This window comes from Lepus europaeus, chromosome 10 (genome assembly GCF_033115175.1).
Source record: "Lepus europaeus isolate LE1 chromosome 10, mLepTim1.pri, whole genome shotgun sequence".
NCBI classification, from domain to species: domain Eukaryota; kingdom Metazoa; phylum Chordata; class Mammalia; order Lagomorpha; family Leporidae; genus Lepus; species Lepus europaeus.
This window is the reverse complement of record NC_084836.1, coordinates 16,792,429-16,925,766: the sequence shown is the minus strand read 5'-3', so window position 1 is coordinate 16,925,766 and position 133,338 is coordinate 16,792,429. Positions and strand designations below refer to the sequence as shown.

The 133,338-nt window shown below is 43.3% G+C and overlaps 2 protein-coding genes, 1 long non-coding RNA gene and 1 pseudogene across 16 annotated transcripts; 2 read left to right on the top strand and 2 right to left on the bottom strand.

The window, feature by feature from the left end:
• The first annotated feature begins 13,095 nt into the window (after nucleotides 1–13,095).
• HCFC2 (host cell factor C2) lies at nucleotides 13,096–96,373 on the top strand. Of its 12 annotated transcripts, none has more exons than XM_062203002.1 (18): nucleotides 13,096–13,286; nucleotides 14,742–14,890; nucleotides 16,487–16,647; nucleotides 25,311–25,519; nucleotides 26,894–26,978; nucleotides 29,271–29,377; nucleotides 29,482–29,670; nucleotides 38,898–39,065; nucleotides 40,310–40,362; nucleotides 49,023–49,197; nucleotides 52,785–52,985; nucleotides 53,511–53,584; nucleotides 57,181–57,318; nucleotides 62,092–62,277; nucleotides 63,253–63,538; nucleotides 73,778–73,892; nucleotides 75,706–75,758; nucleotides 95,873–96,373. In XM_062203002.1, the coding sequence occupies exons 1-18, from the start codon at nucleotides 13,124–13,126 to the stop codon at nucleotides 95,941–95,943; spliced, it is 2,583 nt and encodes an 860-aa protein (XP_062058986.1). In that variant the 5' UTR covers nucleotides 13,096–13,123; the 3' UTR covers nucleotides 95,944–96,373. The 12 variants fall into 12 exon arrangements, with proteins under 12 accessions (XP_062058986.1, XP_062058984.1, XP_062058982.1 ...); XM_062203000.1 differs by having other exon boundaries at nucleotides 73,774–73,892; XM_062202998.1 differs by lacking the exon at nucleotides 95,873–96,373 and adding an exon at nucleotides 86,534–86,675 and having other exon boundaries at nucleotides 73,774–73,892.
• On the bottom strand, nucleotides 44,995–48,051 carry LOC133767426 (26S proteasome non-ATPase regulatory subunit 10-like; annotated as a pseudogene).
• NFYB (nuclear transcription factor Y subunit beta) lies at nucleotides 82,916–101,334 on the bottom strand. Of its 3 annotated transcripts, none has more exons than XM_062203009.1 (8): nucleotides 101,208–101,334; nucleotides 98,603–98,689; nucleotides 90,279–90,372; nucleotides 87,573–87,703; nucleotides 85,656–85,853; nucleotides 84,841–84,922; nucleotides 84,032–84,111; nucleotides 82,916–83,353 (listed from the first exon to the last, which is right to left on the bottom strand). In XM_062203009.1, exons 2-8 carry the CDS (start codon nucleotides 98,606–98,608, stop codon nucleotides 83,321–83,323), a joined length of 624 nt encoding a protein of 207 aa, XP_062058993.1. In that variant the 5' UTR covers nucleotides 98,609–98,689; nucleotides 101,208–101,334; the 3' UTR covers nucleotides 82,916–83,320. The 3 variants fall into 3 exon arrangements, with proteins under 3 accessions (XP_062058993.1, XP_062058994.1, XP_062058995.1); XM_062203010.1 differs by lacking the exon at nucleotides 101,208–101,334 and adding an exon at nucleotides 100,286–100,599; XM_062203011.1 differs by lacking the exon at nucleotides 101,208–101,334 and adding an exon at nucleotides 99,763–100,003.
• Nucleotides 101,335–101,461: 127 nt separating this feature from the next.
• On the top strand, nucleotides 101,462–128,347 carry LOC133768440 (uncharacterized). Its single transcript, XR_009866963.1, has 3 exons — nucleotides 101,462–101,507; nucleotides 106,454–106,603; nucleotides 128,094–128,347. It is a non-coding gene; the product is annotated as an uncharacterized LOC133768440 (long non-coding RNA).
• The last annotated feature ends 4,991 nt before the right edge of the window (nucleotides 128,348–133,338 follow it).

The window sequence follows — 133,338 nt, the reverse complement described above, 5'->3', positions numbered from 1 at the left end:
GGCCGCCAACAGCAAAGTGTGGGCGACGTAGGTACAGGGCCATCTTCCACTGCTTTCCCAGGCGCATTAGCAGGGAACTGGAGTGAAGTGGAGCTGCCAATACTCCAACCTGCACTGGGATGCTTGATACTTCGGCCCCTGCACCCACGTGGGAGACCCGGAGGAAGCTCCTGGCTCCTGGCTTTGGCCTGGCCCAGACCTTCCCAGAGGCCATCTGGGAAGTTAACCAATGGATGGAAGATCTCTCTCTTTCTGTAATTCTGCTTTTCAAATAAATAAAATAAATCTTAAAAAAAAAAAAAAAGCACAAAGAGGTAAAATTTTACACAGTGGATGCAAAAATGAGATCTTTTTTAAAAAAAGATTTCTTTACATGAACTGCAGAGTTACAAAGAGGGAGACAAATCTTCCATCTGCTGGTTTACTCCTGAAATGCCCACAACAGCTCTGCTTGCGCTGTTGTGGGCCAGGCTGAAACCAGGAATCTGGAAATCTATCGCCATCTTCTATGTGGGTGCAGAGGCCCATGCCCTTGAACCACCTTCAGCTGCTCTCCCAGGTCATTAGCAGGGAGCTGGATTGCAAGAGGTGCAGTGAGAACTCAAACTGACACTCAGATGGGATGTCACAGGCATCACAGGCAGTGGCTTAATCAGCTACGCCACAAAGCCAGCCCCTTGATTTGTTTGATTCCACATATAAGATCACACAGTATTTATCTCTCAGGGTCCAATTTATTTTACTTAACATAATATCTTCTAGGTTCATTCATTGTGTCACAAATGACAAGATTCGAACTTTTTTTTAAAAGGCTAAATAGTATTTTATCATGAGCAAGGGTCTTTAAAAAGTGCATGGAACTGTGTACTATGAAAGAACCATGCATGGATTTCAATTTTTTGCACCAAAATAAACTTGTCTTTTAACTTGATTTTCCTCAAATTTTTTGAAGTACTTTTGTATATATTCCACATTTTCATTCTAGAAGCTATAGAACACATACACATAAGCTATTCCCATATCTTGGCTATTATGAATACCACTGCAGTGACTATGGGAGGGCAGATATCTTTTCAAGATACAGCACTGATTTTACTTCCTTTGCATATGCACCCAGAAGTGGCACTGCTGAGTGGCAGTTCTATTTCTCATTTCTTGAGAAGCTGTACTTTTTCTATAATGGATATATTAATTTTATTGTTGCTGAATAAAGAAGCCCTAAAGTATAAGCTAGTGAAAAGAATTCTAAGACTAAGTTATTCATAATGTTAAGATTTATTTACTTATTTGAAAGACAGACCAACAGAGAGAGATTAAGAGACAGGGTGTGTGTGTGGGTGGGAGAGAGAGAGAGAGAGAGATCTTCTATCCACTGGTTCACTCCTTAAGTGGCACAACAGTCAAGTAGGGACCAGGCTGAACTCTATCCTAGTCTCCAGCATGGGTGACAGGCACCCAATTACTTGGACCATAATCTGCTACTTCCCAGGTGCATTAGCAGGGAGCTGGATCAGAAGCAAAGGACTCGAACCAGCACTTTGATGTGGGATATTGTCATCCTGCTACACCACAACACTGACCCATTATTTTTGAGTTAAAAAAAAAATGAGTTAAATGGTCTTGGAGGAGCCACCACTATGGCACAGTGGGTTAAAGCCCCAGCCTGCAGTGCCAGCATTCCATATTGGCACTGGTTCAAGTCCTGGCTGCTCTACTTCTGATCCAGCTCCCTACTAATGTGCCTGGGAAAGCAGTGGAGGATGGCCCAAGTGCTTGGCCCCTGCATCCACGTTGGAGGCTCCTGGCTCCTGGATTCAGTTCAGCCCAGCTCTGGCCCTTACAGCCATTTGGGGAATGAACCAGCAGATGGAAGACCTGTCTCTCTCTCTCTCCCTCTCTCTCTCTGTAACTCTGCTTATCAAATAAATAAGTAAAATCTTTAAGAAGTATAAATAAATGGTCTTAGAAGCATTGCTGGTGGCCAACTCATAACATTTCTCTGCTTCTTCCCTTTTAATAGAAATTCTATTTTATTTGGGGCAGCAAAGTGCTCATTACAGATACTCCCCTCCTTAGATAACCTGCAGTTAGCATGAAGCAGAAGTCTTTCCCTAGAAAGCTCCCTTCTTCCTTCCTAGCAAAGAGCTGCTTAGTGTTCTTGCTCCTCCACCCTGCCTGAAGTCCATGCTCGAAGCCTGCAGGTGGAGTTGCCACCTTGTAGCTCTGAGGATAAAAGACCCACAATGTGCTGCCTATGGCCTCATGGGCTGTGCACAGAGAACACAAACTAGTCAGAGGCTTTTAGGAGACAGGAGAACGGTAGTAGGGTTTTGTTTTTTCTTTTAAGGCACCTTTTGAAAGGACGTAGTGTATGACACCTGGTTAAGATACGGCACAATGCCCTGGCGCAGCAGCAGCCAGGAGGCATTACCAGCCATATGACTGGGGGAGGATATTTGGAGAGGGCTCTGCGGCAAGAGCAGCCCTCCGGTTGGTGGTGCCTCACATTGGCCAAACCCAGCTGGAAGTCAGAAGGCAAGGAGCTCAAGTGCAGTCATCCATTCAGGTGAACATCTGAGGACACTGAACAGGTTGAAGAAGGGAGGAGAGGAGATCTATACAAGCCCTGGAAAATGTCCTTGCAAGTATAAAAATAGGGTGCCCTGGCACTAGGTCTTCCAGCAGCCTGGCACGTGCTACAGATAGCACAGGTAAGGAGCCCAAGTCCCTACGGCACTCAGTATCACTGAAGTAACTGAACTAACTGCTTTCAGAATGCCTTGCTGTGTGAGGAAAATAAATCTTTACCTTATTAAGTCACTTTAGTCACTACCGCTGTATGCTTGGGTGCAATGCTATATGATACGCAGTCATGTCCACATAAGGGTATTTATGGTCATATGCAATGGTGGACCCATAAGAAGATAGCAGAGCAGGAAAATTCCTGTTGCCTAGTGATGGCATAGCTGTGCTAACTTCTTAGAGCTACACACTTAGAGCTACATTTGTGGTGATGCCAGTCATATGAAAAAGTAACTCAGTTATGTGCAGTGCATGTTACTTGATAATGGGTAATAATCCTCTGTGTTCCTGGTTTATGTATTTACTATACCATACTTTTTACCATTATTTTTGAGTGTACTCCTTCTACTTACTGAGAAAGTTATTTGTAAAACAGCCTCAGGCAGTTCCTTCAGGAGATGTCCAGAAGACATCATTATGACAGCTCCATGTGTGTTACTCCCCCTGAAGACCTTCCAGTGGGACAAGATGTGGGGGTGGAGGATGGTGACATTGAGGATCCTGACCTTGGAGAGGCCTGGGCTAAGATGTCTGTCTGTATCTTCATTTTTAACAAGGTTTAAAAAGCAAAACAAATAAATTAATAGGCTATAAGGTGTAGCTCCAGTGTGTCACAGGCTGTATCATCCAGATTTGTGTAGTGTAGTCTATGATATTCACACGACACAGAAATGATGCATTTCTTAGGACATATATTGTTAAGCAATACATGACTATACATCCATTTAACATTCTTTTTATTTATTTATTTATTTGAGGGGCAGAGAGGCAGACAATGAAAGCAAGTTCCCATCCTCTAGTTCACTCCCCCAAACTCCCACAACAGCTGGGGCTGGGCCAGGCTGAAGACAGAAGCTAGGGACTGAATCCAGGTCTCCCATGAGGGTGGCAGAAACCCAACTACTTGAGCCATCACCACTGCCTCCCAAGCTTCACATTGGCAGGAAGCTGGAATGGGAGATGGAGCCAGGACTTGCACACAAGCACTCTGCTGTTGAATTCACCCACCCACTCCCCAAAACCTCTTCTCAGATCTCTGCCAATAAGAACTTGGCCCAAGTCTTCAACTGAGATTAAGGTGTCCTTTGGCCATTGTAAGTTACACTCTTGGCTAAAAACACTGCATTGTCTGCCACCCCTGGCACCAGCTCCTTGTCGTAGGGCTGACTCCTTAGTGGCTTGTAGCTCAGGAGGAAGAAATGAAACAACAGTAGTATAATGAAAATGATGGCAGTGATGCTAGAAAACTATATACTTGATACTAAAGGCTAACCACGTGCCAGGCATCATGTAAGTTCAGCATAGCCCTTGCTTTGCCTGGCCACAGTGCAAACTTAAATGCCTTTGTCTTAGTTAAGTCACACCAGTCCCCTAGCAACACAGTTCAAATTGAGTTACCATGGTATATGAACTATGAGTAGCTGCAGAAGTGCAACTTTGTTGCTGGTTTTTCTGTCCAAAAAACGACTACCCAAGTAATAATGCACTCTATGATTAATGACCAAGCACCTGACTTCTTTGAGTCTGTTGGTGAATGGTCACTAGACATCTGTTCTTCAGTTTGTGAATTTCTTGTTTAATCTAAAAAAAACATACAAAGTATTATTCCCATTTTATAGACAAAGAATCTGAGGTTCAAAGAGGACAAAACATGCAGTCAAGAACACACAGCTAAAGAGCAACTCGTATGTTGCATTCTAAAGCCACGATTTTTTTTTTTTTTTTTTGACAGGCAGAGTGGACAGTGAGAGAGAGACAGAGAGAAAGGTCTTCCTTTTGCCGTTGGTTCACCCTCCAATGGCCGCCGCGGTAGCGCGCTGCGGCCGGCGCACCGCGCTGTTCCGATGGCAGGAGCCAGGTGCTTCTCCTGGTCTCCCATGGGGTGCAGAGCCCAAACACTTGGGCCATCCTCCACTGCACTCCCTGGCCACAGCAGAGAGCTGGCCTGGAAGAGGGGCAACCGGGACAGGATCGGTGCCCCGACCGGGACTAGAACCCGGTGTGCCGGCGCCGCAAGGCGGAGGATTAGCCTGTTGAGCCACGGCGCCGGCCTAAAGCCACGATTTTAACCCCTATACTATACAGGGAGTGGAGGAGGGACTGTATTGAGAAGTTATAAAAATGCTATGGCAGCACTGTCCAGTAGAACTTCCTACTTTCTGTAGTGCTCCTATAGGTATATAATATCTAGAGAATCTATCATCTACTTTACAGAATTAATATACAGTCAATGCTTGAATACATGCAAATATGCATGTAATTCATAATCCATTTCTTCTTGATCCTCCAGGATCTCTCTCTCTCTTTTTTTTTTTTTAAGATTTATTTATTTACTTGAAAGTCAGAGTTACACAGAGAGAAGAGGTAGAGAGAAAGAGATCTTCCATCCGATGGTTCACTCCCCAATTGGTCGCAATGGCCGGATCTGTGTTGATCCGAAGCCAGGAGCCAGGAGCTTCTTACGGGCTTCCCAGGTGGGTGCAGGGGCCCAAGGACTTGGGCCATCTTCTACTGCTTTCCCAGACCATAGCAGAGAGCTGGATCGGAAGTGGAGCAGCCGGGATTAGAACCGGCACCCATATGGGATGCCGTCGCTTCAGGCCAGGGCGTTAACCCACTGTGCCACAGCACCGGCCCTGATCCTCCAGGATCTTGATCCATAGTTTTGACCCTTTTTTTTCTTAAGACTTTATTTATTTATTTGAGAGGAAGAGTTACAGAGAGGGAGAAACAGAGAGAGAGAGAGAGAGAGAGAGAGAGAGAGAGGTCTTCTACCCACTGGTTCACTCCCCAAATGACTGTAATGGCCAGAGTTGGGCCAATCTAAAGCCAGGAGGCAGGAGCTTCTTCTGGGTCTCCCACATGGGTTCAAGTACCCAAGCACCTGGGCCATGTTCTACTGATTTCCCAGGTCATTAGCAAGGAGCTGGATGAGAAGTAGAGCAGCTGGGACTTGAACCAGCACCCATATGGGATGCCAGCACTGTAGGCAGAGGCTTAGCCTACTGGGCCACAGCATTAGCCTTGAGTTTCAACTCTTTTCAGAAATAGGCCTACTTGATTAGTCAACTGAATTTTCTAACCTTCTTCCTCCTGGAGCCCTGACAAACAAATTCAAACAAATAACCACCTCCCTAGACTACTGTACCCACTGCCCCCCTGCAAGATGAACCCCAGCAACCGCTCTCTTTTGCTTGACCACTAGCTAGGCAGATGGCATTTCTAAACAGAAGCTACTAATCCCAACTTGCTTCAACTAGCATAGCTACTGTGACTAAATACTGACCTGTGGGATACAAGCAAACGTAATGTATATAATTCCAGAGTGCATTCCAGAGGACAGAATGCTCCTTTCCCTTACTCTCTCCTGCTAGCTGAAATGTGAATGTGACAGTTAGAGCTGGAGAAGCCATACTGAACCACAATCAACTCAATCTGTGCTATGATTTAGATATAGTTTGTCCCCCCTAAGACACTTTTATTTTATTTTTTTGGACAGGCAGAGTTAGACAGTGAGAGAGAGACAGAGAGAAAGGTCTTCCTTTTCCATTGGTTCACCCCCGAAGTGGCCGCTACAGCCGGCGCGCTGCGCTGATCCGAAGCCAGGAGCCAGGTGCTTCTCCTGGTCTCCCATGTGGGTGCAGGGCCCAAGGACCTGGGCCATCCTCCACTGCACTTCCGGGCCACAGCAAAAAGCGGGACTGGAAGAGGAGCAACCAGGACAGAATCTGGCGCCCCAACCGGGTCTAGAATCTGGTGTGCCAGCGCCACAGGCAGAGGATTTGTCTAGTGAGCCATGCAGCGCCGGCCCCTAAGACACATTTCGAAATTAATTTCCAGTGTGGCAATGTTGAGGAATGGAGCATCTGGGTTGATTAGTTCATGGGTGTCCTCTCCTCAAGACTGGTGTATTTCTCTCAGAGACTGGGTTCCTTGTCTCAAACCTAGATAAGTGTCCATGAGAATGGGTTAATTGTTAAGAGAGTCGTGGCCCAGCAGGTTAAGCCACTGCCTATGATGAAGCCAGCATCGATATTGGAGCTCTGGTTCAAGTCCCAGCTGCTCCCTGTTAGCCCAGGAAAGCAGCAGATGATGACCCAAGTGCTTGGGCCCTTGCCACCCAACATGGGAGACCCAGATGTAGTTCCAGACTCCTGGCTTCAGCCTGGTCCAGCCCTGGTTTTTGTGGTCATCTGGGGAGTGAACCAGCAGAAGGAAGATCTCTTTCTCTCCACCTCTCTCCTGCTCTCTGCTACTCTACCTTTCAAATAAATAAATCTTTTTTTTAAAGAGAGGAAGCAGGTTGTTTTAGAGTAAACCTGATGCCTGCCCTTGGTGTCTCTGACACACGCTCCTTGCAAAGCTGCCTGTTCCCCTTCACCTTCTCGTCCATGATGACTGCACATGGTCCTCACCAGCAGCCGAGAAGATGTTGTAACTATGCTCTGAGAGCTCCCTACCTCCAGAACTGTGTGCCAAGGTAAGCCTCTTTCCTTACAAATTACTCAGCCTTTAATATCTTCTTACAGCAACAGAAAATGAACAAAAACAGCTGGTTGGAGTTGAAGTTCCTGACTTGGTGAAGTAGAACTGCTATACTGGCTTTGGACGGCCACCTTCCAAAATTTACTTATATGAGGGAAACAAATATTTAAAGTCAGTATTTATTTTTGGTATTTCGGTCACTACAGCTTATGTAATACAGTTTCAACCCATGGAACCTAAAGGCAAGTGTGTTGGATGGCTTATAGCACGATACCTCCTGCCTTGAGAGAGGAGAGCTCCATCTCCCCAATCTGGTTGTCCTCCTGCTTCCTGCCTTTGAGCATAGCTGTGTGAAAAGACAATGACCAGAGCTGCTGCAGCCTTCTTATGGTTGTAAGGAAAGTATCAAGAGAAATTCAGAACTGTTCACTCAGAACGATGATACTACTGAGCTTCTGAACTCACCCTGGACCCCAGATTTCTCGTGTGAAGTAATTCACAGTCTTATCATTTTGTCGCTAGAGGTTAGATGCTCTACTTGTAGCAGAAAACTTTTCCAGATGACACATTCTCTGTTGCTCCCAGGAGAAGGACCTTTCCTATCTCCCTTCCCTTCGCTTCTCTTTCCTCCCTCTCCTCCCTCCCTCCCCTCCCCTTCCTTTCCTTCTTCCTCTATCTCTCCCTTCTTCCTTCATCCCCAAATGGCCACAAAATCCAAGACTGGACGAAGCCAAATTCATCTGCTGCCTCCCAGGTGCATTCTCAAGATTTGAATCCAGACAAGAAGTGAAGGTGCCAGATCCTAGGCGCTCTGATGTGGGATGCTGGCATCCCAAGTGGTGACAACTTGCTGAGCCAGAACACCTAGCCCCTGCCTTTCCTTCCCAGTGCATGTTTCTTCTGGGTCCACAGTCATGAGCAAGTCTCAGAATTCAAAATAACAACGTCCCTTGTACCCATCTCTCCCCTATGGCTGCTGTTGTTTTTTTACAGGAAGTCTCTCTGAAGAGTAGACTCACATGTGTTCTCTGTACTTCCTTGCTTATTACTCATTCTTTGATTCTCTCTGGTTTATCCCCTCCCACTCCACGGCAAGTGTTTTAATCTGGGTCAGTAACAACAAAAACCTCCTAATTTACAAATCTAACATACTTCTTCATCCTCTTTTACTTGAACTCTCTATGGCTTTTTGGTAACCACTTCTGCCTCTACTAAAGCCCTTCTCCTGTGACTTCTCTGCTATCTTCATCACTCAGCTCCCACCTCTCTAGCTACTTACCCCCCACTTTTTTTTTAAAGATTTATGTATTTGAAAGAACCATGACAGAAAGAGAAGAGAGAGGAGAGAGGAGAGAGAAAAGAGGAGAGAGAGAGAGAGGCGAGAGAGAGGCATCTTTCATCAGCTGGTTCACTCCCTAAATGGCTGCAATAGCTAGGTCTGGGTCAGGGAGAAGCCAGGAGCCAGGAACCCCATCCAGTCCTACACATGGGTGACATCTTCAGCTACCTTCCCAGGTGTATCAGCAAGGAGCTGGATCAGAAGCAGGGCAGCTGGGTCTCTGATATTGGATGCCAGCATGTCAGGTAAGCAGGAGGCTCATCCCTCTGTGAGGGCCTCTCTGGCTCCTTGTCCTCCATGTCCTACAGGAGTGCCTCCTCCCGTCTCTATCTTCTAAGCGCTGGCTTCTTCAGGCACTCACCTCCCTCCCTCTTCTCTCCCTGCTACACTCTCCTCCTTCATGGTTACTTCCATTCAGATTGAAACTTTTTTTTTTTTTTGACAGGCAGAGTAGACAGTGAGAGAGAGAGAGAGAGAGACAGAGAGAAAGGTCTTCCTTTTTGCCGTTGGTTCACCCTCCAATGGCCGCTGCGGCTGGCGCATCTCACTGATCCAAAACCAGGAGCCAGGTGCTTCTCCTGGTCTCCCATGCGGGTGCAGGGCCCAAGTACTTGGGCCATCCTCCACTGCCTTCCCGGGCCATAGCAGAGAGCTGGCCTGGAAGAGGGGCAACTGGGATAGAATCCGGCGCCCCAATCGGGACTAGAACCCGATGTGCCGGTGTCGCAAGGTGGAGGATTAGCCTGTTAAGCCACGGTGCCGGCTGAAACTTTTTTTTAAGATGTATTTATTTGAAAGGCAGAGAGAGCGAGAGCGAGAGCGAGAGCGAGAGAGAGAGAGAGAGAGAGATCTTTGATCCACTGGTTCACTCCCCCAAATAGCTGCAACAGTTGGAGCTGGGTCAATCGAAGCCAGGAGCCTGGAGCTTCTGGGTCTCCCAAGAGGGTGCAGGGGTCCAAGGACTTGGGCCATCTTCTACTGCTTTCCCAGGCCACATCAGAGAGCTGGATTGGAAGTGGAGCAGTCAGGACATGAACCTGCGCCCACATGGGATGCTGGCACTGCAGGAGGAGGTTTAGTCTATATGCCACAGTGTCAGCCCCAGACGAAAACTTCTTGAGAGTTGAAAATCAACTATGTTTCTCACTGAAGGACAGATGAGTCAAAGTTGCTCTGGTAAAATATCTTTTCTGCTGGGTCAAGCATTTCATCATAGGTTGAATTGAACACCCACTACCAGGACCACCACCACCAATATGTTGAAGCCCTAATGCCCAGTACCTGTGAATGTGACCTTATTTAGATATAGGACCTTTACAGAGATGGTCAAGTGAGATGAGGACCTAGGATGGGCTCTCGTCTAACATAACTTAGTGACATTAGAAGAAGAGACACAGACGCATGTGACAATGGAGGTAAAGACTGGAGTGATGCATTGACCAATCAAGGAACACCAAAGAACCATGATGTGTCCCGAGGCTAGAAAGAGGCAAGGTAGCATTCACTCCTATAGGTCCCACAGGGACAATGGTCCTGCTAGCATCTTGATTTTGGACTTCCATCCTCCGGAAGTGTGGAACAATATGTGTCTACTATTTTAAGCCCCTTGGTTTGTTGTACTTTGTTACAAGGAAGTATCCTAGAAAACTAGCAACCTTCATCATCCTGCTGCTCCTAATCTAAACATCCAGTTATAACCTGCACCTTTTTGTTTTAAGAATATTTTTGCCCTGGTGTGGGTGTGTGGTGCAGCATTGAAGATGCTGCGTGTTACGCCTGCATCCCATGTTGAGTGCCTGAGCTTGCCCTCCAGCTCCGCTACTGATCCTTCTTCCTGCTAATGTGCTCCGTGCACCGGTAGCTGGTGATGACCCAAATACTTGGGTCCCCACCACCCTCATGAAAAACTCAGATGGCGTTCCAAGCTCTTGGCTTTGGCCTGGCCCAGCCTCCGCTGTTGTAGGCATTTGGAGAGTGAACTGGTGGATGTAAGATCTCTCTATCTGTCTCTGTCTCTCTGCCTTTCAAATAAAATAAAAATAAATTTAAAAAGAGAATATTTTGCCTGTATCTTACCACTAGTTCAGCATTTCTCAGGATTTTAAAATATCATAGGCCAATTTTTTAAATTTTATTTTAAGACCAACATCAGGCTTGAAATTTTAAAATTTTCTCATAATGTTTTGCTACCAGGGCTTTGGGGAAAAATACTACCATCTAAATATTGAATTCTCAGAATCAAGTACAGTTTTCTAAATGAAATACTTTTGGCCTTAGGAAAAGCTCACTGCTTTTGTCCCAATTTTTCCAGTTTTGTTTCAGGTCCATAAAAACTAGGGAAATATTTAAGGCTTATGTTACATAAATGACAAAGAAAAATATTAATGAATAAAAGTGTCGTTTGAATGAACAACACTCTGTTCCCATTTTCCTCCCTTCCCAAATTATCTTTGAACAAATGAAATTGGGATAATAATTGGTGACAATCAGAATTGGTAAGAAACTGAAGCCTGAAAGAATAGTGAGAATTTCTTATTAAAAAGGTAGAGAATTGGCCGGCGCCGCGGCTCACTAGGCTAATCCTCCGCCTTGCGGCGCCGGCACACCGGGTTCTAGTCCCGGTCGGGGCACCGATCCTGTCCCGGTTGCCCCTCTTCCAGGCCAGCCCTCTGCTGTGGCCAGGGAGTGCAGTGGAGGATGGCCCAAGTACTTGGGTCCTGCACCCCATGGGAGACTAGGAGAAGTACCTGGCTCCTGCCAACGGATCAGCGTGGTGCGCCGGCCGCGGCGCGCTACCGCGGCGGCCATTGGAGGGTGAACCAACGGCAAAAGGAAGACCTTTCTCTCTGTCTCTCTCTCTCACTGTCCACTCTGCCTGTCAAAAAAAAAAAAAAAAAAAAAAAAGGTAGAGAATTATCTCTCCAAAACAAACTTAGATGGATAAAAAGGCAGAGGCAGCCTGAAGCTGGGGGAACGGTGTTAGGCATAGGAGAGAAACTGAAAATGATGAGAGTAGGAAAAAGCGATTTTAGGCAATATGCTATAGGTCCTGTGTACTCCTGCCTTTCCATAGCCTTTCCTGAGAATCTTAGGCGTTCTTGTATCTCTTTTATAAAATTCTCTTGTGCATATTTAAGTATATTATGTAATGTTACTGGATACATATAGTAACAAGGTTACTACAATGAAGCAAATTAACATATCCATCATCTCACAGAGTTGCTTTTAAGTGTGTGTGGCAAGAGCAGATAAAATACACTCGCTTGGCAGGAATCTCACCTACACTACCTAATGTAACAGTATGTATCTCTTTGAATGTGATTCTGTGCAAAATCCCAAGGCAACTTCGTTTTGTTAAGGGTTTCATGACTGCTGGCAGAGACAGTGTGGTACAATGGTCAGGCTGGGGGGGTGGGGGTGGGGTGGTGCTGGAATCAGACCTGCGTTTGAATCCTGGCTCCAGTCCTTTTTCTCTTTAGAAAATTAAGAAGCAGGGAGACAGAGGCAGAAGTGGGGGTGGCGGGTGGGGAATGGGTGAGAGAGCGCTCTGGGGCTGGTTCCCTGCCCAAAATGCCTGCACCCAGAGCCAGGAGCCAGGAGCTCAACCCAGGTCCGCGCGGGTGGCAGGGACCCAAGTACTTGAGCCATCACCGCTGCCTCCTTGGGTGCGCATTAGCAGGGAGCTGGATCAGAAGCGGAAGTGGATCTCCAACCCAAGCACTGACGTCAGACAAGGGCCAAGTGCCCGCCCCCAACCCTTTTTCTGTGTGTCCGGAGGTGATCGAGTTCCTTCTCTGTGCTCAGGGCCCCTCCAGGGAAGGGAGACAATGGAGTTGGCACACAGAAGGGCTTTAGGACCGTGGCTGGCTGTGGAAGGCCGGTGGTTGCTAGCCAGTAACCAAACAGAAATCTACCCCTGTCACCTGCTTAAACCAAAGGACAAACACCTGCCGGGGCTCACGGCGCCCAACCTTCCAGAAGGGACTCCCCCACCCAACACCCAACCTAGACTCTGCCGCTCCGCGCCTCGTGGCCGCCTGCCCGCTGACCCGGCGCCCTCGCATTCCGGGACGCCCCCGCCTGCCACGCCGGACCTTCCCCGTCCCTGGCCCGCGCTGCCCGCGCTTGGGGCCTGGACCGGGACCTCCCGCAGGTAGTGTGTGGTAACCGTCCCCGGTCTGAACGGATAGAGGTCAACGGACAATGCCGTCTCTTCCCCCGCAACTACCCCCACGGGAGGCTGCGGGTGCGGAGCGGGCACTTGGTCGCTGGCACACGCCCTTCCACCCTGAGCCGCGCTGCCCGGGGCCCCTGGCCGGCCACGTCGCCCCGGGCAGGGGCAGGGCTCCCCCGCGGGCCGCCCGGCGGCCGGCGCCCGCGGTCACGTGACGCCCCCTCGGCGCGCACAGCTGGAGGCGGGTCCCCCGCCCTCCCCCGGGAGCCGCGGCGCTGGAGCGGACGCGGAGCATTGTGGGCAGCGGGGCGGGGGTTGGGAAGATGGCGGCTCCCAGCCTCCTCAACTGGAGGCGGGTTTCCTCCTTCACGGGGCCGGTCCCCCGCGCCCGACACGGACACCGGGCCGTGGCCATACGGGAGCTGATGATCATCTTTGGAGGAGGCAACGAGGGCATCGCGGACGAGCTGCACGTCTACAACACCGGTAGGCGCGGCGACGGTTCCTCGGCCCCGCCTGCGGGAGCCGCTGAGGGGGAGGGGAGGCGAGGCGGCGGCTGCCGCGGCCCTGACAGCTGTCACCGCCCGGTCACGGCTTCCTCGGGCGGCGGGGATCGCGGCTCGGCCGGGTGTCTCGCGTCCCGCGGCGTGCTGGACGGCGGCTGTTTCCTCGCGGCCCGCGGGCGGAACGGAGCCCAAGCGGGGCGCGCCGGTCCTCGGGCGGGCGGCCCCGGGCCCGGGTCCCCGCCCCAGCCCTGCGGGGAAACGTAGGCGACAGAGGCGGTTTCCACCCGCCGGGACCTCTCCCCGAGGTTCCACTCCGGGGTCCCGAGATCCTTTTCCTGTCAAAAACGACAAAACCCAGTCTCTCCGAAGCTCCTCCGGGCCTCCCTCGATGTTGCCTGACTGCTTTAGGAGAAAGGGAGTCATGGGGGTGGGGAACGAGAGGCCTTCCGGTACTTTCACCCCGAATACCGCCCGGTGTCCGGCAGGGAGCGGGCCAGAGACCCCCCCGGTTGGTAACGCTCTAGTCTGGCAGCCAAGCGGCTCGGGTGAAGACGGGCCTGGCGCCCGCACCGGCGGTGCCTGTGCCGACGCCGGGCCAGGCGGCGCGCTCTGGGCTGCTGCTCGGGGAGCCAGAGGGGCTGTCCCAGCTCGGACGGCACTGCCGATCCCAAGTGCCAGGGCCAGGGCGGGCCCTGCCCCCGGCACCTCCGGGCAGTTGCCAGGAGGCCGTAGAAATGAAAAAGGAGATCCGCTTTTCCCACTTGTAAATACTTGAGCTGTCACGAGAGATGTGTTTCCATAGCGCGAGGGCCAACTACTGAATTCTGGGTCTGTTTCAGGACCAGTAACTTTTCTTGGACGCGAGAGCGTAATCGCAGGTGGCCGTTTAAAGGTTAAAACACCTGAGTCGAGGAGATTTGATTTTTTTCACCTTCGCCTCCTCCTGGCACCTCAGCATATAGTTAAAAAGCTATTTGACAGTTTGACACAATGTAAAGTCCTCGACTTTGGACCAATTAGACCTGATTTGAATCTTAATGTCCCAGTTGCCCAGGATCAGCACTGATGTTACCGAGCTGTGTAAGCCTCAGATTTTCCATTTGTAAATGAAATGAAGGGAAGAGGCTTGTAAGAATTAAATGCTGCAGGTGGGTTTTTTCTTTGTTCCCCAGCAGCAGCACTGTTGACATTTTGGGCTGACTGTAAGGCATTTGGCTGCATCCCTGGCCTTTCCCCACCACATGCCAGTCCCACCCCCATTTCCAGTTGTGACAACTAAGAATGTTTCCAGACAGTGTCAGATGTCTCCTAGGTTGGGTGGGTGTGGGAGGAGCCATCCCCAGTTGAGAACCACTGATAAAGCTGTCACATATGAAGTATATACTCTTAGAATGTGTTGTTTGTTATAATTGGTTTATTTCACTTTGGTAACTAGTTACGAATCAGTGGTTCCTACCAGCTGTTAGAGGAGACATCCCTCCAGGCTGCGCTGCACATGGATTTGTCTGTGATGGTACCAGAATATTAGTATTTGGGGGAATGGTTGAATATGGAAGATACAGCAATGAGTTGTATGAGTTACAAGTAAGTGCATTTACAATTTATCATTTCAACCTTTAATAACGCTTTAATAAAGGTATTGCTCATGGTCCTTCAAATAATTGCAACTATTTTATTAACATAATTAAATTAGTATAAGCTTCACATTTTATTCAAAGAAAATGTTTCCACATCAGAAGTCAAAGTTTCTAATGTGAGTCTTTTTCCCTGCCCAGTGTGCTATTGTGATATAACTAAGGTATCCGTTACCTTGTTTGTATATGTTGTATATGTATATGTTTAGTATCTAGTGCGGTAGTTCCTCAACTTTAGTCTGCAGCAGAAGAACCTGTAGGCCTTGAGAACACAGTGCTGGGCCAGCCTCCAGAGTTTCTGAGTCAGTGTCATCTGTACTGAGAGGCGAGCATTTGCATTTTTACCAAGTTCCCAGCTGATGCTGTTGGTCTCCACATCATACTTTGAAAACCACTGCTTTTGTCATATAGCAATTGTTACCCTAACTTAAAAAATTACTTTTTTTTTCGTTGACAATACATACAGAAGAGGGGTAATGGTTTCATGTAACTTTTGAAAATTGATTCTCATTGAACCAGACCTTTTTTGAGGCCTAGTTTACTTTTCCTCCTAATCTATGCTTGTGTTCCCAGGGTCAGCATCTTGAGAGTGTCTGCTAATTGAATGGGTTATACTTATTTACAAAAGACCCATTTCAAAAATAGCTTCAATAAAGAAAATACCCATGGCCAGAGAATAAGTTTTGAAAGTTGGCTTGTTAAATGAGCTTTATATTTATTTTAAGGTTAAAATATTTAGCATTCATGGATTATCTAATTTCAGAAAGTAAGAATACATAAATTATTTTTAAAATTAATTTATTTGAGAAGCAGAGAGAGAGAGAAAGAAAGAGCTCCCATCTGCTGGTTCGTTCCCTAAATACAATGATTGAGGCCAGGCCGGGACCAGAGCCAGAGTTTGGAAGTGGGGCAGGAGCCTAGAAGTCAGTGTTGAAGCCAGGAGCTGAGAACTCAGTCCAGGTCTCCCATATGGGTAGTAGGAACCCAATTACTTTGAGTCATCACTACTACCTCCCAGGGTTTACATTGGCAGGAAGCTGGAGTCAGGAGCTAGGGCTGGGAACTCTTTAAAGCTGTTAGTGTTTATTATTATTATTATTATTATTATTTTGACAGGCAGAGTGAACAGTGAGAGAGAGAGACAGAAAGGTCTTCCTTTTTCCGTTGGTTCACCCCACAATGGCCGCTGCGGCCAGCGCACCATGCTGATCCGAAGCTAAGAGCCAGGACTAGAACCCGGGGTGCCGGCGCCACAGGTGGAGGATTAGCCTGTTGTGCCGCGGTCCCGGCCTAGTGTTTATTATTATTATAAGCTTAGTTTGCCATTGTGAAGTCTGTGAGTTTGGAAGACTAGCCTGAATTTTTTTTTTTTTTACGTACATTTTAATTACAAAAGTTAGCTACTTATTTGTCATTTATCCCAAGAGTAGCTTATTTTGGACCCTTCTGATGAGATTTGGATAAAATACATTGTTATGATATATACTGTTGACAATATAGAAATGCTTTCCTGATTTTGTCTGATTGTGTTTATGCTCTTTTTTAGGCAAGTCGTTGGTTATGGAAAAAAGTGAAGCCCCATCCCCCTTCTTCTGGGTTACCTCCTTGTCCTAGGCTTGGACATAGCTTCTCTTTATATGGTAACAAATGCTATTTGTTTGGTGGCCTGGCAAATGAAAGTGAAGATTCAAACAATAATGTTCCTAGGTATGCTGACTCTTTCTCAGACCAAATACTTACTTTATGATGTGGATTAGAAACATCTTTAATTATTAAAAGGGCTGAAGCCTAACTTTGTTTCATTTAAATCTAACAATGAACAAATATGTATGCATTTGTGTTTTCTTTAGTCCTTGGAATATATTTGTTTTCAAAACTATGCTTTTTCTAGTCAGAAATCATTTTAAACTGATGTTAGTATTCTTACTTGTATCACTAAATTTGTATATATTAAAACAATGTATTATAGTTGCTTTATAAATAATAATGAAAAATAACAGAATTATTTTAAAATTAGGTTTCTCTGGGAATTAAACATTTTTTTAAAGATTTGTTTGAAATGCATTGGCTGTGTCTGAGTACCCAAGGTGAGTGGCAGGGAATGACAGGGTTAGAGAGAGAGAGAGAGGCAAAGAGATCTTCCGTATGCTGGTTCTCTGCCCGAATGACTGCATCGGCCAAGGCTGGCCTGCTCTCCCAAGTGCATCAGCAAGGAGCTGACATCAGAAGTGGGGCAGCCAGGACTTGAACCTGCATCAATATGGGTTGCTGGGATTACAAGCAGTGGCTTAACCTGCTGTGCCATGGTCTCTTACCCCACTTTGGGAATTTACTGACAAAAATATGACTATCAAATGAAAGCTGTCGTTTCTATTTTTCATATAAGAAGCTGTTAGAATGGTTCAAAGTTGACAGTTTTAGAAATCCTTTTCTCAGCCGGTGCTGCGGCTCACTAGGCTAATCCTCCTGCAGTGCCGGCACCCCAGGTTTTAGTCCCGGTTGGGGCGCCGGATTCTGTCCCGGTTGCTCCTTTTCCAGGCCAGCTCTCTGCTGTGGCCCGGGAGGGCAGTGGAGGATGGCCCAAGTGCTTGGGCCCTGCACCTGCATGGGAGACCAGGAGGAAGCACCTGGCTCCTGGCTTTGGATTGGCACAGCACGCTGACCGTAGCGGCCACTTTGGGGGTGAACCAACGGAAGGAAGACCTTTCTCTCTTGTCTCTCTCTGTCTAACTCTGCCTGTCCCAAAAAAAAGAGACTACACTTTCCTTATGAATTGGATTGGCATCTTTGTGGAAAAACAGTTAACCATAAATGTAATGGGGGTAGGCATTGGTTCAGTAGTAAGCCACCATTTGGGAAGCATGCATCCCATATTGGAGTTTCTGGGTTTGAGTTTTGACTCCACTATGATTCCAGCTTCCTGCTAATGCACACCTTGTCTCAAGTGACAAGCAGGTGATAGTTCAAGTACTTAGGACCTTGCCACTCATGTGGGAGATGCAGACTGGGTTCCTGGTTCCTGGCTTCCAGAGAATAGGAGATTTCTCTGTTTCTCTCTCTCTCTCTGTCTCCTGGCTTCCGATGAAAGGAAGATTTCCTGTCTCTCCCCTCCCCTCCCCTCCCTCCCCTCCCTCCCCTCCCCTCCCCTCCCCTCCCCTCCCCTCCCCTCCTCTCCTCTCCTCTCCTCTCCTCTCCTCTCCTCTTCTCTTCTCTTCTCTTCTCTTCTCTTCTCTTCTCTCTCTCTCTCTCTCTCTCTCTCTCTCTATTCCTCTGCCTTTCAAACAAATTAAACATTTTAAAAATATTTATTTGGGAGAGAGAGCTCCCATTTGCTAGTTTACCCCCAAAGTACTTGAAACAGTTTGGGCTGGGCTGGGGCTGAGGCTGGACGGCAGGAACTTAATATAGATTTTCCAGGTGGGAGGCAGGAACCCAAATACTTGAGCCATCACTAATGCCTCACAAGATCTGCACTGGTAGGAGGCTGGAGTCAGGAGCTAGGTACTCCAATGTGGTATGAGTATGTCTTAGCCCCTATGCTAAACACCTCATCCTCGATTGTCAGTTCTGTTCCATTGAACCTTGTGTTTATTCTTGTGCCAGTATCATGCTGTCTTGATAATTTACTGATTTCTGGCTTTGTGGTATGTTTTGAAATTAGATGTAAATCCTCAAATTCTATTGTTCTTTTTTTTTTTTTTTTTTTTACAGGCAGAGTTAGACAGTGAGAGAGAGAGAGAGACAGAGAGAAAGGTCTTCCTTTTTCTGTTGGTTCACCCCCCAAGTGGCCACTACGGCCAGTATGTGGCGGCCAGCCGATCTGAAGCCAGAAGCCAGGTACTTCCTCCTGGTCTCCCATGCGGGTGCAGGGCCCAAGCACTTGGGCCATCCTCCACTGCCCTCCCGGGCCACAGCAGAGAGCTGGACTGGAAGAGGGGCAACCGGGACAGAATCCGGCGCCCCAACCGGGACTAGAACCCGGGGTGCTGTCGCCACAGGCGGAGGATTAGCCTAGTGAGCCGTGGCACCGGCCTGTTCTTTTTCAATAATTCTTTTTGAGTCCTTTGTATTTTTATGTAGATTTTAAGATCATCTTGCTAAGTTTCGCAAAAAGGGCTGACGGAATTTTCATAGAAATTTATAACTTGGGGAGAGTTCCATCTTAATATTTAATCTTTCCATCCATGAACATGTAATATCTCTTCATTTATTTAGAGTTTCTTTAATTTGTCTCAGAAATATGCTATAGTTTTCAGTGTACAAATCTGACTTTTTTTTTTAAAGATTTATTTATTTATTTGAAAGGCAGAGTTACAGAGAGAAAGAGAGAGAGAGAAAGAGAGAGAGAGAAAGAGAGAGAGTAAGAGAGAGAGAGAGGTCTTCCATCCACTAGTTCACTCCCCAGATGGCTGCAACGGCCGAAGCTGCACCGATCCAAATCCAGGAGGCAGGAGCTTCTTCTGGGTCTCCCATGTGGGTGCAGGGGCCCCTTCTACTTGGGCCATCTTTTACTGCTTTCCCAGGCCAAAGCAGAGAACTGGATTGGAAGTGGAGCAGCCGGGACTTGAACTGGTACCCATATGGGTTGCCGGCACTGCAGGCCAGGACTTTAACCTGCTGCGCCACAGCACTGGCCCCACAATGAATAATTCTAAAATTAAATAAAGAAATCTAATCCAGGAGTGGGCATTTGGCACAGCAGTTAGATACTGCTTAGAACTCCTGCATCCCATGTTAGAATGCCTGGGTTTGACTCCTGCTTCTGCTTCTAATTCCAGCTTCTGGCCTGTGTGCATGCTGGGAGGCAGAAGGCAGTTCAAGTGGTTAGGTCCCTGAGACCCATGTGGGAGGCCTGGATTGAATTCTGGGCTTTGGCCTGGCCCAGCCCTGGCTGTTACAGGCATTTGGAGAATAGACCAGCGAATAAAAGATCTCTATTTGTCTCTGTCCCTCTTTCAACTAAATAAATAAATACATTTTAAAGAAAAAAAGGAACCAAATCCAAATCCATTCACTGTGTCATCAAAAAAATAAATAAATAAATAAAAAGCTTAGGAATAAATTTTACAAAATAAGAAACAGTAAGGAGCCGGTGCTGTGGCATAGCAGGTAAAGCCACTGCCTGCAGTGCCAGCATCCCATATGGGCACCAGTTCGAGTCCTGGCTGCTCATCTTCCAATCCAGCTCTCTGCTATGGCCTGGGAAAGCATTAAAAGATGGCCCAAGTAGAAGGGGCCCCTGTACCCACGTGGGAGATCCGGAAGAAGCTCCTGGCTCCTGGCTTCGGATTGGCGCAGCTTCGGCCGTTGCAGTCATCTGGGGAGTGAACTAGTGGATGGAAGACCTCTCTCTCTGTCTCTACCTCTCTCTGTAACTCTGTCTTTCAAATAAATCTTTAACAACAAAAAAAGAATTAATTGTTGCTAGTATATAGAAATGTAGTTGGTTTGTATGTTGAATTTGTATCTTATAACATTTATTATTTCCAATCATATTTGCATAATATGTTTTTTCTTTTTATCATTGATTCTTTGGAGTTTTTTATATATTTTCTTTCATACACTCTAAATATTTTCCCAAGTTTTTTGGGTTTTGTATCTTACCTAAGAAGACTCTCCTCCAAAAATAATGAAATATAACTTTGTGCATTCTTTTAGTACATTTACAGTTTAGTTTTGTTTATTATGTTTAGAATATTTATACATTTGGAATATACTTTTGTAACTAATGTGAGGCTTTTTCCTAGTAGATTTCCAGTTCTCTCAACCATTTATTAAATAAATCATCTCTTCCTCACCCCCCCCCCCCCCCCGTTATTTGACATTCCATCTTTGTTACGTATTAATTCCTGTGTAAATGGGTCTTTTTCAAGGATTTCCAAAACAGGGATAGCAAACTAGATTCTGTGGGCCAAATCTGGCGTGCTGCCTATTTTTGTTAATTAAGTTTTATTGGAATACAGCCGTGCCCATTTGTCACATATTGTCTTTGGCTGCTTTTGTGTTAAAACAACAGAGTTAAGTAGTTGCCACAGACTTTACAGTCTATAACATTTAAGATGTTTACTATCTGGCTCTTTGCAAAGAAAGCTTGTTGATTCCTGCTCTAGCCTGTGTTGTTTTATTAATATATTTGCCTTTCTGTCATGAATTGTGTTTTCTATAGGTTTCTGGTATACCTTTGATCAGATTAAGGATATTTTCATTCCTAGTTTACCAGCTGTTTTTTCTTTCTTTTTGAAGCAAGACTGCTTCAGTTTCAGAACTCTTTCTTTCTTTCTTTATCTCTCTCTATTTTTCTATTCTTTTTTTTTTTTTTTTTTTTTTTTACTAGAAAGGCAGAGAGAGACAGAGAGACAGAGCTCTTCTATCACTAGTTCAAAATGCCCCACAACAGCTGGGGCTGGGCCAAGCCAGTGTTAGGAGCCCAGAAATCAATTCAGTCCTCACTTGTGGGTGGCAAGGACCCAAGTACTTGAGCTATCACCTACTGCCTCCCACGGTGCACATTAACAAGAAACCAGAATTAGAAGAGGAGTTGGACTCTGTTATGGGATGTAAGCATTTCAACAGTGTCTTAACCACTGTGCCAAATACCTGCCCTTTTTTTCTGTCTTTTTAATCAAAAAATGGACATTGCGATAGTTTAAATTCATTTTAGGCATGGAAATGGAAATGAGAGAGATCTTCCATCTGCTGGTTTACTCCCCAGATGGCCACAATGACCGGGGCTAGGTCAGGCCGAAGCCAGGGGCTTCTTCCAGGTCTCCCATGTGGGTGCAGGGGCCCAAGTATTAGGCCATTCTTGGCTGCTTTCCCAGGCACATTAGCAGGGAGCTGGATCAGAAGTGGAACAGCTAGACTCGAACCAGCACCCATATGGGATGCCTGCATGCCATGGCATTAACCTGCTGTTCCCCAGTAGCCTCAAATGATTATTCTCTTTTGAAGATTGCATTTGTGATCAATTTCACAGTCAACATTTGTGATTATAGGTGCTCCAAAAGATCATGAGTCCTTAAGTAAAATTTGTTTACAAGGTTCTTTATTAAGTAGTTTCACATTATTATTATTTTTAAAGATTTCTTCATTTATTTGAAAAGCAGAGTTAACAGAGAGAGAAAGAGAGAGGGATAAAGATAGAGAGAGATCTTCCATCAGCTGGCTCACTCTCCAAATGGCCTCAATGGCCAGAGCTGGGCTGATCTGAAGCCAGAAGCTTCTTCTGGGTCTCCTATGTGGGTGCAGGGGCACAAGTACTTGGGCCATCAAAGCTTTTTAAGTTTGTGTGTCTAGGTAATGTCAGTGATATGTTAAAATCTCCTAGTATGGGCCAGCGCCACGGCTCAATAGGCTAATCCTCCGCATTGCGGTGCTGGCACACCGGATTCTAGTCCTGGTTGCTCCTCTTCCAGTCCAGCTCTCTGCTGTGGCCAGGGAGGGCAGTGGAGGATAGGCCAAGTGCTTGGGCCCTGCACCCGCATGGGAGACCAGGAGAAGCACCTGGCTCTTGGCTTTGGATCAGCGGCCATTAGGGGGGTGAACCAACGGAAAAAAGGAAGACCTTTCTCTCTGTCTCTCTCTCACTGTCCACTCTGCCTGTCAAAAAAAAAAAAAAAAAAATCTCCTAGTATGATTATATATTTGTATTTTGTTCCTTTGTTTTGTTTATCTAGTTTTCAACCTGTGAATCATTTTTATGTAGTCTTATCTTTTATAAATAGAACTAACAGCCAACATAAACAGGTATAGCATTCTGTCTGGTGTCCATTCTGATCAGTTTATACCTCTGCCATATCAGTTGTTAAATAGTTTTAATAACATTCTTGATTTTGTTAGCTTGTAGTTAGATTCAGAATTCTCTTTCCCCTATATCCCCACCCCAACCAGAGATCTTGCCTTATAACAAGGAATTTTTCACTGCCCTTGTACTTTATTTTTTCATGTTCTCTTTTTTGTTTCTACTCCCTCACCTCCCATTTTTGCCTTTGCTAGATTTCTTAAAGTTTTGATGAGATTGGACATTTGTGTGTATGTATGTGTATATACATGCATGTTAGTATGTATGTATCTCTGTGTGTATGTATGTATATATATATATATATATTTTTTTTTGACAGGCAGAGTGGACAGTGAGAGAGAGAGACAGAGAGAAAGGTTTTCCTTTTGCCGTTGGTTCACCCTCCAATGGCCACCACAGCCAGTGCGCCGTGGCTGGCGCATTGTGCTGATCCGAAGCCAGGAGCCAGGTGCTTCTCCTGGTCTCCCATGGGGTGCAGGGCCTAAGCACTTGGGCCATCCTCCACTGCACTCCTGGGCCATAGCAGAGAGCTGGCCTGGAAGAGGGGCAACCGGGACAGAATCTGGTGCCCTGACCGGGACTAGAACCCGGTGTGCCGGCACTGCAAGGTGGAGGATTAGCCTATTGAGCCGTGGCGCCGGCCACATATGTATAATTTTTATTTCTTCTCCTGTGAACTGTCAGTTTACATCCTTTTATCTGTGTCTGTTGTGAGGTAGGCCATTTTGTTTTAGACTTCTTTTTCTGTGATGTACACTAATTTTCTTTTTAGTTTATTCTTTTCTTTTAACATTGTTTATGGTGGATTTTTGTTTAACATTTTATTAATTGGGGCCATAGCTGTGGCACAACAGGTTAAAGCCGTGGCCTGCAGCCCTAGCATCCCGTAGGGACACCATTTTGAGTCCAAGAAGTGGGGGTGGCCCAAGTCCTTGGCTTCTGCACCCACATGGGAGACCAGGAAGAAGCTCCTGGCTCCTGACTTAGGCCTGGTATAGACCTGGTTGTTGCAGCCATCTGGGGAGTGAACCAGCAGATGGAAGAACTCTGTGTCTCTACTCTCTCTCTGTAACTCTGCCTTTCAAATAAATAAACAAACTTTTAAAACATTTTATTAATTGCTTTCTGTATACTATGATTTAATTACTTTTCTCTTTCTTTTAATTGTTCTTTGATTCTTTTCTTTCTTGTAGTCGTTTAAAAGTTAGACATGCTAATTCTAATTGCTTAGAAGTTAACATGGATGTTTAAATTGAAAATACCTTGTCATTCTTGAGAATAAATTAATTTTTTTACCCTTAGTATTCTTTTGCCTACCCTGTTTGTACATTCCATATTCTTGAATCTTATTCTGGGTTATAATAATACTACGAAATTAACTTTTTAGTAAATCTTTTATTGGGAGTGTGTAGACCTCACAACCACAGTTACTAACATCAATTTAAATGTAACCAAAAATGACTGTTTATTTGTACAGCCAGGTACTGCCATTTCTCTTATCCAGTGTATTCTTTCTTGGACTTCTTTTTTTTTTTTTTTTTTATTGAAATAACACCACAGAATCACTTTTCTTCAAAACAAAAATAGGTAGCTGAATTTTGAAGTTTATATTCCCAAAAAGTCATTTTGCTAAGTACTTTTAAAATATCTATGCCTCAGATAAGAAAATCAATGCTAGTTTCTTTCTTTTAAAATATTTATTTATTTATTTATTTTATTTGAAAGGAAGAAAGAGAGACACACAGAGAGAAATCTTTCATTTGCGTATTCACTCCCCAAAGACCCCAATAGCTGGAACTGGGCCAGTCTAAAGCTAAGGAGCCAGGAACTCAATCAGGATCATCCACATGGGTGATGGAGATCCAAGTACTTTGAGCCACCTGCTGCCTCTCAGGATATGTATTAGCAGGAAGCTAGAATTGAGAGCAGTACTAGAGCTCAAACTGGCAACTTAAAAAAAAAAATTGTTTTCATCATAATGTCATAGCATTGCATTGACTGAACCCTCCGATGGGAAGGCTTGAATAATTACTGATGCCTCAAGTGAGGTGGCTGAAGGACAATTTCAGTGGGACTGTCACCCCTCATGCCTACCTCTACAAATAGTGGTTTTGTGATAGTTGGACTTCTTACATGGTGGCTTAGGATTCCAAGAGCAAATGCTCTAGTGAACCTTTATTAGCCTTCTGTGACCCAACCTTAGAAGTCCTTGGTATCATTTTTCACACCCTGTTGTCAAGGCATTACAAACCAGGTAGAGTCAAGAGGAAGCCACACAAGACCCTACCTCTAATGGAAAGATTTAGAACTCTGTTTTAAAATCCCACAATTGTCATTGATAAGAGTGTTCTAAATGATGGCAGGATTTTTTTTTTTTATTTCTGTTTACTACTGAGCCTCCAAAGAGTGATTAGTAGTGTTAAATTAATGAAATCTAGGTTTTCAGCTCTACTGTTGCCTTTCTGTAGTACATGAATTTTTTTCAGTAAACATGTTATTTTTATAAATAAGAGCAAAAAGCATAAGTATGTATTATCTGAATGTTTTCATTTCTTTCATGATATCCTAGGTATTTAAATGATTTCTATGAGTTGGAGCTACAGCATGGTTCTGGTGTTGTGGGTTGGAGCATTCCAGTGACTAAAGGGGTTGTGCCTTCACCAAGAGAATCCCACACAGCTGTTATATATTGCAAAAAAGATTCTGGGAGTCCTAAAATGTATGTTTTTGGTGGAATGTGTGGTGCTCGTCTGGATGACCTGTGGCAACTTGACTTAGGTAAGCTTAACTTGATTCAGAGTCAGGAATTGGTTATGATTAATAAAGGCAAATCTTAAAATGATTTTAAAATGTTTTTGATTGTACTTAGATTTATAATCAGCACTTGAAGCCCAAGGGGCAGCTGAGATGTTATATGAGTAATTGATAATCAATCAGATTGAACAAATGAATGTTTGATTTACAGTTGTAACTTGGTTTGCCTAGGGTTGTCCTCATTTATATACTTACTGTCCTATGCAATTAAAAATAGTGATTATTGAATATCACCTTTCATGCTAAAAGTATTCTGTTAGAGATAATTTTAAATGATCACCCTATCTATAGAAAATATAGCATTAGCAGTGTAATTGCTAGTCAGTGAAAAAACCCTTAGGTAGCTTGGTCTAATGGAATTCTAGAAATGAATGTTTGGAGGGTAGGTTTGCCTCTTACCTCTGATTGTTTTCTATACAATATACTCTTATTTAAAATGTCAAAATAACTAATATTGCTCTTTAAAAATTTATTTATTTATTTATTTGAAGGGAAGAGTGACAGAGAGGAGAGACAGAGATCTTCCATCTGCTGGTTCACTCCACAAATGGCTGCAACAGCCAGAGCTGAGCCAGGCTGAAGTCAGGAGCCCGGAACTCCATCCGGTCTCCTTTGTGGGTGACAGGGATCCCAGGTACTCTGGGCCATCATCTGCTCCCTTCCCAGGAACATTTGTGGAAAGCTAGATTGGAAGCAGAGCAGCTGGGACCTGAACCAGTACTCTGATTTGAGATGCAGAAGTTAGAAATGGCAGCTTAACACAAGGGGCCACAACACTCACCCTGCTAATACCATTTCCTTTAAAAGATTTATTTATTTATTTGAAAGTCAGAGTTACACAGAGGAGAGGCCTTCCATCCAATGATTCACTCCCCAATTGGCTGCAATGGCTAGAGCTGTGCTGATCCCAAGCCAGGAGCCAGGAACCTCTTCTGGGTCTCCCACACAGGTGCAGGGGCCCAAGGACTTGGGCCATCCTCCACTGCTTTACCAGGCCACAGCAGAGAGCTGGATTGGAAGTGGAGCAGCTTGGGATGCTGGTGCTTCAGGCCAGGGCGTTGACCGGCTGTGCCTCAGCACTGGCCCCGCTAATACTATTTTTAATTCACTATTAGTGGCACTCTAAGCATACCTCTCAATTACAAATATTTTCAAATGTAGAAATTTGATTGATAATTTAAATCAGCTGTATGTTTATTTTAAGGTGAAGTTCAGATAACTCTATTGAAACATTTCTGCTTTAAATTCTTATTTTTGTTTTAATTTATACCGTTATGGAAACTGAGGTAATTTTTTATTATTAGATCCATTTGCTAATATACTTATTTTTTCTTTTAGAAACTATGTCTTGGTCAAAACCAGAAACTAAAGGGACAGTGCCACTTCCACGAAGCCTTCACACTGCCAGTGTTATAGGAAATAAGTACGGTATCTTTTTGAGTTTTGCTTTTGCTTTAAAAAAAAAAAAAACACTTGACAAAGATGCACAAAGAAAATTGATACCACTAGTTTCTTAGCAACAGATTACTTAGCAATGTGCTTACCAAAGCTAGAACCATTTGTCTATGTTGGCTAAAATACTTTCTATGCCGTTTTCTTATCATGACGTCTTCTATACTTCCTTACCTTCCTCACAGTATTTGGCCAGAGTAGAGGTTATGTAAGTGTAAGGTAAGGCATTGTCAAGTGAATCTGTCCTCTGTTAGCAGCTTTGATACACTTAACTGTTTCTTTTGACATATGTTCCTTGTGCTTGATGTATATGCAGGCATGTACTCTCCGTGATTATATTTTATATGGCAGTACTATAGAGTTGTGGTTATACTGCAGACACTAACCAAATTGTCTGAATTCAAGTCTCAGGTTTGATTTTTGTCATGTGTGACCTGGGGCAAGGAAACTTAATCAGTCTGTACCTCAATTTCCTTAAGCATACAATGGAGATTAAAGTAAAATCTAGTTCACAGGGCTATAGTGAGGATTACATGGATTAAAATATACAAAATTCTTAGAACATTGCCTGATACATTAAGAGCACTCCTTAAAGATTAGCTATTGTTATCAATAAGTGCCCTTCTTTATGTGACATTGGACCACAATTGGGTGTATTGTTTAAGCAGAATTTAAGAAAGTACTTACTAGTATAGGGATTTTACTTTAACTTTTACTTTAGGAAAGTAGTAGTTATAATTTAGAATTTGACTAGTTCTTTTTTAAAAAAAATAGTCTCAAAACCAAAACAGAATAGTCTTTACATTTTTATTTTATTTTTTATTTTTTTGACAGGCAGAGTGGACAGTGAGAAAGAGAGACAGAGAGAAAGGTCTTCCTTTTTCCGTTGGTTTTCACCCCTCAATGGCCGCTGCGGCTGGTGCGCTGCGGCCGGCGCACCGCACTGATCCGAAACCAGGAGCCAGGTGCTTCTTCTGGTCTCCCATGCAGGTGCAGGGCCCAAGTGCTTGGGCCATCCTCCACTGCACTCCCGGGCCAGAGCAGAGAGCTGGACTGGAAGAGAAGCAACTGGGACAGAATCCAGCGCCCTGACTGGGACTAGAACCCGGTGTGCCAGTGCCGCAGGCGGAGGATTAGCCTATTGAGCCATGGCGCCAGCCAGAATAGTCTTTACATTTAAACATGATTTTATCATACAATAAAAATTTGTTTTAAATTTATTTGAGAGACAGAGGCAGAACGAGACAGGGAGCTTCCATTTTGCTGGTTTCCCCTCCAAATGCTTGCAATACCTGGAAGAAGGATTGGGGCCGTAAGGACACCGAAGCCAGGAGCTGGGATCATAATCTAGGTCTCCCATGTGAGTGGCAGTCACCCAATTACTTGAGCCATTACCATTGCCTTCTAGGTTCTTGCGGCGCCGGCACACCGGGTTCTAGTCCCAGTCGGGGCGCCGGATTCTGTCCTGGTTGCCCCTCTTCCAGGCCAGCTCTCTGCTGTGGCCAGGGAGTGCAGTGGAGGATGGCCCAAGTGCTTGGGCCCTGCACCCCATGGGAGACCAGGAGAAGCACCTGGCTCCTGCCATCGGATCAGCGCAGTGCGCCGGCCGCAGCGCGGCGGCCATTGGAGGGTGAACCAATGGCAAAGGAAGACCTTTCTCTCTGTCTCTCTCTCACTGTCTAACTCTGCCTGTCAAAAAAAAAAAAAAAAAAGAAAGAAAAAGAAAAAAAAAATGAACTTTTTCCATTAGAACTTCAATATGCAAAATAAGTTAAGGGAACTTCTGTGGTTGGCATGAAGTCACATGTGCCCTAAACTCTACCTGATGAACTTGTTTTTCTTCAGCAGTCCCTAGGCTTATCTCAAGAAACTTAATCTTCTTTGGTTGCTATATGCCCACAATTCTAAATTTAATTTTGGTTGTCATATAGATCATGTAGGTATCATTCTTGCTGAGGTACCCTTCATATATTACAGACATATTGCCTTCCAAATGCATTATAATTGAAATATTATCCCACTTTGAGTAGCTTGCCAGAGAAAATGATTTGGATTCTGTGTTACTGCCGTGTAAAATTGTAAACCCTAGAAAGAATACAGTTTTATTCATCTTCCTATTCCCATTATCTTGACAATGATATATGAGTGAATAGTCCTGAAACTTTTAGTCCCAAAGAAAAAATTGGTTTATTCTTCTTCGTATTTCAAATACAAAAATAAAATTAAATCAGCAACTTCATATTCTTACTTTTTGTTTTTTTAGGATGTACATTTTTGGTGGATGGGTTCCACATAAGGGGGAAAATATTGAGACTTCATCTCATGATTGTGAATGGAGATGTACCAGTTCTTTTTCTTATCTAAATCTGGGTGAGTCTTTTAAGAGTTATTTATTGAAATAAGGTTTCATAATAAAATTTTTATCTTGTTATTTAAGAACAATAGACTAGTCATGGGTATTTCTGTCTTTTTAGATACGGCAGAGTGGACAACCCTTGTATCAGATTCTCAGGAAGATAAAAAAAATTCACGACCAAGACCAAGAGCTGGACACTGCGCTGTTGCAATTGGCACTCGGTTATATTTTTGGAGTGGAAGAGATGGTTATAAAAAAGCACTGAATAGTCAAGTTTGCTGCAAAGATCTTTGGTATCTTGATACTGGTAGGTAAGAGTACTTAAGAAATAAAATTTTCCTTTAGATAAATACTCAAATAACTGCTAAGACTTACTGTAAATGCCGCCACCTCTCTTTGCCATAAAATGAAGGGAAGAAATAATATATGTAGATAATCTCTGTGCAGGCGAGTATATTAATTCCACTCTCCTTGAATATAGACTGAATTTAGAGATTCCCATGCAAAGAACAGAATATAGCAAGGGAAAATGGTTGCTTTGCAGTGGAGAAACCTGGCAAATACTACCTTAAGTAGTGAAGGTTAATATCGCCAGTGATAAGTCACATGAATATCATTTACCCTCACCCCCCTGTTATAATGTTATAAGAGAGTGCTTCACCTCTGTGGTACTCTTCTCAAAAATCTTTAACCCTAAATGTCAGGCAAACCCACATTGGGACACTCTGGGCATTCTACAGAATATGTGAACAGTACTCTTCAGAAATTTCAAATTGCTGAAGAACAAGGAAGACCTAAGAAATAGTCACTAGTTACAGGTGACTAAGGAGACATGACAACTAAATGCAATATAATATTCTGTACTGGATCCCAGAACAACAACAACAAAAAGACATTACATGAAGAACTGGTGAAATCCGAGTATCCTGTAGTTTAGTTGGTAACATTATACCAATGATAATTTCTTCATTTTAACAAATGTGTTAACATTAGGGGAGGCCTGGGAAGTGGTATATGGCAGTGCTGTGCTATCTTTGTAATCTTACTATAAACCTAAAATTACTCCAAAATAAAAAGCTTTTAGAATAATGAGAGCACCAATAATTTTTTAAAATATTTATCTATTTATTTGAAAGGCAGAGTTACAGAGAGATAGGGGGAGAAAGAGAGAGAGAAAATGAGATCTTCTATCTTGCTGATTCACTCCCCAAATAACCACAGTGGCCAGAGTTGGGCCAGGCAGAAGCCAGGAGCCTCAAACTCCATCCAGGTCTCCCACATGAGTGGGGCACATAGCAAGGAGCTGGATTGGAAGTAGAGAAGTTGAGACTCAAACTGACACTCATGTGGGATGCCGGTATCCCAAGCAGTGGGTTAGCTCACTGCACCACAACACTGGCCCCACCAATAATTTTTTCGATGTGGAATTGGCCTCCATTTTCAATAAATACTTACTGATTGATATCTGTCTAGCAGAAATTGTTTTAAATGCTAACAACACAGCAGTGAACAAGGCTAATGTTCATATTCCCAAAGAAATTAAATTCTGAGGGTGTATGAGGACAGGGAGATAATGAGTCATAAACGAATGAACAAAATAAGTTTGGTTTCTGGTAGGCATGTGAAAACATGAGATAGTGATGGAGCATGGTGGTAGCTTTGGAGTGAGGAGTCAGAAAAGGCATCTGTGATGAGATGACAGATGGGATATGATCCAATGATAAGGAGCTATCCATGTAGAAGGCTGGGGAGTCACCACAGGAAAAGTGAACAGCAAGTGCACAGGCCCTGAGGTGGCACTTCTTGACATGTTTGGGAGTAGATCTGAGCCAAGTATACCAAGCGGAGAGAGCTGCCCTGGAGGTTAGAGAGGGCCATGGATTAGATTATTATAGGAGCTTGAGTGGCATAGTAGAGTTTCAACTGTTTTTAATGAACAATGGTAAGTTATGTATAAGTTTGAAGGAGAGATGGGATGTGTGATCTGGTTCACATTTTTATTTTATTTTAAATTTTTAAAAATATTTATTTATTTATTTGAAAGAGTTACAGAGAGAAGGAGAGGCAGAGAGAGAGAGAGAGAGTCTTCCATCTACTGGTTCACTCCCCAGTTGGCCACAATGGCTGGAGCTGCACCAATCCGAAGCCAGGAGCCAGGAGCTTCTTCTGGGTCTCCCACATGGGTGCAGGGCCGAAGGACTTGGGCCATCTTCTACTGCTTTCTCTGGCCATAGCAGAGAGCTGGATTGGAAGTGGAGCAACCGAGTCTCAAACTGGTGCCCATATGGGATGCCAGCACTGCAGGTGGTGGCTTTACCTGCTATGCCACAGCATCAGCCCCTGGTATACATTTTTATTTTAAAGACTTATTTATTTTATTTGAAAGGCAGAGTTACAGAGAGGAAGAGAGAGAGAGAGAGAGATATCTTCCATCCACTGATTTACTCCCCAAATGGCTGCAATGGCTGGAACTGGGCCGATCTGAAGCCAGGATGCAGGGGCCCAAGGACTTGGACCATTTTCCAAGGCTTTCCCAGGCCATAGCAGAGACCTGCATCGGATGTGGAGCAGCCGGGACTTGAACCTGTGCCCTGTATGGGATGCCAGCACTGCAAGTGGCGGCTTTACCTACTATGTCACAGTACCAGCCTCTCTGGTATACATTTTGAAGTGCTTTCTGCAGTTACGTGGAAAGTAAATTGTAGGGCAGCAAAAGTGCACACAGGAGACAAGTTAGAAGGCTTTTGCCATAGTCAGAGAACTGTCTTAGAATCTAGTAGTAACAGTGGAAAAGGAGAGGAATGGATAAATCCAGGGTGTTTTCGAATTGTTGACAGAACTGCAGATAATTGGATGTGACAGGTGACAAAAAGAAAACGGAGGGTGAAATTTTTGACTTGAATAATTTATTGAGATGGGGAAGACAGGAGAAAACAGCTTTGGGAGAAAATGAAGAGTTCTCTTTAAACCATGTTATGTTTTGAGATAAGATTGAGTAGGCAATTCAGTGAATAAACAAGTCTGGAGGCCAATAAAGAAATTAGATCTGGAGATGTAATATGCAGTGTTATATGAGAAAAGCAGATTGTAAAACATACCCATGATGCCAATTTTTAAATGTATAAATAGAAAACTTAGAAGGATGCAAGCAAAATTACTATCTGAGAGCTGAGAGTATGTATATTCTTCGAAGTTTTTCTCTCTTATCTCTTGGTATCTTCTACCGTAGCATATATAGCTTTTGTAATGTAAGAACAGCTTAATATTAAAATTAAGATAGTTGAAAAACACAATGAATGGAACAGCTAAGTTATGAGACTGAGTGCTTTCTGTAGAAGCACATACCAGCAAGCAGGAGAAAAATATAGAAAATCCAGCTTACTGATTTGTCTTTGAAATTGGTAATTGGGCCGGCGCCATGGCTTAATAGGCTAATCCTCCGCCTTGCGGCACCGGCACACCGGGTTCTAGTCCCGGTTGGGGCGCCGGATTCTATCCCGGTTGCCCCTCTTCCAGGCCAGCCCTCTGCTATGGCCCGGGAAGGCAGTGGAGGATGGCCCAAGTGCTTGGGCCCTGCACCCGCATGGGAGACCAGGAGAAGCACCTGGCTCCTGGCTTCGGATAAGCGAGATGCGCCGGCCACAGCGGCCATTGGAGGGTGAACCAATGGCAAAAAGGAAGACCTTTCTCTCTGTTTCTCTCTCTCACTATCCACTCTGTCAAAAAAAAAAAAAAAAGAGTTTGAAATTGGTAATTATCAACCATTCCAAGGATAAGCTTCAGTCTAAAATTGTATTTATGAATTTTTCTCTGTAGGGAATATATCACTTTTTTAAAAAAATTTATTTATTTATTTGAAAGTCAGTTACACAGTGAGAGGAGAGGCAGAGAGAGAGAGAGAGAAAGAGAGAGGCCTTCCATCCGATAGTTTACTCCCCAGTTGGCCACAAATGCAGGAGCTGCGCTGATCCGAAGCCAGGAGCCAGGAGCTTCCCCTGGGTCTCCCACGCGGGTGCAGGGGCCCAAGGACTTGGGCCATCTTCTATTGCTTTCCCAGGCCATAGCAGAGAGCTGGATTGGAAGTGGAGCAGCTGGGTCTTGAAGCGGCGCCCATATGGGATGCTGGTGCTTCAGGCCAGGGCATTAACCCACTGTACCACAGCACTGGCCCCTGGGAATATATCACTTTAAGCAGATTCTCTAAGGTATCTGTGACTTAGAAAGCTTAAAACCATTGGATCTGAATGGCCAGTTTTTCTATAAAACTTTATTTTATTTATTTGAAAGGCAGAGTTAGAGAACGAGTGCAAGAGCGAGAGAGAGAGAGAGAAATCTTCCATCCACTGGTTCACTCCCCAAATAGCTGCAATGGTCAGAACTGGGCCAGGTTGAAGCCAGGAGCCAGGAGCTTCCCCTGGGTCTCCCGTTTGGGGACGGGGTCCAAGGACTTGAGCTATATTCCACTGCTTTCCCCGGCAGTGAGCTGGATTGAAAGTCGAGTAGCTATGTCTCGAACCGGTGCCCATATAGGATACTGGCACTGCAGACTGCAGCTTAATCCATTATGCCACAATGCTGGCCCAATCCATAAAACTTTTCATAAAAGGCTTTAGACGAAATATCCATCTAAAAGTAATCATGGCCACTACCATAAGGACAAATTTTAGATTTTGCTTTTTCTCTTGATAAGTCAGCATCGATTTTTTGGGAGGTGGAAGCTCTTTATGTTGTCTTTTTTCACCTTTTTTTTTTTTTTTGAAGATTTATTTACTTGAAAGGCACAGTTGCAGAGAGTGAGTGGAGGGCGGAGGGGGTCTTCTACCCATGGATTCATTCCCAAATTGGCCACAATGGCCCAGGCTGAGCCAGGCATAAGATGGCATCCCGGAACTTCTGGGTCTCCCATATGGGTGGCAGGGGCCCAATCACTTGGGCCGTCCTCCACTGCTTTCCCAGACACATTAGCAGAGTGCTGGATCGTAAGTGGAGCAGCTAGTACTCACACCAGCCCCCATATGGGATGCCAGTGTTGCAGATGGCAACTTTTACTCACTACACCATAATGCTGACCCCCCCTTTTTTCCTTTTTTTAAAAAAAAATTTTTTTGAAATGTAGAGGAGGAAGGGCAGAGAAAAGAGATCTTCCATTCACTCCCCAAATGGCTGCAACAGCCAGGACTGAGCTAGGCTGAAGCCAGGAGTCAAGAACTCCATCCAGGTCTGCCATATAGATGGCGGGGTCCAAAATCCTGGGCCATCATCATTCTCTGCCTTCCTAGGCACATGAGCATGGAGGTGGATCAGAAGCTGAGCAGCCGGGACTCAAACCAGCACTGCAATATGGGATGCTGACTTCGCAAGCCAAGTCAGACTTAACCTGCTGTGTCATGCTGTCAGCCCCCTTTTTCTCTGTTTTAATTAGTGTTTTGCATTTGATAACATTTAAAAGAGTAATTTACAAATTTAAAAATCCCATAAGGTGTTTTGTGAAAAATCTCAGCCCTTTGCACTTTTCTCTGATTTTCTTTGCTTTACAAGCGTCTGTTTTCAACTTGGTCAAATGATTCTTTGGGTAGTTACTTCTGTGTTTCTATGTTATGTGTATATGTTGTTACTTTGCTGGTTTTTTTTTTTTTTTTTTCAGTTAGACATAATATGTTCACTTTTACTATGGAAGTTAAGGATTTATCTCTTCTTCCTACTGTTTCTCACCTCTTTCTCTATACCTTCTCTGCTCTCCATTCTCTGAAAATGATTATACCATAATTTTGTTACATGAGTATTCAGTGTTCACATTATGAGCATATAAACACTGTTCACAGTTGAGCTTTCCTTAAGCAATTTTTATTTGCCGTGGAATAGTAACAGTCAGTGTTGTTTGTTTTAGATTTATATATGTATTTACCACTAATTCAATCCATGCTCTCTGTTATTTGTTTAAATCTCATTATGGTTAGATGCATCAGATATTCTATCAAATTTCATCGGCTTGAAGAGAGCTGTCCTACTTCAGTCTGGGATGGTTGCCTTTCACAAATTGAGCACAGCTATCATCTTGGAGTCTCCATCATCTTCCTGGGGATATCTTTTGCTCCGTACCTGTGCCAGATTCCCTGTTTCCTGGATCCCATCTTTTTTTTTTTTTTTTTTTTTTCCTTAGTTTACTTTCTCCTTCCCAGGAAAAGGGTGCATAGGTGATACATTTATTTTTGAGATTTTACATTGTTTGGAAATGTGTTCAATCTCCTTTTCTACCTAATTGGTAATTTGGATAGAAATGGGATTTTACATTGGAAATCATTATCCTTCATAAATTTGAAGCATTGTTGTATTGAAACTTCCAGTAGTTTTCTTAAAGATCTAAACTGCTTCAAATTTTTAGTCTTGTTGGATATGACCTTTTTATCTTCCCTCTCTGGAAGCTCTTAGGCTTTTTTCTCTTTATCCACACTTTTTAAATTTCATGATAATGTACCTTATTTAATGTGTATTTTCGTCCCATTGAGCTGAGTATGCAGTAGCCCTTTAATCTAAAAACTCTTTAATTCTGGGGAATTTGCTTTATTTCATTAATTTGCACCCTTCTGTTTTCTCTGTTCTCTTTTCATGTAATTTCTGTTTGGGAATGTACTTAAGGTACTTCCTGGACTTTTCTTACTGTGTGCCTTTTTTTTTAAATGATTTATTTATTTATTTATTTATTTGAAAGTCAGAGCTATACACAGAGAGAAGGAGAAGCAAAGAGGGGAGAGTAAGAGAGATCTTCCATCCACTGGTTCACTCCCCAGTTGGTCTCAGCGGCCAGAGCTGCACTGAACTGAAGCCAGGAGCTGGAGCTTCTTCCAGGTCTCCCACGCGGGTGCAGGGGCCCAAGGACTTGGGTCATCTTCTACTGCTTTCCCAGGCCATAGCAGAGAACTGGGTCAGAAGTGGAACAGCCAGGACTAGAACTGGCACCCACATGGGGTGCCAGCGCTGCAGGCACAAGCTATGCCACAGTGCCGGCTCTTACTGTGTGCTTTTTTTGTTTTGTTTTGTTTTGAAGATTTGTTTATTTTTATTTGAAAGTCAGAATTACGAGAGAGAGAGAGTGAAAGAGAGGGAGAGACAGAGAGAGAGGGAATCTTCCTTCTGCTGGTTCATTTCCTAGATGGCTGAAACAGCCAGGGCTGGGCTATGTGGAAGCCAGGGTCCAGGAGCTTCTTCCAGGTCTCCCATATTGTGTGCAGGGGCCCAAACACTTGGGCTATCTTCCACTGCTTTTCCCAGGCTCTGAGCTGGATTGGAAGTGTAGCAGCGAGGACATGAACTGGTGCCCATATCGGATGCCCATCTCACAGGTGGTAGCTTTATGTGCTGTGTCACGATGTGGCCCCTCTTGGTATCTGGTTTCATTCAAGTCTAATTTGCCTAACTCTGAGAAACATTAATAAATTGTGAATAGAATGATAAAAAAATTTACATGGGAATAGTTGAAGAATAGGCTTAATTATCTTCTAAAGCAGAGTTGTCAAATTTTTTTCTGTCAAGGGACAGATATTATATGTATAGACTTTGTAGGGCACATGGTCTGTTATAACTACTCAATTCTGTTGTTATAGCATGAAAGTAACCATAGACCATACATAAAAAAATAAGTGTAGCTGTGTTTTTATGAAATCTTATTACAAAAGCAGACACAAACTGGATGTGGCCCACGGTCCTTGGGTTTACAAATCCCTACCCTTAAGATCCATATTAAAACATGAGGTAGATAGTAGATTTGTTGTTCTGGAACAATGAATTAGAAGCTTATAGATTTCAACAGAAAGGTATTATATATATATAACTGTCCAAAAATAAAATTAGTGAATTTTGAGTTCTTTGATATGGTAGGTATACAAAGAAAATGAAGACAAGGATATTACAGAAATAATCTCAGGTCCTTTTTCTAGCTCTAAGAGTCTTATTGTTATTTGTTTTGAAAATGTTAGTGTTATTTTATTACAAGGTTACATGTTTTATGTAGTATATATCTTGATAAAATGGTATTAATTTTAGACAAGTTCTGGTTTTCTAAATTACCATGTTTAGCTTATCTTTACTAACATTAACAGGATAAGAGGCTTGGGACTGGCGCTGTTGTGTAGTGGGTAAAGCCACTGCCTATGGTGCGGGCATCCCATATGGATGCCAGTTTGAGTCCCAGGTTCCACTTCTGATCCAGCTTCCTGCTAATTGTGCCTGCAAAGGCAGCAGAGGATGATCCAAGTGCTTGGGTCCCTGCACCCATGTAGAAGACCTGACAAAGGCTCCTGGCTCCTGACTTCAGTTTGGCCCAGTCCTAATCATTGCTGCCATTTGGGCCATAAACCAGTGAATAGAAGACACCCCCCCCCCCTCTAATAAGTAACTCTGCCTTTCAAATAAGTAAAATAAATCTTTTTTTTAAATTCCATTTTCTCATAAACTTAAATTTTTTTAAAAGATTTGTTTATTTGAAAGGCGGAGATACAGAGAGAGAAGTAGAGACAGAGAAAGAGACATCTTCTATCTGCTGGCTCACTCCCCAGATGGCTGCAATAGCTGGAGCTGGGCTAAGCTGAAGCCAGGAGCTTCATCTAAGTCTTCCCCATGGGTAGCAGGGGTCCAAGTACCTGGGCCATTTCCCACTGCCTTCCCAGATACACCAGCAGGGATCTGGGTCAGAAGTGGGGCAGCCAGGACTCAAACTAGTGGCCCATATGGAATGCCAGCATTGCAGGTGGTAGCCCAACTTGATGTGCCAAAATACTGCCCACCCCCAACTTAATGTATTTATTAGAGACAGAGAAGCAAAGACAGGAAAAGCCCCAGTCTGTTGGTTCACTCCCCAAAAGCCTACCACCACTGGAGTTGGGAAAGGGCTAAAGCCAGGGCTGGGAACTCAATCCATATCTTCCATGTGGGTGGCAGAAATCCAGTTATTTGAGCCATCCCTTCTGCCTTCCAGGGTCTGCATTGCCAAGAAGCTGGAATCAGGAATTAGAGCTGGGAATGACCCAGGTTCTCTGGTATAGTACAGAGGCATCCCAACTAGCATCTTAATGCTACGCTAAATGTCCATCCCACCCATGAAATTTTGTAAAGCCCTCTTGTATTTCTAGCGTGTATGCTACTGCTGAAAGTTACTTCAAAAAAAGATTATAAAGAAGACTAGTTCATTAAAAAGATTAGAACTTATAAAGAGAAATTAAATTAATATAGCTGTAATTATATAATACTTGATTTCCACCCAACCCCCACTTCTAAGGTTAAACATTTTTTTCTTAATCTGATGACTCAGATAGCTTTGTACTGGATTATTTGTAGACTTATTTGTATAAGGAATTAAATAAACCGAATCAGAACCTCAAACTGTTTTCATATGACCTGCTATCCTACTTACCTGAGTAAATTTTCCCTCTCTGGGAAAATAGGTGAAATATTCATTGCTAACATTTTCAAAGATCCTGTTCACACAAACTATACAGTCTGTTTCAAATGTAAATATATAATATTAATATTTTTCTTTAGAAAAACCACCAGCACCATCACAAGTACAATTGATCAAAGCCACTACCAATTCATTTCATGTCAAGTGGGATGAAGTGCCTACGGTTGAGGGGTATCTTTTGCAGTTAAACACAGACTTGCCATACCAAGCTCCATCGTTAGATTCTTCAGCTGCACTGAATATGCCAGGTAAGATAATTTTCATACTTAAAGAAAATATGTGTGCTCATATGCTGCTTAGAAAATATGCAGTCAAGAAGTGGTTAATAATCTTTTTTTTTTAAGAATTGTTTATTTTATTTGAAAATCAGAGTTACATAGAGAAGGAGAGGCAGAGAGGGAGAAAGAGAGAAAGAGAGAGGGAGGTCTTTCATCCAGTGGTTCACTCCCCAGTTGGCTGCAACGGCCAGAGCTGTGCCAATCTGAAGGCAGGAGCCAAGAGCTTCTTTCAGGTCTCCCATGAGGGTACAGGGGCCCAAGGACTTGGGCCATCTTGTACTGCTTTCCCAGGCCATAGCAGAGAGCTGGATCGGAAGTGGAGCAGCCAGGACTCGAACCGGCACCCATATGGGATGCCAGCACTGCAGGCAGCAGCTTTACCCTCTTTGCCACAGCGCCAGCCCCCAATAACCTTGTTTTAATGAGACATGATTGCCTGGTCTATCAAATATGTTGAATTTCAACTCTGAAACTTGGCTGTCTTACCATTATGCTGTAGTAGAAAACACAAACATGTAGGATAGAATTTTTTTTCTGGAGTTCATTTTGATATACTTTTTAAATTTTTTTTTAAATTTTTTACCAGGCAGAGTTAGACAGTGAGAGAGAGAGACAGAGAGAGAGTTATAGACAGCAAGAGAGAGACAGAGAGAAAGGTCTTCCTTCCGTTAGTTCACTCCCCAAATGGCCGCTACGGCCGGCGCTGCACTGATCTGAAGCCAGGAGCCGGGTACTTCCTCCTGGTCTCCCATGCGGGTACAGGTACCCAAGCACTTGGGCCATCCTCCACTGCCCTCCTGGGCCACAGCAGAGAGCTAGATTGGAAGAGGAGCAACCGGGACTAGAACACAGGATGCCGGTGCCACAAGCAGAGGATTAGCCAAGTGAGCCACGGCGCCAGCCCTACTTTCTTAATTTGATATATAAAACTTTAGGAAATGTTTTTAATTAGCTTTCATAAATATTTCAGTTTTACTTCAAAAGTATTTTTAAGTAAACAGGTAGTTGGAAAGTAAAAGCAAATTTAATTTTATACACTTTTCCAAAGAGGTTTTCAGTCAATTCTTAAGCAAACTATTTAGAAAACAGAAAAACTTTCATAAAGATAATACTATTTTAATCTTTAAATTGTAACTTTTTAAAAAAATTGACTGTAATACATTATATTTAAGTTAGTTAAGAATATATCAGTCTGAACTTTCTCATTCTTACAGGAGTCAGGATGGACCCCTACAGACAAGGCACTAATAACATCATTCCTAACAGTGTAAGTTAAAAAATTAATGATGTAAATGGATGTGTATGGTTACAACCATAATTTTCATTAAGAATTTTAGCATTTTACTTTAGGTCAGGGGTCCTCAATCCTGGTTGCATATCAGAATTTAAGTCCTTCCTCAGATTTAGTGAAATAGAATTTTTAGGATGATGTCCAGGCACCTGTCTTTAATGCAAGCTTCATAAACCATTGTGACAGTAGCTTGAACTGAGAATCCCGCTCCAATACACATAGCAGCAGAGGCTATTTCATCATAATTTATACTTACATATCTGCATTTTGACACTTTAAAATTTCACATGCACTCTTATTTTAAATTTCTAAAGATATGCATTAAAATGTGTATGAAATATATTGTTTTTTAAATTATTTATTTATTTATTTGAAAGCAGAGAGAGATCTTCATCCACTAGTTCACTCCCCAAATGCCTGCAACAGCTAGGGCTGGGCTAGGCCAAAGCCAAGATCCTAAACTTAGTCCCTTCTGCCTTCCATGGTACATATTAGCAGGAGGGAAGTAGAGCTGGTCTTGAACCCAGGGATTCTGATATGGGATGGGAGTGTCTTAAGTAGCAACTTAACCGCTGCACTAAACACCCACTGTTGGCATATATTCTTCACTGTATTTTATTTACCAGAGAATATCACTTTCTAAATAAATCACCTGTGTAAGTGAAGTTATTTCTTTTTTTTAAAGATTTATTTTATTTATTTGAAAGAGTTATAGAGAGAGGTAGAGCCAAAGAGAGAGGTCTTCCATCGCTGATTCACTCCCCAAATGACTGCAACACCCAGAGCTAAGCTGATTTGAAGCCAGGAGTCAGGAGCTTCTTCCTGGTTTTCTATGTGGGTGCAAGGGCCCAAGTACTTGGGCCATCTTCCACTGCTTTCCCAGGTCATGGCAGAGAGCTGGATTGGAAGTGGAGCAGTTGGGATTCGAACTGGTGCCCACATGGGATGCCAGTGCTCCATTCCAAGGCTTTAACCCATTGTGCCACAACACAGGCCCTGAAGTTATTTCTTGTTTATAGGGTGTTTTACAATAGGTCTGTGTGGAGACTAATGAATAAGCTTACTAAGATTGATTATTTTTCTATCAAATTCCTGTCTACATTACTAGCCTCTTTGCAAGGAAAGGGATGTAGGTATAAGCGAACCTGTTCTGAGCATGATGGAGGACCAGTAATAAAATGCAGGAAGGAGTACTGCAAGTAAAACATGTATAGTTTGTTTTTGAGTAACCTATTTTAAGACATATTTATGATGTGCATCTATCTATATATGTTATATGTGTGTGTATGTTTTAAGGTTTATGATGGGAAATAATAGTTTCCAACTTTATCCCTAGATCCCTACTCCCTAGAAGTACCTACCTTAAACTACTTTAGCTTTCTTTTACTATTTAACCAACTACTAAATAAAATCCTTATTGCTGTCACTGCTTGATTTTCTAACTTTAGATCAATTATATTCAGTAATGGAAGATGAAGATTTGATGATCTCTTAAAATATTTTCTCATCCCCTCCCCACCCATTTACCTTTTGTTGGTGACATAGTTACAGATGAGCTATGTAGTATGTCATGACTCTGTGTTTTTCCTGTTGTTATTACTACCTCCTGTTTTCATTTGCAGCAAAATTATTAAATTTCCTCTCAAAATATTCAAACATGCAAGGTAGTTTTCTTTATTTTCTTTTTTCTCTTGGAAACTTTCTTCCTGGGTCCCTCTGTCTTCATACCCTGCTCTCTAATGGGTCTTTTCTAGGCCTGCTGCATAGCCATCATCTTACAACTTCCATTTGTATCATTGTAGGACGTTCTTTTATTTCTTTCCTGTGTTAAAACCTGTGATTCTTGGCCTCATTTCTCTTTTTTCCCCCAAGATAGTCAAAACTTTCATTTTAAAAAATATTTATTTATTTGAAAGTCAGAGTTACACAGAGAGAGGAGAGGCAGAGAGAGAGAGGTCCTCCATCTGATGGTTCATTCCCCAATTGGCCACAACGGCCAGAGCTGTGCTGATCTGAAGCCAAGAGCCAGGAGCTTCTTCTGGGTCTCCCATGTGGGTGTAGGGGCCCAAGGACCTGGGCCATCTTCCACTGCTTTCCCAGGCCGTAGCAGAGAGCTGGATTGGGGGAGGAACAGCCGGGTCTCGAACCAGTGCCCATATGGGATGCCGGCGCTTCAGGCCAGGGTAGCCCCCAAAACTTTAATTTTAAAAAATTGCCTTTATTGCAAATTTAAAAGTCTCAAAAAGCTCCTCCACCCAAGAATTCAAAATGATATACAGCAGCACAACTTCATTTTAAAAGAACATTATTAAAAAGGAAGAAGATGGTATCCACAGACATTAGTCCAACCTGTAAGAAGTAGTGCAATCCTTAGATAGTCAGAGTCCCAATGTTAGTAAGGTTGCCTTAACCACCAGAATTTATAGCTTAATTCCTCCACTTAAGACCAAGGAAAAGTTATAATTCCTCCAGGGGTAAAACACTGTTCTTGAATGATGGCCCTGGATGAGTCCCCAAATTTTCTACTTGACATGTTGAATTTTTCTTTTCCACTGACCCTCTGAATGTTTCTCCAAATGCACTACCATTATTTTCTACTTCTTTTAATGTGAAGGTAAATGAAAATTTTCTTTGGATAGAGCATGATATTGGGACATGACTTCTGACCTTTAGAAATACTGGTTCATGGCCGGCGCCGTGGCTTAACAGGCTAATCCTCCGCCTTGCGGCACCGGCACACCGGGTTCTAGTCCCGGTTGGGGCGCCGGATTCTATCCTGGTTGCCCCTCTTCCAGGCCAGCTCTCTGCTATGGCCCGGGAAGGCAGTGGAGGATGGCCCAAGTGCTTGGGCCCTGCACCTGCATGGGAGACCAGGAGAAGCACCTGGCTCCTGGCTTCGGATCAGCGAGATGCGCCAGCCGCAGCGGCCATTGGAGGGTGAACCAACGGCAAAAAGGAAGACCTTTCTCTCTGTCTCTCTCTCTCACTATCCACTCTACCTTTCAAAAAAAAAAAAAAAAAAAAAGAAATACTGGTTCATATGAAACTGAACTCTCAATAAGAATACCCCATAGGCATTCATATTTCACAAGAAGTAAGCATATAGATGAACTCAAAGTAACTAGGCAACACTCTGCTTACAGGATAGCCAGTTCCAAGAGAGAGCTTACAAGCCTGTGGATGCAGCTCATCCACAAAAGGTGCCCATCTAACTTTGACCTGGAGCCAGAATTCAGTATAGGCTACAAACAAGTCTTGTAAACTATGAGCAGACACAAGAAGCAGGAGGTGCCCTCCTAGCACATCAAAGATCTTCATGGCTTCCAGATCTTGAACCAAAGTGTCACAAGAAGCAGGAAATCCCTTGGCCTCATTTCTGTTGTCTTCCCTTGCTTTCTTATGATAGTCCCATCAGCAGTTTCCTGAGAATGAGTTTGAGAGGTAAACTTTTTGAGATCTTGTATATCTGAAAATGTCTTCAGTCTACTCACATTTTGTTGATAATTTAGCTGGATTATGGAATTCTATATTGGAAACATTCCTCTCATAAATGTGAAGGCATTTTCCTGCTGTCTTTTAGTAATTGGTGTTGATGTTGGTGTTGAAAAGTCTAATGCCACTTGGATTCTTGATCATTTCTATAAGACCTCTTTTTATCCCTAGTATTCTGAAATTTCAACAATGATATGCTTTAGAGTATGTCTTAAGTTCTTTTTCTTTAAACATTTTATTTTTTAGTCTCTTTAATACAAGCCAAAACACATTTTTGTTACATATCATTTTAACAAGTTTAACATTCTTTTCAATACTGAATGATCCAATCTGGATAACTTTAAAACTCCCTTTTCAAAAACAATATTTGGTTTTAGAAGGAAACAAGTTATCAGTAAGGTACGTGAGTCCACAGGCTGTTGTTTTTCATTATTTTAGAGCATTCTCTCCACCTTAAAATTTAGTCCATATATATATATTTCTCCTATAACAAAAGAAATTAAAGTTTATAATTAAAAAAAATAACAATCAGAAATATTTGGCATAGGCCTCTGAGTGATCTTGAAAAACAAGTTAGGATATGTTTTAAGTATGAGGAGGAACATGTAGAATTACCTAGAACTACATGGCAGAACAATTGGACTACTGCCTCTGGGGGGGATGGAAAGTACATGGGAGAGTGCTGAAGACTTGCAAAAGACACAGAATCACTTATTCCGAATAAACCACATTTAATACAGAATAATACACAACAATAACAGAACAATCTTGACAGTTATTTAATGCTTGGAAAGCATGTTGTAAGTTTAGGACAGTAACTCAGCAGGAATATTAGGTAACATGTTTATAACACTCGGAAGGTGAGAAAACTTCACAATTTATAGAGGATACCTTGTGTACAAGTATATTAATTTCCAGGAAACTGGAGACAACGGAAAAAACATGCAAAGTAAGGATAAATCCAAGCTGCTTAATATTCCACCATTCTCTTGAGGATTAAACCCAGGCCACATTTGGCTGCTTGCAGGGGTGTCTTGTCTTCTTTATTTACAATGTGAAAATTTGCTCCTTGGAACACCAATAGTTTTGCCTCTTATACTTTCTCCTCATCATAGACTAAGTGTCCTTGGCTGCTGCACAGTGCTTGATGTAGCCTCATAATGGTCCGTAGTGTCTGGATTAGCAGCGCCTTGCAGTAACATGATAGCGGTCTCTTGTCTGCCTTTGAAAGCTGTGTTATATGGAGGAGTACAGCCATTCTGATTGACTGCATTCACTGGAGCACCCTTTCCCAGAAGAGCTTTTTCAGTCTCACTCAGGCCAGCAGAAGCGGGGAATTCAATAATTTCTGTATGTCCATCTGAGCATGCCCAATGCAATGCAGTTTTGCTGTCCTGGTCAATTCTAGTAGCCAAGGATTTATTGTCCAGGAAGCTCTCTCTCAACTCCTCCAGCTTCTTGCTGTAAGCCAGGTTGCAGGCCATTAGGTTAGACACCACCCCTCCATTTTCCTTTCCCAGGATCTCCCTGAAGGTCCAGGAATGTCCACCTCACATTGCTGGCTCCTGGTTCCTGTCCCTTTTTAAGTTTTTGAAACTCTTGTTGATTCTCCTGAACTAGTCCTCTAATTTTAGTTTTTATCTCCTATTTTCTGTGTATTCTACTTTGTGAAAATTTTCTATTTTATGTTATGAATGTTCTTTTTAATTTTAAATACATTTAACTACTTTTTTTTATTTGAGAGCCAAAAAGAGCACCCATCCAAATATTCACTTCCCAAAAGCTGATGATGGGCAAGGGCTAGATCAGGCCAAAGAGCCTGAAATTCCATCCGGGTCTTCCATGTGGGTAGCAGGAGTTTAAGCACTTGAGCCATTATCTGCTGGCTCCCATGGTGCATTAAAAGGAAGCTGAATGAGAAGCAGAGGAACTAGGACTCAACCAGCACTCCAACATGGGATGCAAGTGTCCCAGGCCGGGGCTTAACCCGCTGGGCCACAAATCCTGCTCCTTCTTTCATGTTGAAAGTAGACATCAAGGGGAGCTTGGAAGGTCCGTGCGTGTGAGCATGAATTGTTGATTAGTGGACCTTAATAAGGGCAATTGGGAGAGGACCTGTAAATACCAGTATCTGTGAGTCTTGTCTTTTAGGCCAGTTAGTTTCCCATGAGAATTCTCCAACCTCTTCCCAAGGGTTTATGAGTCTGGATTTTTATGATTGTTTTGTTTTAAGATTTATTTTGTTTATTTGAAAGGAGTAGAGATATTCCATCCACTGGTTCACTCCCTAAATGGTCACAACATCAGGGCTAGGCCAGGCTGAAGCCAGGAGCCAGGAACTTCATCCAGGTCTCCCACGTGGGTGCAGGGGCTAAAGGACTTGGACCATCTTCTACTGCTTTCTGAGGCCATAGCAGAGAGCTGGATCAGAAGTGGAGCAGCTGGGACTTGAACCAGTGCCCATGTGGGATGCCAGCACTGAATATGGCAGCTTAACCCATTACGCCACAATGCTGGCCCCTCTAAGCCTGGCTTTGAATATTCTAGGAACTTAGTAAGGGAATGAATGAGAATATCTTTCTATTCAACATGTAGACTTTCACTTAATTCCTATTTTCAGTATGGGTGCCTCTTCCTTACCCTCACCTGAGGGACCCTGTTCTGTAGTCTAGACCAGGGATTGGGAACATTTGGCCTACAGGGCTCATGAAATTATGTGGTCTGGCCCTACCAAGGCAACCATAGGCAGGACTTGAAATTCAGTAAATCTGTAGGATAATTTCTCTTTAAAGATTTATTTGTTTTTATTTGAAAGAGTTACAGAGAGAGAGAGGAAGAGACAGAAAGATCTTCCTTCTGCTGGTTCGCTCCCCAGATGGCCACAACAGCCAGGGCTAGGCCAGGCGTAAGTCAGGAGCCAGGTGCTTCTTCTGGGTCTCCCACATGGGTGCAGGGGCCAAGCACATGGGCCATCTTTCTGCTACTTTTCCCAGGCTATTAGCAGGGAGCTGGATTGGAAATGGAGCAACCAGGACATGGACCAGCGCCCATGTGGGATGCTGGTATTGCAGGTGGCAGCTTGGACTGTTGCACCACAATGCTAACCCCTAGATCCTCACATTTCAGCCTTTCTACTTATTTCGCTTCTTTAATTAGAATAGGGGAGAAGAAATTGACCTGGTGTGCTGGGAGAGCAGATCTGGGGCTCTAGCACTTATCATGCAGGCTTCCATGTGGCAGTCCTCTGGTGTCACTTGCAGTCTGCACCACTGACACCACAGGATCTGATGCTTTTCTGAGCCCTGTAGCACAAACCCTGCAAATCTTAGTGACTTTCTGCCTGTAGGCTCTTAACTTCTAGTTTTTTCTGCTTTATGTCTTATCTACTGTTGTCTCTTCTCCCTTTCCTTTTCCTTATAATTTTTTACCTTTATACTTTTTAAGTTTCCATTCCTACTTGAATTAGATTTTTGGAGAAATATCCTGAAATATATATATTTTAATCTACCATGTTTAACCAAAAATCTAGGAATTTCTTTATTCTTATTTTACACAATTCTAGTTAGATTGTCTGAGTTTAAAGGAAAGAGCATAGTAGAGACACTGTAATGTGAAGATACTGGAATTAGATGAACCTGAGTTTAAATTCCAGCTTTACTCTTGCCACCCAAGCCAGGGGGCCTGGAATTCACCTTGTTCCTCCCAGCTGTGTGGGCCCCCACCTGGCTTTCCCCAGGACCCTGCTTGCCTCTGTTTCTCTTCCCTTTCTGGCTCATTTCCTCCTCTTGGTGGCCTGCCCTTGGCACTTCTCCATTATCTACTTAGTGTCACATTATCTGCCCTTGTCACATCCAGCTTAGGCTTCCAGCTGTTTTTTTTGGTTTTTGTTTGTTTGTTTGTTTGTTTTGTTTTTTTCTCAGCTGCAAAGTCTGAAACTTCCTCCTCTTGTTGGAGGCTCATGGCACCTACTCTTTAGGGAAGACAGGGAGTGGAGACCTTGGCCACTTGGCATGGTGATGCCCAGCTCCCTCTTACTCTGGTACCCAGTACGCTGTTCTGGGCAGCTGGGTAGTATGCGTGCAGGCTCGTTTTTGGCCACCCATTCATTCCTTTTTTGGCCTGAATGCACTTGGCAAACTGGTCCTCTAAAGTGTCAGCACCACTGGGCACCATGATCTGCCATTCCTTGGTGTCGTCCTGGGTGAGCTGATAACTAATACCTCCTCCTACACCAGATTGGCCTTCTTAGGACAGTTGTCCTTGAAGTGTGCCAACTGCTGCAGGATATAAGTGGCCACAGCCAGGGCATCAGCTTCTCATGCAGTAGGCGAGTGAGTGGAGGGCCTAGGCAGCAGAGCCACCAGCACCTCTTCCACGCACTCCATGGCCACAGCCCAGTTGGGTGGTTCTGGTGAGAAGCCAGCAGGTTGCCTAGGTCAAATTCTAACTCCACATCCTTGTGCGCCTAGACATGCTGTAGCTTCTCAGCTTTGTCCAGCTCTGCTTTGCCAATAGCTCCTCCATGTTCTGGTCCTCCATGGCTCCACTTTGGCTCAGTTGGTGCCAAATATTTTTGAAACCCATGGATAGCCTTTTCACAATACACATTTCCTATGAACTTTTTGAAGACTCCTCATGTATGTATTAATCTTTCTATCTGTATGGAAGACTCAGTCATATTGAATAATTTATTTGTATTAAAGTTTTGTGTAACTGAGATTTTACTTTTAGGAGTTATTGGATCTTTAGCATACATATCTAAACTTTGATAAGAAAATTTGACCAGATGTTTAAGTTAGTTGGTTTGATGTTTTTTTAGTGTATTACCTAAATATTTACTTGTAATACTTAGCTACTGCTTATGAAAATAATGAATTTTTTTCTCAAACTATAACCTCACTTTCTCCTTTAAGAACTGATCTTTTGAGTGTAGCAATTAAGTGAAAATAAATAGTTTTCTTAAAAACTTTTACAAAACTTAAAGATAATCCTATGGAAATTAAGAATATAATTTGAAAATATTTCACACTTTAGTTAATTTATTTTCAAAAGAATTAAAATTGTAAATTACTTTGATTTTTTTTACTTGTATTTCTATTTCGTTGAATACTGCTTGCTACAGTAACCTATTTTATTTCTTGTAGATCAGTGATACAGTAAACAGTGCAAAAACTGAACATACAGGCATGAAAGGAACTTTAATGAAAAACACACCAGACTTCAAAGCATCAACAGATTCTAATGCTATTTTACATTCATCTTTGGCATCTAATGCTTCTAATCATAATAGTGTGGAAGACATACTAAGGAAAAATGAAGGTATAAGGATGATATTTTAAATAAAACTAAAGCTTTTTATGGTGGCAGGGAATTATAGATCCATTTTCTCACATAAAATACTTACCATCTAGAACCTAGTTATGAATGATGTCAGAATACCAAGTAACTTCTTACCTAAATAATAATGTTTAGTTAAAATGTTATAGAATATAAATAAGCCAAGTTTTTATATGGCATTTGAGGCTGGCCAGTGTGTTCAGTTTTTTTTTTTTTTCCTAAAGATTTTTGTTTATTTGAGAGAGAGCATTACAGACAGAGAGAGGGAGAGACAGAGAAAGGTCTTCCATCTGTTGGTTCACTCCCCAAATGGCCACAGTAGTGGAGGTGGGCTGATCCAAAGCCAGGAGCCAAGAGCTTCTTCTAGGTCTCCTACATTGGTACAGGGGCCCAAGCACTTGGACCATCTTCCACTGCTTTCCCAGACCGTAACAGAGAGCTGGATTGGAAGAAGAGCAACCAGGACTTGAACGGGTGCCCATATGAATGCCAGCACTGCAGGCGGAGGCTTAATCCACTACACTATAGCATCAGCTCCCAGTGTGTTCAGTTTTAATGTCCCATTACTTAGCACTTTTAACTGTCTGAGATTATTTATTTTGAGCAAGGATTATATCTGTTTAGTTCATGTTTCCTCAACACCTAAATTTGTGCCTGGTAAATAATAGGTACTTATTAAATTCTGTTTAGCAAGGTACTAGATTATCCTCAGAAAGGCAGTCCATTTGTAATTACTGTTGATTAGTCCATTCATTGCATTTGTTAGATAGCTTATAATTTGTCAATATTCATATCTGAATATTATAATACCATCAGTTATATTAAGTATGATCTCTAATTTCAATATCTCAAATTATTTTATAAATTTCACTGATATATTCCTAATATAAGAACATGTGACTTTATTTTTACTTTGAAAAAGTCATTACAGCCATATAAATCTGAAATTATTTTTTGATGACTCAAATTTAATGAGATGAATTTTTTTAAAGATTTATTTATTTACTTATTTGAAAGGCAGAGTTAAAGAGAGAGGAAGACAGAGACAGAGAGAACTCCCATCCACTGGTTTACTCCCCAAATGGCTGCTACAGCTGGGACTGGGCCAGGCCAAAGCCAGGAGCCAAGAACTTCATCCAGGTCTCACACATGGGTGTCAAGGGCTCAACACTCAGGCAATCTTTCACTGCTTTCCCAGGCACATTTTGCAGGGAGTTGGATCAGAAGCCAAGCAGCTGGGACTCAAACCAGGGCTCAGATCGTATGCTGGCATTGCAGGTGGTGACTTAACCCTTTCTGCCACAATGCCAGGCTCAAGATGAGCATTTTTATTTCCATTTTTCTTTATGAGTCAAGGATAGATTAAAAAATACTGAAGGAAGATAATTTTCTCATTGCATTACTGTGGAAGAGGACAGCTCTTTTGTTTAGTTTCTTTTCTTTTCTTTTCTTTTATTTTATTTTATTTTTTGACAGGCAGAGTGGATAGTGAGAGAGACAGACAGAGAGAAGGGTCTTCCTTTTTGCCGTTGGTTCACCCTCCAATGGCCGCTGTGGCCGGAGCATCACGCTGATCCAAAGCCAGGAGCCAGGTGCTTCTCCTGGTCTCCCATGCAGGTGCAGGGCCCAAGGACTTGCGCCATCCTCCACTGCCTTCCCGGGCCATAGCAGAGAGCTGGCCTGGAAGAGGGGCAACAGGATAGAATCCGGCGCCCCAACTGGGACTAGAACCCGGTGTGCCGGCGCCGCAAGGCGGAGGATTAGCCTGTTAAGCCACGGCACCGGCCAAGTTGAGTTTCTTATATAAGGGAATTATTTGGTCATAATTTTTACAGTTTAGTCCTAGACTTTAACTGAAATTTATTTCTTATAAAGATTTTCTATGTGTTTATTTTACAAAGAGGTTTATCTCTGAATCAAATAGAAGCTTTGAGGTTGCAGAATCTTAGTGCATTCTAAATGAATGTTACAAGGCAGTTTGAATAAGATTAATAATAGGTAAGTAGGAAAACCAGAGTGGTTGTACAGTGACAGTGCCTGGTATATCATAGACACTCAAATGTATCTAGGGTAATCTATTAGATTAACAGGAGGAGTTTGACTTTTCCTCTCTAGGTTAGGGTATGTTTCAAAAAGTGGAGGAGTAACATGATTAGATTTTTTAAGAGTGCCCTCTAGCCTCTCTATCAGAAAGCACTATAGTAGGAAATGATTGGGAAACTTGTTAGGAGATGGATAGAGACTAAAGCAGTATTTGGGATGGATGGAGGGGAATATATTATTTAAGAGACTTTAAGAAAGTTACATCTGTTAGACTTGCCAGCTGGTTGAATTTGAGAAATACAAATGGTTTGAATGTGGCTCCTAGGTTTTTGGGTTGGACATCAGAATGGATGATCATACTCTTCATCAAAATAAAAAGTAGAGGAGCAAGAACAGTTTTAAGAAAAAGTCTTGATTTTGAATTTAGTTTTTTTTTTGAGGTATTTAATGAACGCACTGGTTTAGATCTTTTTTTTTTTTTTTTTTTTTTTTTTAAGATTTATTTTTTATTTGAAAGGCAGAGTTACAGAGAGGCAGAGAGAGAGAAGAGGTCTTATATCCAATGGTTCACTCCCCAAATGACCACAATAGCTGGAACTGGGCCTATCTCAAGTCAGGAGCCAGGAGCCTCTTCTGGGTCTCCCACGGGGGTGCAGGGGTCCAAGTCCTTTTTGAAAAGGAATATGTGGTCAGCATTATTTACATTGCAGAAAGATCAAGAAGATGGATATTGAAAAGTATCCCTTAGAAATCATTGTTTTCCAGAGCCATTTCATTAAGAGTAATGTGCAAAGGATCCAAATTGGTGGGAAGTTAAGGAAATACAAATTGCTGTGAAGGGAACTGGTGAGAAAAGTGATAACTGGAGGGAACTTGTGGGTCAAGGAAGATGCATGTCTATGACTTGGGACTAGGTGATGTGTATAGGCTGAGTGTCAGAAGCTAAAGAAGAAGCTGGTGACCCTGAAAAGACAGGAGTAATTGATAAATGAGGATCCTAAAACTGGGACAAAGGATGGTACCAAGAATGCAGGAGGATAGCTTAAACTTACGTAGGAAAGAGATTAGCTCATCTTCTGAAATGGAAAAGAAGCCAGGGAGGATGGGCTGAAGATCATAAACACATTTCTAGTTTAGGACAGAAGAAAACAAAAAATTGAGGGAATTCATGCCTGATTACCTCTATTTTTTGCCTCTAAAATGAGAGAGGCAAAGCCATTTGTTACACGATTTACTACAGTTCAAGAACTTTGGTTCAATGTATGGAATGGAAGAGGGAGCTGGGAAGATAAACATCCATTGTAGATCTAATGCATTTTATTTTTTCTGAACATTTTATGCCTAATGATAAATTTATACTAATGCCATTTAGTATGTTCATGTTTATGATTTTAAAACTGAAAGTATCAAGAATTACACAAGAACTATGAGACAATAGTTATCCGTAGTTATATAATTTTTAAATTTCAATCCAAAATTTTTATTGTTATTATATTAATATTTTTATCTTTTTTCTTTAAATTTAGGTCCTCACACTTCAGCACACATAGGTGTACTTAGTTGCCTGGACTTAAGAACAGTAGTCTCTGAAACTTCTGTATCCAGTATTGTTTCCAGCACACAAACCATGGTAACCCAGCAGACCATTAAAACTGAATCCTCCAGTACAAATGGGGCAGTGGTTAAAGATGAAACTTCACTAACAACATTCAGTACCAAATCTGAAGGTTTGAAATGTGTTTCACATACTGTATTTTGAACCATTTATGTATATAAAGTCATCAAACTTATTTGTCTTAGTTAAGAATGGCATTTCATCTTGGTTTGAATCAGATAAGCAGATAATGTGTTTCTGTTAAATTCATATAAAATATTCTTTGCTGCCTTACATAATATATTTAGATTAGTTCACACGGAAGTATACTCAGAATATATCTTCTCAATCATGAATAAATCAGCAAACCTTTCCTTAGAAGACCTTAGTTCTAGCCTGTGGATGAACAATTTTCCCAGCTTGGTTGATTTCTAACTTTGTCAATTCTTACTGTTTTGCAATAGGAATTCTGTTTCATCTTTGGTAAACATTCATTGAAGTTCCAGCTAGTCATTAAGTATTTATGAAAATGAACTTCATTGAGTTATTTTAAATGTATAGTTGGGCAGTATTAATAGTTGTATATTTATAAATTATGCTTTAATGTGTCTGATAAGTTATTATATAAATAAATCTTATGTGATTATTTAATTTTTAGTTGATGAAACATGTGCTTTGCCTGCAAGTAAGATCAGCCGTGTAGAGACACATGGTGCAGCAATGCCATTCTCTGTAAGTATATAATCTTGTGACGATGCATGTTTACAGGTGATTATGTGCTTTTAAATGCTGAGCAATTTCTAAATAAGTCATAAAAAGGTTCTCAGGTCTCAGTTAGTAATGAATTGACAAATTTAGAAACAAACAATTAAATAGGAAAATGTCCATAGTATGTTTAGTGAAAAAAGCTGTATAATAAGCTGTGATCTCATGTTTTTTTTTTTTTTTTTTTTTAAGATTTATTTTATTTATTTGAAAGAGTTACAGAGAGAGGTGGAGACAGAGAGAGAGGTCTTCCATCTGCTGGTTCACTCCCCAGATGGTTGCAATGGCTGGAGCTGCACTGATCCAAAGCCAGGAGCCAGGAGCTTCTTCTGGGTCTCCCACACGGGTGCAGGGGCCCAAGGACCTGGGCCATCTTCTACTGCTATCCCAGGCCATAGCAGAGAGCTGGATTGGAAGAGGAGCAGCTGGGACTAGAACCGGCGCCCATATGGGATGCTGGCACTTCATGCCAGGGCTTTAACTCGCTATGCCAAAGCGCCGGCCCCTATCCCATGTTGTTAAAAAGTACACACACTATATATATATATATATATATATATATATATATATATACACACACACATATACATATATATATATATATATATATATATATACATACACTCACAGTTGTACATGCATGCATGCACACACATCCACTGTAAAAAAAGATAGATGACTGTCTCCAAGTTGTGGAGCCACAATTTTTACTTTCTTGTTATATTTTTCTATGACATATACTTTTATAATCAGAAATATGTATATATACCTACCTCTATATATAAGAATCTTCAAAAAAATTCACTAAAATGTGTATTATGGAAAAACTATGTATAAATTTCAAAAGTTTTTAGCACCAATATAAGCTTATCTTTAAAGAAATTTTTTTACTTGTCTATTTTCATTTCATTTGAAAACGTGAGAGAGATAGAGACCAATAGAGAGATCTTTCATTCACTGATCCACTCCCCTAAAGCCCACAAGAGCCAAGACTGGGCCAGGCCAAAGCCAGGAGTCCAGAACTCAATCCAGGTTTCCTACTTGAGTGTCAGGGACACAAGCACTTGAGCCATCACCTGCTGCCTCCTAGGGTGTGCATTAGCAAGAAGCTGGATCAGACGTAAAGAAGTTAGAACTCAGGGGCTATGATGTGGTGTAGTAGGCTAAGCCTCCTCATTAAGCGGAGCAGGAATTCCATATGGGCACCAATTTGTGTCGTTGCTGCTATTCTTCTGATTCAACTCTCTGCTTATGACATGAGAAAACAGTGGGAGATGTCCCAAGTGCTTGGGCCCCTACACCCACCCACGTGGGAGACCTGGAAAAAACTCCTGGCTCCTGGCTCCTGGCTTTGGATTGGCTCAACTCCAGCCATTGTGGCCTCTTAGGGAGTGAACTAGCAGATGGAAGATTACTCTCTGTCTATCCCTCTCTCTGTCTGTAACTCTGCCTCTCAAATAAATAAAATCTTTTTAAAAAAGAAAAAAAAAAAAAAAGGACTCAAACCAGGCACTCCAATATGGGATGCAGGTGTCCCAAGCAGAGACTTAACCACTGGACCAAACATCTACCCCTAAACTTAGCTTTTAAGTACATTTCCTATAAATTTTTGAAGTGCCTTCAGATATATGTGTACATATATCTAAATACAAATTACATTCATGGTTAAAGATAGACTGTGTTATAGAACAGAAAAATTTGCATGGCTCTATTATTGTTAGCTTCTTAGGAGGAGCATGACAGAATATTGCAATATTACATTACATAGGATGACCTAATAATCTCTAAGAATGGATTGTTTTATGGAAGGCAAAAATTGATCTGCCTGGCACCAAACTTAAAATGCTTCGAAAGCATTTCACAAATACATCAAGATTGTCTTAATTACATAAATGTAAGAATAATACATACATATATGAAGATGCTTCAAAAGTTCATGGAGAAATGGAATTAAAAGATGTCTATTTTGGTACAAAAATTTTTGAAATATATGCATATTATTTTATAAAATGCATTTTTCTGTTAGCTTTTTTTTTTTTTTTTAAGATTTATTTATTTGAAAGAATGATAGTGTGTGTGAGAGAAAAAAAAAGGAAAAAAAAAGACCTTCCATTTGCTGATTCACTCCCTAAATGGCCACAATTGCCAGGGTTGGGCCAGGTCAAAGCTTGAAGCCAGGAGCTACATCCTGGTCTCCCACATCTTCTGCTACCTTCCCAGGCACAAAAGCAGGAAGTGGGCTTGGAAGTGGAATAGCCAGGACTTGAACTGGCACTCCAGTTATGGGATGCCAGCCTTGCAAATGGTGGCTAACCCACTGAGCCACAGTGCCAGCCCCACTGTGAGCTTTTTGAATACTTTCTCATGTATACTTTTTGAGTATTTTTTTAAAAATTATCCATCATTTCAACTCTGTTGCTATGAATAGGAGTTTTTATTTGGCCTGATTGTTTACTTTTTAAGATCTTTAAGAACTATCTATAGTTTTCAGTTTTATGTATTTCAGTTATATATTCATTTACCTTTATTGAATTTCACTTTTCCAAAATATTAAGTCTTAGTGTTCTTAGACTCTTCTCAGAGAAGGATTATTAAAAGGAACTTTGTTTTTTCTCAAGCCTGTTTTACAGTGCATCAGGCAGAATTATAATTGTTATTTCAGCTGAAGCCAGTTGTTTTATAAAAGTTGTTGAGAGTTTCTGCAACTTTAAAAAAGGAAAACAAATTTAAAGCTTTTTTTAAACCATAAAAGCTCATCTAGTTAGCTTACTTTGTCATATGTGATAACCTTAACAAAAAAATGTAATTATAAGCATGTACTTCTGCTGTTATATATTTAAGACAAAAATAACTGAAGTGCACGTTTGTTTTGAGCTTCTGGAAACAGTGTCTCATTTATAAAGAAGATGGCTTAAAAAGGTTAGTTCCAGGGATAAGTATAATTCACTTATCACTAAAAGTAGCTTAAGGTAGAAGAAGTTTGTTTGTTTTAAAGCAGGATAAAAATGTAAAACTGTTTAATCTATTCCTGTTTACTATATACTAAAACATATTCAAATTGCATTTTAGTTTTGAACACTTTTCTCCTTTTAGGTTTGGAGAATCACAGGTATTTAAAGTGAAAGATCACTGAACTTCTGCTAGTTGTTTTTGAAAGTAAAAATAAGCCAGCTTGAAATGAATTTTCTTTATTTGCTCCTTTTGGAGCAAGTTGTTATGTTACACTAAGGGATTATATTTTCTGAGAGCCTCTGAAATGACAATGTTCTATAAAATGGCTGGCATTTTAACATATCACTGATTGAAAAGCATGCTAACTCCGACCAAATTGATAGGACAAAGCTACTGACTTGGAGAATGCCTGTCACTCCCTATGTTTGAATTGGCATCCCTGTTTCACTGTCAGTTGACCTAATCTGTCAAGCCTCTATTTACTTAGGAGCTATTAATGTTGTGTTTACCCATATATATACTTGTAGATCACTGCATGATTTTATTAAATCTTGAAATTTCTCAAGTGCTCAATAAGAGTCTTCATCAAAATTTTCTTTCTCTGAAATTAGAAAGAGATTCCTTCAAATCCAGTGACCACAGTGAAAGCAGGAGAACGACAGTGGTGTGATGTGGGAATTTTTAAAAATAATACAGCTTTGGTGAACCAGTTTTATTTGCTGCCAAAAGGAAAGCAAAGCATCTCAAAGGTAGCTCTCAATATTTTGTTCAATGTGAGTTATAAGCCTCAAGAATGAGAATTTTTTTATTACCTTGATCAGGTCACTTGAATGAATAAAATCTAGATCTATCCAACAACCTATTATTGAGAGTTCTGTATGCCTAGTTATCTTGTATTTTGTTGTTGTTGTTGTTGTTGTTAAGTCTCCTTTTATAGAACATATCACAAGTATGTCATTTAAAAAATGTTATACAGCCACTGAGCTGGGTTTTGAGTCATAAATTATCTAGTCTGACCAAAACACAAATTAAGATTTTTTTTGAAATATCTCTAATTTCCTTACCTAGTATATTTAAAAAATGGAATTCTTACTCCCTTCCTTCCTCCCTCCCTCCCTTCCTTCCTTCCTTATTTCCTTCCTTCCTCCTTCCCTCCCTCCTCCCTCCCTTCCTTCCTTCCTTATTTCCTCCCTCCCTCACTTCTTCCCTCCCTCCCTTCCTTCCTTTCTTCCTTCCTTCCTTTCTCCTTCCCTCCCTCCTCCCTCTCTTCCTCATTCCCTCCCTCCTCCCTCCCTTCCTTCCTTCCTTCCTTCACATAGAGACAAAGACAGAGATCTTTCAACCACTGTTTCATTTCCCAAATGCCCACTGGCCAGGCTGAATCCAGGAACCTGGAATTTTTTGTTGTTGTTGTTACTGCAGAACTTTATTTTTTTAATAGAAAACTTTTATTTAATAAATATAAATTTCAAAAGTACAACTTTTGGATTATAGCAGTTCTTCCCCCCGTAACCACCCTCCCACCCGCAAATCTTCCCATCTCCTACTCCGTCTCCCATCCCATTCTTTATTAAGATTCATTTTCAATTATCTTTATATACAGAAGATCAACTTGGCATATACTAAGTAAAGATTTCAACAGTTTGCACCCACACAGACACACAGAGTATGAAGTACTGTCTCAGTAGTAGTTTTACCATTAATTCGCATAGTACAACACATTAAGGACAGAGATCCTACGTGGGGAGTAAGTGCACAGTGACTCCTGTTGTTGTTTTAACACTTGACACTCTTATTTATGACGTCAGTACTCACCCAAGGCTCTTGACATGAGCTGCCAAGGCTATGGAAGCCTCTTGAGTTCACCAACTCCAATCTTATTTAGACAAGACTGTAATCAAAGTGGAAGTTCTCTCCTCCCTTCAGAGAAAGGTACCTCCTTCTTTGATGGCCCCATCTTTCCACCGGGATCTCACTCACAGAGATCTTTCATTTAGGTCATTTTTTGCCACAATGTCTTGGCTTTCCATGCCTGAAAAACTCTCATGGGCTTTTTAGCCAGATCTGAATGCCTTAAGGGCTGATTCTGAGGCCAGAGTGCTATTTAGGGCATCTGCCATTCTATGAGTCTGCTGTGTATCCCATTTCCAATGTTGGATCATTCTCTCCTTTTTAATTCTATCAGTTAGTATTAGCAGACACTAGTCTTATTTATGTGACCCTTTTGACACTTAATCCTATCTTTATAATCGGTTATGAACTTAAACTGATCATTTTAAATATTAAGATGGCATTGGTACCTGCCAACTTAATGGGATTTGGAGTCCCATGGCAAGTTTTTAGCTTTACCCTTAGGGGTGAGTCCGAGGGAGCATGTGCTGAACTGTACATCTCCTCCCTCTTTTATTCCCACTCTTATTTTTAACAGGGATCAATTTTCAGTTGGATTTAAACACCCTAGATTAATTCTGTGTTAATTAAAGAGTTCAACCAATGTCGGACTGCCAGATTCTATCCTGGTTGCCCCTCTTCCAGGCCAGCTCTCTGCTATGGCCCGGGAAGGCAGTGGAGGATGGCCCAAGTCCTTGGGCCCTGCACCCGCATGGGAGACCAGGAGAAGCACCTGGCTCCTGGCTTCGGATCAGCGAGATGCGCTGGCCACAGCGGCCATTGGAGGGTGAACCAACGGCAAAAAGGAAGACCTTTCTCTCTGTTTCTCTCTCTCTCACTATCCACTCTGCCTGTCAAAAAAAAAAAAAGAGTTCAATCAATGGTATTTAGTAGAAAAAGAAAATACTAAAAAGAATAAAATAGTAAGCTGTTCCTCAAGATTCAAGACAAGGGCTGATCAAATTATTGCTTCTCATAGTGTCAGTTTCACTTCTACAAGGAACCTGGAATTTAATCTAGGTCTCCTCCATGGGTGGCAGAGACCCTAGTATTTGAGCCATTACCTGCTATCTCCCATGAAATACATTAACAGGAAACTGGATCAGAAATAGAGTAGCTAGGACTTGAACCAGGTACTCTGATATGGGACACAAGCATCCGAAGCAGTGACTTAACTGCTCTGCCAAGTGCCTGTTCCTATTTCCTTTTATTCAGAAATTATTTTTATTCCTGACTTCATGATTTAAAAACTATGAAAGCCCTGTATTCTATGAAGTATTATCTAATATTTTCTATGATTCTAAAGCTCCTTAATTAACCCTTTAAGAATTTGAAGAAATAACAGCTCCCAAGCTTATTGAACTAATTTATTTTCTGAGATTGACTGAAAATTTTTGAGAAGCAATTATTCAAAAAATGATATTAATCTTAAATCTGAAGATCTGCAAAAATAGTGACTATATGTAGTATTTATATTTAATTCCTCAATGTTACTTCTGGAATCTTTATAATTTTTTTCAATTATTTTCATAAACAGAAATTTTGGCTAATAATTTATTAGTATTTTATCTAATGAACTTTCTGCCCACATTTGAATTTCATACATATAATGACATATCCATTTCTGGGGACCTATTAACTACCTAATTTTTCCTAAATGAAAAAAAAGCATAAAATTTATAGCCATTAAACTTGGATTTGAACCACTAGTTCCAGCACTCAACAGTCTGACCTTGGATAAGATACTTGTTTAAACTGAGACTTGGTTTCCTCCTCTGTAAAATAGAGATGACAAAGCACCTTTAAAGTAAGATTATACTTTAGCATTCCCTGAATCACAGCAGTATTGTGAGATTTAGGGAGAATGTATGAAAATTGTTTGAAAGGTATGATTTTCCTACCTAGAATATGCAATCTAATTATTTTTGTTTAACCTTAATTCAGTGTCTGCTGGATTTTAATTTTTTTAAAGAAATATATTTGAGAGTCAGGGAGACAAAGAGAGTGCTCCCATCTGCTGGTTCACTGCCCAAATGCCTGTTGCAGAAGCCAAAGCCAGGAGCTGGGAACTCAATCCAGGTCTCCCATGTGTGACAGGAAGAACCCAGTTATTTGTGCCATCACTACTGTCACATTAACAAGAAGCTGGAGTCAGAAGTGGAAATAGGATTCCAACTCTGATTGGGATTGGGTATTTTAACCACTAGGCCAAATGCCCATCCCTCTATACTGACTATTTAATTAAAATTTTTAAAAAAAATTTGTTTTTGAAAGTCAGAAAGAAGGGCCAGCACCATGGCGCAGTAGGTGCCAGCATTGCATATGGGTGCCGGTTCTAGTCCCAGCTGCTCCTCTTCCAATCTAGCTCTCTGTGGTGGCCTAGGAAAGCAGTAGAAGATGGCCCAAGTGCTTGGGCCCCTGCACCCACATAGGAGACCAGGAAGAAGCACCTGGCTCCTGGCTTCGGATCGGCTGTTGCAGCCATTTGGGGAGTGAACCAACAGAAGGAAGACTTTTCTGTCTCTCCCTATCACTGAAACTCTACTCTCAAATAAATAAATAAAATATTGGGAAAAAAAAGAAAGAAAGAGATCTTCCCATCCTCCAGTTCTTTCCCCAAATGCCCATAACAACTAGATCATGGCCAAGCTGAAGGCAAGAGTCAAGAACTCAACTCAGGCCTCTACATGAGTTGGCAGGAACAAGTACTTGAGCCGTCACTTGCTACCTCCCAGGGTGTACATTAGCAGGAAGCTGGAATAAGGAGTGGAGCTGAGATTAGAACTTGTACTTCAGAGGTGGTGTTGTGGCATAGTGGGTAAAGCTGTTGCCTGTGATGCTGCCAATGTCCCATATAGTTGCTGCTTTGTGTCCCAGCTGCTCCTCTTCCAATCCAGCTCCCTGCTAACAGCCTGGGTAAAGCAACAGACGATGGTCTGTTTGGGCTCCTGCCACTTATGTGGGAGACCCAGATGAAGCTTCTGGCTCTTGGGTTTGGCCTGGCTGTTGAGGCCATCTGGTGGTGAAACAGCAGATGGAAGATCTGTCTGTAACTCCGACTTTCTAAATAAATAATGAATGAATGAATGAATGAATGACCTTGCAATCTAATTAGAATGTGGATGTCCTAAGCAGCACCTTAACTGCTGTGTTAAATGCCTACCTCATGAATTTTCAGATGTTCTCTGTTACATGCTAGTCATTCCTTTACTGTGTTGCTTGCTTGCTTATTATTTCTAAAGGGTGTTGTCCCAGCAGACTAAGTCTGAAATTTCTGCTTCATGTTAGGTCTACAAAGGGATAGCATAATTGTTACCTTGTTTATAGTGGTTGTTATTTTTTTTCTACCTTCATATAATTCATGTACTGAATACTCTTACATTTCTCTTTGTAAAAACCAGTGATTCTTAACTGGAAAGTACATTTTTCTTTAGAAACACTGATTTGATTTGTAGTCTTAGTTGCTTATATTTAAGAGGATTCATACCATGTGTGAAGTAAATAAATGTAAACTGGAACCTCAAAGCATAAATTATTCATTAACATTTTTGTATTTAATGAAAAAATAATTTAAAAATTTTAATAATATTGATGATGCCATTTCTTTGACTTTTGCATATATTACATTTTAGGTAGGAAACGCAGATGTACCTGACTACAGTTTACTTAAGAAACAAGATCTTGTTCCAGGCACAGGATACAGATTCAGGGTTGCTGCAATCAATGGTTGTGGAATAGGCCCTTTCAGCAAAATTAGTGAATTTAAAACTTGTATTCCTGGTTTTCCTGGAGCTCCTTCTGCAGTTAGAATTTCAAAGGTGAGATACCAGCTTGACTTGTTGATGATTTAAGTTATTTGAAACTGCATACATGAAATAAATTGTTACCTTAGAAATTCTTGTTAGCATCTAATGAAATGAGAGATAACTAAAAGGGGTGGATTAAAAATATTGTTTGCTAATCATGAATGATATTTTTAAGTACCAAATTTTAAGCAGAATAACAGGTTCCAAATCATAGAAAGTCAGGGAAATCTGGTATGCTTACCTTAGTTCTTGTTCTTATGGAACTCAAAAGTTCATGCTAGAGAATTTTAATAGAGCACATAAGATTAGATTATAGTTTATCCTAAAAACTTGCCCCTCCCTGGAGAAGAAGAGATCTGCTTTTAGGGAAGAAAAATCCCCTCTTGGGGATATTAGCGCAGATAATTAAGCCTCATTGTTTTTGAAAAGTGGGCATGAATTAAATATTGTAGAATTATAGATGAATTATGCAATGTGGAATTATATAGATTTAATTAAGGTAGGTTTCTAAAGTCAACAATAAAAGATCTTTTTTAAAAAAGAGATTTATTTATTTACTTGAAAAGCAGAGTTACCAAGAAAGAGAGACAGAGAAAGGTTTTCCAACAGCTGGTTCACTCTCAAATAGCTATGGATGGGGCTGGGCCAGGCAGAAGCCAAGAGCCAGGAGGGTCATCCAGGTCTCCTGCATGGGTGGCAGGGGCCCAAGTACTTGAACCATCTTCTATTGCTTTCCCAGGCACATAAGCAGGCAGCTGGATCAGAAGTGGAGCAGCCAGGACTCGAACTCATGCTCATTTGGGATGCTGGCATCACAGGTGGTGCCTTAAACTGCTGGGCCAAAATGCTGGCCCTAAGATCTAATATTTAATATAATTACTTTAGGAAAAAGGAGCTTTCTATGTTTTAAAGATAGGCTCAACATAATGAATGGTAATAGAAAAAGCTTGAGAACCTTTACCTGTTTTTTTTTCCCCTCTCTTCAAGAATGCTGAAGGTATCCATCTTTCCTGGGAACCTCCAACTTCACCTTCTGGAAATATTCTGGAATATTCAGCCTACTTGGCTATTCGCACAGCACAGATACAAGATAATCCAAGCCAACTTGTGTTTATGAGGATTTATTGTGGTCTTAAAACATCATGTATAGTAACTACTGGGCAACTTGCGAATGCACATATTGATTATACGTCCAGGCCTGCCATTGTGTTCAGGATATCAGCAAAGAATGAAAAGGGATATGGACCAGCTACACAAGTCCGATGGCTTCAAGGTAACAATAAGAAAGCACCTTTAAATTGAATTCTTTTTTCTTAACTGAAGCTATTGTGATGATGATTATTTATTAGTAACTGATTATAAAGATTGTCATTTAAGAGTATTCTCTGGCTGTATTTCTAGCAGTTATAAATCTGAGTTTGTAAAGTTGTTAATAAAATGTATTTGCTTGATTCTACATACAAATAAAAATAGAAAAGAAGCAAAGACTCTGAAAATTAGTATATGGGTTCTTCCTTATAAGTGTAGCTCTTTTATAAAGAAAAGTAGTAAAGTTAAAAGCTAGAAAGCTTTCTCACCCCAATGTCGTTTATAAAGGCTATGTAATTCAATCATCCTAGAGTTCTGAGGTGATTGTTGTAATTGGCTATTGTACACTGTGCTGTCTTAGATAATAAGTGTTCTCTACATTGTAAATGCCCTATCTTTGAGTGTGCCCTCTGGCTTTATTCTATAGGAGCAGTGGTCCTCTAACAACTTTCTTCTATTGGATAATACTTGTGATATTTTAGTAGCCATTGGATTCTTTTCTTTATTTACAATTGGCACAGAGCTTAAGAAATTATAAAAAGAAGAAAGGCAAGGTCAGAAACTGCTTTTGAATTTTTATTTTTCCAAGAATCATGGTAAAATATAAGAAGTAATAATGAGCTTTCTTGATTTGTATCAAGCAGATATATTTGAATATATTTTTAGTCAAAGCACTTAATTTATCTATCCATCAGTTTCCTCATTAACATATGAGGAGGTTAAAAGAGTTTACCTTTAAGGTCCCTTTCAGCACTAAAATATTGTATTTTCATCAGGAGTGAAGTATATCCCTAAACTTTCCCATCTGTCTTAATGACTCTAACTTTGCTTTTTATTGAAATTAAAAACTTCATAATTTAAAATTAAAAAATAGATGTTCTCCTATTGCAGAAAGAAGCACCTTAACAGGAAACAAGTTTTGAAATAGTGTTTTAAACATTTGTAAGATTTTTGTAAATGCTCTAAATGTTTTATTTTTGCATTGTTTTTATCTCAAAATTGTATAAAATTTTTTACAATGGAAATATAAACAGTAGACAGCTCACTCAGGTTCCATTACAACTTTAAAGATGCAGATAGACATCATGAACACTCTGCGGCAGGTAACTTGCTTTAAACCTGTTAGGAATTTCGTGGTTCCTCTGCCTATTCAAATCTGAATGAACATGTATGCAATAAAGGCAGAAAAGATATTTGAACTAAGATCTTCAATAACTGCAGGGGCAAAGGTCTATCTTTCTTAATACCACATAACCTTATACCAGTTTAGGTTGACTGAGTAGCTATGTCCTCAAATTTTATGTATAATACTCCCAGCAAAGATGATTTAATTGTGCAGAATTGATATATATGTGTGTTCCAGTTACTAATTTAAAGTGTATAGAATATTTTAATATATAATTTTTGTAAAGAACTGGGATTTTTATACTACAGTATTTGTAATTAATGTGTCTCACTAATTAAATTTTCTTGAAGAAAATATGCAAACTGTTAGACAAGCAGTGAGTGGTTTCTGAACTCTAAAAATAAATGCACTACTATGGTGTTGTTAGAATACTTTTTTTTTGTGGTTGTATGAATCCTTAATCTTTAAATGTGTATCTTACAAACAATGTTTACAAGGAGCTTCTCTGGTTATTCCAGCAACTCCCTTGGTGAGAGCTTCATCTGCATTTGTTTAACTCATATGCTTTGCTTTTGGCATATGCTTGCTTTTTGCACTAGTAGAATATTAACTTACCTCATTATTATGTTTGTAATCATTTTATAGCTTCCATAATGTGTCTGATATGGGCTAAAAAAGTACTTAACCAAAGTTAAAACAAATGGTAAGCAATTTTGCACATATTAAATGCTAGGGTTTGCTGTGTATATGTGTGTGCTTAGTTAAAAAAAATAAGAATTGAAAGTTATAATAAGTGTATGTTTCAAGCCCAATTATCTTAATGATTTATTTGTTTTATTACAAAAACTCTTAACCCCTTAGTCTCTGCAGTAATTAGTAATTTTTATCTTAAAGCACTTCTCTTAATGACAAGGAATAAGTTACTTCTAAGCAAAGAAAAGGATTTTTTTTTTTTGAGTGTGCACACTTATTCCTATTTAGTATTTGATTTAGTTTACTTTGCTTAAATGCCTCTACTGTTCTAGACCAGGAGATGAATATGAATCTGTCATCCTAACATATGACTTAACTTTTTAGAGGAGAAGGCAGCCTTTCTAGACCAAGGGATCTGTTAAAATAATGATGCTTTCACTTTGAGGATTAGCCTAGATTCTGTTGTTATTATTTGGGCATTTGTACATTAAGCACCAATCATGTTTCTCATAAGTAATGATGAGTAATTCAAAGATGGTATTTATCTCATGGTAATTAAAAGATGCCATTTAGAAATCTCTGTGGCTTTGACATTAATAGTTAATAAGAGATCTTTGAGCTATATGTTCATGAATAGAATGAATTAGGTAAATAATGAGAAAACTACAAGTTAGCTTCTTATGATTTGTACATTTTCTAAGTGATTAAGATCACTTTGTGAAACAGTGGACTGTATCATGTGACAGTTTTTCATAAGAGGACTTACCTTGAGTTAAATTAGTTTCTTAACTCTCCCCAGTTGGATAAGCAATTTAGATATAACACACCTTTTCCTGTGCTCTGCAACTTTGGCTGAAATAAGTAATGAAAATATTTTTGATGTTGCATGCTCTTAGAATTTTGTTTTTAAAACATTATATTGGCTTTATTTAGTTCAGTAAACTGTTTTGACAATTTAATTAGAAATAGGGTATATATAAATTCAATTTTATCTGTTTTTTAACAATTTGAAATAATATGATTGCACGTATGAGGCACCCATGCCTCATAACCCAGTTACATAAATGTAATCATCTGTAGGAAGGTGAAACTGTTGTTCTGTTATTTCAAAGACTTATAGACTAGCAGAGATTTGTTCTGATTAGATATATGGTCTATAATAACTAAAAATATTTTTAAAAATTATAGTACTTGTAACAAAAAACCATTTGTAACATTGCATATGAAGACATTATTAGTATTTCAAATTATTTTAGCCATCTGATGATAAGTGAAGTAGATGCGAAATAGGCTTGGTCTTTGATGACTTGAGGTGTAACTGACTGTTTTGTTTCCCAAGATTGATTTTAGGCAGTTTTACGTGTTGTGTACCAATGATATGTAAAATAAAGCACCTTTTCTACCATAAGCAATTACAGGTGTTATTTATTTTGAATTACATTAAAGAAAAATTAGTTATGGCAAAGAAAATCAGTAGAAGTGTTGATTTCATGGCATTCATTTAAATTAATATAGACAGTCTCTAAAAATGGATTGTGTCTAAAAATTTGTTTTTTAAGTTATTGGATTATGGTTGAGAATCCTTTTTCATAGAAATGTAAAGCTTATCTAATTCTTACTGTAGCTAAACTAATATGCTTGAAAGTAAAAAAGGCAAATGGCTCTAAGAAACAATCTAAATTTGTCACCTCTTTTTTTTGTCTTCCATTTATTCTTATATTTCTTCCTGCTTTTCACTCTTTTTAAATTCTCAGCGGCCAGGCTTCTGACCTGCTTCTCTATTGAAATGGCTCTCTATTCAGAGATTAGGGGTGACTTCCCATTTCCCAAATCCAGCGAACTCCTTCATCAGACTTCATCATGTCAGTTGAAATTTTTATCCATTCCTGGGGTACTGCCACACTGTTTAGTATCTGCAGTGCTATTCTCTTTATGTACCTCCTCCTGCTTAGACGCCCCTCTCCCATTTCCACCAGTCTCCATTCATTTGTTCAAGATTCAATTTGGTAAAGCCTTTCCTAACATACTCCACTTCCAAGCCAGTTTGACCCACTCTGTCTGTGTCTCACTGTCCTTTGTGAAATCTTGTCATAAAGACGTGCCCTTATTTGTTACCATGTCTCTCTCCCTTTACTAAAAGGTAGGTCGGTCTCGGTGGCATAGACGGGATCTTTATATTCCTTCCATAGTGGCCAGTTAGCTGGTGCCTAAATATTTTAATAAATGAATACAGAAAATTGTCACACTTCCCAAACTCTCATTTTCCACTCTCAAATTTGGGTCAAAATGAAAGGGAAGTGTTGAAAGGGTTAGAGATCATAGCAGATTTAATAGACCTCTGGAGGAATTCCAAATGCTTCAGCTTTGACTCTACCCTGCTCTCACTTAGGTTCCCAAGAGAAGTTCTGGAATATAAAGGGGATTTAATATAGAGATAGAGGTTTCAAGAGGTCTTTGATTTGAATAAGTGTTAGCATTTAATGAGATTATGAGGCATGGCTGGGTTTTTAACAATGGATAACCAAAACAAAAAACAAACAAACAAAAAAAAAACTTAAAAGTTAGTATCTTGAAATTAACTACTTAAGCACAAGGAAGTGTTGGGGGACACAGATACCAGAGTTGGAAGTACACTGAGTTCTATTACATATCAAGTCAAGTCACTCTTGTCCCCTCTGAGCTTGTAGGACAAAAGATTCTTAGACTCAGGAAAACAGAATGACATTGGCACATCTCCCTTTCAAGGTTCCCAGTAACATTTCTGTTACATATTTTTGTAACTACAGATAGGGCTTAGTATGATCATCATACCTGGAAAAACAGGCATTACAACATTGTATACAACTTTCTAGGAGAGAAACAAATTTTATAAGCTAAATGAAGAGAAAAGAAGGCTAGTAAGTCATAGGTATAAGGCTGTGAATACTATACAGGTGTTCCTCACTTACTGATTTCATTCTGCTGGTTCAACAGTCTTTGAAGACTGCTTAAAGATGTCAAGGTGTTTTACATATAACCTCTGAAGATAAGAGTACAAAGAAGTATGAAATTGGTGCCATATTAGATATGGAAGCTGTAACAATGACAGTTATCCCCCTGCCCCCATTCTACCCACTTCGGTTTCATCATCTCCTTGCCACGAGACAAGAAGCTGAGGTATATACATCATTGCTAAGTGTGAGAATTGAGGAAGGTACAAGAACCTTTTGTGTCTGAGCATGTGCAGGTTAAAAATAAACAGCAGTAAGCTGGTGTCTGAATTTGAACACACAGTAACTCCTGTCTATTAGTATTCATGGTCCACCAAACGTCCTGCTGTGACCTAGAGGGTTATCCATTCCTGCTCCTATCTGAGGAGATAGAAGTTCTCTAAGAACTTAAGAGTTTCTTCCTAATTTCTGTCTTCATACTGGGGAGGGGACAAAAAGCTATAGGCATAACACTTCCTATTTCATACAACAAAGCATGGCATATAAGAGAGTGGGTAGTTTTGAAGATCCAACTGCTTGATCCAAAATCATCCTGCTACCAATTGAAGTTTAGCACCCCCTGCTGGCATTGTCTATTCCAACTTAAATATGGGGGAGATTCTGGGTCTTATAGTTGTCTAGTCAAGGGTTTTTAAAATAATCAAAGCAGTGCCTAATTTTCTGATGAGTTTGGCACCCTTTGCAAACCCAGGTGAAGTGTCTAGACCTGGAGAAGATACTTTCTACTTTCCCAATCCTTAGGCCAGCCATTTGCTGCTGGGCCTATTCTGCCCCTTACACCAACTCTGTAAACCAAGATGGTAACTTTAGTCTGCCCTATATGGGTGCAACGAATGTAGTGAATGTTTCAAGATCTATTTAATGTTTTTAAATTTTAAAATTCTGCATAAAAATAATTCCCTGTCAGGAGAAATTACACCTTAATTGTGTCTTCATCCTGAAAAATGGCATTGATGGTGATAACCTTGGCAAAGACAAAATTGCAAAATTATTAACATCAGTGTGGCCAGTAAGGCACCTGTTATCAGTGTGGAGAAACAGTCTGAACAGCTGCCATGCACATTCCATGTTTCTGGAATACTTAACTCATAAGTGCATTATTGGAAGAATATGCCAGAGGAAATTTGTACTTTTCAGAAGTCAACAGAATTCAATGAAGAGATGGTGTCTTTGTCATTTCATTATCTACTATGTACAAATAATCATACCCTATGAACAAAGTAACCAGTTAGCTGGAGTCATGGCAGTGACTGAGCCAATTTGGAAGAGCAATACTATAATAGTACCATCTTGTTGGATCTTCACCCTATAGAAATCTACTTAACTTCTGTGAGGAATAGTCCATCTTGTTTCTATTTTCATATTATCATGTATTATTCTGCATTTTAATAATTGGTCAGTTAGACTAGCACAACAGTAGCTGAAATGTCAAATGTTTCTTCTTTGTTGATGAAAGAATGTATTGATAACCTTATATATTTTTCTTTTAAAATATGTTATATCTAGTAAAGTATACAAGCCATGTATGTATGGTTTTGAAAATAATCACACATACCTCTCTCTGTAACTCTGTCTTTCAAATAAAGAAAATAAATCTTTAAAAAAAAAGAATCACACATGTACTCAACCTTCTGCTTAAGGACTAGAATATTCTCAAATGCCTAGAAATACCCCGCCTCTCCGATTTATCCTCTTTCCATATACACCACATGGGGTAAACATTTTTTTTGTATTTTTTGTTAATACTTTTTTATTAATAATTCCCATGTTTTTATTTGTGGCTCTGCCTTCTATGTATGTATCCCTCATAATTTGTCATTTAGATTTATCTGTTTTTGAACTTTTATGTTAACAGAATCATATGTATCCTTCTGTGACTGTTTTTTTGACATTGTTTTTTATTCCTATCCATGTTTATGCGTGTACTTCATGTTTTCACTGCTATGTAATGTTCCTTTCTGTGACTATGTTGTTATTTATCCACTGGATGTGGATTATTTTGTTTTTGTTACTACAAACAATGCTATTATGAACATTCTTCCCAATTACAATGTAAGCTCTGTGCAGGCAGTGGTTTATTTTGTTCTCTGCTGTTATCACAATGTCTGGAACAATAATTGGCACAGGATAGATGCTCAATAAATATTTGAAGAATGAATAACTCCTTGTATCTGTCTCCTGGTGCACTGGTATGAGAGTTGCTGTAGGATAATTGTTTTTTTTAAGTATGGTCCTGGGCTCCTGAGCCCCTTTTGGGAGGGGTCTGTGAGAACAGAACTATTTTCATAGTAATGATAAGACATTATCTATTCTTTTCACTTCATTTTTTCATAAGTGTAAATGTTTTCCAGATGTGTGATGACAGCATTGCTCTACAGCAAAGCAAGTGTGTTTGTCAATTAGATGACTCATATAGTATCTAACTATGGATTTTATTTGCACTTTCCTGATTACTAATGAAACTGAGTGGGTTTTTTCCCCACATTTATGGTTCCCCCATGTGGATCCTCTTCTTTGCAATACCTAATTGTGTCTTGTGCTCATTTTTCTATCTTATTCTAAGATTTCTTTATATATTCTGGAGACTAATCCTTTGTTACTTAAACATATTGCATATATTTTCTCCTGGTGTGTGTATATTGTCTTTTGTAACCATATTGAATCTGTTGATCAACTTGTAGAAAATAGAACATTTTAAAAATATGAGTTTTCCCAGCCAAAAACATTGTGCATATCTCCATTGAAGACTTCTTCAGTGTCTCTTAGTAAACTTTATCTTTTCCTTAAAAATCTTTACATCTTGTATTAGATTTCTTTTAGGGGTTTTATAGCATTTTTTAATATTGTGGTAAGTTGAATTCTAATTGTTGCTAATATTGATGCTAAATTTTATTAATTCTAGGCCGGCGCCGTGGCTCACTAGGCTAATCCTCCACCTTGCGGCGCCGGCACCCCGGGTTCTAGTCCCGGTTGGGGCGCTGGTTCTGTCCCGGTTGCCCCTCTTCCAGGCCAGCTCTCTGCTGTGGCCAGGGAGTGCAGTGGAGGATGGCCCAAGTCCTTGGGCCCTGCATCCCATGGGAGACCAGGAGAAGCACCTGGCTCCTGCCATCGGTGCGCCGGCCGCAGCGCGCCAACCGTGGCGGCCATTGGAGGGTGAACCAACGGCAAAGGAAGACCTTTCTCTCTGTCTCTCTCTCTCACTGTCCACTCTGCCTGTCAAAAAAAAAAAAATTTTTTTTTATTAAGTCTAGTACCTTATCTAGGTGTCTTTTTAAGGTTTTTATCTTTCCATCTGCAAATCTTAGCAGTTTTCTTCCTTTCTGATAATTGTACTTATTAAAATATTTCTTCTTATATTTCTGCCCTGGCTGGGACCATAACACAATGCTGAAAGAACTGGTAATGAACATCCTTGCCTTAACCCCAGTTTAAAGGAAATGCTGTAGGGTGGGCATTTGACATAGCAGTTAAAAAACTGCTTGGCATCAAGCCCTGGCTATGCTCCCAGTTCCAGCTTCTTGCTAATGAGAATCCTGGGAGGAATAAGTGATGGCTCAAGTACCTGGGTCCCTGCCACCCACATGGGGAGACCTGGATTGAGTTTCTGGCTTCTGTTTTAGCTCCAGGTGGCATGGGCATTTGGGGAGTGAACCAATAGATGGGAGATATTCTTTCTCCCTTCCAAATAAAAACTTTTTTTAAAGCTTTTATTTAATGAATGCAAATTTCATAGGTACAACTTTAGGAATATAGTGGTTCTTCCCCCAATACCCGCCTTCCTATCCTCACTCCCATCCCACCTCCTACTCCTTCTTCTATCCCATTCTTCATTAAGATTTATAATTAACTGTATAAAAACTTTTTAAAAAGGAAATGTTCTTAACATTTCACTGTTCAATATTTTTTTCATAAATGACCCTTATGAGTGGATATTGAATTTTATTGAACTTTTTCCTGCATATGTTAAATTTTCTCTTATAACCTGTTAATGTATAAATTGTGGTAGTTGACCTTTTAATATTAAACTAATCTTTAATTCCTAGTATTAACCCAACTTCATCATTTGTGTGTGTATGTATATTTTAACACATTGCTGGACTCAAAGTTTGTCAATATTTTATTTGGGTGTTTTGCCCCATGTTCATGAGTGAAATCAGTCTGTAAACTGACTTTTCTGTACTATTAGTCTAGTTTTGTTATCAAGATTATGTTAGGGGCTGATGCCGTGGCACAGTAGGTTAATCCTCTGCCTGCAGCACCGGCATCCCATATGGGTGCCGGTTCTAGTCCCGGCTGCTCCTCTTCTGATCCAGCTCTCTGCTATGGCCTGAGAAAGCAGTACAAGATGGCCCCCAAGTCCTTAGGCCACTGCACCGGTGGGGGAGACCTGGAAGAATCTCCTGGCTCCTGGCTTCGGATCTGGCCATTGCGGCCAGTTGGGGAGTGAACAAGCAGATAGACGGAAGACCTTTCTGTCTTGCTCTCTCACTGTCTGTAACTCTACCTTGAAGATAAATAAATAAAATCTTTTTTTTTTTTTTTTTTGACAGGCAGAGTGGACAGTGAGAGAGACAGAGAGAAAGGTCTTCCTTTGCCGTTGGTTCACCCTCCAATGGCCGCCGCAGCCAGTGCGCTGTGGCCAGCGCACTGCGCTGATCCGAAGCCAGGAGCCAGGTGCTTCCTCCTGGCTTCCCATGCGGGTGCAGGGCCCAAGGACTTGGGCCATCCTCCACTGCACTCCCGGGCCACAGCAGAGAGCTGGCCTGGAAGAGGGGCAACCAGGACTAGAACCCAGCGCCGCAGGCGGAGGATTAGCCTATTGAGCCGCGGCGCCAGCCATAAATAAAATCTTAAAAAAAAAAAAAAAAAAAAAAAAAAGATTATGTTAGCCTCATGAAATAAATGAGTTTTTCAATTTTCTTGGAGGAGTTTAAACTTGAAACCAGTCTCTTTTTTGTTCTTTAAAGATTTATTTATTTGAAAGAGTTACACAGAAAGAGAAGGAAAGGCAGAGAGAAAGAGTGAGAGAGAGTCTTCAGTCCTCTGGTTCACCCCCCAATTTGGCCACAGCAGCTGGAGCTGTGCTGATTGGAAGCCAGGAGCTTCCTCCAGGTTTCCTACGTGGGTGCAGGAGTCCAAGGACTTGGGCTATCCTCTACTGCTTTCCCAGGCCACATCAGAGGAGCTGGAATGGAAGTGGAGCAGCAGCCCCAAAACCAGTCTCTAAAGCCATTTGGAACCCATGGAAAGATTTTTAGTTATTTAACTTCTTAAGGGTTATAAGATTGTTAGGATTTTATATTATTCTTGAGTCAATTTTGTTCAACATAATACATATTTTCTAGGGATTTATTCATTTCTTTTTTTAAGATTTATTTATTTATTTGAAAGGCAGAGATGCAGAGAGGAGGAGAAACAGAGATCTTCCATCTACTGGTTCACTCACCAAATGGCTGCAATGGCGGAAGCTGGGCCAGACCAGAGCCAGGAGCTTCTCCCAGGTCTCCCACGTGGGTACAGGGGCCTAAGTACTTGGGTCATCTTCTGCTGCTTTCCCAGGTACATTAGCAGGGAGCTGGATTGAAAGTGGAGCAGCCAGGACTTGAAGGGGTACCCATACCCATATGAGATGCCAGCATTGCAGGTGGAGGTTTAACCCATGCCACAGCGCCGGCCCCAGGATTTATTCATTTCAACTTATTTTAAAGGGATGAAGCTGTCCATATTATCCTTGCATCATTTTACTTGTCATAGAATCTGAAATGATCTTTCATTCCTATTAGTTTATTTGTGCCTTCTCAATTTTTCTGGATTAACCCTTTTAGAGGTTTGCTTATTTTAACTCATAAGGTACATTTTCATACATCAGAGGTAGATTGTATAGTGTCTGATTTATATTTCTATTATCACTTTTGCCAGAGAATAACCTATAAAATTTCAATTTTCTGAAATCTGACACTAGCTTTATATCCTGTCATATGGTCAATTTCATGACCATTAGTTGTTCTGTGCACAACTCAAATCTCATTATCATACCAAATCAACCAATTTTTAAATTCTTTTTTTTTCAAAGATTTATTTATTTATTTGAAAGGTAGAGTTACATAGAGAGAAGAGAGGCAGAGAGAGGTCTTCCGTCCGATGGTTCACTCCCCATATGGCCGCAATGGCCAGAGCTGTGCCAAAGCCAGGAACCAGGAGCTTCCTCCAGGTCTCCCACACAGGTGCAGGGGCCCAAGGACTTGGGCCATCTTATACTGCTTTCCCAGGCCATAGCAGAGAGCTGGATCAGAAGAGGAGCAGCCAGGACTAGAACTGGCACCCATATGGGATGCCAGCGCTTCAGGCCAGGGCATTAACCCACTGTGCCACAGCACTGGCCCCAAAGTTCTTTCTCTTTTCTTTATCACTTGATATGTGCTAATTCAGAAATGGTCTCTTTTCTGGTGACCTGAACCATTTATAATTTTGTAGTGACTCTGTGAATTTGTGTTACCTTCATTTTTGTTGTTGTTGTTAATTACTATACAAATATTTTGGTTGGTTTTTGTCTGGTATGTCTTAAATCTTTCTTTGGCCTTATATTTTGAGTTTGCAGAAGATAGCTAAAAGCCAAAGCCAAAGAAAATCTATTTGCTAAGATTTATTTATTTAGTTGAAAGAGTTGCAGAGAGAGAGAGAGCTCTTCCATCTACTTGTTCACTCCTCAGATGGCCACAGTGGCAAAAGCTGAACAAGGCTGGAGCCAGGTGCCAGAAACTTCATCTGGGTCTCCCACTTGGAACATCTTAGGCTGTTTTTCCTAGGCCATGAGCAGAGAGCTGGATTGGAAGTGGAGCAGCCAGGACTCAAACTGGTGCCCAAATGGGATGCCGGCACTGCAGGAAGCAGCTTAACCTGCTATGCCACGGCACCAGCCCCTCCATGCTCCTTACTTCCCTGTGCTAACACCAATATTGAATTTTTACAGACAGTTCTATTGTCTTTTTTCATTCATGGTGCTATTTTCCTTCGAGTTTGTATATGTTCTGCCAGACATGGAGGACTAGCAGCCAGAGACCACTTTAAATTACCAGCTTGAGGGTTCTGTGATTTCAGATGACAAACCCTGGGAGTGACCAATGGTTACAGTGGAGGTGGTGATTCATCCCCAGCATCAAAATCGAGACAGGCAAGGTTCCTTGCTGCCCAGTTCTCTGTGTGGCCCTAGTAAGACTCAGCCTGCTCTACTGCTGGTTCAGTCTCTACAGTTCAAAAGAACTCTCAGGGCAAAAGCAGGCTTTGGTGCTGGCTTACTTCACAAATTTCCTCTTTTCACTTTAGGGGTTTTGGCAAATTCCTTGCATTCACATCAACTCAGTGCTACATTATAAAAGGTATTTTTAAAATTATTTTGCATTTCTAACATGGTATTTTAGGCCTTTGGGGCTTCTTAATTGGGTTGTGTTCCCAAGCTGTTTTAGTAAAGCAGCCTATATTAGGTTTCCCCTTGCTGAGTGTGAAACGCTGGTGCCTTTGTATTCTGTTCAGAATTACAGATTGCCTAATTCTCCCCTGTGCACTGTTCTGCAAGAAAACACTTTTTTTTTTTTTTTTTGACAGGCAGTTAGAGAGAGAGAGACAGAGAGAAAGGTCTTCCTTTTCCATTGGTTCACCCCCCTAAATGGCCGCTCCGAAGCCAGGAGCCAGGTGCTTCTCCTGGTCTCCCATGCGGGTGCAGGGCCCAAGGACTTGGGCCATTCTCCACTGCCTTCCCGGGCCACAGCAGAGAGCTGGACTCGTAGAGGACCAACCAGGACAGAATCCAGCACCCCAAACGGGACTAGAACCCAGGGTGCCGGCGCCACAGGCAGAGGATTAGCCTAGTGAGATGCGGCACTGGCCACAAGACAACACTTGCACAGCTACTTGCAAAGATTGGAAATGTATAGAAAGGAACTAAATTTTTAAAGAAACTTTCTTCCTCCCAAGTAAGGAATGTCTCTGCCATTTCCTTAAGTGGCCCAAATATTACTCCTTTGTGTTCTTTTCTTAATGTTTGCTTTGGTGTTTGGGGGGGGGGGGGGAGGCGCAATTTGGATTGGGTTTATTGAGCTAATGTTGGGGATTAGGGATGCATGAGTGAGCTTCCTTGGCAGACCTGTCCTGGCCGAAAGCCCTTTCTGTTATGCTTTATCTCCGCCCAGCAACTTGTTTTCAGACACCAAGGTTCAAGGTTCAGAATTACCTTTCAGATGTACTCTGAAATGGCACCTAGGAAAATAGGTGCAAAAGTCATTTACAAACCTTGCTGCTTCCTCTTAGAGGACAATCAAAAAATCCCTAAGTTATACCTTACGAATCAAGTCTATGCGATAGTGTCAGAATTTTATAATAGTAAATTTTTTTTTGGGGGGGGGGACAGACAGAGTGGATAGTGAGAGAGAGAGAGAGAGAGAGAAAGGTCTTCCTTTTTGCCGTTGGTTCACCCTCCAATGGCCACTGTGGCCGGCTCATCACGCTGATCCGAAGCCAGGAGCCAGGTGCTTCTCCTGGTCTCCCATGCGGGTGCAGGGCCCAAGGACTTGGGCCATCCTCCACTGCCTTCCCGGGCCATAGCAGAGAGCTGGCCTGGAAGAGGGGCAACTGGGATAGAATCTGGCGCCCTAACCGGGACTAGAAGCCGGTGTGCCGGTGCCGCAAGGTGGAGGATTAGCCTGTTAAGCCACGGCGCCGGCCAGTAGTAGTTTTTTTTTTTAAGATTTATTTATTTATTTGAAAGAGTTACACAGAGAGGAGAGGCAGAGAGAGAGAGAGAGGTCTTCCATCCAATGGTTCACTCCCCAGTTGGCTGCAACGGCCGGAGCTGCGCCGATCTGAAGCCAGGAGCCAGGAGCTTCTTCCGGGTCTCCCACACAGGTGCAGGGGCCCAAGAACTTGGACCATCTTCCACTGCTATCCCAGGCCATAGCAGAGAGCTGGATTGGAAGTAGAGCAGCCAGGTCTCGAACAGGGGCCCAAATGGGATGCTAGTGCTTCAGGCCAGGGTGTTAACCCACTGCGCCACAGCGCTGGCCCCCATAGTGTGTTTTTATGGAAGATAGAGGAATTACCTATTAATATGTCATGTGCACTCCTAAAACTAATACATGGCCGTTAAAATTCTACAAACAATGCCAGTACATATTTTACTGACTTTATTCTTATTTTTCAGTTTTGTTTTGTTTTTTTTGACAGGCAGAGTGGACAATGAGAGAGAAGAGAGAGAGAAAGGTCTTCCTTTTGCCTTTGGTTCACCCTCCAATGGCCGCCGTGGCCGGCGCACCGCACTGATCCGAAGGCAGGAGCCAGGTGCTTCTCCTGGTCTCCCATGGGGTGCAGGGCCCAAGCACTTGGGCCATCCTCCACTGCTTTCCCAGGCCATAGCAGAGAGCTGGCCTGGAAGAGGGGCAACCAGGACAGAATGTGGTGCCCCGACCGGGACTAGAACCTGGTGTGCCGGCGCCACTAGGCGGAGGATTAGCCTGTTGAGCCACAGCGCCGGCCTATGTGTTGTTTATTTGAAAGGCAAAGAGAGGAAACGGGGAGAGCTCCCATGTGCTGGTTCACTCCCCAGATGCCTAACAACAGCCAGGACTGGGCCAGGCTGAATGCAGGAGCTGAGAACTCAACCCAGGTCTCCTACATGGGCAGCAGGGACCCAAGTATTCAAGACATCACTGCTGCCTCTAAGGGTGTGCATACGGAAGCCAGAATTAGAGAACTAGGACATGAACCCAGGTCGTCTACTACGGGAAGCAGTATACAAGCAGCTTTTTAAATGCTGCACCAAATGCCTGCCTCCTTACTATTCTAATTTGGCATACCTGGTGGCATTAACTTTGGCAATACATTGCCTTGCACAGGTAGCTATTTAAGATGCAGTGTAAACGGAAACAGTCCCTAAAGTAAGGTTAGGGAAAGGTGTCACTTGACTATTAAGCAAGTTTCTCTTTCTCTCTTTCGATTTGAAAGAGTTACAGAGGGATAGGGAGAGACAGATTTTCCATTTCCCGGTTCACTCCCCAGATGGCCATAACAGCCAGGGCTAGGCCAGGCTGAGGTCAGGAGCCAGAAGCTTCATCTGGGTCTCCCATGTGGCTACAGCGGCCAAAACACTTGGGCCATGATCCAATACTTTTCCCAGGCCATTGGCAGGAAGCTGGATCAGAAGTAGAGCAGCCAGGACTTGAACCAGTACCCACTGGGATGCTGGTGCCATAGGAGGTGTCTTTACCCACTGTGTCACAATATCAGCCTCAGGTTTCTATCTTTAAAGGCAATGGAAAGAAGTCAGAGAGACAAATCCAAACCAGTGCCATCTGGCCTGTGACTTGAAGGGATTCAGCCTTATGGCTTCACAACTCCTTAACATCAAGTACAAAAGTACAGTCGTGAAAGAAATACCTGAAATAGGGTACCCAGCACACAGGCTACTCAGATTTGGGTGGTGCTATTTTCTGTCTTGGCAGTTAGTACAGAAAAGGCTTTCCTGATGAATTTAAACTGAAGCCTGAGGGATGAGTGGGACTAAGGCAGAGGAAGAGAAAGACCGTTGTAGACGGAGCAAAGTGTTAAATGTTTAAGGCCAGTGCAGGTGGAGGGAGGAGGCACAGGACTTGGCACAGGAAGCCATCAGTGGATGGAACACAAGAGGGAGCCAAACTTGCAGTAAACAAAACTAACATTTCAGCTCCAAAAGAAGCTACAAATGATTACCCAGCGTGTTCCCAGCCAGTGAGGTCAGCTCCTTGACAAACAGTGGAGGGGTGTTCCATTTTTTCACTCATGAGCTTGTAATACTCTATGACTTACTTTAGAGCTAAGGTCAATATATACAGATTATTAACTTACATAAATGTATGCAAGTACTTCAAAATGTTTGTGGGAAATGGAATTAAAAGATGGTTGATCCTCTGCCTGCAGCACCGGCATCCCTTATGGGCACCGGTTCTGGTCCCGGTGGCTCCTCTTCCAGACCAGCTCTCTGCTGTGGCCTGGGAAGGCAGAGGAGGATGGCCCAAATGCTTGGGCACCTGTGCCTGCGTGAGAGACTAGGAAGAATCACCTGGCTCTGGCTTCGGATCAGCACGGCTCCGACCATTGTGGCCACTTGGGGAGTGAACCAACGGAAGGAAGACCTCTCTGTCTCTCTCTGTTACTGTCTGTAACTCTGCCTGTCAAATAAATAAATAAAATCTTTATTAAAAAAAAAAGATGTATATTTCAGTGCAAAAAACTTTTGAAATACTTGCAATCTTTTCATACTATGTATTTTCCATCAGCTTTTTGAAGACTGTTATATAAATTGCCTAATTCAGGAAGACCAAAAATACACATTTTAAAACAGACTGGGGCCGGCACTGTGGCACAGCAGGTAAAGCCGCTGCCTGCAGTGCCAGCATCCCGGTTCAAGCCCCGGCTGCTCCACTTCTGATCCAGCTCTCTCCTATGGCCTGGGAAGGTAGTGGAAGATGGCCCATATCCTTGGGCCCCTGCCACCCGCACGGGATACCCAGATGAAGCTCCTGGCTCCTGGCTTCAGATCGGTGCAGCTCCGGCCATTGCAGCCAACTGGGGAGTGAATCAGTGGATGGAAGACCTCTCTTTCTCTTTTCTCTGCCTCTCCTTCTTTCTCTGTGTAACTCTGACTTTCAAGTAAATAAATAAATCTTAAAAAAAAAAAAAAACTAAAGTTTTTTACATAGATCTTACCCAATATCATTTATTATGAGTGACTCAAGTGTATTTTAATCATATAAGGCAACAAACAATGCATCTTGGATTGTTGATAACTTCCCCTGTGAGAAATTATCTAAGGGAGGGGTTCAAAAAGTTAACGGAAAATATGTATTATGAAAAAATAATACATGCATTTTAAAATTTTTTGTACCAGAGTAAACTTTTAATTCCATTTTCCCACAGAGTTTTTGAAGATTGCATTTTTGGCAAATAGCAGAACTTTTTTTCTTTTCACTTTTCAAGCCCAATTGCAACTGCTATGGAAATCCTTTTATTTGGGCATTACAGGCAACTATGTTCAATTAAAATTAGGTAACTAGTATTCACATAACCTACTAAGGCAATCCAGAAAACAGGCAATAAGGCATGTTTCTGAAGAAAGAACACTGCATAATTTCTATACTGCATTAGGAAAAGAAATACAAATAGCTTCCAGCACCATCATACCAAAGTGTCTACCATAAAGAAGGTAGATTTTAAAGAAAACACAACCTGGGGTCAGCACTGTGGTTCAGTGGGTTAAGCTGCCGCTTGCAACGCTGGTATCCCAAATCAGAGTGCTGGCTGAGGTCCCAGCTGCTGTGCTTCTGATCCAGCTGACTGCTAACCCCACCTGGGAAAGCAGCAGAGAAGACCCAAATGCTTGGGCCCCTGCACCCATGCATGAAACCTAGATGGAGTTCCTAGCTCCTGGCTTTGGCCTGGCCCAGCCCCAGCCTGTGGCAGGCATTCACAGGGAGTAAACTAACAGAAGATCTCTCTCTCTCTCTGTGTATGCTGCCCCCCTACTCCCCTCCCCACCATCACTGTGCACTAAGCCCCAAGATAGTGAGATAGTGAGGCGACAGACAAGCTACTCAAGTCCCTTCTACCATTTTTGTCCCTGAAACCCATTTTCTGTCTTAGATACTTACAAGAGCAATATTTACAAAATCATAAAAAACATTTTTAGGTTAACATGACAGCTTACATCCTAAGTTTCAGGAGGAGAAAACAAAACATTCAATTAAATGTAACACAGGCCAGGTAAAAAAATCATCCTAATTCTCACACATATAAAAAGACAGTAGTTGTCTGAAACATGCAAAATGTTGATTTCCTTTCTTGTGTATGAAGGCCACATAACTCAGCGTTGACATGACTGTACCTAAAGTTTGGAAGTTTGTTTTGGTATATACCAATTTTAAGCTGTGAAATTCCTTTCTTATCTTGATTCTTTACTCAAACATATTCCAATCTTTAGAGTAATTTTAGAGAATGAATCCGATAACCAAAGACCAAGTGCTTTTATCAGTTATATAGTGACATACTGCCTGAATCAAATGGAAGACATTTTTAAAATACATCCATTTGTAAGTATCAAAAGCCTTAAAATTATGCATGTCTGGTAAGCCAACAATTCTGAGAATTCATTTTAAGAAAACAGTCATGGATATACACATGATTCAGTGAACTGCTGTTTATATCTGAAAAGATGTAAATAGTCAAAATGTCCAGTGGAGGAGTAAATAAATTATGATTCATTCATACAATAGAATAATAAACCAATAAAAATGATGCAGAAGACTGCATGACCTGGCAAAGACATTCACAATATATTGTTAAGTGAAAAAAGCAGGTTACAAAACAGTATGCACAATGAACCCATTTTTATAAAAATATACATATTTTGCAAAGTAAAAGGACAAATGATATTTATCAAAATATTAACATTGGTTATTTCAACATAGTAGGATGCTAGTTGATTCTGCGTAACTACCCATCCCTTTTTTTCCCATTTGAAGTTTCTATCATGAAGATTATTTTTAAACAAGGGGGTAGGAGGAAGGGAATTATTACCTAGAGTAGCCAAAATGTGCCCTTACAGGCTCCTGGCAGTCAGTGGGAGACTGCCTCTGCCTTATACATTTGAATGTCCTTCATCAAAGACGGCATTCACTCAAACTTCCATTTAGGCAAAATATACAACAGCAATTTGTGATATTAAAATAAAAAAAAAATCTACTTCAAGTTAATTATCACCAAAAAGAATAAATGAGAAAATACAAATCCTTACTTTAAAAAAGGAACAACCCAAGTACATACTACTAAATTATACAAAGTTACATTATCTAAGTTTAGTTTATTGCAAAGATCAAGACAGCATACTAGAAGTCATGGCTTCTATTTCACATTGCTCATAGCACTCACTCTGTTCTCATTCTCATTCACTCACCGTGCAAAAGGTCTGTACACATAATGATAGCCAATATTTCTTGGTTCCTATAGTGTAATAGGAAACTTGACATTTCAATAAAAAAAGGTAAGATGAGGACATTTACCATCAGACTATAAAATTCCCCTTCTGAAAGAGGACACTATAATACTTGAAGATATGCTTTGAAAAAAATCATATCAAATAAAAGGGGCACCATTTTAAGGGCTCTAGAACTATGTTGAACTTAAATGAATTCTAACACTCATAATAATGTAACTCAAAAATAAATCTAGTCTTAATGAAAGCTCTAATAAGTAAAACTACATTAACAGGCACAATGAACAGTGTAAACACTGTTAATGGGCACCAAGTTTAATAGGGCAGACAATAATTTCTTCTGCATTCACAATTATTCAGTTATATTTTTTAAAATGGTGCTGCTTTGAATGTTTTACCAAAAAAATCAATTTTAATAAAATATGGCAAATGTAAAAATCTAGCTAGGTTACCATGCAAGATAGTATATATAGCCAAGACAAACTCAAATTTATAATAAAGGCAACTTGCATTCAAATGAACTCTACCCTTGTATTTTATTAAAAGGGCAAACATCATGAATTAACCCAGCTGCTTATTTGAATTACAAAAGTAACATGATTCAATATGAAAATAAGAAACTGTCTACAAATCTCTGACAGTAATAAATTGCAATATACAATGCATACAGGAGTCATACAGAGCAACAAACTCTCGTACAAAACAAAAATATTTTAATACCTTTAAAATCCAAATTTTTTTTAAAATCATTCATGAAAAAGATTCTCAAGTCAGAATTAACACCTCAATTAGTCAAGCATCAGGAAGCTACATTACAGCTATTTAATGTACAAAGAGACATTTTTTCACCAGTCATTTTCTGATGTCTCTGTTCCAGAATCACACTCTTGCTTCTCTACACTTCCATCCCATCATTTCTTCAGATCATGAAAACTGAATTTGTTGAACACCAGAAATCTAAGATTACAAAAATTTGAGTAGAATTAGGAAAAAAATAGTTTATAAGTAACATGCATATCATAAACATTCAGTGACTAAAAACAACAGATAATGAAAAATCTGCTTCCTTCTATTTTAATCATTTCTGGTATTTTCCTACAAATTGTCTATGTAAATATAAACATGTCTGTATGTATTTTTAACCAGTTATAGATTATAGCTAATTATGTATACTTTGAGAAAACAAAATTTTTAGTAACTTTTATATCATTACTAATATATTAAAATTACCTGTGTTAAAAATGAATATAATCAACTTTTTTTTTTTTTTTTTTTATAGGCAGAGTGGATAGTGAGAGAGAGAGACAGAGAGAAAGGTCTTCCTTTGCCGTTGGTTCACCCTCCAATGGCCGCTGTGGCCGGCTCATCACGCTGATCCAAAGGCAGGAGCCAGGTGCTTCTCCTGGTCTCCCATGCGGGTGCAGGGCCCAAGCACTTGGGCCATCCTCCACTGCCTTCCCGGGCCATAGCAGAGAGCTGGCCTGGAAGAGGGGCAACCGGGATAGAATCCGGCGCCCCAACCGGGACTAGAACCCGGTGTGCCGGCGCCGCAAGGTGGAGGATTAGCCTGTTAAGCCATGGCACCGGCCTATAATCAACTTTTAAAGTAACTTAAATACAAAGAAGGTACTGTACCTGTTGATATGATGTTGTATAAACCATAACATTTTGTTGTTGACCATCTGCAGTTATTAAGCCAGCTGGTAACTGGTTAGCTAAGACAAAAAAAAAAAAAAAAAGTTAGAGGGAAAAAAATCCCATCTACTTTCTCAGACTGAACCTTAAGGTTATGCTATTGATGTCTCCTTGTAATTCGGCCTCTTATTTAATGTGGGTAAAATCATAAATCTAACATTTTTCCATTCTAAAACGTTCCCTAATATGCTAAAACACATTTTTTTCTATTGTATTTTTCAATTTTCTGAATCCTTGTAGCTTTACGAAGTATATTTAAGCTAATTGCCCACTGTACCAATCTCAGAAACATGGGAAGGAGTGTCTGATTCACGTGAGACCTACACCACACAGCGAGGGTTAGTTGAATACATACATATATAACTTATGAGAAATATATTTACCACATACCTTTCATTTCACCAATGACAATATGATAGCCAATTTTTAAATAAGAGGTCTTAGCTCAAACTTATTTAAACCACAAGATTTTGTATTATAAACAATGATTCTCAATATTTCTATTTCACATGACTTTTAACCAAAAACTAGGAGCTACGGAAAATCAGTAAAAGATTATAATGTGTGTAGAATTAAAATTTTCTACACTTATTATCTACTGATTTCAAATACATGAGTATGAACTAATAAGTATTCAAAATAGTACAATGTCAAAATACTCAGTGCAGCTAGTCCAAAAATAGCACCTCCAACATTTAGTATGAATCACTGCTGACAACCTGCATGACTTGTATCATAACACTGCTTACTGAATGCCTCCTCTGTAAGCTCTTCACTTAGTCCATCTGTAGCTGTGACTGCTCCACCAATTCCTTTCTCTCCTTTCATAGCCTGGGGAAGGAAAATGAAAAACAAAAACAAAAATTAAAAAGGTAGTCACTGGTATTCAAATCAAAGTTTCCAAAATGAGACTGCTTATTTACTGCCTAAAATTAGGAGCTTCTATTATTACAAACACTAAACAGTATTTATTACCACTTCCAGGTAATTACATGAGGAAGCCCTTAAAATACCTTTTATATTAGCAGTAATCATTATAACACAGTGTCAGTAATGACCTAGAAAACCTTAAGGATTTATGGATAAAAATAAATTATTCTAATTCCAAACCACATTAAAGGAATACAGAATAATATATTTTATTTATTTACTTATTTTTATTTAAAGATTTATTTATTTATTTGAAAAGCAGAGTTATAAGGGAGAGCTAGAGAGAGACGGTGACACTCCATCAACTGGATCACTCCCCAAATAGCTGCAATGGATGGAGCTGAGCCAATCCGAGGCCAGAGGCCTCCCCCAGTTTCCCCATGTGGGTACAGGGGGGCCCAAGCACTTGGGCCATCCTCCGCTGCCCTCTGGGGCACACCAGCAGTGAGCTGGATTGGAAGTGGAACAGCCAGGGCTCAAACTGGTGTCCACGTGGGTGGCTGGCATCACAGACAGCAGCCCAACATGCTATGCCACAGTGCCAGGCCCAGAGTAACACTTTTAAAACCTTTGAAAGTTTAAATAAATAATGAATCTTGTATTGTTGAAAGCCAACAGAGGACATCTTACTTACCTCTCTGAATTTCTGAAGGTACAATTTCAGAGGTTCCACATAACTGTCAAAGCCCAAGGTGGACATGGCAAAGAGAATGTCTTCTCCATTGATTGTCTTCCGTTTTTCTTGATGGCACCTTTCACTTGCTTCAGATGTTATAAAGCTAATGAACTCACTCACACATTCTTGAACACATTCTTTGGCATCTTTTGCAATCTGAAGAGAAAAAAAAAACAAGAAAATCTGTAGGGGAATACAGCCATCACTTTCCTAATAACCTGCAAAATTAAACGGCTATTCAGAAGAATTTGTCTCACATACTACTTCTCTGCCTTAGCATTTTCATGAATAAGAATACCAGGAAAAAAACTCACAAACTCAGAAACTGAATTCACATACAGCTTAAAAAAAATGAAACTGTCATATGGTGACTTTCTGATTTTCTTACTGTTGAGAATATAGTGTCAGGTACAGGTCAAGTTCATTAAACAGCCTGCCTACAGAAGCGCACACCTGCCACCTCATGGCAATTCTCAAGGGTTTGGATCTGAAAATGAAGCTGTAATGGATTAATCATGCAATTCTACAGCCACTTATAACACAAATGACCATCTTCTTGCTGAAGACACTGCCTTTCCACTCGGTGACTATGTTACATCCTGGAGAAAGTCAGTAAGTTACATAAAAGCAGTCAAGCAAGATAATACCATTTTAAATTCTCCAGTACTCATTTAAAGAAAAAAAAAAAAAGGAAATTCATTTTAATAATATACCTTATTTAATCCAATATCTCCCAGGTTATGATCATTTAAACATAGAGTCAATTTTAAAGTGAGACATTTGAGTTATTTTCTTCATACTAAGTGTTCAAAATCTGATGTGTTTTATATTTCCAGCATATCTCAACTCAGACCAGCCACATTTCAAGTGCTCAGGAGACACAAGTGGCTAATGGCCACAGAACTAGACAGCACAGGCCTACCCTTTAAGGCCAGAATCAGTAGTTTTTCCTCTAAAACATAAGGAGGACCTCTCAAATTGGAACTTCTCGGTTTCCTGAGGTATTTTAATGGTGTATTTGTTTGTAAGCCTTATTACCTTCATAAGTACTTTTACAATAAAATGATAGAAAAGGTTATATATGTGAATTTTTATTCAGACCAAGTAATGAGTGACAGTGAGTTGTAAAAGTTACTCTGGGACCAGGTTTAGTCTAGGAGTTAAGTCACTAAAACCCCGCTCCAATGCCTGGGCTTTTATACTCAGCGCTGACTCCTGACTTCAGCATCCCACTCCTGTGTGCGCTGGGGGGCAGCAGTGATGGTCCAAGCAACTGGGTTCTTTGGCAGATGCACAATGAGTTCCTGGCTCTGCCTTTGGCCCTGGCTGCTGGTTGTTGTGTGCATCTGAGGAGCAAACCAGCAGTTGGGAGCATGCTCTCTGTCTGTATCACTGCGACTCTCAAATAAATTAAAAAAAAAAAAAAAAAAAAAAAAAAGTTTGAAGACCACCAAACTACTTTAAAAAGAAATCATACCGGTTGAAAGGTTATGTTGATATCTATAATTATGTAAAAATAGTTATTTGCAAACACCAGAATTTTTAAAGAGATTTTACTACAGTCCAATATAACCTAATTTTGTTGCAACATTATAAAAGTTACAACTGCATATGCCTAAACCCACCAGTGTACCTGTTTTTCAAAACAGTTTGAATTCTATTTTACCTGCTTCCAGTGCTGGGAGAGGGCAGCATTTGGGAACATGACAGAACTGAAGATGGAGCACTGCTCAGTAACTGAGTGTGTAGACAAAGGAATATTTGATTTTCTGAAAGGCTGAGTGACTAAAATCAAGACCTGACAGCATTCATATACTGTGTATTCACAGGTTTACATTCTGCCCCGAAAAAGCTAGTTAAACTTCTCTCCATTACCTTTCCTGTTTGAGGTATGGCATTCTTCATTATCCTAGCCACATTTGCAATTGGAAGATATATATCTTGTTCTCGGAAACTTTCTTTTGAACCATTTGTGTCTTCATGATCATTCATGCTGTCCTCAGTATCTAAAGAAATAAAAATTTTGGATTTAAAGCTTGTCATACTTTTTACTTTGAGAAAGAAGAAAACCACCTGCAACAACCTGGAGTGAGAACCATTGGTGTTCATTTCCTAATTCTGCTCAGGGATTAGGATTTCTTTCCACATTTTTTCTCAGGAGCAGAACTGAACCTATTCATTAATTTCAAACCCACTGACCAAGAAGTCTTTTTCCTCAATCATGCCCATTAAAATTCTACCTACTCATTCTTCAGAAAGCTCAAATAACATCTCCATAATAATTCAAAACCGAGGTTTCATAAAGTACCACATGTGATTATTTTTATTTCGCATTTTCTCTGTTAGGATTTTTGCTACTTGATGCCACGAATCAGCTTTGTTTCCTAGGACTTGGAAAGCACCTTCTACAGAGCAAGTGCTCATAAATACTTATTTCATAATTTAGCTATAAAACTTACAGACCATAACCTTAAATATTGCTACCGTAAGAGGTTATGTATATATATACAAAGCCAAGTTTCTATAAACTTCTTTAGGTAAAGTTTATATAAAACTTTTAAAAGTTTATATAAGTTTGTTTATATACAGTCTTATAAAACTCTGTATAGAAAAGGACATTCCATGTACAATTTGAGTAGATTTGAGTATCAATACCCCAACTGGATTACTAATATTGTAACTAGTTTTTGAACAAAGGTATAGTGGTGATCCTACTGTTTTATAAAAGTACTTTTTAAAAAAGATTTATTTTTATTTATTTGAAAGGTACAGAGGCACAGTTACAGAGAGAGAGAGAGAGAGAGAGAGAGAGACGGAGAGGGAGGGAGGGAGACAGAGACAGAGAGAGAGGTCTTCCATCCACTGGTTCACTCCCCAAATGGCCGCAATGGCTAGAACTGAACGAGATCAAAGCTAGGAGTCCGGAGCTCCTTTCTGGTCTCCAACATGGGTGCAGGGCCCCAGCACTTGGGCCATCTTCTGCTGCTTTCCCAGGCATCTTAGCAGGGAGCTGGATCATAAGTGGAGCAGCTAGGACTCGAACCAGCACCCATAAAGGATGCCAGTGTCACACATGGCGGATTTACCTGCTACGCCACAATGCCTTCCCCAAAAGTACATCTTCAAATTATACAGATTTAAGTATAACTAAAGTTTTAATACTCTTTTATGACTAAATAAAGTATCTTGTAAATAAACTTCCCACTCTTTGTGGACTAAATAATAAACAACATATTTAGGCTGATACAGGTTGATTCCATTTACATTTTTATGTGTTTAAATGATGTTATAAAATTGAACTTATTTGAATGTTTGTTTTAGTGTGAAATAACTATTCCCTTCCTCTCCGGAACTGCTTTCCAAGAATCTCTTTTTAAAATTTCACATATGAAAATGCCACAAAAGGGGCAGGCATTTGATATTACTTGGGATGCCCTCATCTCATATTGGAGTGCCTGCATTTGAGCCCCAGCTCTGCTTCTAATTCCAGTTTCCTGCTAATGCACACCCTAGGAGGCAACAGATGACAGCTCAGTACCCAGGTCCTTGCCACCCAGGTTGGAGACCCGGGTTGAATGCTAGGCTCCTGGATTCAGTCTGGGCCCAGGCCCAGATGTTGTAGACCTTTAGGGAGTAAACCTAGATGGGATATCCCTCGCTATCTCTGTTTTTCTTTCAAGTAAATAAACATTTTTAAAATTAAAATATTAAAAAATTTTAAATTAAAATTTTAAAAAATTAAAATTAAAAAATTTAATTTAAAATTAATTTTGAAACTTTTTTTTTTAAAGATTTATTTGTTTATTTGAAAGTCAGAGCTACACAGAGAGAGGAAAGGCAGAGAGAGAGAGAGTCAGATCTTCCATCCGATGGTTTGTTCCCCAACTGGCTGCAATGGCAGGAGCTGTACCGATCCAAAGCCAGGAGCCAGGAGCTTCTTCCGGGTCTCCCACACTGGTGCAACGGCCCAAGGACTTGGGCCATCTTCTACTGCTTTCCCAGGCCACAGCAGAGAGCTGGATTGGAGCAGCCAGGTCTCAAATGGGTGCCCATATGGGATGCCAGCACTTCAGGCCAGGGTGTTAACCCACTGCACCACAGCGCTGGCCCCAATTTTAAAACTTTTAAGATGGTACAAAAGTAAGTTATTTCTGATAGGTCAACATAATACTACTAGTCTAATCCCTGACATAGTTAAAGGTAATACTGAATGAAAAACAAAAATAAGTATGTATGTTAAGTCCTAAAAATACACCTAGCAATTTAACTCACCCTCTAAAGAACTATTTTTATTAGTCTATTAAGTATTAATCATATTTATTAAATAGGAAATCAGTAATAAATTTTAAAAGAAGCTATACAAGTTTTTTAAAAAGGCATACTTTTACAAATTCCTTTCTAGGACTTGAACTGTTTTGAAGACTATTTTTAATATAGCATGTTAGACCTTTTTCAACTTTCATGATCTGTGACTAAAGCTGCTAATTGTTCTGTTAAGTAACCTAGAACATCATATTTAATACAATTCTACCTCCTAACTTGTTTCTACTTGTGAATTTGGTTTCAGAGTGGGCCTCTTACCATCGTGAGGCTGTATCACGTAGTGGCTCCCTCCAATGTAGTCTGCAGAAATTCCCAGTTGAGAAGCGTCTGTGGTAGAACTGTCACCGTCCATCTAGGAGGAAAAAAAGATTTCCAATACTCTTCAGTGAAGGCTGCACTGAAATACATAATAGATTCAGGGCTCATAAACTGTCATTACGATGGATCAAATACATTTTTCATAGCTGTAAACTTTTTAGGAGAAAACATATGTCTTCCTTTGGAAACTTTTTAATAATTCGATTCTCTTATCCATCTTCCACAAGTGATAAGCATAGAGCCCTAAGAAACAAAAGAAAATGACTCTAAAGCATTTGCCTCTTTCTTTTCAACTGCTTGCTCCTCAAATACAGTACAGATCACTCTGACACAGAACTGAATTTATCCCTGGAATGACGGTCAAAGCCTAGCTCAGTAAGTTCACTGGAAGTCATCGCTGCTCCTCACTTCGAGCTCTTCTGCTGAGGCTGATATTCCTGGGCAAACCCTTTTGTTCCTGCTGCAAACCTTTTGTTGTCCCCCAGAAGACCCAAAATAGACTACGTCTCAGTTCACACCGCTGCTTCGTGTAGGAAGCACGTGAATTCCCTGAACAGTTCTATACACGTGCGATCCAAATGCACACCCTCATTTTGAATGAGCCCATCACCTCCGATTCCAGTCAAAGGTTAATTTTCCCTCTACTCCTCAAACTTTGTTTCTTAAAAAGGAAGAGAGGAGAGGGGAGGAGAGAAGTCTGGAGATGTGCATATGAAGATAGGAAAATTATAACCACAGACAAGAATGAGCGTTAAAATGACAATTTTACAAGAAGCCTGCTTAATTTTACTTAAACAGAATTCCAAGAGGGAAATTCCGAAGTGAACAGAATTGTGAACTGTTCTGAACTGGCCCCAACCTGTCTCACCAACATAGCAGATCTCAGGCTTTCGAAAGCTTTGCGAATGCTGCCATTCACTACCATGAAGGGCCTGGCTGTTTGTGAGTAGGAAAATTTTAAATACATTATCTGAATCAGAAGCGTTGCATACATTAAGTATAACTTATACATGCTTTCAGGCCAATGAGATAAGGGTTAGTAAGATGCCAGTCCAGATTATTAATTGCAGTGTTTTAGTCCCTGTAGAACACATGTCCTCTTCCCCATCTCTGTTGGGGTTTTATCTAATACCAAGTACTGGGCGAGTTTCCAAGTCTTTAATAACATGACATTTCTTTCATGGATCTGCTGACTGTGATGTCTAATTTAATTGTAGATACACATTTCCATAATTTATATGGTTGTTTTAAGGAGGTAGAAAACAGAATTCATATACCTTTAATACACTGATTTATTGCTACTTTTTTGTTACTCTAAGAAGTAAACAAAGTCAGTCAGTTGACTCTGGCTCTCCCATTGATCCCTGAAACCAAGAGGCCCTGTGTGTTTAATGAATTTCTATGTAAAATGGAAATAACAACACTACCTTTCCCATCCCAAACTAAAACAACTCCATGTGAAACATTACCCAAATATAACATGCCATTTTGATCCAAAATTGTGAACAAGATACTAGGAGTGTAGTTAGTGAGCATGATGATGTATTAATATTTGCTATGAAAGAGTGGTAAATTAGGAGAGCTTGGACTATCTTTTAAGATTTATTCATTTGAACAGCCAAGTTAGAGAGAGAGGGAGAGGAAGGGAGAGCGAGAAATCAACTGATCTTCCATGCTCTAGTTCACTCCCCAAATGGCTGCCACAGCCAGTACCTGGCTAGGTTGAAGCCAGGAGTCAGGAACTCCATCCCAGTCTTTCCCCTGGGTGCAGGGGCACTGGTACTGGGGCCATTTTCCACCATCTCCCAGGTGCGCAGCAGGAGCCAGATCAGAAGCGGAGCAGTGGGGACCAGAACCAGCACCCACATGGGATGCCAGCTCAACTGCTGTGCCACAGCACTGGCCCCCAGTTGAATATTTTTTGAAATGATGAAAGGAAGATCAAGGTACAAGAGACAGAACCAAAATAGCTGTATCAGAACCTACAAATGGAAACAAATCTTTTTGCGGGGTGAGAGTTGGGTAATATTGCAAATTCTTTGCTAAACCAATGTCCACAAGATACCATGAGTCTTTTTTTTTTTTTTTAATTTATTTTTTATTTGAAAGGCAGACTTACAGAGAGACAGAGACGGGGAGAGAGAAAGAGAGAGGTCTTCCATCCAGTGGTTCACTCCCCAAATGGCCACAATGGCCTGAGCTGTGCCAATCCAAAGCCAGGAGCCAGGAGCTTCCTCCAGGTCTCCCAGGTGGGTGCAGGGGCCCAAGCACTTGGGCCATCTTCTACTGCTTTCCTAGGCCTAGAACAGCCAGGACTAGAACTGGCACCCATATGGGATTAAACTTAAAATTACCAGCTTTGCCACAGTGCTGGCCCACCATGATTCTTTTACAATTAACTAATGAACAAGACATTATTAAAATACCAGGGAGGGGCCGGCACTGTGGCGTAGCAGGTAAGGTTGCCGCCTACAGTGCCGGCATCTCATATGGGCACCAGTTTGAGTTCCAGCCGCTCCACTTCTGATCCAGCTCTCTGCTGTGGCCTGGAAAGGCAGTAGAAAATGGCCCAAGTCCTTGGGCCCCTGCACCTGCATGGAAGACCCAGAAGAAGCTTCTGGCTCCTGGCTTCAGATCGGCACAGCTCCAGCTGTTGTAGCCATCAGGGGAGTGAACCAGCAGATGGAAGATCTCTCTCTCTCCCTGCCTCTGCCTCTCTGTAACTCTGCCTTTAAAATAAATAAATATTTTTAAAAAAATGAATGTTCCCTTCTTAGAAACTCCCATGGCACTACTTTCATTCAACAAATCTGATGCTTTACAATATAAGGGTACTTCAAAAAGTTTATGAGAAAATGGAAGATAAGTCTATTTTAGTGCAAAAACATTTTGAAACCCATGCAGTTTTTCCATTATTATATGTTTTCCATGAAGTTTTTGGATTTCAAAATTTTCTGCACCAAAATAAATGTATCTTTTCACTCCATTTTTTCATAGACTTTTTGTTTTTGTTCTGATTTATTTTTATTTATTTGAAAGGCAGAGTGACAGAGAGTGAGAGAAAGAGGTCTTCTATCCACTGGTTAATTCCCCAAACACCCGCTTTTGCGAGGACTGGGCCAGGTCAAAGCTAGGAGCCAGGAACCCCATCTAGGTCTCCCACGTGAGTGGCTGGGGCCCATGTACTGGGCCATCTTCTGTTGCCTTCCAAGACACATTAGCTAGGAGCTTGTCTGTTAACTGAGCAGCCAGGACTCAAATCAGCAGTCTATCCAGTATGGAGTGCCCGCATTGCAGCAGTGGCTTACCCGGCTGCAAAACAACAAGGCTCCTCAAAAACTTTTTTTTTTTAAAGATTATTTATTTATTTCAAAGAGTTACACAGAGAGAAGCAGCAGCAGAGAGAGGTCTTCCATCCGCTGGTTTACTCCCCAATTAGCCACAACAGCCGGAGCTGGGCCAATCCGAAGCCAGAAGCTTCTTCTGGGTCTCCCACGCAAGTACAGGAGCCCAAGCACTTGGGCCATCTTCCACTGCTTTCCCAGGCCATAGCAGAGAGCTGGATAGCAAGTGGAGCAGCTGGGTCTTGAACCGGGCCCATATGGGATGCCAGAACCGCAAGCAGTGGGTTTACCCGCTACACCACAGCGCCGGCCCCAGCACACAAACTTTTTGAAGTACTCTCAAAAGCCAGCCATTCTCCAACATAAAAGAAATAATGGAAGCAACTTGCCAGATATAGTCCAAAGGTCTTCCTGGGTCCTAAACCCTCTAATAAAAATGAACAGCAGAGTGCAGACTGTAAGGAAGCTACCAGCAAACATTTACTGAGCGAGCACTTGGTGTTTATCAGGCCCTGCTATTTGCTGGTGCCATAGCAATCAACACATACAAGGCTTCTGTCTGCACCTTGCAGAAAAGACAAATGTTAAGTAACCTAGGGGACAGGGGTGAACAGGGTAGCCTATTAGAACTTCTAGACAACAGGCTCTAGGAATCCAATCACCCAGTTTGAATTCTCTGCTACCTACTATCCATGAGACCTTGAGCAAGTTGGATGAGAACAGGATTTAAGCCCACATGGCTACTGTACTATTTAGGAGATAAGTTAGCAGGGCTGGCACTGTGACAGAGAGGGTAAAGCTGCCACCTGAAATGCCGGCATCCCATATGGGTGCTGGTTCTGGTCCCAGCTCCTCCACTTCCCATCCAGCTCTCTGCTGTGGCCTGGGAAAGCAGTGGAAGATGGCCCGAGTCCTTGGGCCCCTGACCTGAGAACAAGAAGCCGCCCCTGGCTCCTGGCTTCAGATCAGCCCAGCTCCAGCCGCTGCGGCCATTTTGGGGAGTGAACCAGCAGATAGAAGCCCTCTCTCTCTCTGCGTCTGTCTTTCAAATAAATAAATATAGAACAAAAAACCTTAGCATAGCACAATGGGAATACCCATTAAATGTTATATATAGCACAAATAATTACAATAACTGTTCACGCTAAGTGCTAAGAAAAACTGAAGTTTGGAGCTGGCATTGTGGTGTACCAAGTAAAGCCGCCACCTGCTACTCTGGCATCCCATATGGGCACCAGTTCACATCCCAGCTGCTCCACTTACAGTCCAGCTCCCTGTAAATGTGCCTAGGAAAGCAGCAATGGATGGTCCAAGTGCTTGGGTCCCTGCATCCATGTGGGAGATCTAGAAAAAGCTCCTGGCTCCTGGCTCAGCCCTGGCCATTGCAGCCATTGCAGGATGAACCAGCAAATGGAAGACCTCTGCCTTTCCCTCTCTCTCTGTGACCTTTTCAAATAAATATAATAAATCTTTATATATTAAAAAAAGGAAAACTGAAGTTTTGTTACATGCTACATGAGCTTATTTCAAAAAGATCTCAGTAGTGTGAGAGGTCAGGAGAAGCTGTATTAGAAAATGACATTTAACCTGAGACTGGAAGATGAGCACAAATCAGTTAGGCAAAGAAAGGTGGGGGAACAAATGTCCCAGGCAGAGGAGAGAGAAATACAGCACTGGCAGAGTCGGAGGAGCCCAGGAGGGGCTAAATCTAGCAGCACTTTATGGGCAAAAGCAAATCAAGGGGGGCCAGCGCTGTGGCGCAGCGGGTTAAAGCCCTGGCCTGAAGTGCCGGCATCCCATATGGGCACTGGTTCTAGTCCCGGCTGCTCCTCTTCCCATCCAGCTCTCTGCTATGGCCTGGGAAAGCAGTGGAAGATGGCCCAAGTCCTTGGGTCCCTGCACCCGCGTGGGAGACCTGGAAGAAGCTCCTGGCTTCTGACTTCGGATCGGTGTAGCTTGGCTCCTGGCTCCTGGTTCTTGGCTCTTGGCTCCTGGCTTCGGATCAGTATAGCTCCGGCCGTTGTGGCCAATTGGGGAGTGAACCAGCAGATCGAAGACCTCTCTCTCTCTCCCTGCCTCTCCTCTCTCTGTGTAACTCTTTCAAATAAATAAATAAATAAATCTTAAAAAAAAAAAATAAGCAAATCAAACAAGAATGCAAATCAGATTTCTTTTTTTTTTTTCCAAAAGATCACTCTGGCTACCATCTGGTACGGAGAATGACCTGGAGGGAAGCAAGAACAGGGGCAGCAGACCAGTGAGGCTACAATGCTGTGGCTAGGACATGACTTCCGGCAAGGTGATGATCTCTCTCAGCATCTGGCCCAGGGCGGCGGCAGTGGAGAACAAGAGAAGCAGAGCAACCAGAGAGCTTGGTAGCAGAGAAAGCCACGAGGACTGCGCAGAGCTCGAGGAAAGAACAAGGGCACTGCTGGCGTCCTCACGGCTGGGGAGACAGTTCCCCCTGCAGGGAAAGGGAGAGGAAGGGAAGAGCAAGGGGAGCCGGCAGTGCAGAGCCTGGAAGCTGAAGTTGGCAACCACGACTTTGCAGTGACACCGACATGCGCAGCTGTGACGCTTCCCTGCCTGGTAAAAGAACGGACAGAGAATGGTAAAGTGATGACTACTCAGATCCAAGGGAATGGATAAATATGGACAAACAGGACTTAAAGCCCATTAAGTTAATGAAACAATGGCTAAGTGAGTTAATTTTCTATTTTCAATGTAGCATATTTAAACTGCTAATAACTTGTTGCACAAATACATTAAGTAGCAACCTCTTTAATATGTTTATAGTCACTGACCACTTTCTAAATATCTTACACAGTGTTCACAACCTTATAAAACAGTGAGAAGACGGAGTCTAGGAGGGCACTATTTTGCCCAAGGTGGCACAGTAGAAGGAACTGAAATCCAAAACTTCAGATACCAGGTTCTTACAGTATTCATTCCTGGTAGTTTTTCCCATAGTCCTGACGTTTCAATTCCCCTCTAAATTTTAAGTCTGTGGATTACATACTGAAGACATTCAGGTAGCTTCTCAAACAAGGGCAGTATTTGTAAATTGGTTAGGAGCACTTGCTCCTAGAGACTGCCTGGGTTTGGAGCTTGGCTCCCCATCTGTTAGCTGTGTGAACAACCATACTCTGTTCCAGCCTCCTCGTTTTTAAAATGGATTTGCTATGAGACGTTCCTGTATCGAAAGCACTTATAAAAGTTGGATACTTACTAAGAACTCAACCAACATAACCTACCATTATGACTGTCCCTTCCAACACAGTTCTCATCGTTCCTTGCAGGCAAGAGAGCTTGCTTTCATGGAACTTAGCCTGTTCTTTGTATCAAAGTCCTCTTATTTCTTCCAGGACAGGAAGCAACACTTGTCATGGCTAAGGTACCTGCAGTCCTCCTTAAGCATGCTTAGTCTCCCTCATTAAACACACGGAAGGGCACGGAGACAGAACCGTCCTTCTGCCCGCTCATTCTCACCCAGGCACACAGTCCCTGCACACCTCTGCATGTCTACTGAAACTCCCTGATGCGTGCTTCTTGGCCTAACACAACATGAAAACCACTCTTAAGAGCTGTCGCTGATTTTGCTTTTGGCCTAACTCGCTGTTCGAAGGAGAGCTGGCCCCTGACGGCTCCTCTTTTGTGCCTAGAATTCTCTGCTCCCCTGGATTCCAATGCAGTATTCTTTCCTCTCTACCCCTAAACTCTCAGTTCCCATCCAAGGTGACCGTTTCCTTTCTTCCTTTCCTCTCTCCATGAACTCTTTTATTATCACTTCCACACATACAAGTCCCAAACCCACAACCAATACCCTGCCTGCCACCCAAGTAGCCCCCACACTGAACCTGTCCGACCACTCCCCGCCCAGCAAGAGGACCGGAGAGAGCACTCCTCTCCAACCTGGGATTCTAAGAATACCGCCAGCCTTCCACTCTTCCAGGCTAAGTATGCCAGTGTCACCTTAGGGTCCCCCACATCCCTGAAGCCCTACCTCATCTGTTAACTCAGCCAAAATGTCTCCTGGGGCTGCCCCTCCTTTCTGGTTCCTCCAGGATTCCGACCAAATCTGAAGAGTACCTTCCATGACACTGCTCCTACCGACCTTGAACTGGTTCCTGAAGTTCTAAATGGTCTCCTGAGTCAAAGCCAGACCTGGTTTTCATGACTTTCCCTGGCCTGCTCGCACCTAACCTAAGCGAGCTTCATCTGTGCTGTGTCTTCAAGGCCCAGAAACATCTTAGTGCTACCAACGATCAACGGAATGCAGGTCTTTCCTCTTAGGAGTGTGGCAACTATGGCTCGACGCTGGGAACGCCAGAGGTCACAGATGCAGTAGCAGATGCAGAGCTAAATACCCAGACAGGCCACGTGCCTTCTCTTCCCGACCTTACCATCCTGTGAAATCTCCATTCAGACCACGCACCTCTGCTCCCCATCCCCTAACTGGTTATTAACTGGTGCCGCCAGGCTTCGGCTGTTGGTGAAACCTTCCAGCGCACCAAACCCCACTCCCCCTTCAAGGCTCCTCCCACCCCGACATTCCCAACTACCGAGGCCCACCAGACCTCACCTCTCCACCTGCACTGCATTTGGGTCAGCACTTTCCATTCAGCACGTGACTGCCCTCACAGTACTTAACTGGACCAAAGCCGTACCAGCCAAAGAGCCCCTTACTGGCTGGGACAGGCGGTTTGCCTTGGAGCCTCGCAGCACTTACCGGCCATGGGAAACCCTTCCCATAGGCAAGTAACTGAGAAGGGAGCACAGGGAAGAGCAAAGACACCATCTGCCTAGAATTGAAAGGTACCCATCGCATTAGGAATCTCCAGCACAAATCCACCATAACTTTGTTTCCAGCCAATTACGGTTCAAATCTCATTAACCACCGAAATGGTAAAACATACTTACTGTCATGAAATACTGTCAGGACCGTGGTGCCAGTGGTGCTCAAGAACACCTTTTTAAAAAGGTGTCTGATCTCTGCCCAATTCCAACCTAAAAGATAAACACCTATTAGGAGTAAAAATATAGAGCCTGCAGGCTTACTTTCTAGTACAATTAAAGACGGCATATATAATTTGAGCTACTATGAGTACCTGGTGTAAAGCGGTGAGAACAGAAATGCAGTATAAATGTTTGTTGAATTAGAAGAATTATTTTGGAGAACTTACAGAAAAGATAATGCCACAGCAGGGAAGGGCAGCTTGGTCTTCCAGTGTAACCCCAAATTTAGTGAGGTTCATTATAAACAGTCATCACAATACACCCAACAGGGATCAAAATCCACAATATGCACGAAACCAAAAATTACACCTCTAACCTACATTTCAAGTAAGCAATATTTCAAACTAACATCTAAGACACAAACACTCCACTTATCAACTCAATTTTTGGTGGTGGTTTTCTTAATGTTTCAGAGTGAGATTTAGGTATTTTAAGGCTGAGAAAGAGTAAAAAATTATCTCCGAACGTGATACTGTTAAGTATCTCAGATTAGACTGCAAAGATGAGACAGGCTACCCAAGAACACACAAGAGACACCACAATTAAGACCCTTATACTTCTAATTTTGAAGCACCACCATTTTGTGCTAAAATTGCATCTGAACAGCACTTCAACCTTAAGGCATAAATAGCTGAATAAATTAGGATCAGTTACAATGTTACAACCTTCACTTCTCATTTGCTGCTCTCCTTTTTTCAAGTGAAACAAGTAGGGAAGGAGACAAAACAAAAACACACCCTTTCCGCATTAATTCTAAAAGGAGAAGAAATACAGATAGGCATTCAAGCATGAAATTCAGGAAATTACAGACAAAATTGTAGCCACTGAATTGAATCTTTAAAATGCCATTGAGAGGGTCCAGGCAGCAAAGACCACCTGACGTCTGCTATAATCTTAAAAAGTAATTTAAATTTCTTTTCAAATAGTGTCCTCTTTCTAACCCCAAAACCAGCTAGAAAAATTTCTTCTTTGTAGCTAGGAATGTTATTTTTAAGTCTGCCTTTGGGAAAATCTAAATCCTTAGCACACTTAAAGCACAGGAGCTATATATACTCGTGTCTTACTTGGAATGGGGGTGGTGGTGGGAGGTGGAGTGAGCCACACAACCCCACAGTCACTCATCCAAATAGGTGGCTCAATATATATTTAGATGTAATGCATTAAAGAAGAACGCCATCACCTCCGAGGGTAGACACTTGGAGAGCTGGTCATGATATATGTAAAAGCTCAAGGGAATGCATACATCTGTTTAATGTTTGCAGAAATGCAAATTTGTATCTAAGAAAAGCAGCAGTCCCTTCCTCCAGGCTCCATTCTCTGGCACCAACATCGTCCCTAAATTAACCTACAAGAGCAGCACAGGGAAGGAATAAGTGGCTTTTTAAGGAATTCTGGTTAAACTTTCAATATTTTATAAATAAAACCCCTACTTATTAATGCCACTGATACTGATCAGTTTGCCTCATCACTCTACACTGCTGATCACCTTCCACACCCGGAGCGCTGAGTCCGCACAGGTACAGAACTAGGGAGCCCACGCCGGCCAGGGGTGCCATTTTTTTTAGAGGTCGCACGCCAGCTACCTACCCGTGTTTCTAGCATCTTGTTCTAGCACTTCGGGCGAGATTACGATTTGTGGGTGCTCTGGAATTCTTTGTTCTCGGAGACCGCCGCTCCGTGAGCCCCTGCTCAGCCTCCCGCCTCCCTCCAGCGAGGACTGAACCCTCGGTCCAATCCGAACGGCTTCCTTCCCACCTTCGGGGCAAGTCCAGGGACCACAAGCCGCCAGATGGCTGCATTCTTTACGTGCAAAGCGGACTGCGGGGACGCCAAAGCCATCCCTTCCTCCCGGGGACCTCGCCGCCTCCCCCACGCAGGTGCGCGGGCTGGCCCGGGGCCCCACGGCCGAGCCCGCGACCTGTCAGCCCCGCACGTGCGGCGCCGACCCCCGCAGGCCCGGCCAGCCCGGCCCCCGCGCCCAACGCCCGTCTCCCGCCCGCCGCGCGGCGCCGGAGGGTGCGGGCGGACAAAGCGGCCGGGCCCGGCCAGGCCCCCGCGGACCGACGAGCGGGCGGCCGAGGCCGAGGGGGGCAGGGCCGGGGACCCCCGGGCCGCGCGCCCCCCGCCAGCCGGCCGGCCCCCCGCACAAAATGGAGCCGGCCCGGGGCGCCGCCGCCGCCGAGACGGGGGCCCCGGCCGTGCCCCGCCGGCAGCCCTCTTCGGCCTCGGGCTCGGAGCGCAGCGGCGGCGAGCGGGAGGCGGCCTGGCCCGCGCACAAAGAGCCGCGCTGCGGCCCCGCGCCCGCTCCCGGCCCGGCAGGCCCGCAGCGGGAGCGGCCTCGCCGGCCCGGCCCGGGTGCGGGCTCCGGCCGGGCGGGCGGGCGGGAGGCGAGTGCCCCCGGCCGCGGCGGCGTTGGCGGCGGGGACGGCGCCGGGAGGAGACGGACATTTCATTCGAGCTAAAGTGGAGTCGGTTTAGGAGCGATCATTGGCCGAAGCGAGACACAAACCTCCAATGCAGCCCTGGTTGGCTCCCGTCTCCAATCGGCTGTTTGGTTGGACAGAAAATGGCTGCGAAGGAACCAGTCCCAGCGCGGAGCTCCGCTTCCAGCACTCGGCCTCCCCTCCCTCCGCCGCGGGCCGCTTCCCTCGGCGCGACACCCTCCCTCCGCACCGCCCGCCCGCCCGCCGCGGCCCCGCCCCCGGCCCCGCCCCGGCCCGCGCGCGCTCCCGTGGCGCGGCGGCGGCGCGGCGGCGGCGGCGGCGCGGCGTGGCTGAAGTGGCCTCGGAGCGCGGCGGGCGCGGCTGAGGTGCGTCCGGGCGTCCTTCCCGCCGCGGTTCCCGGGGCTGGGCGAAGCGCCGCGGCCCTGGCCGCCGTCCCTTTGGAGCGCCCCGCTCCCACACCACGTAGAGGTTCTCCGCCGCCCGGGGCGAGCCTGCCCGCGCCTAGGCGGGGAAGCCAAGGACTGACTGAGGCGGCCGCCCAGGGCGACACTCGGGCCCCGGGCGGGATTGGAAGGGAACGCCGGCTGCGCCTCGGGTGTTCCTGGTGTTCCTGTGTGCGCTGCCGGGGGCACCAAGCTCCCTCTCGCTTGGTCCCTGAGCGCGGGGGTCGGCTTCTTCAGGTTTCACCCAGAGACTCAGCCCCCTTCCTTTTGGGGTTCAGTAGGGTGTTCGGTCCGCCCGGCCTTGACCGCGAACCTCTGGAGTAGGGTGGTCGGTCCGCCCGGCCTTGACCGCGAACCTCTGGAGTAGGGTGGTCGGTCCGCCCGGCCTTGACCGCGAACCTCTGGAGTAGGGTGGTCGGTCAGCCGGCCTTAACCGCGAACCTCTGGAGTAGGGTGGTCGGTCCGCCGGCCTTGACCGTGAACCTCTGGAGTAGGGTGGTCGGTCCGCCCGGCCTTAACCGCGAACCTCTGGAGTAGGGTGGTCGGTCCGCCCGGCCTTGACCGCGAGCCTCTGGAGTAGGGTGTTCGGTCCGCCCGGCCTTGACCGTGAACCTCAGGAGTAGGGTGTTCGGTCCGCCCAGCCTTGACCGCGAACCTCTGGAGTAGGGTGGTCGGTCCGCCCGGCCTTGACCGCGAACCTCTGGAGTAGGGTGGTCGGTCCGCCCGGCCTTGACCGCGAACCTCTGGAGTAGGGTGGTCGGTCAGCCGGCCTTAACCGCGAACCTCTGGAGTAGGGTGGTCGGTCCGCCGGCCTTGACCGTGAACCTCTGGAGTAGGGTGGTCGGTCCGCCCGGCCTTAACCGCGAACCTCTGGAGTAGGGTGGTCGGTCTGCCCGGCCTTGACCGCGAGCCTCTGGAGTAGGGTGTTCGGTCCGCCCGGCCTTGACCGTGAACCTCAGGAGTAGGGTGTTCGGTCCGCCCAGCCTTGACCGCGAACCTCTGGAGTAGGGTGGTCGGTCTGCCCGGCCTTGACCGCGAACCTCTGGAGTAGGGTGGTCGGTCCGCCCAGCCTTGACCGCGAACCTCTGGAGTAGGGTGGTCGGTCCGCCCGGCCTTGACCGCGAACCTCTGGAGTAGGGTGGTCGGTCTGCCCGGCCTTGACCGCGAACCTCAGGAGTAGGGTGGTCGGTCCGCCCGGCCTTGACCGCGAACCTCTGGAGTAGGGTGGTCGGTCCGCCTAGCCTTGGCCGCGAACCTGTGGAGTAGTGTGGTCGGTCCGCCCAGCCTTGACCATGAGCCTCTGGAGTAGGGTGGTCGGTCCGCCCAGCCTTGACCGCGAACCTCTGGAGTAGGGTGGTCGGTTTGCCCAGCCTTGACCGCGAACCTCTGGAGTAGGGTGGTCGGTCCGCCTAGCCTTGACTGTAAACTTCTGGACATTTTTGCGTCCCCTCCTCTCTCCCTCCCCCGGTAGTTTGCGTAGCAGCTGCAACCCGAGCTGTGGCTTTTCCCATTTTGGCTGCCAGAGCCCATGGTGCATCGTTGCATCTGGGTATCCAAGCTCTTTGACCGTCTCTGTCTGCAGTATGGGTCGAGCTTCCCTGGCAGCGAACATCACAGAGGGGCCGTGACCCAAGCGGCCACCCAACCGCCAAGGACAGCAAGATTTCTGCAGCCAGAGCTGGACATCACCTTCCCCTTAACTTGCATCAATAAGGGGCCTGGCGCCGTATTCGCCTTTCTAACTTTAGTCCTCTAAGAATCTAAGTGTTTTATTTATAAGACGTCTTAAACATTTCTGGGGCAAGGAAGGAAGCTCCCAATTCCTGCAAGAGAAGTAGCAATGCTACTGTGGAATGAGAAGACCTGATTGGAATTCCAGCCTCCCCAACTTACTGGCTTGTGCTGGTGGCCGAGTTCCTTTAGCTTTTCATGATTTATAATGGGATTATCAGCTACTTCTCAGGGTTGTCTGGAATCGAAGTACACTTAGAAAAAAAGGCCTTCCTCTGCCAAAAAATTTTAAAATAAAGTTTATTTCAAGGGTAAAGCAACAGAGACAAGGTGAGGTGAGGAGAAAGAGGTCTTCCATCTGCTGGTTCATGCCCCAAATGGCTTCAACAGCCAGGGCTGGGCCAGGTTGAAGCCAGGAGTCAGGAGCTCTATCTGAGTCTCCCCCATGGGGTAACTGGGGCCCAAATACTTGAGCCGTCTTCTGCCTTTCCAGGCACGTCAGCAGGGAGCTGGATAGGAGCAGCCTGGACTCAAACTGGCACTCTGATATGGGTGCCATATGGGATACCGGCATTGCGAGTGGCGGCTTAACCCACTGTGCTCCAGTGGCAGCCCCAGAGTTGTCTTATTCTAAGATTTTTATGTGGTAAGAATTTCAATCTCCATCATACTTTTTTATACCTATTACATTGGTTTTTTTTTTTTTTTAAGATTTATTTATTTATTTGAAAGTCAGAGTTACACAGAGAGAGGAGAGGCAGAGAGAGAGCGAAAGGTCTTCCATCCGATGGTTCACTCCCCAGTTGGCCGCAACGGCCGGAACTACGCTGATCCGAAGCCAGAGCCAGGTGCTTCTTCCTGGTCTCCCATGCGGGTGCAGGGGCCCAAGCACTTGGGCCATCTTCTACTGCTTTCCCAGGCCATTAGCAGAGAGCTGAATTGGAAGAGGAGCATCCGGGTCTCGAACCAGCACCCACACGGGATGCCGGCGCTTCAGGCCAAGGCGTTAACCTGCTGCGCCACAGTGCTGACCCCTACGTTGGGTTTTTTAATTATTATTATTAATCTGTTTGAGAGACAGATTCACTCCCCATATGCCCACAACAACCAGGCCTGGGCTTGGAGGCCAGAGCCAGGAATTGGGAACTCAATTGAGGTCTCCCACATGGGTGGCAAGAACCTAATTACTTGAGTCATCACCACTTCTTCATGGGGTTTGCATTGTCAGGGAGCTGGAATCAGGAGCGAGAACTGGGCTTCAAACCCAGGCACCCCCCTCTGTGGGATGCAGACATCTTAACTGCTAGGCTCCCGGGCCCGGGAGCAGGAGGGGCGGCCTCACCCATAGCAGGCCTGGCCGTTTCCCAGTCGGAGCCATTTTTCTTTGGAAGACAGAAACAAGACTACAAAGGAGAAGCCCCTGTCAGCGGGGCCGCCCCTCCTTCTGCGGTCCCGGCGGCCTCAGCCCCCCCTCCCCCCCGCACCTGCCCTGCGTTTACAGCAAGGTGGGGGCGCGAGGCCGAAGGGCAGCTCACAGAGGGTGGGCGGGGTGCACCTGCCAGGCCTTTGGCTGAACACCTACTCCTCCATCAGTCTTCTAACACTGTCACTTGCCTGAGTTTAACCCCTCCACTTCTCTATGTGTATTTATTAAATGGAATTTTCAGAATGAAATTAGGTGCTCAAAGGCCAGGAGATATAAACACCAAAGTAACAGCTGCAGGAAAATCATGATTAATCCACATGCTGGAGGGTGAACCAAAAAGGGGGAAAGAGGGCTTCTTTCCCAGCATTGAAATGACTTCCTGCCAACGCCGCTGGTCTGTCTACACGCTGAATTCAAGTTCAACAGCAGGCTTTTCCCGCTCCTGCTGTTTCCCAGGCACTGTACCAAGAGCCCCAGGGCTAAGACTGTGGTGAGTCCACACTGCCCTGTAGGTGAACCCCAGGTCTTCCTTCCTTGACAACCTGTGTTCTCTGTGCCTTTCACACTGATAGTCAGGAAACCCCCAAGAAATGTTGCAGTTTAAATATTTGTCCCGCCCCTGAATTCAGGAGTTTAGTCCCCAGATGCTGAGGGTGGTGTGGAGGCGGGCCTTTGGGAAGTGATTATATTGGATTATGTCATTAGGGTGGAGCCCCATGATTGGCTCTTAGTGGCTTTCATGGAGACCATGGAGACGAAGGTGCTCCTTGTCTCTTGCACATAGTGCCTGGTGCCACCTTGGGATTCTACTGGCAAGAAAACCATCACCAAACCAATAGGACCCACCCAGTCTTAGATTGTAAACATCCCAAACAATGAGCCAGCAGCAGGCATTGGTTCGGGTGCCACTTGGGTTGCCCACATCCCATATCCAAGTGCCTGGGTTCAAGTCCCAGATTTGTTTCCAGTTCCAGCTTTCTGCTAATGGGAGGCAACATCATGACACAAGTACTTGGGTCCCTGCCACCCAGGTGTGAGACCGGCTTGAGTTTCAAAGGCTCCTGGCTTGGCAGTAGCCCAGCCTTGGCTATTGTGGGCATTTGGGGAGTGAACCAGAGGATGGAAGCTGTGAGCTTTCTCTCCCTCTCTCTCTCTCTCACTCTCCATGTCAAATAAAATGAAAATAAGTAAATAAATAAAATTGGTTTAAAAAACAAAACCATGAACCAAAATACATCTCGGTCCTTATATAGGCTGCCTTCCCCAGTTATTTCATTCTAGTGCTGAAAAGCTGACAGGTGTTACCCACTTTTTGTGACCACGCTCATCATTGGGCAGGTGATAAAACAGTATCCCTAGAGGTACGAGGACTGCCCAGCTGGGTGTCCCTGTGTGGCTTCAGGCAGGCCTCAGAACGGGCCCAAGCAGACTGATGGATCTGTCACGGTGTTGTCCCCACTCCCAGCTTCCTGCTGCTGCTCTTCCCACTCTGTTCCCCAGGTATTCTCCGCACCAAGGCCTGGAGGGCTCAGCTTCTGCTTCCCTCTCCCATCCAGTGTGTGCCCTGCCCCACCCACTCACCACTCTCGAGCCCCCCTCCCCGGCCTTGCCTTGCCCCCTACACAGGAGGCTCTCCCCTTCAGGACCAAACCATGTTCACTGCCATGCGCTTTGGCTAATTGGATCATCTTGTTCTTTATTATCCATAAAGAATCCTGAAGGGGACGACTTCTTTCTCTCACTACCGCCACCAGGACACCACCAGGACTCCGGCCACATCTCCTCCCTCCAGGATGGCTGCAGTGTCTCCCGCTACTACGCTGGCCGGCACAGCGGCCAGGTTCTCAGATCCACTGAACCTGTAAGTCAGACCCTGTGCCTGCTCCGCTCGGATAGCCTCCAGTAACTCTCTCTTTCTCTCAGAGTAAAAGACAAAGATTGTGAGGGCAGAGATTGGCAAGTTCTTTCATTCCAACTTAACCAAAAGAAAAGACCGATGGTTCTTTGGCAGAGGTGACAGGTGATGGCCAGAATCTGTTTTAATCGATCAGTGCCTGTCTCCTCGTTTGGTGCCGTGTTGCTGAAAGCGAGCCAGTGAGCCCCGGCTGAACGTCAGGTGGTCTCCAAGCAGCCCAGCTGTTGTGAGACCACCAACCTCGGAACCCCAGGCTTTCCCCAGCCCTGCTCAAGGGCGATGGGTTTCTTGGCCCAGCGCAGCTGTCCTTTGCTCAGAAGAAATACATTCAGGGGTGGGCCTTTGGCCTAGCAGTTAGGACACTGATGAAGAAGCCCGTGTTGGGGCCCAGCAGGGTAAGCCGCCACCTGAGTCGTCAGCATCCCGCACCAGAGTGCCAATTTGAGTCTTGGTTGCTCTGCTTTCAATCCAAATCTCTGCTAATACACCTGAGAAAGCATATGATGGCCCCAGTGCTTGGGTCCCTGCCACCAATGTGAGAGACCCACATGAAGTTCCTTGCTCCAGGCTTGCCCAGCCCTGGCTGTTGCAGCCATCTGGGGAGTGAACCAGCAGAGGGAAGATCCGTGTGTGTGTGTGTGTGTGTGTCTCTCTCTCTGTCATTTTTCAAATAAATAGATTTTTTTTAAAGGTTGCCTACATCCCATATCCATGTTGGACTGCCTGGATTTGATTCCTGGTTCTGGTCTCCAGTTCCAATTAATGTAGACTATGGGAGGCAGCAGTTATGGCTCACATAGTTGGGTCCCTACTACCCATGTGGGAGACCTGGATCAAGTTTCTGACCCTGTGTCCATCCCAGCCATTGCAGGCATTTGGAGAGTAGACCAGCAGAGGATGGGAGCTGGCTCTCCTTTGCATAAATAATTTTTAAAGGCCGGCGCTGCGGCTCAATAGGCTAATCCTCCACCTTGCGGCGCCGGCACACCGGGTTCTAGTCCTGGTCGGGGCGCCAGATTCTGTCCCGGTTGCCCCTCTTCCAGGCCAGCTCTCTGCTATGGCCCGGGAGTGCAGAGGAAGATGGCCCAAGTCCTTGGGCCCTGCACCCACACGGGAGACCAGGAGAAACACCTGGCTCCTGGCTTTGGATCAGCGCGGTGTGCTGGCCACAGCATGCCACCCGCGGCGGCCATTGGAGGGTGAACCAGTGGCAAAAAGGAAGACCTTTCTCTCTGTCTCTCTCTCTCTCTCTCACTATCCACTCTGTCAAAAAAAATAATAATAATTTTTAAAAAGTAAAGAAGAGAGGCCAGAGTTGTGGCATAGTGAGTTAAACCACTGCCTGTGGTGCCTGCATCCCACATTAGCACTGATTCCAATCCAGGTTGCTCCACTTCTGATCCATCTCCCTGCTAATTCACCTGGGAAGGCTCCTGCCATCCATGTGGGAGACAAGGGTGGAGTTGCTTCAGCCTGGCCCATACTCAGCCATTGTGGTCATTTTGGAAGTGAACCAACAAATGATTCTTCCTCTCTTTCTCTCTGTAACTCTGCCTTTCAAGTAAATAAATAAACCTTTATTGAAAATTAAAGAAATATATTGAATGTATTTGATTTCTTTAACACGTGAATGATGGCCCCTTCATTAGACAAGACTCCATGGAATCTATGATCCTCCCTCCCCAATCCCCCTGTAACCTTATCTCCTCCTGTCCTTTCTCCTTTGCTCACTCTATTCCTTGCAGTTCTTGCTTCTGTCGGGGCACCCCTGCCTCAGGGCCTTTGCACTGACCATAACATCTACCTAGTACCTTAGTTGCTTAGATATCCACATAACTCATCACTCCCTCATTTCCCTCTGTGTCCTGGAGACCAACCTAAATCACTCACCTGCAAGCTGAAGTTCCACCTACCTATCCCACTCTCCCTTCACTGCTTTTTTTTTCCCAAATAATACCACACTCTAACATACTGTATAATTTCCTTATTTCTTACATTTATGGTTTATCATCCATCTCTTCCTACTAGAACGTAAGCTGTGTGAGGACTAGGGATTGTGCTTGTTTTGATAAGGAATAGATACCAAGTATCTAAAATAGCACCCAGAATGTAGTAGATGCTCAATAAATATTTGTTGAATAAATGGACTTTGAATATTTTCTGTATTTGGAATATAAACTTTGTTAGTGCAAAGACCTGGTATTCACTGATGAGTTTGCAGGGTTTAGCCCATAAAGTCTCTGTTGCTGTCTGTTGAATTATACATGAGCAGGCATTGAGGAAAATGATTTTAAAGCTGAACATATAAATAACCCTGAAATTACCAAAGCCTTACACGCCACCTTCCTCTATAGAAACACCACTAATCCTGGGAGAAAAAAAAAAAAAAAGAAGAAACACCACTAAAGAAAGAAACACCGTATAATCACCACAGTTTAAATCCCTGTTATTACGATGTGTTAATCAGAATATTAAAAACATTCATCATGATTCCCCATGGGTTAGGCGAGTTCATATACAAAGATGACTCAAACCTCCGGGATTAGCTTGAACAAGCAGCAAAAGCTCTCCTCTCTAGGGCTGTGCAGGCCCCAAGGAAAAGTCTGTGTTAGGGGGGAAGGGCAGCCACAGGGTTTTCTCCTTTCCTTAGCTTTTTGCTTAAACTGTTGGGCTTTTGCCACATTGGTCTGTACCTTTGTCTGCAATTTTTCATTAATCTGTTTACTATAACGTGGTAGGATTAATCTTCCTGAAGACAGTTCTTTTTAAAGGTTTATTTTTATTTATTTATTTGAAAGAGTTACAGAGCGAGAGATGGCGACACAGAGATGGAACTTCCATCTGCTGGTTCACTCCCAAATGGCCACAATCGCTGGGACTGGGCCAGGCTGAAGTCAGTGAGCCTAGAGCGCCATCCATGTCTCCATATGGATTATGCTCCCAAGCAATCAGCGGGGAGCTGGATTCAAAGTGGAACAGCCGGGACACGGAGCCAGCATCCATATGGGATGCTGGCGTTGCAGGCGGCAGCTTAACCTATGATGCCACGATGCCAGCTCCATGAAGACAGTTCTTACTGTGCTGTTACCTTTGAGAAATCATGAAAGTCACTGCATTTATTATGTATTTACTGCGTATCAAGCACTCAGTTGAATGCTAAATGCAGGTTTTCTTAAAAAAATTATTGCTTCATTTAAAGGTAGAGTTATGGAGGGAGAATCTTCACCTGTTAGTTCACTCCCTAAATGACCACAGCAGTCAAGGGTAGGCCAGGCTGAAGCCAGGAACCTAGAAATCCGTCTGGGTCTCCCACATTGGTAGCAGGGGCCCGGGCACTTGGGCCACCTTCTATTGCTTTCCCAGGTGCATTAGCAGAAGGCTGGATTGGAAATGGAGCAGCTGGGACTCAAACCAGTGCCTGTATGAGATGCTGGCATTGTAGGTTGTAACTTAACGTGCTGCACCACAGTGCCAGCTGCAAGATACATGTTTTCTTATTTCGGTCACACAGTAACCCTAGTGGGTTAATTTTCTCTATTTAAAGAACCATTACTGGAACCCAGGCCCTCTGCTATGGAATGCAGCTGTCCCAACCATTATCTTTTTTTTTTTTTTCTTTTTAAGATGTATTTATTTATTTGAAAGGCAGAGTTAGAGAAGGAGAGGCAGAAAGAGAGAGAGAGAGGTCTTCCATTCGCTGGTTCACTCCCCAGATGGCCGCAATGGCTGGAGCTGTGCCGATCGGAATCCAGGAGCCAGGAGCTTCTTCCAGGTCTCCCACACAGGTGTAGGGGCCCAAGGACTTGGGCCATCTTCTCCTGCTATCCCAGGCCATAGCAGGGAGCTGGATTGGAAGTGGAGCAGCCAGGGCTCGAACTGGCTCCCATCTGGGATGCTGGCACTGCAGACTGCAGCTTTACCCACTACACCACAGCGCTGGCCTCCCAACTGTTATCTTAACTGTTACTACAAATGCCCATCCTAGAGTAGAGCATGTTGGGACCAAAAAAGGAGGGAAGAATTAGGGTCACTGCTGGGTGGTTGGCTTGGATAACGAGTGGAGGGTGGGATAGGCTCTGGAGTAGAGCGCTGAGTTTCAAATCTTGGTACTGCTAACTATCAGCTGAATGATCCTGGGTCCACGGGCTACATCATGTCTGCACGCCTCAGTGTCCTTGTGTGCGGATTGCTGACTTTCCTCACGTACTTTGGGTCATTGGGAGGCATGAGCTAGTACAAAGAGCTTCAGGGAGTGCCTGGCACGTTGGAAACCAGCCAGATGGTTAGCCATCACTCATGTTGTCATAGCCCAGCCGATCCAATGAGGATGACTGAAAAAGAAATCAAAACGAAGACTGAATTCTTAGGACACGTGGCAGTCATTAATATTGATTGTAGTGAAATCCTGCCATCTATGAAAGGTTATCTGGTCGGAGCAGTTATGAGAGTAATTTATACACTGTATGGTAATTACTACTGGATTAGAGGTGCCCGAGGGAAGGCATAAAAGGGCAAGAAATTTTAATGGAGACACTAGGGATGGTGCTTGCAGGGAGAGGTGCTGAGAGGGGCTGAGCCTGGAGGGGAAGGAACTGGAGAGGGAGGGAGAGGGCATGGGAGGGCCAGGAAAGGGGAGGCTGTAGACATGCCACTTGCTCAGGCCCTGACACTTCCTGAAGATGGTTGGTGGCCTAAGCAAAGGAAAGGTATGACTTTAAACAGCCTGCTTCTCCGGAAAGCGTGTGGATGGAAGACCCTGTGTTCTGGCTTTTCCTTGCTGGGCACTTGGGTGCTCTTCCATTTCAAATTCTTTCTTTTAAAAAAAACATTTGTTTATTTGAAAGGCAGAGTTACAGAGAGAGGGGGAGACAGAGATCTCCCATCTGTGGGTTCACTCCCCAGATAGTTGCAAATTGCCAGTGCTGGGCCAGGCTGAAGCCAGGAGTCAGAAACTTCTTCCGGGTCTCCCACACAGGTACCCGGGGCCCAAGCTCTTGGGCTATCTTCCACTGCTTTCCCAGGTGTATTGGCAGGGAGGTGGATCGGAAGTGAAGCAGCTGGGACTTGAACCAGTGCCCATATGGGATGCAGGCAGCAGCTTTACCTGCTTTGCCATAGTGCTGGTCCCTCAAATTCTTACACGATTTCTCCTGGGACAAGAGCTTAGCCTAGCCGTTAACATGCCTGTGTATCATATGAGAGTGCCTGGACTCCACTCCCTGGTCTGGCTCCTGACTCCAGCTTCCTGCTAATGCAGACCCTGCACAGTAGTGGTGATGGCTCAAGGGGTTGGGTTCCTGCTGTCCCCCTGGGAGATCTGGATTGAAATCCTGATTCCTGGGCAGTTGGGAAGTGATCGCCCCTCTACCACCACTCACCCACTGTCTCTCAGATGAATGCATATTTTTTTATTCTCACTTTCTGATATCTCTGCTTTGCTGATCCCTATGCACATTGTTGACTGGCATAGTAAGTGATCCTACCTGGGGAGTTTTGGCCACTGACTCCTCACCCCTTGGCATTTGCCTGGCTGGCTCCTACACATCCTTCAGAATTCAGCATAGATATCAGCTCCTTCAGGAAGCCCTCCTTGATCCTTCAAACCAGATCTTGTAATTATATCCAATAATACAACTAAAGCACACCTCCCTCTGGAGTATAGATCTGTTGAGCCAGATCATGTCTATTTTTTTCATCACTGCATCCCCATCCCGTACCAAAAACAGTACCTGGCTCGATACTGAATGAAAGTTTACTAAAATGAATGAGTTAAAAAAAACAAGGCACTTCCAGACAGGGAGAGGGAAGAGGGCCAGTACCCAGATCCATAAAAACTCCAGTCTGAATGCCGCTGGGGCCTTGAGTTCTTTACTGGCTGGTCAGGTGTACTCCCTTCATTATTTCTTTTCATTAGCCTTGATTTCAATATTAAAAAAAAATTATGATCACACTTGGAGGAGTATCGAGTTTTATGAAACAAAATACAACTGCAAACTGCCCCTCCCAACCTGCGTTCACCTCCCGGTCCTGGCTGGAGAAGCTCCTCCCACTTTTGTTCCCTTGTAATCAAAGTCAAAGGCTGACCAGCAGAGCTGCTGAGACATCCTGGAGACTGTTTAGCTCACAGGCTGTGAACTCCTGGGGCAGGCACTTGGCTTAGACCTGAAGGGGCCTGCTGTTCTTTTTGTTTAATTATTTATTTTATTTATTTGAAAGACATAGTTAGAGAGAGAGGTAGAGCCAGAGGGAGAGAGAGAAAGGTCTTCTATCTGCTGGAGCTGGGCTGATCTGAAGCCAGGAACCAGGAGCTTCCTCCGGGTCTCTCATGCAGGTGCAGGAGCCCAAGCACTTGGGCCATCTTCTACTGCTTTCCCAGGCCATAGCAGAGAGCTGGATTGGAAGTGGAGCAGCCAGGACCTGTGCAGGCACCCATATGGGGTGCTGGCACTGCAGGCTGGGGCTTTAACCCACTGTGCCACAGCGCCAGCCCCCTGCTGTTCTTTTCCATCTAGAACAGGTGCCACCCATCTGGGAAACTGGCCTTTCCCCAACCCTTCACAGCAAGTCCCCGTGGAAGAAGCTGCCATGCTCTTACAGATCCCACCCCTGGGATGGGGCGCCTGACTCCAGTGGCCATGCATAGTCCTCTGTTGCCTTCTGAACCCTGCCAACAATACAGGCAATACAGCAATACAGACCCAAATGAGGCCAGAAACCTCACCCAGGAGACAGCAAGGGTCAGTCTTCCTCTGGTGTCAGAGTTGGGTGGAGCTGACCTGGTGGCTCCTGCCTGACTTGGCCACCAGCCTGGGGACAAAGCCAACAAACTTCTGTAGAGTTCGAGTCTCTGGTCCTCTGTTTTATCTAAGCTGGCATCAGTGAACTTTCCTGTGAAGCCCTGGGCGACCCGGCCCTGTGTGTTCTGTGTCAGTCACAGCCCCTAAGGGGAAGTCACTACTCACGGTGGCGCTGCTTGGCCATCTCCTTGTATGACTTGATTTTCTTTTTAAAGATTTATTTATTTGGAAAGTCAGAGTTACAGAGGGAGAGGGAAAACAGAGAGGGAAAGAGAGATAGGGAGAGAGAGAGAGAGAGAGAGAGAGAGATCGATCTTCTGTTTGCTGGTTCACTTCCCAGATGGCTGCAACAGCCACAGCTGAACCAAGATGACACCAGGAGCCAGAAGCTTCATCTTTGAGTGACACTTGGGCCATCTTCCACTGCTTTCCCAGGTGCCTTAACATGGAGCCGGATCAGAAGTGGAGCAGCTGGGATACAAACCTTTGCCATAATGGGATGCTGACATTGCAGGCAGCACCTTAACTCACTGTGCCACAATGCAGGCCCCTGATCATCTCCTTTTACGAATTAATGTTTAACCACTTCTCTCAGGCAATATGCCATGTAACAGAAACACTACGAAGCTCGTAATTAGGGAGGCAAAGCTAGGACCCAACAGACAACCAAGGGTGAGTGAGGGAAACAGAGTGTGAGGCATACTGTAAGAAGAGTGAAAAAATGGGAGACATTGACCCAGAGTTGTATACATTTTACATTGTTTATTTATTCGTGAGACAGAGAGTTCTTACCTGCTGGCTCATTCCCACAATGCCCACGATGGCTAGGGCTGGCCAGCAACAAAGCCAGGAGCTTGGAACTCAAGGTCTCCCATGTGGGCACAGGAACCAATCACTTGTGCCGTCGCTGCGGCCTCCCAGGACAGCGTAGGCCCCTGCTGGAATCAGGAGCTGGAAGTGAGTGCTGAAATCCAGGTATTCTCGATGCAGCAAGCAGGCGCCGCAACCAGCGTCCTGCCGCCAGGCAAAGTGCCACCCCAGAGTTTATAGTTTTACAATTTTTAGCCAAAGAAATGGTTTTTTACATTTTACAGCCCGAGAATAAAGCTTTTACAGGTCTGATCTGCTCATTTGGAGAGCTGGTAGGTAGAATCCCTACCTCACACTTTCGGCCAATTAAATCTAGATGCCCTTTGCATGGGCTGCTCCTCTGACCACGGCCTGTAACGGCAAGGGTGGGAGTCACTGCCATGTTCATCTGAGGTCGCTGTAAGGTCTTCAGCACCATAGTCATGGCCGGCACTTGGAAAACAGTCGTGTTGGTGTAGTTGGTAGAGTAGTCATTGCTTGTGATTGTAGCACACACCTGCCTGCCCAGCACACCTTTCCACACTTCTTCAGGTGACGTCACTCTTCACCCCATCTCCAGTCACATGGGCCTAATGGGTGTGACCCGTCACATGATGTGGGTACTTGACACAAGCAAGAGCAGTCACAGTATCTCAAACATGCAATCAGCTTGAACAATGAGCACGTGACCCAAATCAAGCCAGACAGGAGCCTTCTATGAGGTTTTTTTTTTATTATTTAAACTTTTATTTAATGAATATAAATTTCCAAAGTACAGCTTATGGATTACAATGGCTCCCCCCCCCATAACTTCCCTCCCACCTGCAACCCTCCCCTTTCCTGCTCCCTCTCCCCTTCCATTCACATCAAGATTCATTTTCAATTCTCTTTATATACAGAAGATCAGTTTAGTATATATTAAGTAAAGATTTCAACAGTTTGCCCTCACATAGCAACACCAAGTGAAAAATACTGTTGGAGTACTAGTTATAACATTAAATCACAATGTACAGCACATTAAGGACAGAGATCCTACATGATTTTTTTTAAGAATTGATTAATTTTCTATGCAATTTCCAATTTAACACCAAGTTTTTTTTTTCATTTTCAATTATCTTTATATACAGAAGATCGTTTCAGTGTATACTAAGTAAAGATTTCATCAGTTTGCACCCACACAGAAACACAAAGTGTAAAAATAGTTTCAGTACTAGTTATAGCATGACTTCACATTGGACAACACATTAAGGACAGATCCCACATGAGACGTAAGTACACAGTGACTCCTGTTGTTGACTTAACAAATTGACACTCTTGTTTATGGCGTCAGTAATCTCCCTAGGCTCTAGTCATGAGTTGCCAAGGCTATGGAAGCCTTTAGGGTTCTCCGGCTTCTATCTTATTCCGACAGGGTCATAGTCAAAGTGGAAGTTCTCTCCTCCCTTCAGAGAAAGGTACCTCCTTCTTTGATGGCCCCGTTCTTCCCACTGGGATCTCACCCGCAGAGATCTTTCATTTAGGTCGTCTTCTTTTTTTTTTTTTTTTTTTTCTCCAGAGTGTCTTGGCTTTCCTCTATGAGGTTTTTAAATCTTGATCTATAGTGGTGGGTGTTGTGGCACAGTGGGTGAAGTTGCTACTTGGGCCAGCATTGTGGCGTAGCGGGTAAAGCTGCCACCTGTGACACCAGCATTCCATTTGGGTGCTAGTTCTGGTCCTGGCTGTTCTGCTTCCACTCCAGCTCTCTGCTAAGGGCCTGGGGAAAATGGTAGAAGATGGTCCAAGTTCTTGGACCCCTGTACCCATACGGGAGACACAGAAGCAGCTCCCAGCTCCTAGCTTTAGTCTGGCCCAGCACCAGCTGATATTGCCATTTGGGGAGGTAACCAGTGAATGGAAGATCTCGCTCTTTGTGTCTCCCTCTCTCTCTGTAACCCTGCATTTCAGATAAATAAAATAAGTATTTAAAAGAAATCATGCCATTTGGGATACCTAGCATGCATATATTGCATGGAGTCCCACCTCCACTTCCAATCCAGCTTCTTGCTAATGTACCTTGGAGGGAATAAATGATGGGCTCTATATTTGAGTTCTTGCCACCCACATGGGAGACCTGGATAGAGTTCCTGGCTCCTAGCTTTGGCCTGGCCCCGCCTGGCTGTTGTGAGCATTTTGAAAGTGACCCTGTAGATGGAAAATCTCACTCTGTCTCATTTTTTTTTTCAAATAAATAAATAAATCTTAAAAAAATTTAAAGAAAGATGTTTAACTATCAAGACCATGTGCTGGTTTAAAAACCTCTTGATCTAGGGGTAGGTGTTTAGCCTAGCAGCTAAGACATAGGTTATGCTCCCTATAGAGGAGTACTTGAGTTCAGTGATTCTCAGCTCTGGCTCTCAGCTCTGGCTTCCTAAGTCAGATCCTGGGAGGCAGCGTGATGGCTCAAATGATGACTCCTACCACCTACGTGCAAGACCTGGATCAAGCTCCCAGCTCTCGGTTCCCAGCTTCAACTCCAGGAGTTGTAAGTACTTGGGAAATAAATCAGCAGATAGGATTCTCCCTCTTCCTCTCAAATAATTTTTAATCTAAAAAAAAAAAATTCTAGATCTGGGGGAAGAAAAAGCAGAAAGTTCCCATTCTTGTTGGGTGGTGAAGCCATGATGTGACCTAAAATTTCCAGAGGCTCTGGAAAATCCTCCTGCACATAGGAAAGTTTAATTTCGAGCAAAGCTCAGAGGGGGTTGTGCCTGAAAATCTCTGTGCTTCTCTCATTCCTACTTTCCCAAGGCTGAGCCCTGAGCCTCAATTCTTTTTCTTTTTTAAATTTATTTGACAGAGTTAGACAGTGAAAGAGAGAGACAGACAGAGAGAAAGGTCTTCCTTTTCCATTGGTTCAGCCCTCAAATGGCCTCCATGGTCAGCGCTGCGCCGATCCGAAGCCAGGAGCCAGGTGCTTCTCCCTGGTCTCCCATGTGGATGCAGGCGCCCAAGCACTTGGGCCATCCTCCACTGCCTTCCCAGGCCACAGCAGAGAGCTGGCCTGGAAGAGGAGCAACCAGGACTAGAACCAAGTGAGCCACAGTGCCAGCTCCTGGTGCCGGCTCCCGAGCCTCAATTTTGATAAGTACTCCAGTACCCGACGGACCACTCTCATCTTTCTTCAGTCTCCTTAACACTAGCTTGAATTTAGCTTCTGTCATTTGCAGAGTCCCAGTGAACATAAACATTTTCTGGCTCTATTAAAAAAAGAAAACCTACAAGATAGGAAAGTCAACAGAGTGCCTTCCCCTAGGAGGTTCACACCTCCCTTAGGATATACCCCATGTGAAGAGATAGATAGGTCTGGGCCTCTGAATTTACAAGGCCTACAGCCCACCAGATTATTATCAAGCCCCTTCTATCAGGATTTTGAAGGTTTTCAATATAAATAAATGTCGCATGCCTGAAAGGATAACTATATTGACCATGATTGGAAATTATGCAATGTAAACATCACAAAGCACCCCATAAGCATGAACACTTTCTATACGTCAAAATTTAAAAAACTTTTTAAAAAGATTTATTAATTTATTTTATAAGTCAAAGTTACAGATGGGGGGCACCTATGTGGGATGCCAGTGTGGCAGGTGGCGGCTTTATCTGCTAGTCCACAATGCCACCCCTGTAGGCTTTTATTCCTTGCACTCTGAAAGAGGCCCATATCATTTATCTGTCAGGAGCCAGGCTTGCAGAAGGCCCATTCAAGGCCAGGTGTCTCCAAAGTCTTTGTGAAGACAAAACGATGAGGGAAAGTTTTAAGTGCCTAAGGGTTGGTGAACAATGGCCTGCAGGCCTGCTGCCTATTTGGGTTGATGAGGTTATTCTAGGACACAGCCACACTGCTCACACATGTGTGTCCAGGCCACCTGCCTGGTCCATTGGTGGTAGAGCACTGTGACGTAAAGGTTCAAGTATGTGCTCTCTGTGCCTTTAAGAAAGTGTTCTGCCCTCTGGGCTAGGGCCATGCTTGAAACTTAAAGAGGTCAGGAGCCAGCACAGTAGTTCAGGCCACTTCTGCACCCAGAAGCTCTTCCAAACTGACCCGTCCTTTGGATCTGCCCATCAGAGAACATTCTGGTGCTCAGTGAGCAACCCCCTGGCAATGGACATCCGCGGTTTATCTTGTTCCCCATCCTGCCATCCCTGATCCTGCCCTTGGCTCACCTTCCTTTTTCTGTCCGTCTGTTTTTCCATGTCTTTTTCCAGGATATAAATCTCATGCCTGCCTCCTGCTCTCTCAGTCACTCATTGCTCTCTTCCCAGTGTTGTTTCTACCACCTTTGTCATGAGTTTGGCCTATAGGGAAGGCCCCAGCAGAAGTTCAAAGGTGAGAAGAAAGGCAGGTTGGGGTGCTTACTGCCTTGCCCCCTCTCCACCCCACTTTCCACAGATACCCAAACTCTTCCCTTTCTTCTCTCCCCCAGACCTAATGGCTTCCTGCTAATCCACTCTCTGTCTGCAGGTTTTTCCTAAACTCTGCTTACATCTTTGTAAAGAGTTCCTGTGTTCCTTTCTAGTTGTGTAAAAATGTATCCCGTTACACAACAGACTCATAGAATGGTAGATGCCCTAAACAGTACTCTGGCCTCAGAATCAGCCCTTAAGGCATTCAGATCTGGCTAAAAAGCCCAGGAAAGTTTTTCAGGCTTGGAAAACCAAGACACTGTGGGAAAAAAAAAAAACAACAAACAAACAAACAAAAAAAAACCAACTAAATGAAAGATCTCTGTAAGATTCTCAGTGGAAAGAAGGGGTCATCAAAGAAGGAGGTACCTTTCTCTGAAGGGAGGAGAGAACTTCCACTTTGACTATGACCTTGTCTAAATAAGATTGGAGTTGGTGAACTCAAGAGGCTTCCATAGCCTTGGCAGCTCAAGACAAGAGCCTCAGGTGATTACTGACGTCATAAATAAGAGTGTCAAGTGTTAAATCAACAACAGGAGTCACTGTGCACTTACTCCCCACGTAAGATCTCTGTCCTTAATGTGTTGTACTATGCAAATTAATGGTAAAACTACTACTCAGACAGTACTTCATACTTTGTGTGTCTGTGTGGGTGCAAACTGTTGAAATCTTTACTTAGTATATGCCAAGTTGATCTTCTGTATATAAAGATAATTGAAAATGAATCTTGATGAAGAATGGGATGGGAGAGGGAGTGGGAGATGGGATGGTTGCAGGCGGGAGGGAGGTTATAGGGGGAAAAGCCACTATAATCCAAAAATTTGTACTTTTGAAATTTATATTTATTAAATAAAAGTTTTAAAAAAGAGAATAAAAAATGTATCACGTTCCTGCAAATTGTTGAACTCTTTACTTAGTATAGAGTTGTTCTTCTGTGTATAAAGTTAATCAAAAATGGATCTTAGTGGAGAATGGGACAGGGAATGGGAGAGGGAGGAGTAGGAATAGGAGTGTGGGTAGGAGGGAGGGTGGGTTTGATGGGAAGAATCACTATATTCCTGAAGTTGTACTTATGAAATGCATGAAGTTTGTATTCCTTAAATAAAACGTTTCTTTGGGATAAAAAACAAACATACCCCAAACTCAGTGCCTTGAGCAGCAACCCCTTAGGATCTGGGAGTTTCTGTGGGCATTGCTGGGAGGCTCTGGCTGCAGGTCTCTCCTGAGGCTGTGGTCAGGCTGGTGGCTGGGGCCATAGTCGTCCGAAAGCGTGGCTGCGGTTGGGATCCGCCCTCCAAGCCTGCCACATGACTATTGGCAGGAGGCCTCAGCACCAAGTCGTGTGGACTCCTCTGTAGGGCTGTCCCTGACACTGTAGCTGGCAAAAGATGGTGATTAGACTTCTATAGCCTAATCTTGAAAGTGATATTAATAAAGTAAAAGTGCAGGGGCGGGCATTCGGCACGGTGTTGTTGAAGACGTCTGTTATCACACCCACATCCCACGTGCAGTACTTGGGTTTGATACCTGGCTCTGGCTCCTGACTGCAGCTTCCTGACACTGCAGACCTCAGAGCAGCAGTGATGGCTCAGTGACTGCACTGAGTTCACGGCTCCTGTCTTTAGCCTGGCCCAGCCCTGGCTGTTGCAGGCATTTGGGGAGTGAATCAGTGGATGGATGAGAGCTCTGTCTGTCTCTCTTTCTCTCTCTCTGTGCTTCTCTGGCTCTCAAATAGATTAATAAACAAAATAACAGATAAGGGGCCAGCGCTGTGGCATAGATGGTAAGGCTGCCACCTGCAGTGCAGGCATTCCCATATGGGTGCCAGTTCGAGTCCCGGCTGCACCACTTCCAATCCAGCTCTCTGCTATGACCTGGGAAAGCAGTGGAAGATGGCCCAAGTCCATGGGCCCCTGCGCTCTGCCTCTCCCACCCATGTGGGAGACCTGGAGGAAGCTCCTGGTTCCAGGCTTCGGATCAGTGCAGCTCTGGCCATTAGGGTCAGTTGGGGAGTGAACCAGCGATGGAAGACCTCTCTCTGCCTCTGCTTCTCTTTCTCTCTCTGACTTTCAAATAAAATAAATAAATCTTTATTTGAAAAAACCCACAAAATAACATATAAATAAATAAATTCTTTAAAAATCAGTTATTCAGATATGTGTATGTGTTTCTGAATTGTCCTGTTCCATTGCTCCAATTTGTACAAACACCACATTGTCCTTTCATTAACATTTATTTTATTTATTTGAAATACATAATGACACAGAGAAAGGGACAGACAGACAGAAAGATCTTCCATCTGCTGATGCACTTGCCAAATGCCTGCAACAGCCAGGTATGGGCCAGGCCAAGCCAGGAGCCAGGGTCTCCATCCAGGTCTCCTACATGGGGGTAGGGATGCAAGTACTGGAACCATCAGATGCTGTTTTCCCAGATGTATTAGCAGGGAGCTGGGTCAGAAGTGGAGGACCCGGGACATGAGTCAGGCACTCCAATTTGGGTTGCAGATGTCCAAGTGGTGACTCAATTGCCACCAAACTCCCGCCCCATACCACGCAGTTTTGATCAAGGTAGCTTTATAATACATCTTGAAATGAAGCAATTCAATCCTCCAACTTCATTCTTTTTCAAATTTTTTTGTGCATACTCCAGGTCTTTTGTACTTCTATATGAATTTTAAAATCATTTTGACTTTTTTTTTTTTAAATAACAACAGAAAACCTTCAATTTCCATCAGGATTGAGTTGAATTGGGGGAGAATCATGAGCATGAGCATGGCTTCTCTCTCCATTTGTTAGAATCTTTAATTTCTGGGGCCGGCACTGTGGCGTAGCAGGTAAAGCCACTGCCTTCAGTGCTGGCACCCCATATGGGTGCCGATTCAAGTCCCGGCTGCTCCACTTCTGATCCAGCGCCCTGCTAATGTGCCTGGGAAAGCAGTAGAAGATGACCCAAGTCCCTTGGCCCCTGCACCCATGTGGGAGACCTCAACGAAGCTCCAGGCTCCTGGCTTTGGATTGGTACAGCTCTGGCCATTGTGGCTGTTTGGGGTGTGAACCAGCAGATGGAAGACCTCTCTCTCTGCCTCTGCTTCTCTGTAACTCTGCCTTTCAAATAAGTAAATAAATCTTTAAAAAAAAAAAAAAAGACTCTGGTGGAAGATAACTGCAAATTGCAAATACTTTGTGCTCCCAGGGTGAATGTTAACTTAAAAAAAAAGAATCTTTCATTTCTCTCAGTGATGTTTTGTGTTTTTCACTGTTCAAGTCTTGAACTTACTTTGACAGATTTTCATAATGGTTTTAAATGAATGAAATTTATAAGGAAAACTAACTGGTAATTTTAATTTTACAGTAGGTAAAGAACATTTGTGTTTGATAGGTACATTTATTTTTATATTCTCCTGTTATATCGAGAATTTAGATACAAGTAGAAGGGCAACTCCAGGTCTTATTTTGGAAAATGAATGAACATTCTCATTCAGAAAGCGAGGAAGAACAGTGACATCTGAAATAACATTGTTCACTTTTTTACAAAAGCAGCTCTTATGCAGATAAAAGTTCCAGGGGCCAGGGGAGGTGCAGTGGTTGAGATGCTACTCCGGACTCCTGTATCCCACATGGGGGTCCCTGGGTCCAAGTCCTGACTCCACTTCTTTTTTTTTTCTTAAGATTTATTTATTTATTTGAAAGGCAGAGTTACAGAGAGGCAGAGGCAGAGAGGAGTTGGGGGGGGGGTCTTCCATTCTCTGGTTCACTCCCCCAAACAGCTGCAACGGCCAGAGCTGTGCTGATCCAAAGCCAGGAGCCAGGAGCTTCTTCCTGGTCTCCCAAACGGGTGCAGGGGCCCAGGGACTTGGGCCATCTTCTGCTTTCCCAGGCCATGACAGATAGCCGGATTGGAAGTGAAGCAGCCAGGACTCAAGCTGGCACACATATAGGATGCCAGCACTGTAGGTGGCTACTTTACCTGCTACGCCACAGCGCTGACCCCCTGACTCCACTTCTAATTCCAGCTTCCTGATAATGCACACCCTGGGAGGCAGCTACTGATGCTGTAAGTGCTTGGGTCCCTGCCACCCACATGAGAGACCTGAAATGAGTCCCACGTTCCAGGCATTGGCCTGGCACAGACCTAGCTGTTGTGAGCATTAGGGTGTGAACCACTGCATGGAAGCGCTCTCTCTCTCTCTCAAATTAATTAAATTTTAAAAAATCCAATTCTATTCTATGAATATTACTACTACATTTCAAAAATAGGTAACTGGAATAATGGCATTTTAATTTAAGTTGACTATGTTGTTTAAAAAGTTTCTTGACCAATTGGATTTTTTTTCTTAATTTTTGAATACATTGTTCATCTCATTTCAATTTCCAGTTGCTCACTGCTAGTATGTAGATGTTTTTATAGAGATATCTTTTGTACTGCAACCTCATTGATTTTAGTAGCTTTTCTTATAGAGTCCATTGGATTTCCTACACGAATGGTTATGTTGTCTATGAATAAGCACAATTTCATTTTCCTTTCTGATATAAATACCTTTTATATCATTTTCTTCTCTAAAACATCCAGTGTAATGTGGAGAGTTTTGAGAGCAGACATCCTCATCGTATTAATGATCTTAAGGGGGAAACATTCAGACACTTGCCATTAACTATAATATCAACAGTAGGGGTGCATTATGGAAGTTCCCTCCCACTCCTCCTTTGCTGAGAAATGTATCAGGAATAGATGGTGAAATCTGTCAGGTACTCTTTCTGTATCTTTTCTGTTAATTAATATAATTAATTGCATTATTTTTTGAATGTGAAATCAACATTGCTTTCCTGGATCATGGTGTATTACCCTTTCCATTTGTTGTGGATTTGATTGCTGAAATATTATTTAGAATGTTTGCATTTGCCAATGAAAGTATTGTTCTTGGTCTATAGTTTTCTTATAATATCTTTGACTGGTTTTGGTATTAGGATAAAGTTTGTATCAAAGAGTGGGTTAGGGAGCGGGCTCCTTTTCAATTTTCTGGAAAAGTTTGTGTAGAATTGGTACTATTTCTTCGTTAAATGTCTGATGGGATTCACCAGAGAAGCCATGTGGGCCTGGAATGGTTTTGTTTTTTATGTGGGGGGAGGTTTTGAGTTACAGAATTAATTTTTATACCTGAGGGCTTTTCAGGTTGTCAGTTTTTAAAAGTTTATTTATTTTTATTTTTTTGAAAGGTAGAGTAACAGAGGGAGATAGAAAAGGATATTTTCTTGAATGAGCTTTGGTAGTTTGTGTTTTCAAGAAAGCTGTATGTCTCATCTAAGTTGTTGAATTTGTTGACATAAAGTTGTTTATAACACTCCCTTATTATCCTTTAATATCTGTTGAATCTGTGGGATATTACTTCTGATATTCTGAATATTGATAATTTGCCTTATTTCTTTTCTTCTTTTTTATTAATAATTTTTATTTATTTGACATAGTTAGAGAGAGAGAGAGAGACAGAGAGAAAGGTTTTCCTTCCGTTGGCTCACCTCCCAAATGGCTGCTACAGCAGGAGCTACGCTGATCTGAAGCCAGGAGCCAGGTGCTTCCTCCGGGTCTCTCATGCGGGTACAGGGCCCAAGCACTTGGGCCATCCTCCACTGCCCTCCCGGGCCACAGCAGAGAGCTGGGCTGGAAGAGGAGCAACCGGGACTAGAACCCGGTGCCTATATGGGATGCCGGTGCCGTAGGCGGAGGATTAACCAAGTGAGCCACGGTGCTGGCCCCTTCTTTTCTTCTTGATCATTCAGCAAGAGAGTTATTGATATTGTTGATCTCATTGAATTAGTTTTGGATTTCATTTTTTTTCCTATTTTTCTGTTTTCTATTAATTTTGGTGCTGATTTTTATAGTTTTTTTTTTTTTCCCTACTCACTTGGAGTTTAATTTGATTTTGTTTTTCAGTTTCTAAAGATGAAAACTAAGGTCACAGATTTCTAATCTTTCTTCTTTTCTAATATAGGTTTCTATTACTCTGAATTTTCCTCTAAAAATTGTCTTAGAAAAAAAGAAAAAAAAAACAAAAGAAGAGAAAAAAAAAAGAAAAAATTGTCTTAGAGATATCCCATGAACTTTGACATGTTGCATTTCCATTTCCATTCAGATCAACTGGATCTCTCATTTCCCTTTTGATTGATCCTTTGATGCAAGGATTTTAAAACTATATTTAAAATATGTCAATTTCTTTCCAAAAGGTGGAAGACCCAAAGCCCATTTCAGTTATATGGTAACAATGACAAAAATCCCAAATGCGGAAGCACCATCAGTCATCTACATAGAAAACTGAACTTTGGCCAAGATAAGTGAGTGTTATATACACAACACAGCCAAGAAGGAAATAAATAAGTTTATACAATTTCCCCGGACCATGGCCCTGACTCCATTCACTCTTCCCTTAAACAGGGTGAGTTATAATCCCATCCCAGATGATTCATGATTTTAAATACATGGTCTGATGATTAACATTTATTTTTCTCCAACCTCGGTCCTACAGCTATACAAATGACCCCCTTAAAATATTTGAAACAGTTATTGGATGTGTTTGTTGGCTATAAGTATGAATATATGAATATAATACCAGCTTGTTCCAATGGGACCAAGAAAGTTCCACTAAAAAAAAAAAAAAAAAAACACACACAGAAAAAGGCGTGGGACTGCCTCTGCATATGATCCAAGGACTTGTAAAAGTGTTTTACTTGTTTTGCAATATTGATGGTAACTGCTAACTTAGTTCCACTGTATTGTGAGAACCCTTTTGGGAGGACTTTAATTCTTTTAAATGTATTGAGACTTGTTTTAATGGCCCAGAATATGATCTATCAAGACCATCATGTTCTGTGTACATCTGAAAAGACTGCATTCTGCTCTTGTTGGGTGGAATGTTCTCAAATGCCAGTTGGGTCGCATTGGTTACTAGTACATGCCAGTCGGCCAAATTAAAGGAATCCCTTAAGAAGGGTGCTGAATTTGGATGTGATTTTTGCATGTTAGAATTATTTTTGCAGCCGGCACCGTGGCTCAACAGGCTAATCCTCCGCCTAGCGGCGCCGGCACACCGGGTTCTAGTCCCAGTCCGGGCACCGGATTCTGTCCCGGTTGCCCCTCTTCCAGGCCAGCTCTCTGCTATGGCCCAGGAGTGCAGTGGAGGATGGCCCAAGTGCTTGGGCCCTGCACCCCATGGGAGACCAGGAGAAGCACCTGGCTCCTGCCTTCGGATCAGCGCGGTGCGCCGGCCGCAGCGCACCGGCCGCGGCGACCATTGGAGGGTGAACCAACGGCAAAGGAAGACCTTTCTCTCTGTCTCTCTCTCTCTCACTGTCCACTCTGCCTGTCAAAAATAAAAAAAAAAAATAAAAGAATTATTTTTGCATCTTACATCAACCTGTTTCCCCAGGCCTGTTCCTGCCTACAGGCCCTTACTTTTGCCCTCTGCCTTCCCACTGGAAGTGAGAAAGCACAAAAGGGCCTGCTTCTAGCTAAGGTCCTGGGGTTGCTTTTCAGTTCTAGTTCTATGTCATATTCTTCCAAGGCCCCCCAACAATTCAGTTATTTTTCCTAACTTTCTCTCTTCTGAGCTAAGGGATACTGATATCCTAAAATGAAGACATTTCAAAGCTTCCAGAAATCTTACCAAAATCTCATTGCATCTGACAAATTCTCTTTTGGTTCTCCTTTTTCTTTTTAATTTTGTTTGAAAGGCAGAGAAGACACACAGAGAGGAACAAGAGACAGAGATCCTCTATCCACTGGTTCATTCCCCAGCTAATTGCAATAGCCCAGGCTGGACCAAGCTGAAGCCAGGAGCCTAGAACTCAGTCTGGGTCTTTCACGTGTGTGGCAGGCACCTAACTACTTCAGCCGTCACTGCTGCCTCCGAAGGCGTGCATTAGTAGGAACTGGAATCAGAAGCAGGACCAGGACTTGGTTCCAGACACCGTGGTATTGGATGCTGGCGTCCCAAGTGATGTCTTAACTGCTATGCAAAATGCTCACCCTTTCTTTTTGATTCTGCTTAGCAAATATGTATGATTCAGGAGACAGAAGGGTAGAGAGAAACAAGACATAGGCCCTGCTCTGAAGCAAGGGCCATCAAATGTCTTCTGTAGGGGGCCGATAATAAATGTTAGGCTTTGCCAGCCATGTGGTCTCTGCAGCAACCACTCAGTGCTGCTGCTGCAGCATCAAAGCAGCTGCAGTCAACACTTACAGGAATGGGTGTGGCTGTGTTCCAATAAAACTGTTTTGACAAAAAATAGCAGTAGGCTATTTGGTCCACTAACTGCAGTTTGCTTACCCCCTACTCAAAAGGAATGCATTGACCAATGGACTAAGATTAAAAACTTGAATTAAACAGTGCTTCCTGCCTTCAAACAATGATCTAGTTAAGGGGACAGCACCTAGTACATTAAAAGTCAAGAAGGGTTTGGGAGCTGGTGCTGTGGCATAATGGGTAAAGCCACCACTGGCATCCCAAATGGGCGCCAGTTCATGTTCAGGCTGCTCCACTTCTGATCCAGCTCCCTGCTAATGGCCTGGGAAATGCCCCAGAGGATGATCCAAGTGTTTGGGTCCCTGCCACCCACGTGGGAGACTTGAATGAAGCTCCAAGGCAGGGAAAGCTTCTTGGACAAGTAGCAATGAAGCAAATTTAGCATCATGGTGCAGCACTGTGGCAGCCTGCAGCACTGTCATCCCACTGGGGCGCCAGTTTGAGATTCGGCTGCTCCACTTACCATCCAGCGTGGCAGGGCAGTGGAGGATGACCCAAGTCTTTGGGCCCCTGCACCTGCATGGGAGACCCAGAGGAAGCTCCTGGCTCCTGGCCTCGGATCGGCACAGCTCGGGCTGTTGCGACCAACTGGGGAGTGAACCAGCGAATGGTTCTCTATCTCCACCTCTCCTTCTCTATCTCCACCTCTGCTTCTCTCTGTGTAACTCTTTCAAGTAAATAAATAAATACATCTTTTAAAAAATCTTAAAAAAGAAGCCAGGGACCAGCACTGTGGCGTAGCAGGTAAAGCCACTGCCTGCAGTGCTGGCATCCCATATGGGCACTGGTTCAGATCCCAGCTGCTCCACTTCCGATTCAGCTCTCTGCTGTGGCCTGGGAAAGCAGTGGAAGATGGTATAGGTCCTTGGGCCCTGCACCCACGTGGGAGACCTGGAGGGGGCCCCTGGCTCCTGGCTTCAGATCGGCGTAGCTCCGGCCACTGCAGCCATCTGGGGAGTGAACCAGCGGATGGAAGACCTCTCTTTCTCTCTCTGCCTCTCCTTCTCTCAAATAAGTAAATAAATAAATAAATCTTTTTTTTTTTTTTAAGAAATAAAAGAACCTAACTATATTTTAAAAAAAAGAAGAAGAAGAAGATGGCCCAAGTCCTTGGGCCCCTGCACCCACGTGGGAGACCCGGAGGAAGCCCTGGCTCCTGGCTTCAGATCAGTGCAGCCCTGGCCATTGCAGCCACTTGGGGGAGTGAACCAGTGGATGGAAGAATGGAAGACTTCTCTCTCTTCTTCTCTCCCTCCCTCTTTCTCTCTCTCTCTCTCTCTGCCTCTCCTTCTCTCTCTGTGTAACTCTGACTTTCAAATAAATAAATAAATTCTAAAAAAAAAAAAAAAAGAAGACGCCATCATTTGCCCTGGGCAGACGTAGTAAGAAAGGACAGCTCCTTGGCTATAGAGGTAACAACTGCTTCTGTTTTCAGTCCCTCAGGGCACAGGTGATGTGCCATTCACTTGGACCACAGTGAATGGCGCGCCTCTTCCCACCATCCCACCATCACCTCTGAAAGGAAAGGCCACCACAAAACATACCAAACACCAGAGTAAGGGAGAAGGTCTGTTGTCAGGTGGAGGAAACCTGACAGGCTGCCTCCCCATGCGCGAGAGAACAGCAGCCTGTACTGGGAGAACAGGTCTTATGTAGCTTTGCAGAGGTAAGGAAGTGGGAGCAGCAAATCCCGTCAGGGTGGGGGTGGGGCTGACGCTTGTGATTGGGCCATTTGGTCACCTGACTTCTAGTAAGCCAGGCTGGGCTTAGAATGAAGCTATTGCACAAAAGGGTGACGGGGCCAGAGCCTAAGGTGGTGTTACAGATAAGACCGTACCATTTTACTAACAACCTCCTCCTGACCAATCCCATCGCGTGGCTGGGCCCCATAGTAGCTCTCGCCACTTCACACAGATGTCAAACTTCGTTCTCCATTTCACTTACCTTACCGCCACCTTCCCCAGAAAACTCTGGCTTAGGACACTCCTGGACTATTTCACACCACCACAACAGAGGTGTTTATTTTTGCAAACCACCCCTTTGTTAATTAGGATGATGCCAATGGCAACATGAGTATCTGCGAGCTTAAATACAGTGTGGCTTCAGGGTTTGTGGTTTTGTTTTGGATTTGTTTTTTTTCTTGTTTTCCTTCTTAATGGTATCATGTTGTATCTCTGGTTCTGAGTCTTATTTGCCTTGGGCCATTTACACATTTCCTAAACTAGGTAGGATGAAAGGGACCAATATCTGAATTCCAGAGACCCCCCCAGGTACAGGGCAGTGTGGATTCAGAGTGGTAACAGCGTTTGGTTGATTCCCTAGGGAAAGATGCAACCAGTGCCAACGGGTTATTTGGAGCTGACTTTATGTGTGTGTATCAGACTATAACACCAGAAATTTTCAGGCTTGCTACCAAGAAAGATTTTTTTAAACACATATTTTGGAGGAAAAATTGATTTGGAGTTCAAAGTTCTTCTGCACTTCTGACCTGTGAGTCAGTCCATGTTTATCTTTCGTTTCTTGGCTCATTAGAGAATTCTCATTAAGTCACTCCCGTAATGGACATGTGCCCTCTGTTCAGTTACCTGGAGGGAGGGTTCATAGCTAGTAGCCCTCCCCAGTACTTCAGGGCCCAGGGCAAAGCCTACTCGAGCCCTTCGCCCAACTCAAGCTGTTAAGGGCAGGTTATCTGATAATAAATTACGGGAGTGTCAAATTGTTAAGTCAGCAACAGGAGTCACTGTGTACTTACATCCCATGTGGGATCTGTCCTTAATGTGTTGTCTAATGTGCAGTGATGCTATAACTAGTACTGAAACAGTATTTTTACACTTTGTGTTTCTGCGTGGGTACAAACTGATGAGATCTTTACTAATTACATACTGAATTGGTCTTCTGTATATAAAGATAATTGGAAATGAAAAAAAAAAACCTGGTGTTAAATTGGAAATGGCATAGAAAATTAATTTAAAAAAATATATTATGTAGGATCTCTGTCTTTAATGTGCTGTACACCCTTATTTAATGCTATAACTAGTACTCCAACAGTATTTTTTTTCTTTTCTTTTCACTTTGTGTTGCTATATGGGGGCAAACTGTTGAAATCGTTACCTAATATATACTAAACTGATCTTTTGTATACAAAGAGAATTGAAAATGAATCATGATGTGATAGGAAGGGGAGAGGGAGCGGGAGGGGGGAGGGTTGTGGGTGGGAGGAAAGTTTTGGGAGGGGGAAGCCATTATAACCCATAAGCTGTACTTTGGAAATTTATATTCATTAAATAAAAGTTTAATAAAAAATAAATTAATTAATTAATGGAAAAAACCAACCTCCAGTGGAAAGCAAGACACATAATCAGCTGACTGCAGAATGCAAGGGAGCCTGGGGTCCTGTGTCCTGGCCACCCAGTGCTGGAGGGATTTATAGGCTGAGTGTATACAGATCTTTTGATTTTTTTTTCTCTATTGACCACTCGCTAAGCTATTGCCACAGCCAGTTGGTGACGACACAGCAGCTAGATCCAAGAATCCCATTGGATAGGATCTTTCAGTGTCCTGAGGGCATAGACTAAACTGATAGGGTGACAACTGGAGGAAAGATGAGAACTGCCCTGCCCATCTTGCGGAATTTCTCTAGGCCAGATCTTGCCAACTCTGACCAAAGGGTGGCCAGCCTGTGAGCTGGGTAGGGTGCTGGGTGGGGAGGGACCTGCAAAGCCAAGACATATTTCCTAGGGGCAAACAGGTATCAGCCACCCAATGCAGGATCTGAAGTCAAAACAGGCCAGGGTCCTTTCAAGAAGATAGGTTGTTAGCATCCTGCAGGAGGAGGTGGGTAGATACAACCAGGACGGATGTTTACTCAGGTTCTCTAAAGAACAGAACCGATAGGCTGTATGCAGAGACATGTAAGGGATTTATTATGGAAATTGCCTGTGCAATTATGCAGGCCAAGAAGTCCCACAATACATGTCTGCTTGTTGGACAACCAGGAAAGTCATCAGTCTAATTCAGCCCAAGTCCCGAGTCCCAAGAACTAGGAGCAGCAGTGTCTGAGGGCTGGAGAAAATGGCCCCGGCTCAGAAACACAGAGCAAGTAGTCACCCTTTCTCCACCTTTTTGTTCTCTTCAGCCCCTCAACAGAAGGGACAATGGTCACCCATTTTAATGAGGGTGGATCTTTTTTTTTTTTTTTTTAAGATTTATGTATTTATTTGAAAGAGTTATACAGAGACAGAAGGAGAGGCAGAGAAAGAGAGGTCTTCCATCCACTGGTTCACTCCCCGGTTGGCTGCAATGGCCAGAGCTGCGCCGATCTGAAGCCAAGAGCCAGGAGTTTTTCTGGGTCTCCCACGTGGGTGCAGGGGCCCAAGGACTTGGGCCATCTTCTACTGCTTTCCCAGGCCACAGCAGAGAGCTGGATTGGAAGTGGAGCGGCTGGGACTTGAACCAGTGCCCATATGGGATGCCAGCACTGCAGGCAGTGGCTTTACCCGCTACAATACAGGGCTGGCACCAAGGGTGGATCTTTAACCTGCTCATCTCTCCCAGAAATACCTCACAGACATAGCCAGGAATAAGCTTAACCAGCTATTAGGGCACCCCTTAGGCTAACCAACGTGACATAGAACTAACCGTCACTGCTGGGGAAAACTGACACACTCTCAATCTGCAGGCCATGTCAAGAGCCCCGATGAGTCTGTTTAGTAAGAGCTGACTGAGACCGAGAGGGTCAGATTTAAGTGTCACCTAAGAACTCATCCACTTCTCGCTCGAGGTCTCAGGTGGGAGAGGCCCGGGCCATAGGGCTTGTGAGGTATTTGGGGTCTATTGAAAGTATTTGTGGGGCCGGCGCCGCGGCTCACTAGGCTAATCCTCCGCCTTGCGGCTCTGGCACACTGGGTTCTAGTCCTGGTCGGGACACCGATCCTGTCCCGGTTGCCCCTCTTCCACGCCAGCTCTCTGCTGTGGCCAGGGAGTGCAGTGGAGGATGGCCCAAGTCCTTGGGCCCTGCACCCCATGGGAGACCAGGAGAAGCACCTGGCTCCTGCCATCGGATCGGCGCGGTGCGCCGGCCGCAGCGCGCCTACCACGGTGGCCATTGGAGGGTGAACCAACGGCAAAAGGAAGACTTTTCTCTCTGTCTCTCTCTCTCACTGTCCACTCTGCCTGTCAAAAAAAAAAAAAAGAAAGAAAGTATTTGTGGGCCGGCGCCGCGGCTCAATAGGCTAATCCTCCGCCTTGTGGTGCCGGCACACCAGGTTCTAGTCCCGGTCGGGGTGCCAGATTCTGTCCCAGTTGCCCCTCTTCCAGGCCAGCTCTCTGCTATGGTCCGGGAGTGCAGAGGAGGATGGCCCAAGTGCTTGGGCCCTGCACCCTATGGGAGACCAGGAGAAGCACCTGGCTCCTGCCTTTGGATCAGTGCAGTGCGCCGGCTGCAGCGCGCTGGCTGTGGTGGCCATTGGAGGGTGAACCAGCGGCAAAAAGGAAGACCTTTCTCTCTGTCTCTCTCTCTCACTGTCCACTCTGCTTGTCAAAAAAAAAAAAAAAGGAAGTATTTGGGACCTTGGAAAAAATATATTGCTGCAAAATACAAATAACAAAACTAAAAATACAAGTTAATTTTAAGTAAAGATGCATAAAGGGTCATATTAGATCAAGTTACTTATTGATCAATATAATATTCATAAAAATAAGTCGTGGGTTGATTTAATGAAGAGCACGGGCCATGCAGCCAGATTGCTGGGTGTCCAAATCTTAGCTCCACTGCTTACTGTGTGACTTCAGCAAGTTACTCAACTTCTCTGAGCTTTCATTTCCCCATCCTTTGTAATCCCATGTCCTTTCCAATCATATATATTTATTCCTTTAAATGAGGTATCCTTCCATTGTCTTTTATTTCTGTCAAAAGATATTTTTTATATTTTTAACATAAATATTGACTTCTTATACTCACTTTTCTCCATTTTCACTACAAAGTGTATTTAATGTTGACATGGCTGAACACTTTTTTTTTTAAAAAAAATATTTATTTGAAAGGAGGAGTTACAGAGAGAGAGAGGGAGAGACAGAGAGGGAGACCTTCCATCTGCTGGTTCACTCCCCAAATGTCCACAACAGCCAGGGCTGGGCTGATCCAAAGCCAGGACCCAAGAGCTTCTTCTGGATCTTCCACAGGAGTGCAGGGGCCCAAGAACTTGGGCCATCTTTTACTGTCTTCCTAGGCCATAGCAGAGAGCTTGATCAGAAGTGGTATAGCTGGGTCTCGCACCAACACCCATATGGGATGCCAG

Excerpts from the sequence above, each read along its gene's own strand:
- NFYB (XM_062203009.1), bottom strand. Across the intron at positions 84,923-85,655 it reads ACCTTCAGAAATTCAGAGAG|GCTATGAAAGGAGAGAAAGG; the intron begins GTAAGTAAGATG and ends TTCCTTCCCCAG. Across the intron at positions 84,112-84,840 it reads GCTTACAGAGGAGGCATTCA|CTAACCAGTTACCAGCTGGC; the intron begins GTAAGCAGTGTT and ends TTTTTGTCTTAG.
- HCFC2 (XM_062202997.1), top strand. The coding sequence starts at position 13,124 with ATGGCGGCTCCCAGCCTCCTCAACTGGAGGCGGGTTTCCTCCTTCACG. Across the intron at positions 25,520-26,893 it reads CCTGTGGCAACTTGACTTAG|AAACTATGTCTTGGTCAAAA; the intron begins GTAAGCTTAACT and ends TTTTTCTTTTAG. Across the intron at positions 29,671-38,897 it reads TCTTTGGTATCTTGATACTG|AAAAACCACCAGCACCATCA; the intron begins GTAGGTAAGAGT and ends ATTTTTCTTTAG.